Source organism: Mchenga conophoros, linkage group LG5 (assembly GCF_057382185.1).
Source record: "Mchenga conophoros isolate Kocher_MC1m ecotype Shallow Benthic linkage group LG5, M_conophoros_male_GT1.1, whole genome shotgun sequence".
NCBI classification, from domain to species: Eukaryota; Metazoa; Chordata; class Actinopteri; order Cichliformes; family Cichlidae; genus Mchenga; species Mchenga conophoros.
The window spans coordinates 31,333,360-31,474,697 of record NC_140530.1 but is presented as its reverse complement, the minus strand read 5'-3'; the positions used below and the strand labels follow the sequence as shown (position 1 = coordinate 31,474,697).

The following is a 141,338-nucleotide window of genomic DNA, read 5'->3' as shown; positions in this document are numbered from 1 at the left end:
TTTTCTAGAAGCCACTACACAACTGTGCACTTGAGCTGAAAGCATTTTTTACACATATAGAATATGTATGTACAGCATGGACAATAATAAATCTCTGCTGTCTGCAGCTTCAAGGGAATATAATATTATATAACAAGAATAGTTTTTTGACACACACACTCATATTCACCTGTTGTTCTGACAAACAACAAAATTATAATAGGAGAATAGGAGCAATGCTAAAAACAGATTACATCAGCGAGAACATATTTCCTGTCAAGTGAAAAAAAGAAATCTTTAACTCGCAATGAAGCATACTGTTGCAATCCCCTGAGAAGGACATGCTTGAACTTGCCATTTTAATTAGCTCTCAGAACATTTAAACATGTTACAAAAACACACAGGGAAGCAAATAACACATCTAGTGATTATCTATTCCAAGGCTCCCCCCCGATCCCACCTCCACCCCCAGGGAAAAGCAGGCTTCTCAAACAACACCGTTTTAGCACAAAAAGAAACTTGTGCAGCTGACCAGGTTAGAGTCCTTATAAAGACACATTTGCCATTTACAGGTTAGCTGGTTAGAAAACGGGGATACTTATAACAAACTTCCGTTGTCGGTGCTAAATGAATAATGTCTAGTTGTCCCTATGCCCCCAATTAGTGCAGACATGCATTGTTATATGGCTAATTGTTTTGCTTCTCTGTGTCTTTAACATGCTCCCAGGACATGATGGAGAAAACGAGCGCACGCTGAAGCACCAGCTGTGCGTGTAAAGGCCTCTTGATGGCTCATTCAAAGCATCATCAGGCTGCTTTTGCGTAAACAGTAACCACTCACGGCTGTCTCCACGTGGTCAATCAACCGTATTTCTTAAAACTCTGCAGGGAAATAGCTTTATGATATTTCAAAGTGCAGGAAAATAACACTTAAGAATTTACATAAGGAACTGATTTTCCCAGACTGCAACCAACAACTAAAATCTCTTGACCTTCTCTTGAATCTTTGAAAGAAAGCAAATTTCCACGTTCCAAAGTTGTGCCCGTTGAAATGACTCTTCGGCATTCTTAACATTATTTCAAAGTAACCTTATAATTTCCTAAGGGATTAATAAAGTATTCTAACTCTGATTAATATGATCGTAAGTTAAAACTCAGATTGAGCTAGAAAATAATCCGCATACAAAATTCTGCCATCACTACTATTATTATGTTTTTGGGCAGTATTTTTAAAAAGGATATTTTTACCCCATTACACTGAGAACATGTTAATCATGGATCTGTTATAAGCCATGTAGTGGTCAATACAGCAAGCCAAAAAAGTGTATCAACATCCATGGGGACGCTGTCTCCTTTGTGGGTCTTGTCCTCTGAGACCATGAGTCATATTTAGTTTGTTGCACTAATATCTTGGCCGATCCTTAGGGGCATCTAGGATTATATATTGAACTTACAAAGGCTCTCCAACATTTAAAGCACTAAATACTTTACTTTTTCTCTTCAACTTCAGGTGAGCATCATTTTCACTACAGGTGACACAATTGGTGTTATCTGGTTTTATCAAAACTTGTGTAGTCATCTTGAAAGATTAAGGTTATGTGTATAGTATTTATCACAGTTTTGGTTTTCTGCTTTGTTAATCACGACAGCTGCAGGTCTTGGTGGCATGGATCTGTGTGTGACCATCAAAGGTGTCTCCTTCCTCTTGCAAACAGGTATGGGCGTTTTAGGAAACACTGTGGTACTTTTGGCGTACACACATATCGTTTGCACTGGACCGAAGCTCCTTCCTGTGGACATGATTCTGTGCCACCTGGCCTTTACCAACCTGTTGCTGCTGCTGACCCGCAGTGTCCCCCCGTCAATGACGGTGTTCGGGCTGAAGGCCCTATTGAATGATCCGGGCTGTAAGGTGGTGATCTATGCTTACCGCATTGGCCGGGCTTTGTCAGTCTGCATCACCTGCATGCTAAGTGTGTTTCAGGCAGTGACCATCACCTCTACTGGGCCTTACTTGTCCAGGCTGAAGCCTTCACTTCCATCCCTGGTTATTCCCACCTTTGCAGGGCTGTGGCTCTTCAATATGGCCATATGCATATCAACTCCATTATTCACCATGGCTCCACGAAATGGCACTGTCTCTGCCTTTACCCTAAACCTGGGCTTCTGCCTTGTAGACTTCAGAGACAACTTGTCCTATGTGATTAACGGGGTGGCTATCTCTGGGAGGGATTTTGCATTTGTTGCCCTGATGGTGGGCTCCAGCTGTTACATCTTGCTGCTGCTCCACCGCCACAGCCACCAAATGAAAGGGATTCATCGCTCTCAGGGTGGCGGGGCAGAGACCAGAGCAGCCAAAGCAGTGCTAACCCTGGTAGTTCTCTATGTGGTCTTCTTTGGGATTGAAAATGTGATCTGGATCTACATGCTGACGGTGGAAAAAGTGTCACCGGTGGTGGCTGATATGAGGGTGTTTTTCTCTTCATGTTATGCCTCTCTCAGCCCCTACTTTATCATTTCCTCAAACAAAAAGGTCAAAGCAAAGATCGTGTGCACAGCTGAGCATGAGCAGCCATCAGCGGACACTCAAGATTCGAATGACAAATGACTCTGTCTCTATCTTAACAGCCTGCTGATTCACCTGCTAGACAGCAGAGTTGTTCTATCAGACCTTATCATTTTCAGGATACTCTTATTTAGCTATTATTTAAACAGTAGAACTAAAGAGTAGTGTTGTACAGCTGTATGTATTCTTAATATTTTCATCTGAATTCTAATTAAATGTTAATTACAATCATATGTACCTGTAATATAGTTTGTGCTAATTGAGAGAGAACATTCTTTTTAGTCATATATGCCAGAAATCCCCTCTTCCTTCTCGCCTCCTTATCCTCATCATTGGATTGATACAAAAGAAATTAAAAGTTGAGCTAGAAGCATTTTTACACAGAAAAATTCTTTCAGGAATTTTTAATGAGTCTACTCACTAAAACCAGGAATACTGAGATTTGCAACATGTCTTGGAAATTTTTTAAAAAGGTTTCTTGTAGAGCTTAGATGATTAAGAAGTTAAATAAATATTTAAAAATAATTCAGAGGGACCCTTTTTGCATTAAAGTACGGCTATGGTATTATATAAGGGACAAGCTTAAACGTGAGCGTGATTGATACTACCGTTCCTACAGCAGCTGCGCTGTCAGTGGCCGAAATGTTATGGAGGTATTGGGTATTCTGTTTCCACGGATTAGCCTTTCAGGTAGCACTTGCCCTCTGAAGATGTATGCGTTTCATCACTGAAGGACGTATACTGACATATATGTAGCATAGTTTTTGTCTATAATTTTAGTTCATGCTTATTACTTAATGTTGACAATTGCATACGTCTTTGAAAGGGGTTTCTCTTTTGAATAACCTGAAATGGCCACCTGATAGACAAACCTCAGGGAATATTGGGATCCAACTTAAGAAAAACAACAAACCCAGGAAAAGGGAAGCGGAAGAATGGGCTAAAAAGTGTAAAATAGCTTAAATAAACAAGTAGACGTATGTGTGAAAGCAGAAGAGCTGCTAAAATGTAGTATTTTCAGAAATTATCCGCGTCGAAACTTACCGGAAGAGGTAAAGTAAGCTGTAATCGGCGCTAGTAGTTAGCTCAGTTGCACAAAAAGACGCTGCAGCGTGCAGCGACCCGAAACTGATGACAAGAAAGTGTTAACGAGCAGTTTGTAATGATCAGAAAGGGTTTCTTCCAGTTTGTGCCAAAGCTACCGTGCTGTTTAATTCCAGGTAAAAAATAATTTCAGATAATTACTTTGGCTACTTTTAGCTAACCCTTAGCGCACCTGTGTATACACAGGTGCTTGTTTCACACCAAAACGCGTTCATTTTATCTCTGCTTTCCCTTGCGGGCCTCTCGTTTAAGTTCTGCTTTTTCCAAGCTTCAGCATTGTGTCCGTGCACCATATCTGATTAGGGAACACATCTGGATTTCTCCACACTCCTCCTCTCTTTACCGTGAAATGACCTGATCCGAGTTGACCGGTTCCCCTGTCTAATAACAATGGCAACAATAGCCTGGTACCAAGAAAAGGTAAGCGCAACACATCCAGTACAGTTAGTGTCATTTAGGAAAGTCTTAGAAACTCATCACTTGTTACAAACCTATACTATATACTTTACTAGTAAAGTCTAGTAATATAACGTAAGATATGTAATGAGCCTTGTTTGTGGTTCTTTACTTACTTGTTTACTACTTAGTACATTAAAAACTCTGCTAAACATAATTACTGTTACTATTAATCTGATTTATTTTGAAGTGGCTGTTATTACAATTGTAATAATTTAATTCATAGTCATTCAATCTTGAATCCATATGCTCTGATTTACATCCTTACATCTCACAATTTATTAAATCATTTCCTTTACCTCTTTGTTCCCTTACTCCTTAGAAAAATTGATTTAAATAAAAACAAAAGTGTGGTTATATCACACAAGCTTTCCATAGATTTAACTGGACATGGTTTTGTTTGATCATTTAGTTGTTATTATCACCTCTTGTGTTTTCTTTGAATTAAGATAATTAGAAGAATGATATTTTGTTATAGATCGGGGCATATGATCAACAAATCTGGGAGAAATCTCTTGAGAAAGCCGATCTAAATGTAAGATACTCATTTTTCTCTTTAATGGAATAAATGTTTGTGTATTTTTAGTGCATTTGACCTCTAAGTTGAGTAAGAAGCCCTTACTATTTATATAGGGTTTGGACAGCAAACCAAAGAAGACGGGGCACATCAAGCCAGACCTTATTGATGTTGATTTAGTAAGAGGTGAGTGTGAATAAGGAGCATTAATTGTTTTGAAATGTATTTGAGACATTTCTCCAGGTTTCTTGTCAAGCAGATAAACTATGCAATGTATATATGTATGTGCAGTGCTTTATCTGGCTCTGTTTAATCTCTTCTTTACTTTAACCTTGCTCCATCACTTAGTAAATGTAGTTTTAACAGACCACCCCTTTCATCCCATCAGGATCTACATTTAGCAAAGCCAAACCAGAGAGTCCATGGACAGCGCTGACTCGAAAGGGTCTGGTCAGAGTGCTGCTGTTCCCGTTCTTCTTCCAGTGGTGGATCCAGGTGACCTCCATGTCCATCTCCTCATGTATCCTCATGCTCTACATTATGCAAGGTTAGCTCACCACCACTCATCTTGCAACTATAGCCTTAAAACAAGACTGACCTCAACTCAAACATCAGTGTAGACATTCAACCTAGACCAGGTTCCATGCATCAGAACAGTTTTTAATTTACTGGATAAATAACTTTGTATCTGCTTAGAGAAGAGTTTCAGTGAAGAATAGAAAACTCTTCTTTAACAGCATAAGTCAGCATTCGTGTGCTGGAAGAGCTAACCAAACCGAATGGCTGAATGCGTCTTTGTGTTTATTTCTTTAATCAAAATACACAGAATCAGAAAAAACGTTAATAATTTCCCAAGGGCAAATTGCTTTATGTCAATTACTGAAATATGTGTTAGTTGCAGATCTATGCAAGAATAGACTATTTTGTTATATTTTATAACTTTTTAATATATTATTTGATTTAGTTTAGTTAGTTACTGATCTCACTGTCTTGGAACAACCGTGACCAACTGTGGGATTCAAGTATTCCGATTCTGCTTCTAATACTGATAATAGAAACACATGATAGCTCTGGTTTAAATGTTGTGGAGCCTTACCGTCACACAGCAGCTGCCACATGACACATAAAAACTCTTCAGTTGTGCCATTTGGATTGTCGCCCCCTTGGCCAACAGTTCAAAATCTGGGCTGCAGAAATGCACTAACAACCGCCAAAAAAGCAGCATGCCCTCTCTCACAACCACTCACTGATTAATTCCAGTCCACCTTAACTCCCTGAAAGCAATTGGTGGAAACATCAGGAGTACTTTACTGTGACCGTGTCTTCAAATTGTTGCCTGCAAGCACCCAGACACATGCACACTCCTTTCCAAATAAGTTTGATTTTGTTGGTTTTGTTTAGGTTGTTTGATTACGTATTTTTAATTGAAGAAAGTACACAGGTCTCGATATGCTCTGTTTGTGGTTCATGAAGTTAGATCTATTGCTGCAGGCTCAATTCGCCAGCTATTCAACACAGCTTACATTCATTTATATGCAACACTAAACTTGTTACCCATCACACCTGAGGAGCACAGAAGAGACCTCATTAGTAAGCATGAATTCTGTTATAATGTCTCCCCTAAGAGACTGTTTTGTTTGCTGTTGCAAAATGTTTTGCTCCCCTCAGTGGCAGCGGTGCTGCTGTACTTCGAGGTCCCTAGGGCGACTGCCAGCGAGGTGTTTGGACCCATGTGTCTGATGCTGCTGCTGGGTACCGTGCACTGCCAGATTGTGTCGACTGAGTCCAGCCGGTGGCCCTCAGGCAGTCCAGCTGCCAGCAATACCACCAGCCCCACGCGCAGAAGGAGGTAGTTTCCTCATTGTTAGGCGCTGCACGCATTTAGTGGTTAGACTAACACAGAAACACACTCACACTCCTTGTGGCTCATGCATAAAGTTCCATGTTAAACATGCAGATAGACCCGAAACACTACTCCTAAACATGCACCTGTACCATAAAGTCAAGTCCCTCAGAGGTTGTCACGTGAGATTTGCCTTATCATTGTTAACTTATTTAATGTTACATAACTATTATGAACAACATCTCCATATAAAAAAACTGTAATATTCAGTATGACTTCTCATGACACTGATCATTTGCTACATTTTCTTTCATTTGCTTTTGAGAGAGTTACTGTATTAACTGCTTTTCTTCGTATTTCATGTACAATATGTGATGTGGCTCTCACATCCCAGGTTATGCTGTACATGAAAACAGATCTCACATGAAAATCCCTTTTGTTGTGCATGTTAAATATAAACTAATTACCGTATTTCCCGGACTACAAAGCGCACCTGAATATTAGCCGCACAAGCTAAAATCAGGGGAAAATCCTGTTTTGTACATACATTAGCCGCACCTGACCAAAAGCCGCAGGTGTTTCAATGTTGACTCATCATATGTAAGAGAATATGCACAAAGGGAATTGTCAGGAAAGAGATGGCTGTTTGGAGACACACCCCTTTTATTAATATTTTGAAAAACAAGTTATGGGTACATATTTGCACATGTGCTGTGCTTCATAAATGAGTAACAAATGTAGTACATAACAATAACCTACAGCACACCAGAAAAATAGATTCGGACTACCTTTTAGGCTCAGGTGCAGTGACACGGCTTTAACAAGAAGAAAAGTCAGTCATTCACCACCATCTTCCTGCGCACTAAAACCACCAAAGTCCTCTTCTCCAGTGTCGGAAACGAACAGGCTCAGGATGGCTTCGTCATCCACTCTCAGCTTCTTTCCTTCGTTGTCACTTTCAAAACCAAAGAAATCCTCATTGTCAGTGTCGGAGTCGAACACCCTCTGAAGGGCCGTGGCGGTGTCCTCCTCTTCATCATGCAGCAGTCCAGCCCTTCGAAATCCGTTGGTGATCGTGGATGTTTTCACACTTTTCCACGCTGTCAGAATCCACCGGTGGAGTTGAGCACAACTTGCTTTTCGCAAGTTTATCGCCGCTCGTCATCCACGACTCCCGCTGAACGCGTAGCGCTACTTTGAAGTTTGTTTTTCGCGCTACTTGTACGGCACTATGTTGCCTGGCGGATGGACATGTGACCAACATACCACTCTTGAACCCCGATCCTTCCGCCAGGCAACGTAGTGCCGTACAACAGCGGAACAAACAAAACAAATCGTCTTACGATATGACAAAAATCATGGACAATCTATAGAAAAGCCGCACCTGACTAAAAGCCGCAGGGTTCAAAGCTTGTGCAAAAAGTAGCGGCTTATAGCCCGACAATTACGGTATAATGTCATTATTTAATATACTAATGTAAATAATAAAAATGTCAAAAGACGGTAATTACCATCATTTACCTTTGACTTGTCTTTTGACTTTCTCTCCTTTAGGCCAAGAAAGAACAGAGGGTTGAAGAAATCTGAAGAAAAGAACAACAGTGGGGAGGCGGAGCTGCTGGGCTGCTGGCAGTTTGAAGAAAACCAGCATTTATACAGGAAAGAGGAGAGAATGGTACAGTTTCTCATCTCTACTCGATCTTTAGAGTCAAAAAATGTCAGTCAGATGTGGTGGATAGGTTATGGATGGATGGATGGATGGATGGATGTATAAGTGCCAAACTAGTTTGAAATTTCCCTTAAAAAGTATTTTTAATTGCTGTGTCTAAATGACTGAACTGTAAATATGGTCTGCTTGCTTGATATAGATTTACCATCCTGTTAATGCTTTTAGGTGTAAGTCTACCTCCTCTCGCCTTGTGCTGTTGTAAGAATTTATTCATATAAATAATACATGCATATATATAGTAGTCAGTGTTTGTAAAATTCATGTGCATGCTTTAAAAAAAAAAAAATATAAATATATATATATATATATATATATATATATATATATATATATATATATATATATATATTTGTGATGATGTTTTACAGAACAAAGGAAAGTCAGGATTTAGGGATTCTGATGAGCTCTCCAGTGAGGAAGAGGAAGGAATACAACCGCTGGAAGTAACACAAATACCATTTCACAGTGAAAGAAACACCACTACAGCTCCTGCATCACTACCGTCTATTCGGAAAAGAAACCAAAAGTCTGACCCCGTAATTACACCGAGGCCTCAGGTAAACTTCACTGTATACCATCAAAGTTGCTTAATGGATTTTTAATGTACAGCAAGCTTCTGGGGAATTTAAGAAGCACATACATTAATAAAGCCTGATGTGGAAGATGCAAATTACAATTCTAGGCTTTGCTTCAGAGATGGCACTGAATTAGCAGTTTATTTAATAGTAATTTGTCTAGTTTTGTTTTAGAGATTTGATGTGAAGTAACTTCAATGTCGCATACAGAACACTGCCTCTGGTTTAATTTGCTCAGGACGGGAGTGAAGCCTTTATCAAGGTGAAGCCCCGTGAGGTGGAGCGTCTCAGGCCGAGCGTGGGCTCTCGTCCTGCCTCCGACACCGATGACACAATGTGGGAGGAGCTTCTCCAAGGCCCTCCCTCCACAGGGAGCAGTGATAGTGACGATAGTGGGAGGTGCAACGCCAGCATGAGCCTCCCACAAAACGACACTCTGACAAGCGATGACGAGGATGAAAGCCTACAACAAGCAATCACTGGAGTAAATGCAAACACATCTTAAATACTACACATTATTCTGGACATTGTGACTACATATGTTGTTTTATAAAATTATGAGCAGTCTCAAAAGTCTTGGAAGTTTTGACATGTGGTTAAGCTTCAACTTCAAAGGCCTGTTGCCGATTAGATTACACACTAAACATGCATGAATTGTGAACAGGATGTTGTCTGTGGTGTTTCGTTTCAGAACCAGCTGTCTTGGCTGCAGGCGTGTCACCCATCCAAGGATCGTGTCAGTGCCATCATTTGGGAGCAGGGCGAGTGTAAGAAAGCAGAAATGTCAGTACTGGAGATCAGTGGGATCATCCTCACACGGGTACACACCTTCCTCTTTATATTATTAACAGCCAGTCCAGCATAATGCACATTTGTAAGCAAACAATTTCCTAATAATTACAGTTATGGTCAGATCTTTAGTGGCGAAATACCACCTTGAAATAATTTCAAATTCTACGGATAGAGCAAAAAATAAAGTGCCAGGCAAAAATTAAGAGCCAAATTTTACCTCATTACTGTGCCAGAATTTGTTATTCTGACTCTTTTGAACATCTAGCTGTCAAATGTGGCAAACTGACAAACACAGATAATGGAAGAAATATTCAAAGTCTGAGGTAAATGTGTAAAATATGTTGTCAAGAGAGTCCAAGAAAGACTGTAGCTTTCATTGCATAAAAATATTCCAGCACATGTCTCTGGTCTTAAACACCTCCCTTCTTGTGTTTGTTATTACCAGGTGAAGTTAGTAGAGCAGGGAATGGGCTATCTCGTTCTTGGCGGGCTCATCACTGTCACTCTGGCACTGCTGCCCTTTGCCTTCCGCTTGGCTCAGCGGCTGGACATGCCGGGCCTCAGCTCCCTGCCTCTGTCAGAGCTGATAGAAATAGCAGTGGGGCCGTTAAATACACAAGCTCATGCCTTTTTCTTCATCACGACAGTGCAAAGAATCTGCCTCACGGGGCTGTTCTTCTTCATGATGTGCGTGGCTGAGAGAACATACAAACAGGTGAATGGTGATTCAGGAAATGCACATCACAAAAATGTACTGTCCCGGGTTCTCAAAATGTGCAAGTTTTTTAGGTTTTTTGTTGTTTGTTTGTGTTTTTTTACTGTTGACTGGACAAATTGTTTATGCTTAGTGTCTCTTAATTGTTTGAGCCATTCTGTCTCTCTGCTACCTTGTCATCATTTATATATATAAGTTGTGTTTTTACTAGAAGATGTTTTCAGTGCTGCATCCTAAATGTGATCAGTTTTAGCTCTGCTGCAGTGCATCACAGTATTTTTTTTATGTCTGCCCAACAGAGACTTTTATTTGCCAAGTTCTTTAGCCACCTAACTTCAGCTCGCAAAGCCAAGAAATCTGAGATTCCCCATTTCAGGCTGAAGAAAGTTCAGAATATAAAGATGTGGTTGTCGCTTCGATCTTTTCTCCGGGTTTGTATTTTCCTGCCAAAACACTCCCAATCTGAATTTATTTCAACATTTTGCTCGGTGTAGACTTGTCTTTTTAACCGTGCGTCATTGATTTGTTTGTGCTTCGCAGAGACGAGGTCCGCAGCGCTCCGTTGACGTCATTGTCTCCACTATTTTTCTTTTAGCACTTTCCATTTCATTCATCATTTGTGCTCAGGTCAGTCATATGGGAGAACATTGATTTGATCATTTTGTGCAAATACTGCGATTCTAGCACGGAGATCAAATAGCAAGGAGACTGCCTCAAAACATGCAACCATTTAATCATATTACCCTACTGAAGATAAGCCATGAAGCTAAGATGGAAAGTAGTTTATATGCTCTGTTAGGTGCAAAGAAATCCAATTTTCACAACAAAGCCGGGGTCAATAAATGTAAGCAGTGTTGCTTTCTTTTTTCAGCTTCTGCAAAGCCACAAGACATTCCTAGAGTCTCTAATGAACTGGGAGCTCATGGTGTGGTGCGCCTCTCTCGTCCTCTTTCTGTTAAGGCTCGCCACGCTGGGTTCAGAGACCAACTCCAAGTATAGTAACTCTTCTGTGCTGCTCACTGAGCAGGTAAAGCTCCCCCCCAGGCTGGAAAAGACACAAGATTCCAGGCTATTTCTCTGGCTGATTAGTCCATTGATTTAATGTAGGTTTAAATACATTATTTGGCCTTCACTGTAACATTAACACGGTGTAAAACTGTTTTTGTTTCCAGATCAATTTGTATCTCAGGATGGAGAAAAAGCCCAATAAGAAAGAAGAACTCAGTATTGTGAATAATGTTTTGAAGCTAGCTACAAAACTAATGAAGGTAAGCCCAAATTTTCACCGAAACTAAATGCAGTTCCCAGTCAAGGTTGTTATGCAGTCCGTGTAGAGAATGCAATTATAATATTATAACTTTGCAGTGAGCTGGGGATTTTTCTGTCTTTTTCTTTTTTCTTTCCTCAGTCCCTGTCATGTCTCTGTTGGTACTCTCTAACATCCATCAGCTTAATCACTCTTTCTTCCTCACTACTGATCTCCTTGGGACAGCCGTAATAACTTTGTGCTGAAGGATATACTATAAATTTGATTGTATTGCAATATGTAATTGTTATATTTCTCATGAAGGCCAAGTGGAGTCCCCTTTGTCAGTGGTTTTTCATCCTTAATAAATTCTGGCTTTGATCATTTTTAGCCTCAGGGTATGGGTACCCATGTCATAAATCTTAGATAACATTTTCTTCCTCCTTACATCTTCCAGGAGCTCGATACTCCTTTCAGACTGCTGGGTCTCACAGTGAACCCTCTGATCTATAACATCACCAAAGTTGTCATTCTCTCTGCTGTGTCTGCCGTAGTCAGTGACCTGCTTGGCTTCAACATCAGAGTGAGTAAAGTTATAATGAAAAATGTTGAAATTTGCCTAAAAAGACGAGAAAAATAGATGATTTAAGATGCACATCCTTGATCACTCTGGGCTCCATGTTTTGTTTTGTTTTTATCTCTCAAGAAAAAAAATAAAACTTTATCAGTACAACCTGGTTGTTGTTGCTCTAATTTGAGCCATTTAAATAGTGTCTGTGTTTAAAATTGAATATAATGACTACAACTATAAATATTTGCTATAATAAATCACCAGAGGAGCAACTAAAAGTACAGGCTGTACATTTAGTTCTAGTACAGCTGCATGTTGCCCTCTAGCTGTTGGAGCTGTTAGTAGCCTACAGAGTTGCCCTGGAAACCTTGCTTTGGTTGAAGCCATCTGGCAGACAAGCTGGAAATGTGCATTTTGAGATTTCAAAATATTTAGCATGTGAATGATAAGAGGAAAAACATGAAGTAAAGCTGCACAGTGACAAACTCCCATGAGTAGCTTAACCACGTGAGAAATATATATTTATGTGGTTGCTTGAAGACAGCAGTATTAACAAATCTTTACTACACTTAATACTTACTTGATTAGTATGTAGCTAGAGCATATGATGTGCAAAAACTGCTGTAAATTCCTGTTTATATGTGAATTACGCAATTGAGAAACCTTATGTTAATGTGTTCTCTTTACAACTGTAGAAAAGTGTGACATTGTCTTTATGCAATGCAATTCCAAGCTAAACAAAGCTATTATCCTCACGTGTCTGGCTCTATTCTTAATGCAGAAACATGATACATACAGAGTAAATAGGGCTTCTTTGAAAACAGAATAAAAGGTTTCTGGCACAATAAGAGTCTAAAGAGGCCGAAGCTCTAGCAACACTTGTAGTAAAGTCACCAACTTGACCAACTCGTTTCAGTCTGTGGCCTTCATCAGGGTCATGAAGATTTGTATACTGCATACAGCACTTTAAATGACATATGTGTTAGCATGAGTCCAGTATACTTATCCACCATTCCACTTAATTTTGTGATTACGTAGAAAAAGAATGTTACAAAAATTTAAACAGCCAGTCATCTACAAAGAGTATATGTATCCACCAATGAGGCAGCAGCAAGGGCGGGCTGGGGTAAATATGGAGTTTCCCAAAGTATTGAACTGGTAGTTAAGTTTAACCAGCATGTGAAGAGTCTACTTCAGTTTTGCTAGCTATAGATTATAATCATTGCTGAGGTCAGGCCTGTGCCCACCAATAACAACATTAAACATCCTACACACCCTCATTTCCTGCCACAATTTTTACAACTCCTTGTATACATGGTTAAATGAGCTGGTGCAAAATACAAGCACTCATTTGAGGGAACACATCACTCCAGTCCTGGCAGGATGACACTGGCGTCTCTTTCATTCAGATTTATTGATTGCTTTTAAAATACTACATGGTTTGGCTCCACTTTAAATCTCACAAGTCTTAACTCCTTATTTTGCATGTGCTGGCTACTGGTTCCACAGTCCATGATTGAGACAATTGGAGACTGTTATTTTAAATGTCTTTTAAATGCTTCTCTTCACATCTGTTTTTAAATGGATTATTTTGCACAGTAAGATGATTAACCTTTTCTTTTTAATTGTTTTGTTTCGTCTCTGCTTAATTTCCAGCTGTGGAAAATCAAGCCTTAAAGGTGAAAACTACAAACCACTAACAGTCAGACACTGGAGACTGCAGACATCTTCTTATCGCCGAAAAGTGTGCAAAGCTACTGACACTAAACTCTGTTATCGGTGCCTTCCGACTGAGCTTCATCAGTCCTTCACAAGCCTGAGATGCTCTGAAAGTCTCTCACACGCCACAGCGCTGGCTGCTCAGCTGACCTGGCATCACATTTTCCATCAGCGTTGCCACAAACTCAGTGCCTCACCTCTGACTTCTGAATGTTCTCTAAATGGTTAAAAATAGCAGCAAGCTGAGGTCTGAGCTCTTTCCAGGCTCCTGTGACAGATTTACACATGTTTCTTGTACATATATGTGGGCATGTGAATGATCAGATAATGTGTAAAGGTTGCTTAGTCTTATTCACTGTTATTTCTTTTAAATATAGTAAGGGAACACTGTGATTCTGGGTTGGTTTTATTTATTTAGCAATTGTTATGTTAAACCATTGTCTTTTGACCACTATCTGCATTTTATAATGAGGTATGTAATGCTGAATAAAATAACTATGCAAAGAAGCTAGTTGTGCTTATTGTAAAAAAATAAATAAATCTTTGCTTTATGGTGAAAAAATAAAAGGATTTTCACCCTTCAGTCTTTGTGTAGCGCTTTTTCTTTTCTTGCTCTTGCGCCTGATCCTCTGCAGAGCCCTTGTGGTTAGGGGGTGTGTGCTTTGGCGTAGGCTGACGTTACGGTAGAGGAACGTCGACACGCACCTCCAGCTTGGAACTATACCAGCCGGCTGAGGAGGCATTTCAGCACCAAGGACAGGCCGACCAGACTGGCTCCTCCAACCGAACCGGCGCACGCAAACTCTGTGTCCGGTAGATCACGAGATCCCCGGTCCTGCGGTGCATGACTGCGTCTTTCAGAGGCGGTCCCGAAAGCAGGTCTCTTCGTATTTACCTCCTTACCAGGTAAAACACTGACTCTTGTATGTTCGTCTTGTGTGGATTGTGGTATAAATTATGTTAGAGTGAACTCGGTCACCCCAGCGAGTGAGAGAGCAAACCACCGCATGATTCGCTCATGTGCGGCTTTGTAAATATAGTGCTTTTAAGCCAAGTATTTTTCCTGTGCACAGATGATGTGGCAGTACTTCTCGTCTTCATTCACAGCTCCCCTGCTGCTTGCTCTGCAGTCGATGTTGCCGGGGATACATTAAGCCATAAGACATCGATAGGAAAACCTTGCATACAAAGCTCTGGTTCTCTTCTGTCTGAGGCTAATCCTTTGCATGCATGTTGCAGACCAACTTGGACTATGTCCCTCTGAGGGAGAGAGAGAGCTGATCTGAATTGCGCTTAAAGAAGATTCCAATATGTCCAGCACTCAGAGAGACAATGGCTCTGCAAACTCCACAGAAGCCAAGAAAACAGACCCCAGAGTCAATGAGAAAAAATGCTGTAAGTAAACGCCAATTAGATTTTAGTAGGTTTTAATTCATGCATCGCTGCTTATAGAGTGTGCAGGTGCACTTGTAATATAAAACCTTGTCTTGTTGCTCTGACCAAATCACAATCACCTCAGTGAGAGGAAAGCTGCTTCGTTTAGTCTCCAACCTACATGGGAATGAATTTCTCTGGATTGGCAAAAAAAGGAAAAAGAATATAAATCATGACCAGTGATAAAAATACTTTGAAACCTTCAGTGGTTTCTGCTATTCTTAAGAAAATTACTTCTCTCCCAGGATGTTTCTCCTTCTAATTTCTTCGGATGACACCTCTGAACCCACTCCATAGATATTTGTGCCCAAAGAGACTTTTTATTTTTTGTGTATACACATGACCTAGTTATATAAGACTGGCTGTTCAGGAGTGTGTGCAGCACTGGCATGCCTGTTTAAAACATGTTTTTCTCTATTGTAATGCTGGTTATGAGTCAGATATGATTTGCATTTAACTTTGACATTCAGTTCTTTGCATCTCTTTCCTGCACAGCATGGGCTTCTTACATGACAAACTCTCCAACGGTGATCGTGATGATCGGATTGCCCGCTAGAGGAAAGACCTACATCTCCAAGAAACTCACACGTTACCTCAATTGGATAGGAGTCCCAACCAAAGGTAGAACATAACATTTCTTTCTCATTATGTTTCAGTTAATGCCATCTGCAAATTTAAAAAATTTCATAGTGTGTTTTATTGAACTTTCATATGCTTTCAATCCTTCTTTGTATTTCTTTTTACTTCTTTGTAGAAGTTAAACCAGGATAGTTAATTAGTTAATGTGGGAAAGCAACTCTAAAGATCATGAAAAACAGCATCAGTGTTATCTCTTCTCCAGCACTTAGGCATGCATTATATATGTCACAAAAACAAGTAGCAGTGACATTAGAATGAAAGCAAAATGTTTAAATGCAAAAGCTGAATTTTTAAACCTCCCCCCACTGACATTGTGTGTGCATAATAAATATTTAAATGTAACTATTCTAAAATGATCCCACAAAGAGAAGCTAAATTTAGCCACTTAAATTCTTGTGGTTTTAGTTGTTCACTAGAACAAAAGTATATCCAAGTGTATCCAAAATGAGAGGCGACAGCACAGCCAGGGCAGATTTATAACGTCCTTTGTTCATTTTTCAGTGTTTAACTTGGGCGTATACCGCAGAGAGGCTGTCAGAGCTTATAAGTCCTATGATTTCTTCCGCCACGACAATGAAGAAGCCATGAAAATAAGGAAGTAAGGTTCACTTTTACACGTGTGCCCACAATACGTTTTTACAATGTACATTGCATTTTATCTAGCACTAAGAAAACTGTCATATCCTCACTGGCTGTGTCACATTTCTTGCATTCAACCTTAGTCGGTTTCATATTTTGCAGATGTCCCTGCTGCATCAGTGACTAAGCTGTTTTTTTTGGCCGGCAGTCAGTATTCAGCCACAGTCAGCCTAAACTGATATACACATACACACAAGCAGCAAAGTGTGCCCTACAAATGGTTGTGATTAGTGACTGTAAATCAGTGTTTCAACAGAAAGATTAACAAAGAACAAAACAAAAGGCCTCTTTTCCTCCTGGTCTAATCTGGTAGTAGTGATTGAAATGGGCTGTGTTATGCATGGCTATCATGAAAATGTGACGGGCTCTTGACAGCATCCTAGTGCTGACTTTGACCTAGATATTAAACAAGCTGCCGCTGTCACTCTGAAGCTGACACAAGCCCTCTGTGGACCTGCATGGATATCCAGCCTGAGTTTTTGTGTTTGTTATTATAAAGTATCAGCAAGACCAGTTTAAAGGAATAGTTCCACGTGACATCTACCTTTTTCTTATGAGTTAACTAAAAACTGGAGCTCAGCTGTGTGGTGTATTGGCAACTTTAGAAATAAAGTTTTAAAATACTGATTTGTACTTGAATTAATAATTTTGTCCTTCAGACTTCTCCTTTTGTATAAAGAGTTATCCATTGGCAGTAATCACAGGTTTGTACACCTTTTGTATTCAAGCTGTTAATTAATCTGGAGAAATTTCACCCCATGCTTCCTGAATTTCCTCCCACGAGTTAGATAAATGTTTGCACTGCACAATCAACCTGTTCCCACAACAGCTCAAAAGAGTTAAGATCCTTTGACTGTTCTGGCCACTCTATTACACGCAGATTGCCAGCTCACTGCTTCTTTTAGGAATAGCTTTTCCATAGTTTGGAGCTCTGGGTCATTGTCCTGCTGTAAAAAAGAAGCTCACTCCAATCAGAAGAATTGCTTTTATTGTTTAAGTTGCCTGTCTGCCAATAGAAAGTCTCCCATTGTAGCAACCAAAGCACCTCAAAACCTTTGCACTGTTCAATTAAGGAAATGTGAGTAATTTTTTCTGTCAACCCTCTGCGTTCCCTCTGGGAATAGCCTGTTTTTTAATCAAACAAAGAAACCTCTCTGAAATTTCTGTTTTTGGTACCATTTTTTTTTCTTGCCATTCATCCATCAGTTTCTTAACTGCTTATCCAATTCTCTGCTGGATACCAGTCTGTCACTTTGCTAATACGGAAAGATAGACAACCGTTCAGGCTCACATCCGAACCTAAAATCAATCTACAATCACAGAGTAACCTAAGATGCATGTCTTTGGACTGTGGGAGGAAGTTGGAGCACCCTGAGGAAAGGCCAGTTTAATGTTTTGGATTTCAACACAGGACCTTCTTGCTGTGAGGATTTAGATATAAAACTTTTTTCTGCTGATAATTTAGCCTTAACCAGTGAACCTTATGAATATGTGCTGTTTAAATACTTCATTAAAATGTTATCCTCCTGATTCATGCTAATTGTAATTTGCATTATAATTTCATGTTATTTTACCTATTGTTATTATTAATATTAGTATTATTATTTAGATTATTATTATAATTATATATATATATATATTGCAGTATAGTGTTTAAAGCTACCACCAGCAGTCCCTTAGCTTCAACTCTTAAGGTGACAAGACTAGAAGCTCTGGCTAAATGACAAACATTTTGATTTAACACTCAACAAGAACACCAACAAATGTATTTTTAAAATCATTTATGGTAATCAATGCTGTTTTGTTTTGTGCCTTCCAACATTCCTCCCTCCAAATAGATAAAATACACCTCCAAATTGTTTTGTTTGAGGAAAGACACATTGCAGCTGATTTTTTATTTTTTTTTGTCAGCCTTCAAGCAGAACAAATTAAACTCTATATGCCTGCATTTTATTGGAGGAGAAATCTACCACTGTGTACCACATAACTCTTGCACATGATAATTGAACTGGGTCAGTGACTAAACCCTACTGCTGACAGATGGGAAACATTTTTTTGTGATTTTAAAAATGTGTGTTTTTCATGTCTTGTAATTGTTGGGGTTTTCAGTTTACCATTGTATTTGATGCACAGAAGAAAGCTGTAATCCAAAACTTGGGTGGGGGGGCTACAAAGAATCTTTTTTTCATGAAATCTACAATGTATTACTGTAACATTTTCAGATTTCTGACACTGACACTAGAATGTGAACTTTGATGATGGTGGATTTCAGTAAATCTGGTTTTTATAGTTGCCTGCTGCTATGTTTGCTTTCTCTGCTGCAGGCAGTGTGCTCTGGTAGCGCTGCAAGATGTGAAGGCGTACTTGACAGAGGAGGGAGGTCAGATTGCTGTGAGTGTCTCAGTCTTTATGTGCATGCTTCTCTATTGACATGGCGTCTCGATGTTGGCTCGTTTCCTTTAAATACCCAGAACAGAAACACATCTGGCATTGGGATAGTCTTAATCCTACGCTGTCAATACAAACATTTCACAGAGAGCAAACAAATATTGTCTTTGTTTTTGCCCTTTTTTTTTCAGGTTTTTGATGCAACAAACACAACAAGAGAACGACGAGACCTTATTCAAGATTTTGTGAAGGAGAATGCTTTTAAGGTGAAATTATTTGCTATTTTTACACATTTATATCCCAGTGGGGACTTTTAAAATGTATTGTGCAGATTGGAGTTATTACTTGAAGCCATGGAAAAGTCTTTACATTTATCACATTTATTTTGCTGAACAGCGCGATCGCCATGGGGGGAAACAGCATTATTGAACTGACCTTTATTTCCCAAGATCCTGTTGAATCACCATCTTTAATTAATCCTTGTGGGTTTCTGTTCAGTATACGTGCTATCATCAATCAGAGGTTACATGAGCTCAATTTATACATTACACAAAGAGTTTCAATGCACAACCCCAATTTTGAAAAAGTCAAGTTAAATTAAAAACTGAATTGCAAAACATATCAAGCATTTAAACATTTATTATTTCACAGAAAATATGAGCTCATTTTGAATTTGATGGGAGCAACACATTTATTAAAAAGTAAGAAACAGCTAGAAGAGTAAAAGAAAAGAGGCTAATGAACTACAAAAAAACAATATCTACAAATTTTGTAAAAATTTCAGAATAATTTTAATAAAATCACCTTTCAAACATTTAGCATATTTATTATTAGATGTCAAAAATTCACAGAATTTAAACTGTGAGGCTTTCAAACTTCACAGGGTGCTGTTAACTGAATAGATAACATTTGGGAAAATAAAGCTATCCAGGATCGCTCTCCCTCTCCCTCTCTTCTCTGTAGATTTGAAGCTACCAGTTCTACCAGTCTGTGTTTAAGACTGGAAAAAGTCAAACTCAGTGAGCTAAATTTGCCTTTCTGGCATGTGGAAAGCTCACTAATTCATAATCTATGTGTCGTGTTTTTTGTTGATGCTAATTACCCTGTATTTGTGTAAGTTCTTGTCTAGGTTCATGGCAATGTAAAATTTGTTGTTATAAAACAATTGATTGTCAGTTTCAGGAATGTTTAGCGTACGTTGACTCTGAGTTTCCATCTTTCTGACAGGTGTTCTTTGTGGAGTCGGTGTGTGATGACCCCGAAGTCATTGCTGCTAATATCCTGGTATGATCTCACCTAAATGAATTTAACCTTTGACTGTGACTTTGTCTGGGTCAAACCCCATTACCTATTAATATTCACACCATCTGCAGCGTTATGTAAGAACTGAACTGGATACTAATATTGTTTGAATGTGTTAACCATAATAGGAAGTGAAGGTTTCGAGTCCAGACTACCCTGAGAGACACAGAGAGAGAGTTATGGATGACTTCCTGAAGCGGATTGAGTGCTACAAGGTCACTTACCAACCTTTAGATCCTGATGACTATGACAAGTATGAACTGCTTTTCATTATTTGAATCTTTACCATTTATTGTTCCTCCAAAGTATTCTTATTAATCCAAACAGTAAAGTTGTTATATTGGCAGAATTAGACCTTGTAAATTAGTAAATAAACACTAGATGGCGACAGTAAATCACTGGCGTGTTGCATTGGCATTTGCAGGGACCTTTCTTTTATCAAGGTTATAAACGTGGGCCAGCGTTTTCTGGTGAACCGGGTGCAGGACTACATCCAGAGCAAGATCGTCTACTACCTCATGAACATCCATGTGCACTCTCACTCCATCTACCTGTGTCGACACGGAGAGAGCAAACACAATGTTGAAGGACGCATCGGAGGAGATTCTGAACTTTCCCCTCGTGGGAAACAGGTAGGATTTTTGCACGTTCACTCTGTTAATGCTCATTTAATGAACTGTTGAGCCAGTTTCTGAAGAGAAGATAGCTACTGGGATAAGATGTTCTTAAACTGCAATATCATGCACTCCAGAATTGTGACCTTTATTGGATTTAATCCTCTCAATTTCCTATTTTCTTCACTCTCACTGGTGAATATCTGTCTAATAAAGCAAGAAATGCCCTTAATGAGGGATAAATTGAAGCCTCTCCCTTTCTCTCACATCCCAGTTCGCCCACGCTCTGCGTGGTTTCATTGATGAACACAAGCTGTCAGATTTGAAGGTGTGGACGAGCCAACTGAGAAGGACGATCCAGACAGCGGAAGAGCTTGGCGTGCCTTATGAACAGTGGAAAATCCTCAATGAGATTGATGCTGTCAGTACCCTCCACAGCTATAGCAATTTTTACAGCTAGACCTCTGGTTTGTAATAATGGAAACTTTATGCTGTTATTTCCAAGACACTTATAAAATATGTTTGCATAGAGGTAAGAGTCAAAGACAAACGAAATTTTCAGCCCCTTTGATCACATTTAATGTCAAAGCAGCATCCGGAGGAGAATAAAAAGGGTTATAACACTTTGAAAAGATCTAGGTCACATGAAATAAGTCATTATTTATTCACAGTATGAAATCAAAGGATTAAATGATGACTGTTTTCTGAGGATGAAATCGGTCTCCATTTTTCACTAACCTTCAAGATCACCTTATGTTTCCTGGGCTTTATTATATTTGAAACTGGCTTAGCTCTTTGGAGACATTTATATATTTTATCAAGGGAAATTATCCAGTTATGTTTTTTTTAGATTTCAAATTGTGCTGAAACATTTCTTTTCATTGTGGGCTGTGACGTGAGGATAAATGATTTGTTTTCCTTTTCCAGGGTGTTTGTGAGGAGATGACCTACGAGATGATCCAGGAGACATTCCCAGAGGAGTTTGCATTGAGGGATCAAGACAAATATCATTATCGCTACCCAGGAGGAGAGGTAACCTGAACTACTACTCACAATAAAGCGTCTGATCAGCAGCCACAGCGGCAGTAGTTTTATTCTGCTTTGTTATTCAGCTTTCTTTCTCTACCAGTGTTGTTCAAGCTGTGAAGGTTAATTTCCTTTCAAGTGTTAGCAATTGAGCCCAGAATGATCTTTTGTTGCTCATTAGTCCTACCAAGATCTGGTTCAGCGCTTGGAGCCGGTTATTATGGAATTAGAGAGACAAGGCAATGTGCTGGTCATCTGCCATCAGGCTGTGATGCGCTGTCTCCTGGCTTACTTCTTGGACAAGGGTGCAGGTGAGATAAAAACAAACATACACACATGCTACAGACAACACAAGCAGACAATGATGAACCCGTATGCTATTTATTTCATTTCACAGAGGATCTTCCATACATGAAATGTCCACTGCACACAATTCTCAAGCTCACCCCTGTTGCATACGGTAAGTCTTTACCTGATGATCGCTACACTGTAACAACATAAGGCAACGTGAGAAGATAATGTAAATGTATTGTCTATTATCTTGTAGGTTGTAAAGTGGAAATGTTTTATCTGAATGTGGAGGCAGTAAACACGCACCGAGACCGGCCTCTTGTAAGTTGCTCTGAAATGAGCGGAAAAGAAAATCACATAGCTGCACAAGTAGGCGAACATCACTGTTCCATTGAATGTTTAAAGTTGATCATTTGTAAAATATGCATATTGTTTACTCGCACTAAATTGGTCACTGAATCTCAGCATATAATTTTAAGATGCGCTGTTGTTTGTTGTGTCTGTTCATTTGGCACAATCACACCTTACCCCCTGTATATATTAGGCTTTGCTTCCTTGCCTCCTTTCCTTATATCCTTGTCTTGTAACCACTTTTACCTTTAGCCTTAATTCCTCAGCTTGGCTTGCTCTATGAGCCTGTGAATGTTAAGTGATATTTTACCTTGAAGGAAGACATTGCTGAGCATGCTTATTTTTGCTTGGATGATCTCATCTTTGTCATTACTCTACTGTCTGTCCTCATATTAAGATTATGAATTTTCTGTGAAGGCAGTTTTATCTGACTTGTTTAGGTCCAGTGTTGTCATGGTTTTGGTTGAAGCAGGTGGGGTTTTTTGTCCTGTGCAATCAGGGCTGTGCTTTTGCTGTTGACTGATGTTTTGTGGGTGGAAGCAGTTCCTTACCTTTTGCTTTGGATCAGTTTGGCGAGTGCAGCATTTTTTTTATTAATTTTTTGGGCTGTTCCTCGTCAGGTGCCCCCTGGTGTTGTTTTTTTAAAGATCTTTTTCGTTTAACACCTGCAGTATCTCATTTTCTACCAGGGTAAAATCCCGAAGGACTCTACTCTCATACATCGCCGGAATAGTTACACTCCCCTGTCCAGTCATGACCAGGTCAAGCGGCCCAGGCTCTACAGCGCAGGCAACCAGCCCTGGCTACCGCTTGCCCCCACCCCATCCGCTTTGATGCCAGAGGAACGGCAAAGCCAAGTTAGTGAGATAGTTAAAGGATCCCCCTCTAAATCACACCGTCTTTCCGTAATTGGTCCCGCCACAGTTGTAATCATGTGTTTGGCATTTTCTCACCTCAGTTTTGGATCCTCTTGATAATTTTGGTGTCTGTGTTGCAATCAGCATACATGACATCCACCTCCACCATCTATCTTTTCCTCTCAGGGCATGTTTTGGGTCTTGAATGGATTGCTCCTTTCTTCAAATGTTGTTTCTGTCATATGTTTGTGCTGCATGACGTCTGCCTCACCGCCAGGCTGCTGACAGCTTGAATATGCAGAACAGCATGTCTACTCTTTACTAAGGAAAGCTCCTTGTGGAGTTAAGAAAAAGACACACAAACATCAGAGAGACAGACGCACATTCTAATCATCTCATAACTGTTAAAAAACCCAAAGTGATGATTCAGTTTGATTAAAACCCCAAAATAATCTGTGAAATGTCAGCTTTCTGCTAAAAAACACAATTTATTCCCCCAAATACATTAACCACTTCAGTTTAAAAATGTTAACATTTTAAAATGCATATTCATATTTGTATGTGTTGTGTACTTGTTGGCCTTGCGTTGTGGGTGTAGTGCTTCAGTCCCTCTCCACATTTCTATCTGTCTTTCTCTCTCTCCCTTCCTTCTCTTGCTCCAACCCCGTCTTTACAGACTCGGATAGGAGGCAGCTGTCTGTAAGTATTTTTGGAAACTTGTTGTCAACCTTTGATTGCCGTATTTCAACTCATTTCATTGTAACCCATATTGGTATATGTTGCCGCAGTGGTCTATTCTTTGTGGTTATCAGTCTTTGGGTTCTCTAATCTTCCATTACCTTTGCACAGTGAAAGTTGATATCAGCTTTGTTTCATCACAGCGACCTTATCAGAAACACTTTGTCATATACTGATTCTTTGGTATTTTAATAGATGCAGTCAATTTTATTAAAACTAATGAGAGACGACTATTCAACATGTATTATATCATGAAAATCCAGTGGTGTTTGTTGAGTATATAAGATTATACTTTAGAAACGCACTATATAATTAAACCTTAATTAGATATTGATAAAATACTAATGGAGCTGTCTCAAAACACAACTTCTGGACTATGTCGCTGTTAGTGGCTTGTTAGTTGAGAATGTGCTGCTGCAGAAAACTGACTTGTGAATGTCACTGAGGGTTTTTTTTCTTTTCGTTTCTTGAAGGAGTCCCTGTGCGAAGGAAGCGACTTTGACAGCTCAGAAGAAACTAGTGGCTGTGTCCGCTTCTGAGTGAAGATCACATCTTCTTTCCTCTTTTACTCTTGCCACAGTGTGGACAACTTCTGAATCCAGTCACGAGTCAATCGAGTGTTTCTTTTGAAAAGCGGGCCGCTTCTGCATGAGGTAACATAGTTCTAGTTATCTCAAGGTCTCCGTCTCGTCTCTGCATGCCGAGGCTTTGAACAGGAAGCCTTATCATTGGTGTCATAAATACTTCTGCATGTGCACATAAAGAAACCAGTAAACGCACACGACATACTATATCACAGGAATGACAAAAAACTCAATATAAATCCTGCAATGCCTTACTGAACTTTAGATATACTGATAGAATTAGATCCTCCATATGTCACTGAATGTAATAGGAATAAGTTATCCATTGGAATGATGGAAATTAATTTACACAGTTAGATTTAGAAAAAATAGATTCTGTTATATTTTCTATGCATATCAAACACTAATATGCTATAAATAAACAATCTATAGTTGGGAATCTTGTCAAATTTGTTCCTAAGCCATAATTTATGTCTTAATTTGACAGAATGTGCTAGTTATGGTCTCTAGAAAATAAAAGTCGTTTATTTAGATCTGCCTGTTCTGAAAGCAGTGAAAATACACTAAATTGCTGGATTTACCAGCACTATATACCAGCAGTAGGTACCTTATCTGTTAAGCAGGTGTTCACATTCAATCACATTTGACACTACAACCTAAATGTTTCTTTGTTTTTTTTTTCATCATACCGATATATTCTGTAGAAGGATTTTATGTAGTAAAACTAAACAGCCAAACTTTAAGCTGTCTCCCTATTTGTGTTCATGTCATTATACCGGCTGTGAATGTGTTTTGTTTGTTTTATGCAAATGTATTTTGTTCCTGGAGCAAATTTTTTAGATTTTATATGATAGATCAAAGTTTTAGTTTATGATTCTGTAATGTTTGTTGTTAAATTGTTGTCCTGCTCAAAGCTGCCTACTGTGCCTTTTAAGCAGACATTAAAAGTACATTTTGAAGTGGCTTGCATTTTTCTTTTTTTATTGATGCTTTGAAAAAGGGAAAGAATTAAACATTAAACTTTGCAGCTTATGTCGTTTTTCAGGAGACGTTATTCAAGTTTCTCCCAAGATGTGTCTTATGTTTTTTTAAGATGGTGTTTAATATAAATTATTTATACATATTAGGCCTAAGATGCATCCAGGATATCAATTGCAAAGACTGATTTTAGCCTCACAGTACAATCTTTTTGTTTCTTTTTTTTGTGTGTATATACTGTGTATATACTTTAGCTACCCTGGTTTCTAAATTCTTATATCTAATATCTACAGTACTGTACAAAAGTCCTGAGCCACCCGAGAGTTTATTTTTACTTTGTAATAAACTCTAGGGCGACTCAGATTTGTGTTTAAAGTGGTCTTGAGCAGTCATTCTCCAGGTTTTCTGAGGGTCCTTCAAAGCTTTTCTTTGGACACTGGCTGATTTTTTACTCCTTTTCAGTCCAGTCTTCTTCTTTTTTTTTAACCTAGCCATTTTTTGTCAACCTTCTTTTCTCATATATTATTATATAATTTATACATGAAAAAAAGAAACATAAATCAAGGGATGAAACACTGTTGTGTGTACACATATTAGGTTTATCAAAGAAAACATGTATGTTTAGGCACTTTGTTAGTAGCAGCGTGTAATAAAAACATAATTTGTTCTCATTTCTTTAGCTGAAGTTACAAAAGTTGTTAGTTTCACACGCACAAAGCAGTATTTTTGCACCAACAAGCTGAATCCCAGAACGCAATTAGCTAAAAAAAAAAAGTTGCATATCTCAGCACTGTTTGCAATGCAATTTGAGAAAACTGGACAAGTAGAGGAGAAAAGAAGAAGTGGCAGGCTCACAAAAATATCTGGAGTAAATGAACAGTACCTGAAAGATAGGTCATTAAGAAATTGGAGGTGGGTGTCCAGCAATGGTTTGACACAAGACCTGAAAGGTGTATCTGTCCCTTCACTTGATGCATCTACTGTTCGCTGAAGCCTCATCAGAAATGGTCTCAGTGGTAGCTGTCAAGATGCCAACATGAAAAAAGGGTGAGGTATTTGAAATTGCACTAAAACCAGCATCCATAGAAAAGCTTTAGAATGTCCTTTAACGGTCTTGGAGAACTATTCCTGCAGACAACTTGAAGAAATTACATAAAATCTGCCTAAGTTCAAACTGTGTTGAAGAATAAAGTTGCTCATACCAAATATTCACTTTCAAGCTCGTTAGAATTGTACAAACCATAATATACAACACTAAAAACCTTGTGTTATATACTCTATTTCTATGTATGTTTGCACATATCGATATATGACTACACAATGTTTCCTAGCAAATGATAAAGAAATGTGGAGTAGCTCAGTACACTTGTGGATTAAGATAAAATAACTACAGCCTTTAAGACTTAATCCAAGAAGATCGGCGGTTCAAAATCTAATCTAAGTCGAACTGTAAGAAGCTACACTGCGCAGTCATAGGCTGCACTGGTTTTAAAATCAAATGATTGTTGATTAAATGTCAATACAGAAAAGGAGCTTAATGACAAAATGTGTTTTCGAAATAACCGTCTTCTCCAGCGTACGCCAGGCAGACGTACGTAAACCGTGCCACTAGTGCGTGATCGCGTCATTTACACGTGCTTTGACGTACTATACGTCCCACTGTGGCGAGCAGGGAGTGTAGTAAGACGGTAAGACAGCCAAATAATTTGTCTCGCTGTCGTATCATTTTGTACTCCTTGTCGTCGTTAGACTTGTCACCGGAAAGCAACAGGTTTTCTAAATGGTTAAGCTAAATTCCTGGAAAAACGGTTCAATTAAGACCAAGTTAACGAGCAGATTAGCATGCTAACGTTAGCAGACAGTACACGGTACGGTTAGCTAGCAGAAATGAATTGAACTCCTTTCATTCAGTCTCAGAGTAATTATCGCTGACAACCCGACAGTTTTTGATGGATAATAAGAGGCGGATTTCTTACATTTTCAAAAACTGGACTCTTTATGTTTTGGGGGTTTTTTTTACCCTGCGTTTGTGTTGCTGTTGAGTGATGTGTTAACTGCCAGAACAAAGACACCAAAACAAAGCAATGTCGCTGTCAGGTGTTTTTACTCTGTTCATCAGCACTTCAGTTGTTATGCGTGGCCCGTTTAGTTGGCAGCATTATGATGTAACTACGAGCACAATGTAGGTTATCCAGTCATAAAGTCTTATCTGTAGCATTGCCCAACAAATATATTACGTTTTCAACTTAATATAGCTTACAGCTGCAGTATGACTCAAAACACGTCCCTTCCTCATTAGCCATTAAATTGGCGAACAACATGAGTGCAGGATTTCGATGTTAAAATCAGTTAAAGAGCCAAGATTGGCACACTTGTAGTCCCATCGGGGAAATGGCTTCGAAGACACAGATTCAGATTGGGGAAAACTACTTATCCCACAGTGAGCATTTGAGTTTGGAATTTCCCACTCGTAATAAATGGACACTTTTGATAGTTTGAGGGTATATTTGCAGCAGCTGGACCTCACATGGCACCTACCTACTTTTTGTTTTTTTGTTGGCAGTAAGCTTCACTACCTTGTAGTTTGTGTCAGTCACCCTGTTAGTGAGACACTCCAACAAACGGTCCTGCTTTCTGAAGAGGACTGTTTATGTCCCCCAGTTAAATCTGTATGTTTAAAAATGCTAAATGGACTGGTTCTTATAACACTTTTCTACTCTATACAACATGCCTCATTCACACAAGCACTTATTTCTTTCCCTAAGTGGTTTCTAACTAAATTAATACTCTGATGGATGAAGCTGAGAGGAACTTGGGGGTCAGTATCTTGCCCAAGAATACTTTAACATGCAGGCTGGACTAGCCAAGGATTCGAACCACCAACCTTGCAATTGGTGGATGACCTGCTCTACATCCTGAGCTTGCTCCCTGGTTACTCGGGCGAGAAGCAGGGTACACCCTGGACTAGGGCTGTTCGATATAACGATATATATCGGATGACGATATAAAAAAGTCTAGTTTCATTTTATGCTATCATTTGTTTCATGGTGTCGCAAAATAAACTGTTTACGGCAATATTTTTTCATCGCTTTGATGGTCACTGTAGTGGCTATATTAATTAAAGTTCTCGTTCTCTTATATTTTATATAACCACACTACAGACGGACAAGCGCCTGTTTTTATGCATTGTGGTTAGCAACAATGACGGTAACGCCATCGCGTGTCCGTTTGTTTATGTTCCACATAAACCTTTCACAATAAAGCTCAAGATCCTGTTGAGACTTTTCAAAATAAACTGAATCACGTGAAAGAGCAGATTATTTACGGATGAGAAGTAAAAAAGAGCAGCCAGGTGCTAAAAAATAAACCTTACACTCAAACGTTAGAACAGGCTTTCCTCCGCAGCACGCCGTGTAATAAATACTCACAAAGAAAACGGCGGCCGTTACAACTTATGTCTAAAAATGTATAGTTTCATGCATCTGTTAAAATACTGGACTCCAGCTACATGACGCACAGCTGGAAACCCTTCCCGCAAGTCGAGCTGCCCGAGATTCACAGAATTTACAGAAAATGTTACATTTTTGTGATTTATATCGTTATCGGACGATAGAATTCTTATATTGGGATATGAGATTTTGGTCATATCGCACAGGCCTACCCTGGACAGGATGCCAGAATTCGCAGGTTTAACACCGTATGCAGCAGTCTAGCACTCCAACATGTTAGAAATGGTCTTCATCTGTAACATACATGTGGAATATATCTAACGCTCTCTACACAACCATTGTGGATTAACAAAGTTCTTACCTGGTACTTGCAGTGTCACTAATGTGATATCACCTTTTTTGCAGGCAGGATGTTGCGGCTTCGCTGTAAGACCAAAAATGGGAGCCACTTGATGCATGGCTTGACTCATCAGTCCTGCGTGCAGGAGCTGAAGCGCAAGGTGGAGGAGCTGACTGGTATCCCCTGTGATGTGCAGAAAATAATGGTCGGATACCCACCCTCCAGCCTTGATCTTCGGAACGGAGAGGCTCACCTCAAGGACTACCCTATCAAATCAGGTATGCTGGCAGGCATCCAACATGTGCAGAAAACATGGACCAAATTAAAAACTTTTAATTACATGCTCTAGTGCAGAGGTGTCAAACTCATTTTACATCACGGCCCACTTTGATCGTAAGCAGGCCAGACCAGTGAAACTGCTCCTTTCTGTCAATGTAAAGAAGTTACATATTTAAAGGTTTTTCTTGTTGAAATTTCTTTGGAAGTGCGATTTCGGGTGAATGTGGGGATCCATGCTCTGCATTTCTTTTTGCAGAATCAGTTTACCTGCTGTTTTAGCTGTTCAGTGGTTGTTGAGTTGTTTGTTACTTTTCCTATGAATAGCCATAAGGGAGGTTTTTGATCAGTAGGAAAAGCTGTAAAATTTATGGGAATACAGTTAAAAGTCCAAAATGTATGCTTATGCTTGTTTGTGGTGAGCAGCAGATCAAACATATTAACAATTATAAATGGCTTCAAGTGCACATTCAGGCCTGTGAGGCTTTATATAGAGTTTATTTTATGTAATATTCATCACTGTACTGTAAATTTAGTCTTTTTCAAGGAAGCAATTTTTCCTAAAAGCCTTATTTTTATGCATTTGCTGCTACTAGGGAGAAAACACACAAGCTTTAAGCCCTGGGCAAGTTTGAAACTTTTTGTCCTCCACAGTGGAAAATGACTGAAAATAAAAACGGGTATCACTTTAGGCTTCCCCAAATCTTATAAGTTCTGCACTCAGCTTTGAAGTCTCCAATATCATTGAAATGTATCTGTACGCTACACTTGCTGTCTTTGGAAGGTTTGCCCCCTTCCTTCACATAATGGTATGATCCCAGTCTGTCTTTGCATGTGATTGGCCGCATGGTGTGCCCATCAAAATAGTCCCACCCCTGCCTGCATGGATTCTCAGCAGGGTTGAAGATTCAACTTCCACATACCAAGGGGACTTTTAATAATTGACATATGAAATTATCTCACGGGCCGGATATAATTGTATTGTATGGAGGCTGCACATTTGGCACCCTGGGTATATACAAGAATTTATATACCTGTGAGGACAGGTTAAAATTTAAGTATGATTTTAGAATAAGCAGTCTTTATAACTTCAACTTTTAATTGCTTATAATAAAAGGAATGTTTTGGGATGTGGTCAGAAATATTAGAAGCAGAACTTTTTGAGTTACTGAGTCTTTGATTTATTTGCATGCAATAGACATTTTAGGGACATCTGTGCAACATAATCAGGTACCATTCAGACAGATATACATAAGGCAATGTGTTTTCTTCTTCCTTTTCTAAACCAAAGTCTGACTGGGATGAAAAGTGTTGTCATTGGTGTGTCGTCCTCTACAGGAGACACACTCATCGTTGAGGAGGAAAAAAACAAGCCAAAGCCTCAGGATCGTCCCGCTGTAACGAAAGGACCTAACCTCGAAGGTTCACCTATGCTGGCACGCCGAGTGGTCCCAGCTGATAACTCCTGCCTCTTCACCAGTGTTTATTATGTGGTGGAAGGCGGCGTATACGACCCCGCCTGTGCCCCTGAAATGAGAGGTCTCATTGCCCAGATAGTCTCGAGTGACCCCACAGCTTACTCTGAAGCGGTGCTGGGGAAAACCAATGAGGAGTACTGCACCTGGATAAGACGTGATGACACTTGGGGAGGAGCCATCGAGGTATCCATCATGTCTAAGTTCTACCAGTGTGAGATCTGCGTAGTGGATACTCAGACAGTGCGAGTAGACAGATTTGGGGAGGATGCTGGCTACCACAAACGCGTGTTGCTGATCTATGATGGCATCCACTACGACCCGCTGCAGAAAGAGATCCCCGGATCCGACACCCCGCCCCAGACTATCTTCTCGACTACAGACGACGTAATCCTGGCCCAGGCCCTCGAGCTGGCAGACGAGGCTCGCCGCAAGCGCCAGTTCACAGACGTTAACCGCTTTGCCTTGCGCTGCATGGTGTGTCAGACAGGCTTGGTGGGACAAAAGGAAGCTCGTGAGCATGCCAAGGAGACAGGCCACGCTAATTTTGGTGAAGTGTGAAAGTCTTGCTGTCTTTTTCCTCTCTCACAAATACAACAACCACCAACCCCCATGCCCTGCGTCTGGCAACTCTGTGGGTCTGTCTGCTTTTGTGATCCTCTACCTCACATTATCTGGCAACATCTTTGGAGATTCTGCAGGTACTGTGTTCCGCCTCTTACCTGTTCAGTATTACTTTTTAACTACTGTCAGTTCTTACAGTCAGAAATGCTACTGCAGTGCTCCAGTGTTAGAAACCATAATATTCAGATCTCTTTAAACTGGGTCAGGATGCAAAAAATTCTTAGTTGTTGTTTCGATCTGTTAAGAACACTCATGGACAAGTTCATAAACCAAACAGTTTAGGATGTGTTATCGATGCAGAAAATTGGCAGAACTTACCCTTGACGAAACAAAGATGTGCGAACAAAGAATTTTAAAACGGTCACTAAGAATTATTTGCACAGTTATGTGATCACATTCACTTTTGTCTTAAACACGGCACAGCAAGCTTGACTGTTATTTATCATGTTGGTTATGTAGCATGTTTTTATTACTTTGGGGGCAGATGTAAGTAATTCTTCCACTAATTTCCTTAAATTTAAACATCTGAACTGTTCAATATAGGCGGCCTGAGTTAATGCTAAGCAGGATTCTTCTAAAGGATTACTTGATGAAAAATCAATCAGACACACTTCTAACCTCCTCAGTATCCATTGTTTTTGTTTGTTTGTTTGTTTATTTGTTTGTTTGTTTGGTTTGTACAATAACTTTAGCATAATTATGGATCATTCATATTGTCAATATTTTCTGAGTTGCATGCTCTGAATCTGCACTGGGGTGACTCAAAATTTGGCCATTTGTTTAATCCAGAAGGATATGACGACTAAAAGAAGATCCAGGTATCAAAATGTAGGTAAAAAAAATCTGAGCTTTCATAGGCCACAGCTTGTTTTGATTGCGTAACAAACAGATAACTCATTGCAGACTCCAATGCATCTCTCTGTTACTCTGCGTCCATCGTAGACATTAAATGCAATGATTTGTCCCTTGATTATTAAGCTCAAAGTTACACTGTTTTTTTTGGGGGGGGGGGGGGGGGGGGGGGGGGATTTGAGCTCTGGTCAACAAGATCAATGGTGGTATGAATTTTGAATACAGTATCATACTGCAAGTGCAAAATTGGCCTTTATTTTGTTGGGGGGGGTGCAACATTGATTGTGAGTGGGCTTGACTAAATAAGGCAAAAAAAAGTTATGGTGCTGTAAACAAAACGCGTTACAAAATCTGTAGCTCATTTTTCTATATTTGTGCCGCAGGTTTTGATGAGTGTTTTTCTTTGTTTTTTTGTAGTGCACAAGTTTGAAATGCTGTAAGAACTGTTTTTTGTTGTTTAAATTAGACTGCATACTTTGAAAAACCATTCAAGCATTATATTTGTAACAAATCAAGGTAAGGCATACAGTATTTTAAGATCTTTTTTCTTTTTAAAGGCTGCTCATAATGTCCTTTGCTAATCAACATCAAATATTTCCATCTTACATTTATAGCTCTGGGTGGATGTATTACAAGTAAAGGTACATTTAGTTTACTGTGTTTTGTATGTTTTATAAAAACTACCACTCCTGTTTCACTGTATGAATTATTTTCTTCCCCCACAACAGGAGTCTGTTCTCACATTTTAAGCTAATCATCCATTATCTCTTTGCTAATTTCTTTGACATACACTGGCTATAAGGATGAAGAAAGCACTTGTATTTAACTTAAAGTCAAAGATTTGAGATTGATAACAGTGGTTAGTTCTCATTGTGGCAAAACATGGTGTTTGACGGGTCTTTGATTGCAGAATTGTTGCCAAAAGCTTCACAGTGGAGCCTTGACTGGACTTTGACTTTGGTTCATATTCGGATGGTGACGGTAATCAATTAAAGAAAGCAAAAAAAACACAACAACTTATTTGTATGATTTTTTTCCCCCCCTTATCCCACCTCATCATCTACCTTAGGTATTTTAAACGCTGGTAAAAACTGAATAATCAACTTGATAAAACCATGAAATGGCTTTGTTGCATTTTGTATTTGCCATGTTCTCATGATTAACAATAACAGTGAATGTTGCACACAAAGCACTACAGAATAAACTGGATTTACTTGATTGTTGTTTTTTTTTCCAGTGTTGTCAATTAAAAAATATAGCAAATAGGATGTGTAAAAGTTGTTTTGTGTTAACTATACTGGGTTTACTCATGGCTAAATGATTTGAAATTCTGCAGTGCTTGAAGAACAAGGTAAAACAAACTAACAAAGAGTTAAATAGTTTTCAGTTTCCCTTGTGAGACAGGTCAAGCTGAGATGATACTTTGTTGCTGCCATGCTTTAATGGGTTTTAAATAAATCTTTAAGCTATTTTTCTTTAAATGGTTTGATGCAAGGGGACAAAGAAGCAGTGTGAAATTTAAAGGTTAGAATCTTTTTGTACATAAATACAAATGGGAAGTAACATAGATAATGCTAATTAATAATTATTGTGATATTACTGTGACAACTCTATTATCTTATGACTTTATCTAGTGCATTGCTACTAAAAATAAATCCCAACTGGCAAATTTACCCTAGTCCTGTGCCATCATTGTCGGATTACACTACCCGCATGTTATTTTAAGGAACATCTACCCTTTCATAATAGGATTTAGGATTAATTTACTTACTGTTTGACCAACAGTAGCAGCTACCACTGCTACAAAACACAAAGCTCACACACAGCCTAGGAATTAGTTTTTGTGTTTTTCTTTTAAATAATGTGATATTTTAATGTTTCATAAAACACTACAAACCTCTTTAACTCTACAAATATTTCATATACAACACCCCATTTACAGCTTTACAGTTTCTTATTTTGGTTTATGTGAGTTTCAAGACTTGCATAAAGGATGCAATTCATGCAGGAATCAGAAATGTACTGGTTCAGTGTAGCGCTCCCCCCCCCCCCCCCTGAAACAACAGCTACCAAAAAAAGAAGGGAAAAAAATCACTCCACTTACGGAAGTTAACACCAGCTGAAATTCTAACTTCAGCTTGCAGTGAGATTTTGGCTGTGTCCCACATCTGAGCTTTGTTAGCAAATAAGGTAACTAAAGTGCGTTAGCGCTTGCATAAATAGACTTTTTTTATTTGTTAAACTAATTGGCAACAGTTTTTGATTACACTTAAATTGTTCACTCCCCAGATCCTACATGCTCAATTTGCAACTTTTTCTTAATTAGGAAGTGAACTGAATGGATTGGGCTCGGAAGTATTTGCGTATTTGGTTTGGCAAATTTTAACCTGGTTGTGTCTTCCAGGATCGAACCGTGGGTGTTAAACCACGACACTATAGGAAGCCCCTTTAGGATGCCTTTAAGGTGGTATAGCCTCTGAGCTAAACGCTGTAGCGACCCTTTGTAAAGCTTGAAGGTGGTGTACTGCTGCATGAACAAGTAATGATTAACTGCATCACTTAATTACTTAAAATCACGTAGTACCACCCCACCGACACACACCCACCCAGATCACTCGTGCAGTATCAGTGAAATGTAACTTTCTAGCTATGCATCGTCTGTGCTGTTTGAATCAGCACTGTAGTAAACAGCACCTGTTCTCTTTCCTAATAAATACATTAATAATAATTAAGGAGAAGAACGACAATAATAATAACAATAATAAAGTTAACTGAAAAAAATATGTGAAGCGCTATCTTTTTAGTCAACACTTTTTAGAGGATATTTCCTAAATGCTCACCCAAAGCCTGACGCCCAAAAAATAAAAACATAAAGAATACTTTAATACATATATACATGGAGGAAGAGCATTAAATGTTTGAATTACTTCCAGTAACGAGCCGTCCTGGCAGCATACGTCTGACAGACAGAGACAGCAATGGTTTACATTTGTTTGTTCAAAAAAAAAAATGAAAACGAGGACTCGCGGGGCTTAAGGAGGATGTGGCTTCTGATTGGCTAGAAGCTTAAGGGACAAAGTCCCTCTTCCAGGTGTCTCTGAGTTGCGCGCTCACCTTGACTTCAGTTGCACGCGGAGCAGGATATGAGAGACGACCGTGCACGGACAGGTACGCCTATATTTACTTAAAAACTAAAGCTCTGTTGTAAATAGGGTAAGGAACAGTTAGCATATTTTTCATTTATTGGATGCTATTTAAATAATTTACTGCTCGTGGCAGTTATTTTATGTTTTGTTTTGTTTGTCAAGTGTTAGACTTAAACTCAACCGGTATTTAAACACTTTTCGGTGAAGGGGTTTTATGGCGGTTTGGGGCTAATAATGTTAGTTACAAAAGATAGGCTTGGATTCAGTAATTAATGTGAAGGAAGTGGGTTGAAGCCTGGGTACAGTGGAGAAAATGATAATAACCCCTATTACACAACATCCTGCACAGAATTCATCGAAGGTAATAAAAACTTAGCCAGATGCTCTTTTACAGCCACAATGAAAACAACGCTGTCATTGCACCACATTTTCCAAAGAATCTGACACAGCAGTTTATTGCTTTGACTTGTGCATCATAGTCTTGTGATAGCTAAACTCGCCCAGTTTTTGTTTTTGCCTACTGTTGATAGGATAGGTGTAACTCACTTAAAGAGATAACACTTTGTTAAATGTTCTTCGGGTTCATATCTATCTACAGTATGATTTGTTTTGTTTTTTTCAGAGTAAGGGTTATAGCAGAGTGACTGGGACCTAATAAGCAGATAAAAACGACAAATGTGAAAAGGTTTTTCAAGCCGGTCAAAAATCACAATAAACGTTAACACTTAAGCTTACATTGTTCAGATTCATATCCTGACCTGGGACTTTGCGTACTGATCTGGCCATAGGGATTTTTACAATTTTAAAGGGATGGGATGGCATGGCCAACCACGAACAGTGGACAGGAGTGCTTTTGTGCCTCCACTGCCCTATTTGGCAGACCTTGCATCTCAGGTGTTGACACTTATCCAAAAGTGAATTTCTTTTCACCAGGTCCAGACAGGACTTCCTTTATTCTCAAATTGCAGCTACGCTACTATACCCATATAAACGAAACATTGAACAAAATTTCCAAATACAAAGCTGAAACTGCTTTTTTAAAACAGGTGTCATATAGCCTTCAGGAGACTGATTGCTTCTGCCTTCCACTCCCTCTGAAATTGATCCGGTAAAGAGAGATTAGGAGTGGCATGCAGGTTGTAATCCAAGTCACATGTAGTAAGAGGACTAGTTAGATATCTGCTAGAAGCTCACCGAGCTATGATAACCTGCATTTGTCAATTTCAGTGCTTACAATAAAGCTGTGCCCTTGCTGTTCTTTAGCTGCATGATCAGGTATGAAGTCCACAGTTATGCAGGTCATATTTGGATATTATAAAGTTTATATACATTTTCTGTGCACAATGTTATCTATCAGTTTTGACTCAAATACCTAACATCAACTCAACCATAGTGTACACACAGGATTACAGTTATACTGTTATAAGACCAATATCATTCAAATAACCACAGAATAATTTTCATCTCTGATTGATGAAGCTGTACGCTTCGCTTATTTTTATAGTTGACTGTTTTAAAAGGTAGTTAGCAATAGTGATCTGGATATGAACACAGTCCTTTGGTGCTGATTGCCATTTATAGATAAAACTGTCTTTCATATCTGGAAGATGTGCCGCTTAGTTGATGTCATGCTGCACAGATGTTTAATTATTTTTTATCAACATACCAGAGAATAAATTCCTTTACAGTTAGCAGACAATGTGAGCACATAGAAATTACATGAAACGTGGTCAGACCCAATGGTCAATGCTGTGCTGTTTGCGTATAAAATGGCTTGACTTATATTTCCTGATTTTATTTGTTTTGCAGGAAAAGTTTTAGCTGCGCCTATGATTGTCATTAGCATTGATGTATCATTATCACAGCGTCGAATATGACCTATTTTGCTTTCTATTCAACAATTTGGTTGATTTTTTATGAATTATAAAACAAAAGATATCGAAAAACATCCTTACTCATTTGTCAAATGATACCTTTATACGCTGTTAAGAAATTCCTACAAAAGGTTAAAACTAGGTAACAAATGCATCTATGGGGTAAAACCTTGTAAGGGAGATACTTATGAAGGACAGTGTTTTCTATGGTGCTGTTGAAAATGGTCTACAGGGCCATAAAGAATTAATAGCAGGGGAAAATGTGGAGAATAATTAATATATCCCTTTTTTTAAAAAAAATAAATCTTTTACTTTGCTAAGAACAGTTTCAATAGTAATTTTATTCTGTATTTCAGATTGAAACAACAGGGTGTGTCACTAACTGTGGATAAGTAGGGCACTAAGATGCCCATAAGTGATACCTGGCCAGGTGACACCGGAATGGAGACAATGAATGGCATGGAGAGTGCTGGCAGCTGTGACAGTGTGGTCAGTGTTAATTCTGGCTTCGTAAGTAACCAAGTTTACCCTCTTCAATCTAAGAATATGTACACTAGTAATAGCACAAAACATATACGAAACAACTTGAAGTAGTGAGGCAAAACGATACTTGTAACAGCTGTAACATAAAAGCTAAAAGTCTATTTCTTTTCTTAGAGAGGATTTCTATCTCTCATTGTGGATTTCTTTTCTAAATGAAAGCCCTGTTTTAATGCGTTTCAGAGTGATGATAGTCTGGAGCACTTGTCTGCTGAGGAGAGGGCCTGTCTCATGTTTTTGGAGGAGACTATTGAGTCTTTGGATACTGAGGAGGACAGCGGAGTCTCCAATGACGAGCCTGAACAACTGCCCAGCTCCAGCAACCTTGCTACTAAAGTGGCTAATCTGTCAGCTTCCATGAGCAAAAGCAACCTTGATGGTGAGTTAATCTCTGGGAACAGATGCAGAATTAGTGACACATTATTTAGTGAAATGCTCTAGGTAGGTGTACAGAATTTCTAGTGATAAATGTGTACTTGTTTGACTTCCAGATTCACAGACATCAACCAATCACCAGAAACCAATCAACAAAAATTTTGATGCCAGGCCCATGCACAGCTACCTGGTTCCCACCCCTCTTCTTGTTGCAAGCAGTACTTCCTGTTCTGTACTCGGTACTAAACCAGGCACTCCTGCAGTCAAAACCGCCTCCTCTAAGCCTCAGTTTACATCTAAAAACAACAAACCAGGATACAAAGACAACCAGAAAGCAGTTTTTCGCCCAACATCTTCAGAGGCTAATGTTATACCTCCTTCCACAAAACCCTCAGTGAGGACAGCTGAGGGTCCTTTACCTAGAGGACCTCTCTCCTACGATGCACTTGTACATTTGCAGAGGAGTGCCTCCACAAAGAAGACCCCTTTATGCCCAACAGTTGATCATACTATAGACTCAGAAAAACGCCATTCTGCCCCGGTGGAAGGCCCAACACTTGGAAATCTCCAAAGATCAGAAAAATCCCAGTCAGAGGTTTCCAAGTGTAAGAAAGGTCCTCCAGTTGTTCCCCCAAAACCCAAAAAGTTTCCCACCAACATATCTGCAAAAACTCAAAATGAAGAATCTATAATATCAGATTCTTCATACAGTGTCAAGAATGTAGCTGATCCCCAGGTGGTGAGAGTGGAAGCTTTGCAGAAGCTGGGCCTCCTGAAAGGCCAAGAGGCAGAAAATGATAAAGTAACCCCACTGCCTACACCCAAACCTAACTCCTCCTTGGGTGTAACAGCTGACAAGTTTACAAGAGGTCCAGCTAATAGTAATCCATCAAGGAGCCAATCATTTTGTAATGCTCAAGTGCCAAAAGAGTCCAATAACAGGCCTCTGCAGACCAGTGCCAATTTGCGTCAGTACACCAAACATGACCAGCGGCCTGGGTCTGCATCACATCCTGCTCAATCCAAGGGGAAGAGGACGGCTAATCTGGAGCAGTCTGCCACCCTGGACAACTGTAGAAGTAGTGGAAACACCTCTGAACCGCAAAGCATCAAATCAGCCAAACCAGTGACAACCACCAGGACCACCACAACAGCTCCCCCAGTACCCCAGAAAACCTCAAACTCAGTAGGCTACACCGTGATGGTGGTGCCTGGGATGGGAGGTGATCGAAAAGAGGCTCTCAAAAAGCTTGGACTGCTAAAAGACTGAAAGAGCAGATGCCTGCTGGCATAAATGCAATGCTCAGAAAGAAGCACAAGCGCACGATCAGCTTAAAGAGAGTTAAAGCGTTAAGTGGAAATCTGGCACACGGCACTTTGTCAAATAAAAGCAGGAGAGGAAGCGTTTAAAGGGCCATACACTTATGTTCTGCACTTAAAATATACAACACATAGTCATCTAAAGACATTTTTTTTTATTAAAAATACAATTAAAAATGCACTCAGAAGTAACAGAAACTGCACCTTAAATTTTCTAAATCCAGAGCATCAGTGTATGAAAATAGTATCTTAATGTATTGCAAACCTAACAAAATTCTGTTATATAAAATTTAAACCCTATTGGCTATTGGCACAGGTACTAAATCAAAGACACGGATAAGGGTGTGCCAGAACTGATATCTTACTCATTGTTTTATAAATCACAAATGTGCCTGCATGTTGATTTTTCTTAGAGCAAATCCTCAAAGCACCAGATCAGTTCATGCAGTCTTTTAATATTCTAGCATTTTTTTTTCAAGTTTTGCGGGATAATTTTCAATACTTATGTCCAACACAAGAACTCATGCACCAGTCGTTCTTCAGTTTCTTTCTACTACTGTTTTTTTTTTTACAGTGTACAGTAGATTAAAGAGTGTTACACAGCCTTCATTGTGTAACACTGAAAATATGAAACGAAAAACAACCATTTAATTATTTGTGTCTATCCCACCATTGATATAAATGTCACTGAAAATAAAGTTTTTATCTAATATACTGCATTTTAAGCCATCTTTTTTTTCCTTATTGGAAGTTGGGCCGTGATAGCAGCACCCCAGACTACATTGCAGATCGAGGTCACAGAGTGCTAGGGCAGGTTGCGTGCAAACATCACCAATGAGCTTCAAACCTCCTCCATGAGTTTCCTTAGCCAAGTACTTACTGTATGTGTGTTTTACACTCACATTATGCATCTTCTCAGCGCTACGTTCCTTTGTTCACGGCAAGCCATTTGGTTTTGATGGAGATTGCCAGCACTGGTCGTCATAGATACGCACTACCATTATGCACTATAAGTTATAGTGGCCCTGTACTTTTGTCCATATAGTGTATATAATTTCTCCAGTGAGCTCTGTGTCTTCCACAGGGTTTCTTCCCAGTTGGATATGTCCAGAAAACCTCCAAAACAAGGGGTCCAGGAGGCATTATAATGTCTGAATGATCTCAACTGGTACACCTCACTTCCTCAACCTGTATCTAAGGCTGAGCGTAACTAACCTTCATGGGAAAAGTCATTTTGGCCACTTGCATTCATTTCCTAATTCTTTCTCCTCTTTAAATAATAAAATCTTAATATTTGCAGATAAACATTCCAGATTACACCAGTCCATTTGGCTCTGTTCAAAAAGCAAAAACAACCAACACTATACATGAGGTTGGTTTTGAGTGTTAACCCTACTGTTACTCTTCATTCACATCAGTGATGGCAGAGTCTTGCCCAAGGACATTTCAGCACATGGGAATCCAAGCTGTGGTTGTCTATATTCAGCCTGAATGTCTTGATTAATAAGCGAACCCACAGATCCCCGAGGCAAAGCTTTATGACTGTATCCCTGCAGTCTTTACCTCTCTCCTGTTACAGAAAGGCTATCAGCCATACTGCTCATCTTACACACCACTCAGATGATGGAAAAGCCTGCTCAGCCGTTCGTCCATAATCCTATTATCTCTAGCTCCACCTCTGTGCAAACTTAGTAGCCCAGCACTTCCCTGTCTCTATTTTCTTGTAACACTCACATGTCACACTTCTAATTTCTCCTGATGGATTATTTGAACGGCATGATATCTGTTATGCAACGGTCCTGAAGAGCCCAGATTAGCTCGTGGTTAATTATTGCAGAAGGATATTAGAGCTGTGTTATCGCTCAGTAAAGCAGCAGGTCTGCCAAAAGGTATCCGTGTCTATGTCTATTGTGTCGCCACAATAAATGATGTCAGACTCTGAAACGGACACAGTTGTCTGCTAGTGTCTTGTCTGCGAGCAACATTAAGCAACAGACAAAGAAATCAAGCCAGTGTCAAAATGAGAAATAAGATAGTCACAGCTGCAGGAAGGATCGAGTTAAACAGCATTTGTTTCTGCATGTCCTGCAACCTTAAGAGGACTGACATCATAATAAACTTTTCAATATTTAATTCTTATGATTAAAAACTGCAACAACAACTTTCTGTCTCACATATGTTATTTGCATTTAGATAAAGAATCTACTAATTAACATCACACCAAAACCCACACTGGTGACCAGAGATGATGTGTAATATGAGATAACCATATCCTAGCATACTGCTGCCTTGACAACAGCTTTCCTGATCCATTTGTGACAGCAGAGTACTACAGTTTGACATGCAGGCTGATATTATTTTATATATTATTATTTACTACTGTTTATAATACACTGGAGTCAAGTTTTAATGGCTTTTTTTGTAAAGTAATTGAAATTAAACACATGAGACATCAGTTAATTTGATGTCATCTGTTCTTGACAAGTATTTTAAATGCTGGGTAAAAAAAAGGAAATCAGCAACATTACAATGCAAATATTTTAATATTAAAGAACCTAACTCAAACAAACATTAAATTATGTCTTGTGCAAAAAAGAAAAGAAAAACCGAGGAAGCATCATACAGTAGGTAGCAATGAGTTAAAAATTAACATTAATAATTAAAAACTCATGACGCAAATGGACTTGTAACATCGGCAATAAATGGGTCCTGTGTAAATCTAGATAGCAGCCGTCATAAAAGCATACACTGATTCACAGTCAGATATACATATACAACACTTATTTTTTGATGAGTCATCAAAAGTGTCATTGTAGAAAACTGCAAATATGTGGGTCACAGTCCATTTAAGTCGCCTCATTATGGATGTGAGATTTGCTTTTTTTGCGCTTCACTTTACCGTTGGACACTGGGACATCCAGCGACTCCAGACGGAAGGGGCGAGGCAGGATGGCGTCTGAGCTCACAGACAGATTCATGTTAGAGCCGCTCATGGAGAGGTGGCCTGCCACGTTAACTAGCGGAGGAGAGGGGACGGCAGCAGGAGAAAAGACAGACAACAGTAAAAACTAAACAAAAGTAAGAAAGTGAAAAAGAAGAAAAATCTAACTAATCTAAAACTAAATGGTCTCAATAAGTAAAAATATAAAATATACAAAAAAGGTAAAAAAGAAGCCAAAACTTAAAATGCTCAGAGAGATAACCTAATGAAAAGGCTTCCCAAATGCAATACAAAAGTTTACTGTAACAGTATTAAGTGTAGTACGTGATTATTTTTTGTTCCTGCCAGTAAGGTTCTAATGAAAAGCAGAAACACAAGATCACAGCATACAAATATGTTGCTAAATAAAAATGAAATAGCATTCAACAGCAGAGCTAATTCACTAATTTAACTGGTAATATGTACTAATTAGAAGCCCGCAGTTTCTTTTCTCACCGTGGGCTTTTGCGGTGTCACTTCCGAGGAGCTGGCTCGCCCTCTTTGACTTGAAGTAGCTGCTGGCAAAATTCTCACTGTCACTTCTGTCCAGCATTTGCTTGTACCTGTCCTCCTCCACCTGCTAAAACAGAAATGAAGTGCTGTTTTAGTTAATCAAGACATTGGAGTGAATTTTGTAAATAGAAGGAACAAGAGTGGAGGGGGAGTAGCTGTGTATGTGGATAAAAACCTAAATTACAAGGTGGTAGAAAGTATGACAACTGTAATTGATAATTTATTAGAATGTATAACAATTGAAATTTATAAGGAAAAAGAGAAAAATGTAATAATTAGCTGTATATATAGAACACCTGGCTCTAGTATTCAAGTATTTAATGACTTCATAGAGGAAATATTCTCTAAAACAAATCAAAAAGTTATGTTTATCTGTGGTGATTTTAATATTGACCTGTTGAATCCGAAAAAGCATAAAATGACCGACGAATTCCTAAACACTATGTGCAGTTTGAGTTTACATCCTAAAATAACCCGGCCTAGCAGAAATACACCACATTGTGCCACCTTACTTGACAATATTTTCACTAACAATATGGAAAACAACATTGTGAGCGGAACATTAATTAATGACATCAGTGATCACCTACCAGTTTTTGCAGTTTATAACACTAATTATAAGAAAAATCAGCATGAAGAACAACTGAGATACAGACGTGTAAGGACAGAAGAAACTATGAATGCACTTAAGAACGATCTATTAAATCAGGACTGGGACAATGTGTACAAAGAAACTGATATTGATATTGCATATGGCATATTTTTAAGAATATTCATGGAGTTGTACGATAAAAACTGTCCAACAATAAAATACAACAGAAAGCACAAATATTCAGATAGACCATGGCTCACTAAGGGTTTACAAAATGCATGTAAAAAGAAAAATACACTCTATAGGGAATACCTAAAACAAAGAACAAAAGAAGCTGAAAATAAATATAAAAAATACAAAAATAAGTTGACCAATATTATACGTGTATGTAGAAAGGAGTATTATAGTAAAATATTGAACAACAATAAACATAATATGAAAGGAATATGGGATGTTTTAAACGGTATCATTAAAAATAATTCTGGACAACAAAGTTATCCACAATACTTTATCGATAATGGCAATATTATGGAAAACACTGCTGATAAGGTCAACAGCTTTAATCATTATTTTGTAAATATTGGACCAAGACTGGCAGAACAAATTCCTGAGTCACTGCCATCAGTAGACTGTAGTGAAAACCTGATTGATAGGAACCGTAACTCAATGTTCCTCACATCAGTGGAGGAAAAAAGAAATAATTGACGTTGTACACATGTGTAAATATAAAACATCTACTGATTGTAATGATATTGACATGAAAATCGTCAAGAAGGTCATTGAAGGAATTGTAGGACCTCTAACATATATTTGCAACTTATCATTTCAGACGGGAAAAGTGCCAAACAAAATGAAAATAGCTAAAGTTGTGCCGCTGTATAAAACTGGGGATAGACGCCACTTCACAAATTACAGGCCTGTTTCTTTACTACCACAATTCTCCAAAATCCTAGAAAACCTGTTTAATAAACGATTAGACAAATTCTTAGATAAATATAAATTACTCTCTGACAGTCAATATGGATTCAGATCAAAAAGATCAACATCTCTGGCATTAATCGAATCAATTGAGGAGATTACGAATGCTATAGATCAGAAACAGTATGCAGCTGGAGTATTTCTGGATCTCAAGAAAGCATTCGACACAATCAATCATGACATATTAATTAATAAACTGGAACGGTACGGGATCAGGGGGGTTGTACTGCAATGGGTGAAAAATTATTTAAGTGACAGGAAACAATTTGTGAAGCTGGGTGTCCATTCCTCATTATGCTTGGACATTGCTTGTGGTGTTCCACAAGGCTCTGTACTGGGTCCAAAATTATTTATTGTTTATATAAATGATATTTGTAAGGCATCTGATATATTAAAATTAGTATTATTTGCAGATGACACAAATATTTTTTGTTCTGGGGGGAATCTAAAGGAGCTGCTGGATACAATTACTTCAGAAATGTGCAAAATTAAAAAATGGTTTAACAGGAATAAACTATCGCTAAATCTAAGTAAAACTAAAATAATCTTATTTGGGAATTCCCTTAGAAATGCACAAATGCAGATTCATGTAGATGGTGTGGAAATTGAAAGAGTACTTGAACATAAGTTTCTTGGTGTGATTATAGATGACAAATTAAACTGGAAGTCTCATATAAATCATATACATAACAAAATTTCAAGAAGTGTTTCAATCTTGAGTAAAATAAAACACATTCTGGATCACAAATCACTCCACATTCTCTATTGTTCCCTGATTGCACCGTATTTGAATTACTGTGCAGAGGTTTGGGGCAATACTTACAAATGTTCGCTATCATCAATCTTTATATTACAAAAAAGGGCCATAAGGATAATCCATGAAACTGGTTACAGAGATCATACAAATCCACTATTCTTAAAATCAAAAATTCTAAAATTCACAGATCTGGTTCATTTTCTCACAGCACAAATTATATATAAAGCAATAAATAACCTGCTTCCTGACAATATTCTAAAACTGTTTTCTAAAAGGGAACGGGGATACAATTTGAGGGGGGAATTAAATTTAAAACATCCTCGTATCCGTACAACATTAAAAAGTTTTTGCATCTCTGTGTGTGGAGTGAAGCTGTGGAACAGACTAAGTAAAGATATGAAGCAATGTCCGAGCATGGCGCAGTTTAAAAAGCGGTTTAAGGATATGGTTTTTACAGGGTACAGGGAAAAGGTAGAGATTTGATAGGGTGTTCTTGTCTAATATTTTCATGTGTGTGCGGGTGCACGGGTATGTTGGTATGGGTATATATATATATTTGTAGGTTGTGTATCCTTGAGGTGTTAATGGGGTTATTGCAAATGTGTATATGTGCATATGTGTATATACGTATGTATGGATAGATAGAAACATATATGTATATATATTTTTAAAAAATAAAAAAAAAATACACATGACATATAATGTAATTGCAAGGAGGTATTTCTGTAGTCTATTGATACTAGATAGTGGAAAAGGGGTGGGATTAAATAAGCTTATGCTTCTTCCTGCTCCTTTTTGAACATGAAAGTTATTTGGAGTTGTGGTTGCTCGTTTTCCTTTTGTTTTGCTTTGTTCATTTGTCTCTTTTAATTCTATTTTGTTGTACTTTTTCAACATGTTCAAAATAAAGATTCAATCAATCAATCCATCAAATGGCCTCTAATCCTGCTAGAATGTGTGTATGTCAAGTAAAAGCCTATGCATGAAATGCAAACACACCGTAAATGCTTCTCCAGCATCAGAACCTGAGCCTCTGCGAGCTGAAGCTTTTGGAGTCACTGCTAAGAAAAAGAATGTGATTAATAAACATTTAAGGAAAGTAATTTGCAAAACAAACAAGATTTACTGTCTTGTCAAAAAAAAAAAAAAAAGCTTTCACTTTTCTTTTTTTCTTTTTTTTTTTTTTACATACCGTATTATACCCCACCTGAAGGCAGTGTTGTTTTCTGCACCATCACATCTGGCAGTCTCCAGGTGGCGCTGTCCTCGTCCCAGACAGCATCCTTCTTCAAGCGGTCCAGGTTGCTGTAGTTGCAGTCACGGCGCACCAGAGGCACCATACGCTCCAGCAGGCTGTGCAGGAGCTGCCCTTCCTTCTCCAGCCTGCGTATAGTCGCCAGGTAGTCATTCCTCTCCACCTCAAACTCTGCCTGCAGGTCACGGATCTCCAGTTTGGCTGCTTTCAGCTGTTGCAACAGTGACGAAGCATGTTATTCATGAGAAAACTAGCTAAAACCCACTTGTTAAAAACGTGTCATATGTAGGGGTTGACATTCAAAGAGAGAACCGTTTTAACACACCAAATTAGTAAATCCCTGAAGAGATAACCTAATTTTTCCAGGTTAAAAAAGTTAATAAATTGCCCAATTTAAATTTAGTCAAAGTCACCTTCTAATACATCTCCAGACCGCTGCTGTTATTTTGGTATCACTATTTTGGAAGTCCATTGTACTTGTGCCTCTACAATGAGTGTTGGATCTTGCCCAGTGTTTCAAAACAGGGAGTATAATACTTTAACTTGATTTTGGAGAATTGTACAAAGTCGTAGGAAAGATGGTGAGCAAAGACTGGGTTTTTCTGGCCGAAAAACTGTTGCCTTTTCAATGTGTGGTGATGCTGTTGTTAAGGCTCTTTCCACTGGATGTTCTCCCACAGATGCCCCAGGATGTTAACGCACAAGTCTGCATTTATAGTCTGAAAGTGTGGTATGAATTCGCAATGTACAATCCCATTCTGGTGAACTTGCACTGTTGTCAAAATTTGACTTTTAAGGAGTAAACTTTGTCAAGAGCAGGGGTGCATGAAAAGGAGATCTTAGGGAGGAGAAATAGATTTCTGTGGGTGGATAACCCAAACTTTCTGATCGCTCCTTGAAATGTACAGAAAACCCTTAACACATATGCTTTCTCCCAACAGAAAGATTGCATTTTGCATCTGCTGCAAGCTCCTTCGAACTGCTTCCACTCACCTTGCCCTGAACTTTGACTAGCATTTGGTTTTTGGCATGGACTTCTTCCTGGATAGAGTTGTAGACATTCAGCAGCACATTTTCGCTCTCCTCGCTGTTCTCTGACAGAGCATGGACAAGCTGAGCTTTTCTCTGGTCAGCAAGTTTTTTTCTCTGCCGCTGTCTTTGTTGCAGCTCTTTGTTCCTGGCCTGCTCCCCTCCTACCACCTCCTGTTCCAGCTGCTGCAGTCTGAGGAAAGATTGAACACCAAGGACACCGCATAGATGCGTGCTTAGTATAATTCTTGCTATATTATTCTAGTGTAACCATCAATGTATGATATGTTAAACATAACTGTTCTGCTAATTACCAGATTATGGTAATAACACAGAAGAATGCAATGATGTAAAAGAATGCAAGGGTAAGTACATACAGAAAAATATACAGCTGGAATCTGATTATCCACTCCATTTGTAGCCACAAGCATAAGTATGACACATTCATCATGGAGTGTGATAAGAAGATTGTAGATACCATCATAACAATATGTTCAGTATCTTGTGAACAGTGTTGAAAATGCTCACAACCCAGACCCATAAGGAGTAGAAATTAGATGGATCGGCTGATTAAGACATATCATATATAATAATAAAATCATAGCTATGAATCTGAGGAAGTGTTCATGTTAAGGAAAGTTTCCATGATTAGAACAGAAGCCTACAAACCTTTCCAGGACGTGTTTCTGGTCTAGAGGCCCCGGTGCAGTTGCATCAGAAGACTCCAAGAGTCCAGCTCTATCTGGATCTTTTTCGGAAAGCTTGCTCGCCAACATGAGGGAATAAAATTCAACATTTTGCCTACATAAGATTGCCTTGTTACCTTGTTTCAGGATACAAATATGATTTGAAGAGGAGTGATCTTTATGGAAAGTGGGGCTGGACACTACCTTAGTCTGGGAGGTTTCCTCAACTGTACTGTGGCACATGGGATCAGTGCTCATGCAGAGTTCTTCCAAAGCAACCTGGGATGTACAGCTGGCGCCCACTAATGTAGAGAAGCGGCACAATACAAAGAAGCATACATGGGGAGAATCCAACAGCGGAAAACTTTTGTTCTGTTGTTGGCACAGGATGTGCTGTTACCATTCTTGGGGACAGAGCTCCCCCTGCTGACTTGGGCCTTCTCCAGACTGGACAGTTTTGATTCATAGGAGGAACGCAAAGCAGCAATGTCCTCCTGCAGCTTCGCCTTGGATTCCTGCTCTGCATTGTATTCAGCCTGCAACTTGGCCAGCCTCTCCTCATACTCCTGCAGAGACAGCAGAACACAGATCATAAATCACAGGCTCTTTATACAATGCATGCTTAAAGTTGAAGTGATAAATTGTTGTGTGGGATTGGTCCATGTTTGCCTCTTTAATCTTTTCCTTCCTTTCTTCAGTGGGGGTGGACTGTGGCCTTGAGGGCACAGCAGGGGATGACTCAGAAAACTGACCAGCCAGCAGAGCTGCATTTTAAATAAAAGTGTTTTTTTTTTATAGCACTGGTAATTAAAGAAAGACAACATGCAAGAAAATAAAATATTTCTCTGCATCTAAAAGAGGCTATGTGTAGATTTAGGAATATTAAGCTAAAAAAGCATGCTGTTTTTCTATAAAAATTTACTTGAAAGGTCAGCAGTGCTCAGCTGGCCTGTGAGGAGCGCCCGCAGCTTCTTGATTTCCTCCTGATACTCTCGGAGCAGAGCATCCTTGGGGTCCTCGTTGATGCGAGGCCTGTTCTGGATGCTCTTGGCCCGGTTTGCATATCGCAGCGTACTTAGGCTTTCCTCATAATTGTTGTCTGCGGGCGAAAGACAGGCGATCATCAGGGTGCGGGTGTTTCCTCCCAAAGAGTCCTGCAGCAGCCTGGTCAGCTTGGAGTCTCTGTAGGGGATGTATCTGGAGCGTCCATCTACCAGGGCGGAGATGACGTTTCCCAGGGCCGAGAGGGAAAGATTGATCTTTGTGGCTTCGCGGAGTCGCTCGCCGGTAGCACCAGTTTTAGACTGACGCTCACTTCCTGCCAGGTCCACAAGGTTGAGTTTTCCTGCCCGTAGATGGTCCTGGTCAGATGAATCTGAGAATTTGAGTTGACACAGGAAACGCAAGCAACATTCAACACTGTTACAAAGCCTTATTATTTACCTTTATTAACCTGGTATGTTTTATTCAATGGTTTGAAAACTACATGCAAGCACAGGCAGGATATGCAAACTATTAACAAGGAGATTCATATACTATCAAATTTAAAGATATAGTGCCACAGAACAAAAATAACTGATGGTAAAGTGCTGATGACATTAGGAGATATAAGAGGATCACATTCAAAAGAAGAATATCAGCACAGACTGAACAGATATAGTGATGACAAAGATATTATAAGTTCACCAGTGCTGCAGATCTCCAGGTGGATGGTGAAGATTGAGTGGGAGCGTGAGGAGTCTTTGTTCATCAGCGTGTAGCCCACTGCGCGGTTCCTCCAGCCTTTCTCTATGATTCTTTCACACTCTCCCACACTGTGCACAGTGTGCATGGAAAGGTCCCGTACATATACCCCACGCTCTGGGTGCTCTTTCAGCTAGGCATTCATCAGCCACACAAAGCACACACATACGCACAATCAGCTAGTCTGTCACCCTGTTACAACACCTTGACCTTTAAGGAATCAACTGTGCGTTTAAATCACCATGGCAACAGGTACAGTACTGTGCAGAAAACAGCACACTCACCTTGCTGTACTAACCAAAGAACAATAATCCATTTGGCTTCTTCTGATACAGTGTAGCCTGTTTAGTTTATCTAAAAAGCAGGGACTCACCTCCAATCTCTGCTTGGCATCGCTTCCCAAAAGATCTCGGATTTCTTCATTGTAAATCTCCAAGTAGGAGGCCCTCACCAGGAATTTCGTATTTTCTGCACACTAGCTTGCACACACGAGATAAAACATATAATTATTCTATCAGTGCTGAGACGAGCCTAGACAAAAACTAGGAGCATAATATTACGTATGCATGTTGCAAGCTACAAGATCACTGTGGTCAACAGACACACCTGAATGCTCTCAAAGATGTGTTCAAAGGCCCGCGGGATGACACCCTTCTGGGTTGCAGGTTCAGACACCCCTTGCATGGTGAAAGACTTTCCACTTCCAGTTTGTCCATAAGCAAAAATTGTCCCATTGTATCCCTCAGTCACACCCTGTAAAAGTGACATTTTTAATTTTATTTAATTTTGAGGTGAGCAAAGGGTATTCACAATGACGCCTGCATTCATTAGGAATTAGATATAGGCTACTGATGTTAGGCTGAAGGTGTCCAGTGACAAGCGTGCTTCTTTTATAGAGCCCAGCTCTGCAGGCTGGTAATAAAATCAAGCTTACCTCAACCAAAGGATAAGCAATCTCGTTGTACATCTGCTCAGTTGTTTGATCAATATAGTAGGTCCCATCAAAGGTGAACTGTTTAGGTGGCTCATCCACTGCACCTGGCTTTTCTATGAAGCACTGGCAGCGCTGCAGGTCCATGGTCAGCACCATCTTACAGCTGAGCGCCTTCTCCCTGTCATTCAGGGGCCTGCACCTGACCACCACCTTCACCGACTCTGACCCCATGTCTCAAGAATCACTACCGAGCAGCTGGCAGGTGTAAGAGATCAAACTAATGTAAAATACAAAGCCGCTCCGGTCTCCTTCGCAAACACTCAACGTTTACTTAGAAGTACGACAGCAGGACCTCGATGGCTAACATCACCTTAACAACAAGATGACAGCAGCAGTTGACTAACGGCCCACATCTCCAGTGAGGTTCAGTAAGAAGCGATCAGCAAAAATATCTCCAGGTACAGTGTGGACGGATCTCGTCAGGTATCGCTTCAGGTCCTGTCCCATTCTGTTCCTCTCCCCGAGGCGTTTGAGGTTGCTTAGCAACCATAAGTAACCATTGAGGAATGTAACAGGCCCAGACCCGCGGCCATTTCCGTGAGGACGGAGTGAGGTCAAAGGGCGAAAAACAGTCTACTTTATGCTTCATTACTGTCAAGAAACTAAAAGTGAAAACATATTTTAAATAAAGCAAACAGACGTTTGAAGAGAAAAGAAAGACTACGGATGCACGTTATGTTCAGTTATTTAATGTTTTGCTAATAATCACAATCTTCTGTTGTGAAACTAATGTAGGGGGTGCAGGTAGATGGTGTGCAAGCTATGAACAAATCAACTATAGTCAAGACGACACAACATGATAACCACAATCCCAGAGAATGATTGAAATCATTTTGTACCATTTATACTCGACCAATGAAAACTCTGAACAGAAATTTAGTCATATTAACAGATGCGACATTATCAGCTAAACAAACTGCATACAAAAATATGAGTAAAAAGGAGTAAAAGTTTTACATTTCAGTAACATTGTTACTAGACAAGGAAACAAGAAGAAAAAGTGTGGCTTTGCCATCAGGTGTAGTAATCAGTGATTAATTCCCCTTTACAGATTCAGGTTCTTAGTTTCATGTCTTAAAAAAAAAAAAAAAAAAAAAGCTCCTCTGTTTTATAGGCACAAATAAAAATGTATATTTTTAAAAGCTTATGTTGAAATAAAAATAATAAAATCAGAAACCACAAAATATCTTTAACACACAAGTACCCTCTTAGGAAATGGATACTGTTCACAGTAAGTGCCAACACTATTAAACAGTGACTTTGTTTTACAGTTAAACCTTCCCGCACCAAAACACAGATAAAAGATAAATGTGCAAAAGAAATGACCAGTGTCGCTTATTTTGTGCCCTCTGAGGTTGGCAGTCCACATGTTCCAGTGTCCAGGGTTTACATCCATTCGTTTCTGTGGGTACTTTTAATTTCGGCTTCGTTTGGGCTGAAGCTTTACAGGCTGCTGTTTGCTGACGTTTTCCTCCCACTCATAGCAGTGGTTCACCCGAGCATAGCTCAGCAGACATGGCAGCTTGTCCTCAGTCTCTGTGTAGTGCTCAATCAGCTCAGCCATGGAATTGAATTCAGTCTTGCATTTCTACATTTATAAAAATAAATAAATTAAAAAGGACACCAGTTACACATGATTATAAATCAACTATGACATTTCTAATCAAATACAAACAATTATTATGGTTTTCGAGAATAATATTGTCAATTAAGGTGGTTGCCAAGTGGAAACCTCCAGTGCAGTTCTCCAAAAAGCCACTTGAGGGCTCTAGTTAAAAACAGACTGTATAAAATTTGGAAGTCACCCACTATAAAGTCCTGATGTACAGGATAGCCTCAAGCTTAATGTTTTTGACCATAACATTTTAACATCACACGGAAACAAACACCCCTTGCTCTCCACCGCACTCCTAATATCAACATTTCATAAAAAGTAAAAAAAATAGATAATCCATGTTTCAGTAAATGTGAACTGAAACTACCAACTGAGCCCCAAATCTTCTTACTGACATCATAGAGTGAAAGAGTTGAGGGCAATTTTATCCACAGACCTCAATTTAATTGGAAGTCGCTGCAACTAGAGCTGCCGCCCTCTGCTGGCCATTATAGGGAATGCGTATTTAAAGCACTTCCACGTTAAATCAGATATTTCAATATCCCCCCCCCCCCACGACCCCCTTTCTTTTCTATCATTTATGAAAAATATAAGAGCTTGTGAAAATAAAGTAACCAGTGAAAGAGATTAGATTTAATCATAATCTGGTTTTCACATCATGTATATGAGCCAACAAAAGAATTACCTCCAGCACGAATTTCCCTTTACGGGTGTTTTCAATAAGGTGGGTGATCGGGCCAGAGGAGAAGCGAATGATTAGAGAGCCACATTTAGGGTTTTTTGGATGTTGGCACAAAAGGTAGGATCCCAGAACATCATCTGCAAGCAGTGAATAGCTGCTCTCACTGCAATACCAAGAAGGAAAAATCACAGATGTAGTAATAGGAAAGTGACACTTATGAATGTAAAGATGTATTTGATGTGCGATATACTAACGTTGCGATACCAGCCCAACACCACACTGCCTGAGCTAGTGCCTCTTCTGTTTCAGACAAGCTTGGAGCCCGGGATCGCCTCGCTGGCAACTTGTCTAGATCCTTTTCTGGTTTTGATATGATAAGAAAAATAATGTAAAGTTAGATTTTATAAAGGTGGAATATTGCATCACCATGTGACGGGGAAGAAGCATCCCAGATGATCTCAACTCAGTGGACGCTATGCAGTGATGATGATGAAATAACCCCTCAAAAACAAAGAAACATATTCAACTTTAAAAAGGAACATTAGTAACAGAAATAAAATGTAAGCGCTGTAGAAATGCACAATTACCCATATGAGATGAAATCACTTCATCATGCAGACTAAAATAAAAAAAACAAAACAAAGAAAAGCCCTGACACCACAGCAGTGACTGCCCTTCACCAAATACTGATGAAGTCGCTTTACCTAATCAATTCTTTGAACCTCGATAGCGCTCTGTGAACACTCGGCCCACCTTGAGTTACACTCAGTTGATCCTGAATGGTGCGCTGTTTGCGTGGCGTGAAAGTGAAGGAGCGGTAAGCACCAGAGCGCAGCACTTTGGTGCGTATGACTTTCTTGCGCATCAGGGAGGGAGAGGAGATGGGAAAGACCTCATCTTGGCTGCTTTGTTGGTCATCTGAAGACTTTGGAGTTTTCTGTAGAGAAAACATCACATAGTTTGTACAGATAATTTAAATTTTGAGGCATACATTTTGAAACTGCAGTGCTGTGCAAAAACTTGGGTGCGGTAATTTTTGAAGACATGGGTAAACTTACATTGAAATACAATATATAAAGAGGCAAAAACCATTGCAACATTTACTAACAAACTAACATTTAAATTAGTCCATGAGATTTTGGGTGAAGTTAAAAAAAGAAAAAAAGAATAGCCAAACCTTAGTGCCAGGTAATAATCCACCAAAAGGAGCTCTTCTGAATGAAACCAGGGCGCTGACACTAAGAGGAAAGCCGTGATTGAGCAGTGAAGGCTTGCGATGAGGCAGTGAGCCAGCAGAGTCTATCTGGGCCTCTTCTGGATGCTTCTCCAAGTACGACAGCTGGAAGCAGCGGCACAGCAGCAGGTTCAGGAACTGGGCCTAAAGGAGGAAGGGTGCATACAGAAAACCTAGCAGTTAAACTGAAACGGTGTTATTCTGTGTCATATTGCAGTCATTCATCAAGTAAATTATTAACAGTACAACGGCACTGATAAAAACTTAGCGCTTCAACACCACAGCTGACACCGTTTAGTCAAGCACAGGCATCTCGCAGAGATGAGGCAATTGCAGTGTCATAGTATTGCCGACCTCTCCATGTTGGAACAAGTCTCGCTGCTAACTACAATGCGGTGAGACTGGCTCAAAACAACTGAATGCTACCAGATCTACCAGTAGAGGCACCTATTATTGTGTCACACAGGAAGCTTGGCTTCAAGGGTGACTTCTGAAGATACAACAGTCGGTTGGGATCAGATCTGAATTTAGCACAGAAAGGAATTTGTTATCAAAGATCAATAAGCACATTTCCCATCACTCTCTAGTCCAAACCTGTGTGACACTGGAGGGTTTTATTTGGAGTTACCATGGCAAACTGTTCAGTACTGACCACATTTATTGGATTTAATTTCCTCTAATGTGTCAAAGGCTTCTGATAACAACAGAAATGTTAGCTTTATATTATATCGGCATTACTTCCCTACTCTGGGCTGCTCTAAAATAGTTTGCCTATCAAGATAACGAGAACGGAAATATGGACTCAGTTTCAGTGACACCATTAACGCAAACCTCTAATGTAAACTTTAAAAGGTTGTTCTCGTTCTCACGTCATTTAAACACGTGACCATTTTATTCCTTTTAAAGAATCGCTGTCAAAACCCCGCAACTATTTCAGGCACGGACCAAAACTATGCAAACATATAGCTTGGAAACTTTCTATGATAACAGACTTGAAAAACAGAGAATAGAAAGAAGACGAAGTAAACTGCTAAGTACGACACAAGTAAAAAGCAAAATCACAATGCTGCTAACTCTTTTTAGATCGCTTGATGGAAGTTCTGTTTTAACCACTTGCACATGTGCCTTTGCTCTGCTCCTCTGAGATAAAACAATGCTCCTTCAAGTTGACTTCTGTTTCAGGGAAGAGGGAGGGTGAAGTCCCAGCGAGCCAAATCTGGCAAGTAGAGCAAAAATGTGTTGGTCTGGCCTCAAACCTCCGGTCAGTGCACCATGAGTGGACACACAATGTCAAATTTTCTTCCTCTGTCTGGAGAAGTTACATATTATGCATTTTGAAAAAAGAAAGAAAAAAAAAACAAACAAACTCTTGCATTGTTTGATTTCTGGGTCGTAGCCCATCATCACCTCTGGTAATGATTCGGCATATAATAGTTTGAAATGTCTGGTAAGCGACATGGTGATATCACAAAACACACATGTTCAAGCAGTCAGGACAGGCCTTCCACCGAGTGCAAGTAGTGCCAGAAGCAGCCCATAGGTGCACACAGAGATAACCTTGAATGGGGTTGCAGCTAAAGTATAGTCAGTCATTGTTTCTGCTTTTTGTGAGCAGAGTTGGAACACCTTTAATCACACACTTTAAAATATACTGTGCTTGACAGAAGGACTTTCTGTCCAGCATGGGAAAGCGGCAGGGTTGTTATTTGTGAGTAAACAGAAAGCCTTAAATACATATTTACTGCGAGCTCTAACTATAACAGAACAATGGAGAATCCTTACTGCTCTGGCGTGCCTTGCTTTAAAGACATGGCAGTAGAGCTGGGTGTCTGGGCAGCCTGGGTTATGCGCGACAAAGGCAAACTGTGAATCGACGGGTCGGGCCGTGGAAAGAGAGATTCTCCGCAGAGCGTGGGCCATCAGGAGGATCTGCACACAGGGACAGGTCGCGAGCAATAAGGCACGAAAAGGAGAGCGACGTAAACAGGTCAAAACAAATTAACTGTCATTTTCTCTACTTACCGTTTCATCCTCATTATACATTTTCACACCTTTAATGGAAAACTTTAGGGACACTGGCCGTCTTGTCTTGCATGCCTAAATGAATACAGGACTGCATTAGGTACAGTCGTTATCATCACATTCGTAGGTTTAGATAGAAAGATAAAGACTCACTTTAAGGGACTTCAACTGTGTGTGCAGCTGCTTAATCTGGTCATCCAAACAGTTATCATCCACAGGAAATGAGCCTACATACTTCACCAGTGAAGACAGGAGGTTAAGCAAACACTCACACAGACACACAAATGCAAAGTCATATTTCCAGACATACCTCTGCTGATCGTGTCACTGTACCATCTTCTCTGACCGGTGCCTCACCCATCGTGCCCTGTGGAAATACGAGATTTCAACACTTGAAGTCCCGAGAATTTAGGACTCCAAGCAGCAGAGTGAAGGAGATTTAAAAACAAGTTGAAAACATATGGACTAAATTGAATGTGCGTTTATCTATCCTCTTGATACTCAGGGAAACATGAAAGACGAGTCGGTATTAAACATAAGCGTAGCAGTCGCAAGAGCCTGATTTTGAAGACGCTTCTTTGGGCGCATTAACGTCGCAGATAAACCTGCTGCTACGAGAGGCTCGATTGTTTTGTTGAGATTATCCGCCACGAAATGCCCCGAAAGAAACCCAGAAAGACACAAACGCGTGAAAAGACAAAACTTTTGAAGGGTTTCCGCCCTGTGGAGTCCAGCAGCAGCGGCAGGCAACACCGGGGCGTCTCCACCTGAGCGCACAGGTCACAACAGCACCTTTATATCACAGAAACTCACCCTGAGAGTCGCAACTAAACCCTCCTCATCCACCTCCTCACCCTCGGACCGCTCCGCGTCTTCTTGGCACGCCGACCAAACGCACACCGAGGCCCCCCCACCGTCACACTTTTACCTGCAGCCGTTACCCCCAGGTGTGCAGCGGTATTCCGAGGCGGAGTTTAGTTGAAGAAAGGCGGGGAAAGAGGAGGAGGAGAAGAAAGAAAAGAGGGTGTGCGTGAGAACTAAATCAACCAAAACACGAAACTTACGGAATGGCTCAATGAATCACATCACCCTCCCCCTGAAGCGGTTTCTGTCCACTCCGCCTGACATTCCCACACAGCGCGCAAGAATTCAAGCTCACGCAGCAAAACCAAAAATAACAGTATGTGTCAATAAAAGTATTTTAAAATTACACGATATTAATTTATAGTTAAAAGCTGTGCACTGAAAGTCCACTAGGTAAAACCTGCGAGAAATAACTGGAGGCGTCACCAAGATGGCAGCCTGCATGGGAAAACTTGTGTCTAGATGAACTTTGGGTCCAAAAGTTAAATCTATTTTAAGCCCCACCACCACCACACACACCTCCTCCCGATAGTACTCGTTTTTTACTTCAGAAAAGATATTTGGGGTCATAACACTGTAATTTGTACGCCGTGCCATTTTATTATTTTGCAGATTTTATCATATGCTATGTTGTGTTATTAGATACAGATATAAAAATACAAAAAGTTAAGGTGCAGCAACATTACAGCGATACACAATGAGTCAGTGTGATTCAGTAGTATTTAAAACCTTTATAATGATACGTGGGAATATACATTTTGCTTAAGTAAACGCTCAGAATACTTGTTTCTCCACTTTTTATCTACAGTTTATACTTCTGGTTATACATGTTAAAAGCTGACATGCACCCATTGTGGGCCCGGTAACTTTTAATGTAGTTACTTTTAGTAGTTTCTCCTTAAAAAGGAGGATTTCTTTGACAGGATACTGACCAACACTCAGAGCAATGGGAAAGCAATAACTCAGTGAAGATTTAAGAAGGAGAATTGTAAATTTATAGGATTTGGGAAGCTCTCTTGGATTACAAGATCATCAGTTCAAACTGCTGTACGTGTGTATAAGTTATTTGGATGCATTGTCACACTGCCAAGGTCTGGAAGAAGACCCAAACTGTCCCCCTCAGATGAGAGGAAATTGGTTAGGATGTTGAGCAACAACCTGTAGCCACCATGGCTCAAGCCTGCCATGAAGTCAAAACTCCTGGGACCCCAGCTTCACAGACAGAGAGTGTTGACCTAGAAAGAAGCCCCTGCTCCAAATTCAACAACGTGAAGCTTGACTTTAATTTACAGCTGCCCACATAGAAAAGCAAATGCCCTGTGGGGAAAAGTTTTGCATACATGCAAGAGGGGTATATGATGTAGCATTTCTTTATTAAAGATCTAACAATAACTGGGAATTAAAGTAAGTGGAAAATATTTCAGTCTTGAAGATTTTTGCTCGATGTGCGCTAGCAATGGCCTGGTGTAATTACTTTAATTAAATGTACTGCATATGCTCTCTGAGCCCGTCCCCACGGCTATGCTAACCATTTACATTTTCTGTGGGGGGGTTTTAATGACAAAGACAATCAGGAGGAAAACCTGCTGAATTTTACAAGAAAGGATAGAGGGGGCTGTATCTGCTATAAGGACTAAGATCTTTTGGAGTTCAGATGGAGCTCCTGAAAACCTCTTCTGGTGGCAATCCGCCATCTTTTAAGTTGCGGTCTGCTGGGGAACCAGCATCTCTGAGGACAGAAGCAGGCCGATTCAGATGTCCAGCTCCGTTCTGGGACGACCTCTCGACCCAGTGGAGGTGGTGAGTGACAGGATAATGGCAGCTAAACTGTCAGTCCTGTTGAAGAACACCTCCCACCCCGTGCAGCACACTCTGACAGCACTAATCATCAGCCCTTCAGTGACAGGCCACTGCATCCTTGAAGATGAGACAGAGCCCTTTCCTTTAAGCTGCTGTCAGACTCTACAAACAGGAGACCACATGCACACGCTGGGGACTGAAATCAAAGTGCAACACTGCTGCTATGCATCTAAAGATGGGAAAATATATCATATATACATAAATTTAAATTACATTTCTTCTACCGTATATAGAATTTTTTTTTCTGTTGCTGTAAAACATTAGTTATAAGTTTTATCCGTTTATTCTGAATTGTCTACCTTCCTGCTGTAATAATTAGATTTTCATCATCAATGGGACAAAGGCACTCTATGAGATGTGACATTTTCATTGCCCACTAAATAAAAATAAATAAATACTGCAACAGTCTACAAATATAGCCATTTTATTAATGACTTGGAAAAAAGCTTAACAACACAAGGGATACATGCATGCAGGGAAGTTATTATCCTATTATCCTCCTTTTTCCACAACACACATTTCTTACAGTTTGGTACTGAATACAGATGTGAAGCGATAAAATCAATTTGTGTATATGCTTGTTTACACCCACACTCACACCCACACACACCTCAAAAAGACATTTTCCCCTCAGTGTGACTTGAATACTAACAGTATTTTATCCTCAACTTGGCACCTGCAGGTTTAATCTTTTTTTTTTCCCAGGGGGGCTATATCTGTTTAAATAACCAAATATAAATTATAGTTAATAATAATAATAATAATTAAGAAGGAAACTACATAAATGAGGAACACAGATTACAGTTCAGATTTGTATGCATTAGTTGCATGACTACATTTTGATTCAATCCCGGGACAAAACACAGAAATTTCAAATTTCTGTCTTTTATAAAGTACTAACAACATTAGTAACTCTTTTGAACTTTTAAACCCACTTTTCAACATAAAACTGACGCCGTTTTCACCCTTCTAGAACACTGATCTTTGATTTGAGATTAGGAATGTGTGCTGCCAGCAACTACAGAGTACACGAGGAACATGTGTAAACAAAAACAAACCAAAAAACAAAAATCGAAAAAGAAAAACATAACAAAACCGAAGTGGCTACGTGGCTCTAGTTTTAAAGTATGCTTGATGTTCCTACAGTCTCCCAAGACGGCAGCCTCGCCGATAACACTAACGGAGCTTTCCTACACACTGTGATTAAAAAATAAAATTCAGAAACTCTCAAAGTTCAATTAACTGGTAGGATAAGGTTCTTATTCTACAATTGAAATAAAAAAACAAAACCCTACTGCCCCATAAAGAGGGAGAAAACAATGATATAAAGAGAGAGAAAGCACTGAAACTAAAGCGGCAGACTGCTGGATATTCAGACCAGTTTGTAGAAGACGCTCCTGGGTTCAGTATTTCCCTCTCTTAGACTTGCGAGCAGACTGCTTGCTGCTCTTGGCCCCCTTTTTCACTGCGGGCTCTGCAGGGGACGACTCTGCGGGTCGTTTGGATCCACTCTTGGCTGCCTGCTTTTTAGCTGCAGGCGCCTCAGGAGGCGACTCTTCGGCCTTGGAGCGCTTGGACCCGCTCCTTGTCGTCTCCTTTGTGGCTGTAGGCTCCTTGGGGGGCGACTCCTTGGACACAGGTCGCTTGGCCCCCCTTTTGTTTAGCTTTTTAACAGCTGGTGTCTTGGGCTTTTTTGCAGGGGCACCTCTCTTGACAGGTGTGGCTTTAGATGGCGATTCGGATTCCTTCTTAGGAGCTGGTTGTTTTTTTCCCGAGCTCTTGGCCGAAGATGCTGCTTTCTTGGCTGGAGACTTCTTTGCGAGCGAACGTCCTCTGCCTTTAGCTTTTGACTGACTAGCGCTCGAAGATTTCTTGGTTGGAGGAGGACGACGAGCCTTTGGTGGAGGCCTCTTCGGAGGTTTCCTAAGAGTCGTTTTAACAAAAAGCAGTTGTTAAAAATAAATAAATAAAAACAATTCTCCACTTGAATTGTTAATCATCGTGGGATGGATGGCTGTCATTACAAAAGACTGGACTGATATATGGAGTAGGACCCATCTTTAAACGTTTAACTACAAGCATGTAATTAGGAGTCGAGCTGCAACAGGTATATGCACCTCTTACGGGCCGGGGCTTCATCCTCAGACTCTTCCTCTTCTTCTGATTCTTCCTCGTCTTCGTCTGAAGATTCAACTGTTCGCCTTCGCTTGGTCGGAGGTGCAGCATCTTTCTTTGGAATTTCTTTGAACTTGTCTGGGTACAGGATGGTGGGACTAAGGAGGGGACAAGAAAAAAGGATCAGACATCAAGAAAAGAAAGAACAAAGAATTCCAGAAGCTGCACAGACAAAGCTCCTTTATCAGACAGAAAGAAAAATAAATTAAGTATTAAAGGGTCGGGGATTTCCAGATGCAAGTGAAATACCTGGGGTAGAAAGGGAACGACAGCTGGTAGGTCCCGTTGAAGCCGTGACCAGTAATCTGCTCCATCCATCCGAGTACTTTACACTTTGTCAGGGTCCTCCGAAGATTGGCCACTAAAGAGAAGAGAGAAAAAAAAAAGTTCTGCTGGTGACGCCATTGTTGATGCAAAAAAAGTTTTAACTGAAACTTGTGCTATGTGTGTTTGAGCTGCTGGCTAATTTTTTAATAAAGAAAAAAAAGAAGAAAGAAAGAAATTATAGTCCTAATCAGCTGCAGATATCAGATAGTCGTGCAGATCCTCCATCATCCTGAACAGCAGCTGGTGACGGTAGTCCTTGATATGCTGTGCAGATGGTGATGAACTCAGCTCAGTTCTCCACCGCCTGCAGGTTCTGAATGGGTCTCAGATAATATGGAAGAACTACCGTCTGCAGCTGCAGTTCACGGTGAAAGAGTTTAAGTCCACAAAACAGAGAGACCGCAGAATGACACTGAGAACCTCAACAACAGCGACCCGTCAGTCTGCTGTTAATGAAACATGGCTAGCAGCAAATTAACTTTCAAAATAAGAGTGAGGGGATAGTTTACTAGCAAAACACCAAAATCATTGCAGAAGGCTGAAGGGCTCAGTCATAAGAACCAGGTTTAAAGGGTTCACCTGCTGCATTTCTTGTGATTTGTTTAAAGAGAAAGCGAGTGTTGTGTCTAGTTGTAGTTTCAGATGGTGCAGCGTGTGTAGATAAGGCACCCTTACTATGTCCATGTAGTGCAATCGGTCTCAGGAATCCTGTTGAGCCACGTAGGATTACCTAACTTACCTAACTGGTACTCCTTTCTGTCCTTGTTGGCGTCTAAAAGGTATCGCCGTAGAGTTGTGGTGCTGCAGGTTTTCGGTTCATTCATGGCTGTGATAGCAGCTGTGATGGCGTCCTCCAAAGTGCCACCCTTGAGCAGGACCTTGTTGCCGGTACGCTTCAGCTGGTGGGTAGAAGCACTTTAGGAAACAAAGTCTGCAGCTCTCTCACGTACAAAGAAACAACCTGTCGTTTACCTCTATGCAACAGTATAAAAGAACAATGAAGCCCGAGCTGGCACACTGACTGGCTCTGTGGTCCTGTCTGTGACGTGGAAACAAAGCGGGTCCTGAAATGTTTAGGTGTTAGTAACTGGTGGCAACTGCTACATGACTATCTCAGATAGGTCCGACTTTAAAAAAATAAATTAAAAAAAAGACATTATCTAGAACTGCTCTGCTATTTCATTTTCTGTTAACAGAAGACATTTTTTTTGTCCAAGGAGGCCTTTTCTTAACCAAAAATTAAATGTTTGTTGCCCATTAAAAACAAACAAACAAATGCATTCCTCTTTTTTGAGCAAAACAAAGTGTTAAGGAGGAGACTTACCTGGAAAGTCCCCCTCGCTCCTTTCCCAGTTATTTGCTCCAGTTGCCCTTTCTCAACAGCCCTCACCAGGGCGGACTTCAAGACTTCTGGCCTGAGGAGTAAATCATCTTCAGCTTACAGCTTTTAAACACAATACAGTTAAAGCAGTACCGGTATGTCAGTACACGTGCTGTACAATCATTCCACCCTGGAAAAACAGTTTAAATATTTAAAAGCCCAAAATTACCATGACATTCCTGCCCATGATGAGTGTGTGGCAACTTCTGACCACAATGGCACAACCATCTTTTATATACGAATTAAACGAGTCAATGATAAAGAGCACCTTGCATCTTGAAACAACATTAGACGGAGAAGAGGTGATACGCTGCACCTGTTTTCGATGTTAAAGCTGGGAAAGTGCTGCTCCAGGTACTTCTTGATCAGGTTGTAGGAGGCCTCTTTGGGCTCACAGAGCCGAGTGATGATGAGAGGAAGAGCGTCTCCCAGAGACTCCTGCTTCTGAGCAGCTTTCTAAAACAACATCCATTTACAGACATGACAATTAAAACCAAACATATCCCAGTCTCGGGGAAAAATGGGGAAAAGGAAAATGCTGACACTACACGTTAGGCCCATATCAAACACTTTACCTTAATTAAAAAAAAAAAAAGTTTAAATCTCCTGCAAGTGCGTCTCCTTGGGGACATCTAGACCACTTCCTTTGCAGTCACCAATTTCAAAATTGTACCCTGGAAGTCTCTGATGATTTGTATGTGCAAAATGACAATTTTCACTCTGCATTTCAGCAGAAGACCTTCTCCACATCTCAAGGTGACAAATCAGCTAACGCTCACACTTCATAGCCATCCAGTCGCAAGTTACAGACCAAGAATTTGTCCTTCTCAGAGTGTCAATCTGCTCTGGCTTTGTTCGGAGAATCCCTTCAACATTAATTGTGGCATATACAAGTGTGCTGATGATTAGAAACACTGGATCCCCCCCCTCATTCTCTTACAGAGAGAATGAGAAAAATATGCATCAAAAATGAGGAAGTTGTCAGATCAGGGCTTCTAACAAGCATTTGTGATGCAGAAGAGTACCAGGAGATGATCGTTGAGGTGTAGTCACCTTTGTTTTATCTACCAGCTGTAGTGCACATGAACTGGGCTTAGAGCAAATCTCACAACTGAAATGATTTATAGCATTCATATACATGCTACATCCAGATGCTTGGCTCGACTTTAGGACTTCAAACACGGGGAAACTGCTAACACTCAACCCTGAGAAATTCCCAACACCTATAAAGTATTAAGACTGAGCATCTTGCAAGTTGTTGTGACGTACCTTAGACAGGGGAGTCTGCTTCCCAATGGCGAAGGTCCCTGAAAGACCTTTCCCCTTCAACTACGTGAGAGAGACAGTTAAAGCACAAGCAAGTAGACTTAAAACCACAAATCCTTGAGAAAAACAGAGCACTTCTGACAGTTTCTTGGCTCCTTCACCTGCTTGATGGTTCCCTTCTCCAAATGTTTCTTCATGGACTTCTTGATGAGGAACTTCTTCCTGTCAAGCTCCATCCCTGGGTATTTTTTCACGATATATTTCATGACAGATTGGTATGAAACTCCAGACCTGTCATTGCAAGACTACAAAGGAAACGGACAACGAATAAATAAATAATCGAGAGAGCGGCTGTGTGCCGAGAGATTCATTTTACAGTGTTTGCACACACCGTGATGGCTTCAATGAGGATGTTATCCACTTTGTTCTGAGTGCCAGCAAAGTTGGTAACAGGGACCTTTTTGCTCGCAGTGACGCTAGCCCACGCCGGAATCGTCCGTTTCACCTTCTTGACTTTAGACTTCTCGTACTTGTAGCCATCCTTCAACCTGTTGCCAGAAGCAGCAAGACACAATTTCAGTCATGACGGTTGATTCTTTAAAAGCGATATTTCACTGTGATCGTTACCACCCTTATCTTTATCACATCCTCACCTTAGTAGGAGAACATAGCAGTGTGTTGCGCACTGTCCAGCCGCGCAGTCCTTGCATTTGTCACTTTGTCCGTTTGTCACCGACGGGAAAGACAAAATGAAATTTGAGAACATCTGTCTTAATGACCACCATGGTAATTTGACCCTCACTGAATTGCAGTGCTAATGATCAATGTGCAAAAAAAAAAAGAAAAAAGGTGAAGGTCTGTTTTGGCAAGGTCTGGGAGAAGAAGAGGAGGAGGCCAAAATTCTATGTTACAAAAGCTAAAGTTTATAGGGGGAGAAAAACAAAAACAAAAGAGTCCGTAAAGGCTTGCGACCAGCCCAAAAACCGTGATCATCAGAGCTAAACTAAAGTGCTAGATTTTATTAGAAATGTGAGTATATATCACTGATCACTTGGACTGGGGCGTTAGAAAATCCTCACACTGTTACGATGCCACTGTCCTCTCCTCCTGGACTCCTCCAAGACTGCGCACATCTGTCTGATGGCTATGATGCAGGGAATGAATGTGGATGTGACAACTCACATCTTTTAGAAATGCAACACTGCACGAGAGGAGCAGTCTGCAGTTATCCAGCAGAGGTAAGGATAATATAAACAGATAAAAGTGCTATCAAAGTGAAATATCGCACTGTTCACGCTTGCAGACTATCTTATGGTGAAACTCACTCTTTCTTCTCTTTCCCTTCTCCTTCCTTTTCCGCTGCAGCACCGTCGGCCTTTTCCCCGTTCTCTGCGGGCGCCGCCTTGCCCGCAGCGCTGCCCTCGTCGCCATCGGCTGCTGCGGCTGATGACGCGGCCTGCTCCTTTTCGGTAGCGGGCGACTCCTCCGAGGAGGCTTCAGGTTCTGAGAAAGCATTAAAAATAAAACCTTAAAAACACTATACCGCCTTTATTTTTCTTCATAGTGTAAAGCTGATATTATTAAACTTACATAAAAGTATGACTCGAGGTCTTTAAAGTTTTTAATGAAAAAATAAAACTGGAAGGGAAAATACTGCATTACATAAAATGCAACATTAGTGTATTTTTTTTAATTAAAAAAAATAAACAGGAACATAAAACAACATAAAAGCATAATGAGGCTTTAGTGCAAATGTGTGATAAATCTGCAGGATTATGAGTCAAGTGACACAATTAAGATGATATTTTGAATTACTTATGAGACAAAACTAATACTAAAACATTTTAAATAAAACACTAATCATTAAACAACCAAATCTATATGAAACTGTAACTATATAATATAAATGTGAATGTATAACTGCTATAAAGTATACAAGAAACCTAAATTACTCTATTTTCCTAATAAATACTGGAAAAAAGAACTGGAGATGAGTTTTGCTCGTTCTGTGTTGAGAGAATGAATGATTGGTTGAAGTTGAACACTGCGACAGATGCCGCTGATGGCTGGCAGGGGGCGGGGCCAGGGTTTGACAGGGTGCAGGTGGAGGACTACCTCACCCTTACCTTTCTCTGCTGCAGCGGAGGGGGTCTTCTCCTGGGTCGGAGTCGCTGCTGCTCGGCGAATCGGCATCACAGGAGATTTACCTGAAGAACCAGAAAAGATCATGAGCACAACCATTGTTTGGCTTTGTGAGTGAAATTTTTGATATGCAAAATTTAATCACTTCGCAAAAAAACCCCAACTACATAAACCGTACTGTACCTGTGGATCAATGAAGCTGATATTTACCTGACAAATAGCTGTTTTTGTTTTTTAAGTTCTTTGAAGTTCGCCTTTTATAAATTAGTGCATCCGTAGATTTTATTTATTTTACAAGTAAATTATTAGGATTCAAGATGTGTTATTAACGGTATGTTTGAGTAGTTATATCACCAATTTCAGGTAATTTCTTCATGTCCGTCAGGTAAACAAAACATGCTAAACTTAAATCTTCAGAATGAGTTCTGAGGAATAAAAGATACAATAAAGATTTATAAATTTCACACTGCACATGTACAATTATTACAGCTCATAAATATCTGTTAATACTAGTTAGAAATTGGATAGGACTGTTGGTTTAACTGGCTTCACTGGTTTGAGGCCCATTTTGTGTATGCACAGGGTTAAAACTGCCGCTGGTGCCAAACCCCCTTCATTCATTGAGGCCTTTTATCCCCCAACTGAAGAAAAGGTGCTGTTTGCTTTACGCAAAACGCTGAGCGCCTACAAAACGGCGCAAAGCTTGCCCCGCTGATGGGTCAGTCTCTGCCAACGGATTTCCATCACGTCCACGGGAGCCAGAGGACGAGGTGCCAGGATTTTTCAGCAGTTTTCGCCATTTTGTCCGTCGGTTTATACACACAATAATGGCGTCTCACAAGGCAGATGAAATTCATTCCAGCTGCACAAAGTGAAAACCCCCGGCTGCTTCCCGAACCGTATCCGTGCAACTGCATGTTTAGCAAACAATTTCTCAGCACGCGAGCCAAACTTACCTTTAACACGTCGGGGAAAACGGAAACACTTTGGGCTAAATTTCTGCACGATCCTTTATTTCGATTCCTCTGTTTACGAGCCCCGCCCCGTTAGGACTGCAACGTGCTGCGTCACGACGCACAGCGAAGGATTCCCACCGTCGAGGCTGACCCACCTCCACCTCTATCCCCCTTCTCCACCCACACAAAAAGCAAGAAGAAAAAAACAAAACACACCAAAACAAAAGGAAAAATCTCAAAAGAACAAGATGAAACTGCTTGATACAACCGTAGAAATAATAATAATAATAATAATAAATACAAAAAACCTAAAAAAAAAAAAAAAAAAAACTATGATCAAAACCCCCAAAACGAAACAAAAATATCACGTTAAAAAAGGCTTTGTAATAGATTTCTATCTAATCCCCTTAAAAGAAATAAACAACACAAAAACAGAAACTGTCTAAAACAAATACAAAAAATAAAAAATTTAACAAAAATAAGAAACAAAAACAAACAATTATAGTCATTATAGTTTGAAAAGACAAAAAGCATAACATCATTATGTCACTCTGGATTTGAGTTTTTATAATTTCTTAATTATTATTAAGTCAGAATGCTGTTTTTCCTGCTTTTTTGTGAATTTTCTTTGACATATCCTAACAAAAACTTCATGGAAGATGTTGCTTATTTCACAGCTGAGATATCCTTGAATTCAAGAGCAGTTTTGGCCACACAGGTAAATCCTGAAAAGTGAAATCAGAGAAAGTGTTGCTCACATGTGTGACGGGATAATGCCTGGATGGACAAAGCTATAATTTGTGGGATCTGTAGTTTTTGAAGGGAACAATGAAAATGGTTATCTTGATTAAAGCTCCGAGTTTACTCTCCATTAAAGTGGCAGACATCCAACTTTAATCAGAACAGTATTTAGATTTTGACGAGCCAGACAGATTAAAGAAACCCTTCAGGGGAAAGTGAACAGCTAAAAACAAACACGTTCTATTACAGCTAATGGTTTCATGATGCTGCATTACAATGTGCTGCTGCTGTAAAATCCGCAGATCGTTTTCTTAATTGCTTGTTTTCTCTATATCAGTCAGTTTTACAACGCCCTGGGGTTTCTTTAAATTGTTTTGTCAAATAAGCTGAACATTTTCTAATTTAAGCTGCACCATTTTGCAAGAAAAAAAAAAAAAGACAAACCTCAAGTGATAAACCATTCCCCAGAATAGCAGCCAATAAACTGTCATTGACGGATACAAAGAAAAATGGCTGTAATTCCTCCACAGTTAACGCAATACTTTTGTTAAACCCCTCACTTCAATCCTGTCTTAATTGTTTAAAATCCAGTACCGGTGCTCAAAAACCTATGAAACCTGTAACAGTGACAAGAGAATCGACCTCATCGGTGAACGTGTGTCAAAGTCATTCATGCTAGGAGTGTCGCCTGCTGCTGTAAATCTAACCCAAGCCCTAAAAGCACATGTGATGACGGGTGCGTGACGTAACAGACGTTAAATATGAACGTACGAATGTTTACATCGAATACGAGCATGAGAAGAAGCGCTGCAATGATTTCAACTTCCCGGTGGCTCCAGGGGATTCCAGCTGCTTCTTCCTGGATTTAAAACTGTTTTTCTTCAAACACTGGCTCAGTTTATTAGACATACACACACACATACACACACGCGTCAAAAAAATAATCTGGCAACCCACCTTTCCCCCCAAAAAGAAGAGACGAAAACACGAGAATAAGCACTTTTTTAAATACCTTTTTTTGTCTTTAATGTATTTACAAGCTTTAATCTGCTCTGTAGGTCTGAAGTGTTACAAGCATGTCATGTTCAGCGACTCTGGCCATTTGCTTTTTGAAGTTGCTCATTCCATCTGAATGAATCTGGTTTGTTCGTCTACGTTTGTGTGACAGTTCGGACTTGCATCGCTTCTTGAATGCATACCTCTACCTCTCATGAGGTGTATGTACATATCAATGCAGAGCAAGCCAAGGCTCAGGGAGACACTTCTTGGTTATTACAAGATAACCTTTGACCTTGGACAATGTTAATAGTTCCTGTGCATTCAACTCCTCTTTTTTTTTTTAATCTTTGCTTCCCCTTCATCCCAAAATAATTTTGCTTTACTCTGTTTTAAACCAAACAGTGTGGAATCCGGGGAGGCTGTTTATTTCACAATTATTATTTTGTTATTATAATTAATTATATTGTTATTTCTGCCGTCTTGTTCTCATTGTGAGCATCTGCAAATGTTAAATAACTTTCATATTTGCAGTCCTTAAAAAAATAATAAATTAAAGAGTCCAGAACCTATGTATCTTTTAAGTCTCTTCTTAAAAAGTAACAAAAGAAAAGTAAGTTAAAATTTAAAAAAAAAATATTTTCTATGTATAATACAGGTATTTAGTGCTTCCACCGTTGGGATCCAAACTCAAAATGGCGGCATGTTTCAGAACCGTACCGCAGAAAAAAATTCCAGCCGTAAACATGTCGTCCTGCCCACGCAGCCATTTTGAAAGTTTGTTCTGCTGCGAGGATACAGTTCTACTAAGTCGCGTCCCCGGGTGTCTCCCTCGTCAATTATCTTCAGACTCCTCCTCTGCCTCGCGCAGCCAGGTGAAGAAGGCCGTGACGGACTTCAGGGCCACGCCTTTGCCCTGCTCCTCGGCCGGGTCTTTGCTCGACTCCCACTTGTAGAAAGCGTCCTCCGAGATGACGTCCTCATCATACAGGCAGTCAAAGAACATCCTTAGGAGGTCTAGAAGACAGACAAATATTCAACTGTCACCTTGTTTGACAAGTTCTTTTCGAAATTAGGTTAAAGTTGAACCCTGTTCCTTTTCATTCTAAAGGAACTAGAAAATAAATTTAAAACCAGCCAGAAGAGAAACAAGACTGATTGAAAAGTTACATTAACACAGTGAAGCCTTCAGGCAGGCAACTTAAACTTAAAGATTAGGCGTATTTTGCTAAATTTAATTCGTTTTTTAGTCGTCAAGACTTGAAACCAGCAAATGAGCACAGAAATTAATCAGGAAACAGATTACTGAGGTCACAAATACAGTCAGCTGAAGACCATTTCCCCCCCATACACATTCTATATAATCCTGCCTTTTTGCAGCTAGAGAAGATGCCCCCTGCTGGTCATTACAATGAATGCTTGTTAAGGCAATACCAACTTCACCACAGTTCCATTTTTCATGCTGTTTCAGACTTAATCAGAGTCTTATCTTCTGTCACTGCTCTGTTTAGGGTGTATGGAATGGTACAAGACCGTAGGCTTGCAGTTAAAAATATAAAACAAGGTAGATGGAAATAATTTTTTTATGACCGTAGTAGAAAGCTACTGAAGTCTAGTGTTTTGTTCTTGGTCTTGTTTGGTTATCTGTGAGTGTTTGTGCACCTGTGCATGTAGTTTATGAATGCAGCTTTATATGCTTTATCTGACAAAGTGACACTCTAACCTCTTGTCTAAATACAGTCACTACTAGTTTTCATAGAATCAACATAAGCAGTAAAAAAAATGTGACCATCTTTTATATACAGTCTATTGCAAACCCTACCTAACCCATGTTGACATAACTGCAAGATATATTTCCTTGAAACACATTATATTCTTATACCTTGAGAACTAAACTGCAGTGAAGTTCTCATCAAGTTTATTTATGCAAATCCTCCACAGAGAAACACTGAGACTTTTAGTTCAATCATTCTTTACCTTGGAAACAGCCACTAACTATTAAGAATTTACTTGTAAGAACTCTGTGGTGAGATCAAGTTCTTTAAATGAATAAAAAAAAATGTCTTAATCATTACATGTACAGCCACTTGTAGCCAGTATTTGAGCTCTAATCAGCAATAACAAAAGAGAGGCGCTAGTAAGGAAAGCTAAGAGCAGCAGGTTTTACTAGTTTTATAAACTATGATGCAGAACTTACTTGGAGGCTGATCGAGGGCAACGATCAGCGCCTGAAGTGCATAAAGTGCTTGCAGCTGTCGCTCAGTGTCTGAGTTAAGGTACTTGAGTAATACAGGCAATCTCCTCTGGATCATGGCCGTGTCCACTCGACAATTGGTGTTATCATCTGTACAGCAAAGCAGGAGGCAGAGTGAGTGCATGCTGAGCCGGCCCGCTCGCAATTTGGCAGAGTGTAAATATTGCAATCAGCGGTGGGATTTAAGCAGAACAGAGAAGTGTCTTCTCCAGGTGGTGGAGTGGCTTACCTTTCACTGCTGCCTTACACACAGCTGTCATCAGAGCCCTCAGGAAGGGAGACGAGCTCATCTGTGTTTCATCTAGATTTGCCTGGGAAACGGAGCAGAACTAGCTGTCATTGTCACATGACTCCACTTAGCAGGTAAAAAATACACTGCAACCTCACATAACTTTGCAGCAGCACATGTTTTAACTATGTTTTCCCCTTCAAACCATGTTTGGATTGCGTCCTCTGCTCAAACACTCAACTTCAACCACACCAGGATTATATTATACTCTGTATCAACACGTCACTTAACACCTACTTGTCCGCGAATGATCTGATACTCTGTTCTACTGTTCACCATATTTGCACAGTGTTTGAGTTATTTTCTGACATTTTTAGTAGTGAGTGCAGCTGTACAATGGTAAGTGGCAAATGGGTTGCATTTATGTAGTGCTTTTATCCAGAGAGCTTTGTAATTTCATACACACTGTTTGCTCAAAGCCAGGAGGCATGCTGCTGGTCTGACCATCATGAGTAACTGGGGTCAAGGAATCGAACCACAAACTCTGGTATTGGTGGACTTCTGAGCCCCAGCTGTCCACTTCTGTAGAGTCAGGTACTATAAGAGCAGGCTACATTAAAACAGTTGGCATGGCTTCTGGTTCTATCGTCATTCGAGCTGGCTACCTCAAGCTTGGTCTCCTCAGACATCTTTAACACGTCGTCCTATTCATGTATTAACATAACAGGATAAAGATGAAAACAGGAAAAGTAAGAAAAAAAATACAACTGAACAACAATGATGAAGCACCACGAGGTGCAGCGCTCAACATAAGAGAACAGAACAGAAAGACAGTGGAAGGCAGAAAAGTCACAAAAACGTTCAGTCCTTATATTTATGTCTCTTTTTAATTGCACCAAAGGCTGTAAAAAGGCACATTTTCAGAATCCTATATCTAAAAAATTAAAGCGATGGAAGAATAAAAAATGCAAACACCACGTCTGTTCTCATTCCATACTTTTAATTTAAAAAAAAAAAAAAAAAAAAAAGCAACACAGCAAACGACGGCCTGCCGCTCCTCCCTGCTTTTAGCCACTCGGTCACACAGTTTGTGTGATGTTTGAGCTCCTGAGTAACGTCGCTTGTCATACCTCCACCCAGTCAAAAATCTGCTCATCACTGGCCATATCCTCCAGGAGGAGTCTCTCCAGATGCTGGCTCATCTCCTCAGGAGACAAGACCCTTTCGGGCAGAGCTGCCTCAGGATTGGAGCTGTCTGACTGAAGAAACTGGAGTTTCTGTTGATGTGAAAATGACAGGAGAGGACAAGAAATGAAAAGGTGATGAAAAGGGGGAAAAAAAAGGTTTTCCTGTTGTCTGTTTACATAGTTTTCTATAGAATTCCTAGGTAACACCTGATGACATCATGCAGATCTCAAAAAACAGCAACACATGAGCGATGAGGAAGCAGTGTGTAATCACACAATGAAAAAAGCTAAATTTTTGGACCCTAATGTTAACTCCTATCTGACCTAGTGACCAATGAAAGAAATCAAAATGTTGTCAAGTCTGAGCCTGACACTAACCAACCTGTTGTAAGATGAAGGCCTGGACATCCTCTCCCTCTGGAAGAATGTCGGTCCAGTTGAGGCCAGATTCCCTCCATAAAGAACCTACAGTCCTATGGCTCTGTGGAAACACAACAAGACAAAAGTTAAACCTCTCCCCTCACACACATCTTCTTGCATTTTCAACATTTTGAAGGCGAGGATAAGGAGCATAGATACTTACACAGATATATTATTCATTAGTCCCTAATCTTCATTGATTAAATGTTACTGAGGTCATGAGAACAGATAAAAAACAAACAAACAAAAAAAGTAAAAATAATCATAAAAAACAACAATATAACATCTAAGCATTGCTTACCATGTGTTTGCATAGTAAGTGCAGTATTTCAGATATAAGGATCCCAGCTCTTCCCACAGGAAGCAAGGGTTTGCTTAATTCACTGCAAACAGAGACGAAAGAAATTGAAGTATACATGTTTTTCCCCCTGTCACACACAGCTTTGTTTACAGCAAATGTGCAATCAGACCAATTATTTAAACACATGTGCAGATGTAACCCTCATGTTTTTGTTTTTTTATGTCTGATGGAAGGTAATCTGAGACTAAAGTGTAGATAAATTGGTGGCAGAGGTGAATTTATTTCTGAACAAATGTAGCAAATCTTTCATTTTCAGTTATTTGTACCTAAAGAGCTCTTTCATAGAGAAGCCCCCCTCCTTCAACACAGGGCTGAGCAGCTCAGCCAGGTACAGCCAGATGTGAGGAATGTCGATGGCCATGTCGTCTGCTTGCTCCAGCGTGTCTGCAAACCTGAGAAAACAAAGACAAAGAGAAGACCAAGCAGTGATTAGATGTGACAGTGCTTCAAACTTTATTTCCACTTTAATAAACAATGTTAAAAATACTGCAATGTGCTTTTTAAAGGATATACTTTCACTTTAATGTGTATTTCCATTGCAAGATTGGTCCAAAATTTCAGTGCCAAATAAATCAAATAATAAAAAATGGGTAAGAAGAAAGTAAATAGAAGAGTTCTAGTGATCGATTGAGTATTGGCCACTAAGCAAGTGAACTGACCCTTTGTAGAACTGGGCCTTGGGCACGGTTCCCTGCTGCACCAGCTGGAAGAAGAGCTGGCCCATGTGGTCCCGTGTGATCTGACTGCGCTCTAGGGTCGACTCCACCCCAACGCGCACAAAGATGTGAAGCTGGGAGCCCAAGTCAAGCTCGTCCACACACTGGATAGCCTCCTGCAGAAAATGAAGATATATTGTCAAAACTGATTCAGCTGGAAATTACTGAAAAATTTAAATACTGAAATTTTCCATTCTAGCAATTATAAATCATTAAAATATCAAACACGGTTCATTATCTTACCCTGCTGGTGGATTTAAACTCACACAAATCTTGGTTAAAGCTTACAACATATCTTAAAGGGGTATGAAAAATACAAAATGCATGCTTGCCTTAAAGAAAATAACTTATTTAATCATGAATGAATCTTCTGGAAAGATCACTGTTAATATTCATGTAAAGCAGAAGCTTGCTGATGCGTATTAGAAGTTGTGCACCGTAAACTTCACCTACTGCTCGTGAATGTCATACCTTGTAATCATTTATGTGTAGAAATTCGTCAATAATAGACTTGGACTTCCTCTCGATCCCCTCCTCAGACAGGGCTGGTCTGTCTGGGGTCTGGACCACTGGCTCAGGTTTCACTGTAAACATATAAACACAAGTCCCAACTTTGCCTTTTGGTGGAAAGAACCGATGGCTGCTCTAAAAAGTAAGTTCAACACACCCCACAAATCTTCTTCTTATCTGGATTGAGTTACATAAACACTGACAATCAGGATAAACAGTCACACGAAGGTGGTTGGCAAATAGACAATTATACTCAGGGATTTCTAAACCTAAGCACCATATAGCAGTATAGTGTTAAAAAGTGCAGAATGAATATCTGTGTGTGCTTATAGTGTTTGAAGTTTTCATTCGAATTGAAAAAGTGCTTTATAAATAAAATCTATTTAAAGCCAGGAAGGAAAGCTGGCTGTGCAAGTTAATAGACTCATTACTACTGACTGATCATTAAACCACAGGAAAATCTGACTACATTAGCCTACAACACCGTAAAGCACATCAAGAGGTGTTAGATGACCTTAGAAATATTGAAGTAAATAATTCAAACTGGTAAGTAGGTTTACTACTTTTATATAAAGTCAACAAGCAAGTATATGGTAATACAACCCTAAAAATGTAAACAGGTTTCTTTTAATACAAAACTACAAATTTTCTATAAAATGCACCAAATCAGGTGTTCCTGAGAATTTAAATTTCCTACCAATGCTCATTTAAAAAGACCTCAGACTCTCTCACTATCTGAGTATCAATGTCCAGGAATGATAGGTATTTGATTGATGGAGCTTTTGTACATGAAATGTACCCTGGTAAGAAGTGGGCTACCTTGTTAACACCAAAAACTCAGGGTTTCGCTTGTTTTCACCTGAAAACTGAATGAAATATGTAAACTGCAGAGGCTGAGCAGTGTTCTCACCAGGCTCCCTGACTCTACTGCGCTCCATCTCCGTTTTGTCCTCCGTGACACTCGGTCTCCGGGGCTCGGCTCCCTCTCGCTCACGGTCTCTTCGCGGCTCCTCTGGGTTCGGACTTTCCAGCAGCTCTTTAGAACTTCCTCCCCTGATGAACGGTCCGGGCCGTGCTGATGGCGCTGCAGAGATTAGTGGCTTGTCACTGCGCTCTCTGCCTGTACTGGCACGACTTTTTGTGAAGGGGGGAGGAAAAAAAAATCAAGTCAAACATGATGTTGCTCAATAAAAGGATATTCGAGAAATCAGCAGACAATCAGGAGGAACAAATAAGAGCTGGAGTTGTTTTTTACCTTCCTAGAGTTCTCCTGGAGTCATATTCTGGGTTCTGGGGAGGTGTAGTGGAGGGCTGAGGTGAGAGTGTCGGCTGCAGTGCAGAGTAACGGTTCAGGCCAGTTGTCCGTGACAGGTCTGTAACAGGAAGAAGAAAAATTCAATTCAATTCAATTTTATTTATATAGCGCCAAATCACAACATAAGTCGCCTCAAGGCGCTTCATAGATACAGAGAAAAAAAACCAACAATCATATGACCCCCTATGAGCAAGCACTTTGGCAACAGTGGGAAGGAAAAACTCCCTTTTAACAGGAAGAAACCTCCGGAGGAGTGATCACATTTGGTGTTATTAAATCTCAGTTCTATGTATTCCCTACAGCAAAGAAAGACACGGCTCAAAGTGGTCTAACTTACAAAATGATCTTTAATTTTACATATTCCGGAATATGGAGACCCGAACACACTAGCTCAGGTCTGAAGCACAAACAGGAAGCCTAGTTATTCATATAGACGTCACACAAACTTTAAGTTTCGATCAAACACTCTGCTTAGTTTCACTTTCTGCCTGCAGTTACCATGCTCTGCAAAAACATGCAGTTTCCTGTCAGCCTGCGACCTAGTCTCAAAGCTGGCCCTCTCTTATACATAATACAATATAGTCAACAAAATAAGCATTAAAATATATATTTAAATCCCAACAGTGTCAAATCAGCCAGAGTGCTGATTCGACTCAGTCACTATGCAGCATAATCTGTCCATAGCAGCTTTAAAAGTCCAGCCAACCCCCAAACGTATGGATGCCACAATCCACTTCGGCCCTGAAAAGCTTCTGTCACCCACCTATACTTATCATTTCATGGTTTTCATCTGCAGGTCCCACTCTTGTAAACTCCAGAGAGCCTGAGAATTACTGCTCCATTACTCAGCAACTAATGAGCAGACCATTAACTTTAACTACCCAACAACCAAAAGAAATAAAACAGCAGTGGATCAAAAGCTATTCAGATACATAAAGGATATGACAAAATGTAAAATCAAAGCTTTCTTTTATTAGCTTTGAATACTTTTGATTGCAAGTAATTCATAATAAAACATTTATGGGTTTTTTTTTGTGTCCCGTTTGGATCTTTAGCCATCAGAATTGTTGTCTTAAGGCCAAGAAAGATGCCAAGCGGATTTATTTTACCAAGTGGATCATCATGGCCTTGCCATATTGGTCCATTTGATTGACCTTTATTATAATTATGAACAAACGGGACAGGACAGGGAGAAAGAATGAAAGAAAGAGAGGGAGAGAAAGAAAACCAAAGGGGAGAAGAGACGGTGAGAAGGGGGGGAAGAAAGAAAAAAAAAACAAAACAAAAAAAAACAAACACCTGGGTCACCTGTATGGAGAAAAAAAACAGAAGAGAAAGCAAACAACAAAGAGCAACATAGTAAAAAAAACAAAACGGCACCATCACAATAAACTAGCTAGCAGTAGATATCAGTAGATACTAAATAATAAACGATATTGTGCAGCACGCAAGATAGACAGCGCACAATGTGCTTTGAGGCAGCAGCCAAGAAAGCTGTAGTCCGCGTCTGTGAATACCCGTGTGTACACCTGTGTGGATCAGCATGCTTGCATTCCAAAGGTTTCTCCATGTAACGATCTGCTAGGGAGTGTGGGGGGGCCACAGCCCCGTCCTCCAGGGTATGAAGCAGGTATGGAGGAGATCAAAACTCCAGACATCCAGAGGCCCCCAGAACACAAGAGACCAAGGAAGACCAACAGAGGGGCAGCCGCGCCACTGTCCCAGTAAGAGCTGAGGAGAGTCCCAGATGAGGGTTCACTCAGCAGCCGCGGAGCAGAAGCCAGGGGGAGTTGCAGTGACGCGCCCGTGAGCTCCGCCGGCAGCCAGCTGTGCCTGAGTGACCGAGCCCCAGGCCGAGAGGCCGGGGGCACCCCACCTCCGAAGTGGCCCGAGCGAGCCCCAGGCTCCAGGCCCCGATAAGCGGCCGTCAAGGAGTGAGCCGGTGTGTACCCGGACGCCCACCCCCACACACAAAGAACCACCAACGCACTGACACCTGAGGGAGTCCGCCACTGGCAGGGGAAGTGGTGGTGGGTGGAGATAGGCCTCCAAACCTTGGAGGGCATAAGATGTCCCCAGAGAGGTGGCGTCTGACACCCAACCTGACATATAGACACAGACATACAGGCACACACAGACACAAACATCCATTCCCTCATGCTCTCATATGCACTCACTCCACACTCAACCAACGTGGAGACAGACATAAAGAGACGTTGTACAACAATCACACTCCCCAAGCGTACTCTACGAACTGGGTCTAGGTACCCTTACCCCTGGAGGGGGGAACTGCACCCAGACCCAGGTGGTGTTACCCTTTTCCCTGCGGTGGGGAGAGGCAGACCGCCCCGACTCCGCAGCAGCAGGGAGGCCCCACACTCCAGACCGCAGTCGGACGGCCAACTCCTCCTCCTAGCCCCCCCGCTCCAGCAGGCCGCAGAGAATGGGGGTGAGAGGAGACTCCAAACCTCCCTCCACCCGCTCATTGTAGTGTTGATGCATGTGTGTTCTAAGGTGCAATTAAAACCCAGGAGGGCATGGAGCTACCTGCCAGAGAGCAGCAGGTAAGCGCATAGTCCCTCCTGCTAGCCCTCAATGTCTACGTGTATTTAAAATTGAGAGGTGGGCAACGACGCCAGGGGTGAGGTGTACACCCTGATGGTAATTTGGACTCCGTGTATCGTGCCCACCCCCAAGATCCTATATGTATGTGTAATGAGAGTGTGAGTAATGTGAATGTCTAAGTTGTGGGATAAAATTGAGGCAGAGGCAGCCAGAAGGGGACGGGGGGGGGGTAGCCTCCTCTGCACCCTGGTGACATACCCCTACTCCAAGGCCCTGCATGTGTGGGTGGTTGTGGTGGAGCGGGAGGGGGGAGGCAGCTGGAGATGGGGAGGGAAGGAAGGGAAGGGCAGGTGACCCCTCCCTGGGGCCTGCTCCCCCGCTGACCCCAGTAGGCACTCCCACACTCCGCGACCCGCCAGGGAAAGGGGGCCCAGGCCCATCCAGACCGGGGCCCAGTGCAGCAGCGCCTCCCGGCCCCACAGAGCTCGGGACAGTCCACCCAACCCCACCACAGAGAAAACTGCACCCACCCCACCATCCACTCTTCTTCCAGACTACATAAGACAATAGACGCCCAGGCTGAGATCTTCCTCCACCTCTCCTGTATCTCCCCCTCCTGCAGAGAGTTCCTGAGGAGAGGAAAGCTCCTGCAAGGTGTGACAATCTCCCCCACCAGTTGAAGAGCCCCCCAGGTGGCTCGACGCACCGGCGGCACCCTGCGCCAGGGATGGGCCCCCATGCACCCACCCGCCCACAACCCTGGCAACACACAAACCAGGACCCAAGGCCCCGAGGCCCGGCCAGGGCCCCAGCCCAGAGACGGCGCGCCCCCAGAACCTCACGCCCATCCCGGACCCACCCAGGGGCAGCCAGGCTACCAGGTCAGTAACCCACGTCCGTCAGCACAGACCCTCCCCTAGCCCCGCTGCACGCAGCCACGAGGAAACAGTCACCCGAGAGCCAAAAGAGCCCCCAACCGGACATGACCGCTACCCCGGGTTGAGCCCCCCAAGGAAGATGCCTCCGGGGAACCCCCCGACGCCCTAAGCTTGTCCCTACCCCCACACCAATCACAACAGTGAAGGTGGGACCAAACTATGACCCCCCACTAGGTGATGGAGCTGATCAAAGGAGCCCAGAGCAATTGATCTGATGTGGTGGCAGAGGCTGTATCAAGACTAATGTAATCTAATAGATAATTTCTATATTGGTTAGAATTAAGATTATTTTTATTTTTCCAGTTCATGAGGACTGTTTTCTTGGCTATGCATAGGGCAGTGAAAAACATATGGGCGATATTCTTTTCTGAAGTGACATTATCTAAGCTGCCCAACAAACACACTAAGGGGGAAGTTGGAATGTTACATTTCAGACACTTTGATAAGTCTTCACATATCTCGCGCCAAAACTTCTGAACTGGTGGACAGAACCAAAGAGCGTGAATGTAATTGTCTGGTGTATTGCCTTGACAGTGTGAGCAGTTGTTGGAAGATGTAAAGCCCATCTTGAACATCCGATGACCTGTATAGTGCACTCTATGTAGTATTTTGTATTGTATTAATTGCAGACTGGGATTTTTAATCAATTTAAAGGTTTTTAAGCAAATCTGAGACCAGAAGTTTTGGTCTAAGCTGACTGATAAATCTGCTTCCCACTTTGCAATAGGAAGGGATATTGATTCATCTAATTTAGAAAGTGTTCTGTATATTTTAGATAATAATTTGGGGGATTTAAGAGTAAGGAAATGTGCCGCACTTGGTGGTGTTTGTAATTCAACTTGACTGAGGTTAAATTTCTTTTTTACTATGGATTTAATTTGTTGATATTCTAAAAATCTTGTCTTGTTGATCAACTAGTCTGTCAAATGGAATAAATTCTGTTCCCTCTAATATATGTTCTAAGTATTTAATTCCTTTACAACTCCATTCTGGGAAATTAATCATATTATTGTTTTGTAATATGTCAGGGTTATTCCAGATAGGTGTACGTTTGCATGGGATTAATGAAGACTCCGTTATTTTTAGAAACTCCCACCATGCTGTCAGAGAAAAGCTGATGTTGATACTTTTAAAGCATTCATGTCTTTTGATGTTTGAGCTAATAAATAGTAGGTCTGAAATCTCTAGATCCTTGCATAGTGCCTGTTCAACATCTAGCCAGGGCTCAACTAAGAGGGTATGTTTTGACCATTCTGAGATGAACTGAAGCCTGTTGGCTAAGAAGTATTGGTGAAAATTAGGCAGATCATTTATGGTTATTTGAAAGACCTTTCCAGGTCAAACAACAACACCTTCCCAATTTACCAGGGGGAAAAAGCAACACATTGGGAATCACAGCTACACAGTTTTTCCTGCATACAGGAATGTTTGGCACTCCCCAAAGAGGTTTTATACAAAGAGGATAATACTGTCACTAAATCTAAACTAAACTAAAACTAGGCATTGCTACAGATGGTTACTGAGACATCTGTGTGAAAGTGAACCGATCATGCTGATGCACACTGTCACCCACCAAAGGCCTTGAACTCACAAGCTGAACTTTTTTTAAATATAAATCTCAATTTATGGAGAGAAGTGTTTATGCCTGCAAAGCAATGCTGCTCCTAAGGTTGAATTATTTTGAACTAAAAGTGCTGCGAGTGCATTGCACTGGGGGAGTTTTTGCCCTGAGGACTTTGAGCGCTGTCAACGCCGAGCTTCACAGGATTTGTATAGAAAATTGATGCTTCCTGTGGAGACGGAGCCTAACAGCCACAGGTCAGAGCGTGGAGAGTGTGGAAGAAAGCAGTCTTTGTTTTCAAAAATTTCACACAGTACCTGCTCTTCATGCATCCTGATGCTTTTACTGTGACACATCTGAGCCAGCTGCAGCTACAATCTCACCATCAGACCTGATTTTCGACATTTTTGGGGGGCCAGTCACAAGGCACTGAAGATGTATTTCTTATCATTTCTAATGTTATTCCATCGAGTCTCACTGACAGCCATTTATTGTATTTGAAAGATGTTTGTAAATTGCCAAAACTGACTTAGTGTCAATAAATCAGCAGCTGAAAGCTGAGCGATGCTCCCAACTTTGCCATTTTGGTGTTTTAGTACAACTAATGAGCCTCTGAGACTCGAGATGAAAAGACTGTTATGACGACCACAGTTTGTACAGTGTGCTCGGTTCTGTTTTTCCAAGTTTTGCTAATGATGTTATAGCTTGTTGTGGCATCTTACCTGAGTCGCTGGCTTTGGCTCCTCCGCTGCTGCCCTTCACCCACGTGACTTGAGCCCGTGGGCCGAGCTGGATCTTCTCATCCATCTGAGGCTGCGGGAACACAATAATTCAGAAAAAAAGCTTCACAATCTCTGCCTTTAAGCTGGAGAGGAGCAGTATTTTAAAAGGACAAGGAAGACTGACAGGTATAAGGCCAAAGGAAAAATGTAACGTGAGTGTCAAGTGAGTATCCAGTTAAATGGGGCTATAAATGACGATAGCACCTAAAATGCTGCCTCTATACCAGACAGCTTCTGGGATATTTGGTTCTCTCTTATAGACTAACAGTTAAAACTGCCAGAGTGCTTCCAGCAGAGGGCGCTCCAAAAATGAACTAACTTCTTTTACCCAGCAATAGTTATAGTTCCATCAGGATGTCAGTATATGCATAACTGAGCATGTAGAGTTATGTAGATGGGAACAGAGGACATTGATGTACTCGGCCCAGTTATGATTATCCTTAAGAGTCATCTTGAGTCTGCGTAAACAGTTATCTTCTGTGTGCAAAAAAAAAAACACCAGCCAGCTGAAAAGGGGCTTTAACATGAGATGAAAAAAACAAACACATGTTGAATGGAAAACAAACTTGTCACAACATGAAAACCATCCCACAATTTGTTTATATTACAATGCAGAATTGAGAAAGTTCAGCCAAGTCTGAGAATCTGAGAGAACAAAGCAGCCGCACATTACCCACACACCATCAGACCCAATACACAACATGCTGCAACAAAACACTGTCTGTGACAGGTTTCTAATTAGAGCTCATTTCTGATACTTCCATCATCACTGGTGCCTCCTGAATTGACGGATTCACTAACTCACGGGTTTTCAAACCTTTTCTAGCATGCCCTTTTTTTGAAGCCAAATTTTTTTAAACCCATACCCTGCAATTTTGTTTAAAAACTATTAACAAGAATCCAAATTTAATTTTAGTGAGAAACAAAAAGTCTGTACAACAATCTCGTCTATCCTGCCCTCCAAAATTACATTATTTTATCTTAGTTTTCCCACGGTGCTCCAAACTCCTCAGTCTGAGAACAAGTGATTTTGCTAACTGTGAGGAGAAGAACTAATCAACATAATGATGATTTTTCTTTAAAAAAAAAAACCTGTTTAGACAGTCTGCTATTTTTAGATCTCACTCTGGAAGTTCTGACCACTTGTTCTGGGTGCTCAAACCTGTGCCGAGAGCAAACATCAATTCTGTTTCAAACTGACCCCAATTTCATGTGAGGGACAGTCATCACTGGTGCTGGCCGCTACACCTCCAGTTATGATTGAACAGTTTTCATTTGATGAGTTCAGGCCAAAGTCATGGTCTCAGGTGAGGAGTGAGACCTGGTGCATGTTCATTTTTAAGAAAAAAAAAAGAAGAAACATTCATCGTGTTGTTCACTTTGAATTTGTCCCTCGGGGTGAGACTGTCAGCCAGGAGTTCTAATGTAATGTCCTGAGTGATCTGAGGGGGAGTATTCACAGGAAACAATATGAACTCGATTGTCATTGTATTGGCTAAAAGTGCAAAGAAAACGGATGGATTTTCATGCCCACATCAACAAAATCTTTGCTCACCGGCCAGAGGTGCCTTCCTGCAACACTGCCCACATGCCGAATATGTAAATTCAGTTGAAAGATCATTGTTTTGACATCACAGAGTTTACTAGTCACATAGTGAATTTTGCTGTGTGGGGGGTAAAAAAAACAAACCCCACTATTTGTACGTAAAAACTCCAAGGACTCTATTTCAACGCCACTAGAAATACTTAAATAAATTAAAAATTAAAAAAAAAACCCCAGCAATGGCAGGATGTTGGTCAGGTGACAGACAGATTTTGGAGCATGTGGAAAACCAGGTGGATTGCTGGCTGTGCAGAGCAATAGCTGAACTGAACAGAGAGTCCAGAGTGCAGAGCACTAATCTGAGCAAATAAAAGGTGAAATTGAGAGCAGAGCAGCCAAATTGAATATGTTTCTGTTGTGAGAAATAGAAGAGCTTCAGACTGAGGCCGTGCAATGTGCACAGAGGAGGAGAAAAAGGAGAAAAAGGCTGATCTGTTCACTTGAGCAAAACTCATTTTAACTTTCCAATTAGTTTCTTCTTCTTCTACCATAATTAAATATACATATATATTTATGTTATTAGTTTTGTCATTGTACTTGTTAAGAGAATAATAAAACATTTAAAAATCTTTTTGTGTCAGCAGAGAGTTTGGAATTTGAGTATCCTGACAATCCTACAGGTTGAGATGTATCATTATGTTGCAGGCAGTTTCTCTGTAGGAGTTTCTCTTCCAGTAGAAAAAGGGCACTTACAGCATATTGAACATTTCTAAGATTTATTAAAGGTTTTTCTTGTCTTTCCAGCTGGTGGCGCTCTAACTAATGGCTGAAGCTCATCTCAGGCTACGACCAGCATGGGCAGCATGTCTCACCTTGGAGATCTTTGGGATCTTGTTGGGGTCGATGGTCCTGCTGTTCTTCGTCATAGGCACAGTGTTCCAGGTCTCTTCTCTCTGCCCACGCTGATCTCTTTGATCTCGTGGATCTAAGGGGCATAAAGCAGGAAAAATATAGTTCCGTGGGAATTCAGCGACAATTCTGAACATTTTTCATCATTTCAGACACGCATTAAACACATGACGAAATATTATAGGTCATCTGACAGATGGGAGGGGGTAGGGGGGCTTCCTTTCTGCTGCTGGGCACAATAGCATCTCTGCGGGCTATAGGAACAGGAAGTCTGCCTGTATACTTGCAGGCTTCCTGAGTCACTGTAGCTGTGCCGATATGACTCTAAGCCTTAAAGAGGATTTAGACTGCAGGCCTGACCTGACCGCCTCTTGCTGTCCTTGGAGAGCAGCTGCTGGTGCACTTTTCTCTGCTCTTCCTGCTCTTCAATCTTAGCCTCTTTGTGGATCTGCTCAATTGTTTTCGGGCCCTGGTCAGCTCTCCTGGAAACCCAGTTGTGCTGGAAAAGAGAGAAAAAAACCCACCAGATTCATAAAATACACCGAACAGTGTCAGTCAGATATAAACCAACTGAAACAACAACCAGAGCAAATTACCGTATTTCCCTTGTTTTATCATGATACACAGATCAGATCACATATGAGAAGCTGTCAGTCACAAAAGAAAATCACTAATAATTTAATGAGTGACCACACCTGACAGAAGATGTGTTAACAAGGTTTTCAACTTGCGACAGCCCATCATTTGTTATTAATATCTATGTGCGCGTCTATGACGCTGAGGATGAAGGTTTTTGTTTTTAAACAAAGTACCTTCTTGCTCATTTCAATTTCAAATTTGACAGGAACGTAGCACAGCAGGGATTTGAATTTTTCCTCCTTTGCGTATGAGATGCTGACGCTGATGCAAACAACTTGTGTCAGGCTAGAGTTAAGGAGCAATCTCAGCTTAATCAATGCAGATGCATCTACAGGAAAAACACAATATCAACCTTAACAGCGACACCACAGATGAGGTTTGATATATGTATGAAGCTGAACTGACAATTCTGTCTCATTTTCATTAGGCTTTTAAACTCAGGCTACAACAGCTAAACACAAACACAAAAACCCATAAAAGCACCCGTCACTGAGATGCTGGTTCGGTCCAGAGACAGCAGCAAATAACAAGGGGAAAAATAAACCGCATCCCCAAGCTTTACAGGTGGATTTATTACTTGTGAACCTCTTCTTATTTTTACTATGAAGATGTTTTCCAATCAACAACTTCCAATTTCTAAACTAGACATGTTTATAGGTTTTTGACGTCTATGTAATTAAACATCTCAATCTAATCAGTTTATAAAATAAATAAAGCAGTCGATGCACGCAGCTTCTGTACAAGTGTTAAGGATATGTTTTTTAAAAACTGTGTTGCACCTTGTTAGCAAGTCAGTATCACTGGGAATGGTTTATACCCCACTTCCTGTTAACTGATTTGGTAACTGACACTCACATCAGACATAAATTTCTTCAGAGGTTATTGCAAACAGTGATAAAATAATAACTGGGCATAGTGGCATAGTAAGTGGTGCTATATCTACAAAATTGAATGGAATATACACAGTAGTATTTATTGTAGCGTCTAATGTTTTTGTGCACTGCAGTGAATAAACATCAATGCTTATTTAGAAGACAACAAACACCAGCAGCTTTTTACTAAAGCTTCTCTTCTAGATTTCCCACAGCTTAAGACAACCTAGATTTAAGACTTATTACAACTTTTATTTTGCCATATTCAGAATTAAATTTAAAACAAACTTAATAACAAGACTGAAGGAAAAACAAAAGCACATCAACTCCTCAGGGTTAGAGATGAAACTTGTTAGCTTTTTCGATATATTTGAGGTATTTTGTTAAAGAATTTTGTAGTAAAATTTCCCCATCTTGATTTTGCTGTTAGCCAACAATACATTTATTCTGAGCTAACTGGCCACTGTATTTTAAGACTGAGATTTTAAATTGAAATAATACTTTATCAAATGCAAATGCAGACAGAATGGACATTAGCTGGATTTGAATCTGACAGTTCCAAACTCTATATGATATTTGATTGTGCAAATGTGTGAATAGCTCGTGTAATCTGATGCATTTATTGCCACTGAACATGTGACATGTGCACTGCATCTTAGACTCTCTATCCAGACTGCTTGCACACCTGTAGTGGGAACATATTTGAAGCTGACTATTTTCCGCTGTGTGCAACATGTGAGTAAAATATCCTGACCGGATTTTTCTAAAGTTTTCATCAGTTCATTCGTAAAAACAGAAGTATACAGCTAAAACGTGATCAGCACATACAAGCTTAAACAAGGTCAGGTATTTAAATACTCCAGGTTCATGTTTGTTTGAGGTTTGTTACTGTTTACTGTGTATTTTACCAGAAGGTGTAAAGATTCAATGGTGGAGTAGATATCATTTGAGCAATACTAGATCAAAACACTGATATCCCGCATGTTTCAGAGAAACATGCAGGAAAAATCAATGAAATAAACCTCCGTGGGGGGAAATGCATTATTAGTTCATCTAAACATGGGCTGGGTTCTCCACTGAAAACAATTATCAGAAATGCACACACTCACCAATCTCAGGTCTATAACGTCCTGTAGCATGAACCGTATCCGAGATGAAGTCTTCCTCTCCTTGACGATTTTCTCCATCTGATTGAAATATTGATCCATCCGGGGCTGATGAAAGAGACAGACAAGGTTCATTTGAGATACGAAGGTTAAATTTTCAATTTCTTTAATGGACAGCAGGTCTGAGTGACTCACATTATTTCATTCTACTGACTGATTGTTCAGTTTATTACGTGGAGCGGGACCTGCCTGACCAACCAACATTAAATGGGAACATTTTGGGACGCAGCAGAACAAAAACTCTAATAACCCAAGATGAATGGACTCAATTCGACGTAATAGCTCGCCATTGAACAGAAATGTTCTGGAAATAATGAGATTAAACAAGATAAAACTCATCTAAAAAGGGAACAATGGCTGATTTATGATCAAATTCTTTAGGATTTTATGGCTCTCTACATATTCCAGAAGCAAACAAAGCAGATTTAAGTGGTTACGCTGAGTTCATAAGATTTTTGTAAGGGTGCAGTCTTTGTGCCAATTGGTTAGCTCTTTGGTAACTTTTTGGGGAATTTCTGCTTCTATCTACAGTAATAGCCCAGTAGTGCAGAGCTGATAGGAAAGAGGGGAGGAAGAGCGAAGGAGCAGCAAAGGGCGACAGGTTGGACTCAAACCCGGGCTGCTGCATTTAAGCTTTATGGCATATGCTCACTGCTCAACCAGTAGGCTGAAGTGGCACTGTGGGGGCTGGTTATTGAAAGCAGGAGGAAAACACTACATGTTAAAAAAAGACAAACAAAGACCCAAATATCACAACTGTGGCCTCTGTTGTCATCATTAGGTTTGTCTAACTAAGCCAATGTTCACATTTACTGAACTTTTGCTACAAATCAACTGAAACCATGTCAAATAAAACCAAGCAGCAACTTCTGGAGCTGAAACATGAAGCCAAGGCTAAAGTGCCAAAAACAAAAATTCCTCTGTGTTGTTCACTGCTGACAACCCATGTTAAAATACCCAACTTCATAGTACTAAAAACATGTTAACAACCTAGCATAAATTGGTTGAGGCCTCTATAAAGACTTTCCCCCCTATATAACAACTTTACAGATGTTGATGTTTTAAATTAGGGATGTTAAACTCGTTTTACATTGTGGGCCACATACAGCCCAGCTTGAGCTTATGTGTGCCAGACCAGTGAAACTCCCCTTTCTGTTAGTGTAAAGTTTAATTACACATTTAATCCTTGACATATCGCAACATAAGAAAAACAAGTGTGATTTTGACAGTACATCTCAGGTTTTCTTTGTGATAAAGAAATGCTGCTGCAGTAGTAAATGAAAGTCTTTATGCTTAAATATGGAAATATGGAAAATTAGAGAAAAACTTCCGGTAAGTCATTGCAGAGACTGTTCTGTAATTACAAAACAGGAACTTTTTGTTAATTCAAAGAAATGGACAAAATGGCAAAACCAAAAAATAATCATGCAATCATTCTATTTTGATGGAATCAGGCGGAAGTTTAAGACTCGTTGTTTGGGCTTCAGTTTTGTTGAGCAAAATCTTCTAATTTTAAAATCTTTCATTAAGCTGAAACACAAGCTGTCTGTGCTCGAATGTTCCACCAGCTTCCTTGATTACCTCTTCAGGCTTTGTGAACATATCAGAACAGGCATATTTCAAATACGCTTAACCTAATAATAGTTTTGCAATGGCACAGGCATCCAGCCACAGCTTCACCAGCTCCAGCATCTGTTGTTGTAATTTCAGTTTAACATAGCGAGGTTTAAATGATTTAATACACTGCAAACACCAGGTTTATTTGTCTATTTGTGACTCATAAAAACACACAACCCCCTCCCCTGCAGTGATCAATCTTTTTGGTTAAAGAGTAGGTATGATGTCAGTCTGTTGAGATTTTCCTTGGTTGACTACAGTCTAGATGTTTTCCCTGCTGGTCAGAGGACTTGTCTTTTGTAGGGTGACTGGTACATGACAAGGATCAAACCACACATCACAGTGCAGCAGAGAGCAGTATGGCCTTTAGGTCAGTTATGTCTCTCCAAGCATCTAAGGACTCTTTCTGTGACCAGCTGAGAGTCACTGATATCTACAGGAGAGCCAGTCAGACAGAACAAAGCAGAGCATCGACTGCAGAGACACTGTGGGGATATCCCCATTTCCTCATAACCTATATAAAGAGCTTCTCTGTTGCCTCTGGAACTGAATGTAGCCAAACCGTTGAAGGATCAAATCCCAACAGAACTTCTTTTTTCTTTTTTTGTGCTGCTGTAAACCAGAATCACCTCATCTCACCTCATCAGATTCACTTAACTGCTGCACAGCCAACGCTTACCTTGGTGGATATTAGCACAGGCATAATGATGTCAAAGTGCCATGCCTGTGTCATAAATATAAATTGATTCACCTTTGACTCTATCCATCCAAATATTGTCTGAACTCGTTCACTTTCATTTCCGAGTCTGGCTTTAAGTTTTTAACACAGCCTCAGATAAAAGGTTTGTTCAAGGTCTCGCTGCAATGTCAAATCACCTCTGAATATGTAATGAATAACACTGTGCGTGTAGCACATTACACCAACAGCCTTCAGGTTTGTGCCAGTATGTACGAATCAGTGTAAATGTAACATTACTGTAAGTGTCAATCACATCTACCTTCACCGATTCTCTTTCTTGCCCTGACTCTGATACAACACGCAGCATAAATTCTGTACCAATTATCAGCAGAGGCTTATCTGATCTTGGCATAAATACTGGAAAACAGGAGACAGCTAACTGATTACGTCTATAAGTTAAATGTGCATACCAGCATCTCTAAGCTAACTATGAATAAACTTGTATAAGACCAAAATAAAATGCCTTGGGTTCAATGCTTGTCTCCAGGAACACCCCCCCCCCAAAAAAAAAAAACAAACCCCAAACCAAAAACGGTCTAGTCCAGGGGTAGGGAGCTCCAGGCCTCGAGAGATGGTGTCCTGCAGGTTTTAGATGTGTCCTTGATCCAACACAACTGATTTAAATGGCTAAATTAGCTCCTCAACATGTCTTGACTAAAACCTGCAGGACACTGGCTCTCGAGGACTAACGTTCCCTACCCCTGGTGTAGTCTATATGACCATAAACCACATTTTTACACCTTGGATGTAAATTTCTCTGCAAAACTTACACAGACAAGGTCAGACATTGTCAATTTGCAGATTCTGAGGTGTTTTATGCTAATTGTTTATCAATATTTGAGTGCAGTTCCTCCTGTTTCAAGTCTTAGCTTTTCATTTGAAGTCTCAGCAGGTAACTAAATACTTCCCCAAACACTGAAGACACTTAAACTTCACTATTAAACATAATAGTTAAACTATTAACTAAAACTATATATTAACAACCTAATAAAAGAACCTTCTCCGCCAGCTCACCTTTGCCTTTTCAAAGTCAAGGTCCTTGCCAATGGTGGTGAGTAGCCTGCACAGGCACTCCAAGGACTCCTCATCGTGGTTCTTGAGCAGCTTGACCACACAGTCATGCATAATGGCCTCTGTCAACATCTTGAGCTTGAAAAGCTCGCCGATGAACTTGATGTTGCCGATTGAACGCCGCCGGGCCTTGTCCTTTGCTTCCTCAAGCTCCTCCTGAAGCCGCTCACGCTCAGTCACCTAAAGAAAACAAGGAAACATCAAAGTTTAAAAATCTTATCTTGCCAGGAATGGAATATAGTCCAAATAAAATCCAAAGTAATACTTCTGAAGTCACAGATGACATACCGATGCAGCAGAGTCCAGCTCTTTCTGTTTCCTCTCAAACACCACATCGTCCACCTTGTCTTTCTCAAACTCCTTCTGGCAGCGATTTAGCAGCAGCTTGCGAAAGTTCACTGTGGTGTTGGGTTTGTCTGTCATCTGCACTCTGAGCTGTACGCGAACAAAGTTTGTAGTAAAGAGAAATTAGAGAAAAGACAACATCCCTAAGAATCTTTTAAGACTCAAGTTAGACCAAAACAACTGAAGTAGTTTTCATGTTATACTAAAGAAAAAGAATTTATACAAAAGCACACCAAAGCACACCCTTTTAGATGTAAAAAGTCATTTTAAACCCATTTTTATTTATATGCAATATTTACAATACTAACAATATAATAGCATAGTATAATAGTAACTTAGAATGAATATACCTACGGTATAATTTAAAGCATAACACAACCACAGCTCTGCGTCTTAATCGAGACAGTGATTGGCTTACCGTGGCGAGGCAGCGGCACATGTTTCCATAAGCCACGGAGAAGCTGGGCTCATCGATGGCCTTCTCGAAGACCAGGTCGATGACGCCTTTGAGTCTCTCCTCTGTGTCGATGGTCAGGTCTGTTACCTGCTTCATCAACTGGTTGAACTTCTGAGGCGTCAGCTTGTTCAAGATGCTCCGTACTTTCCTGAAGAGCTCCTGTAGGGAAGCCATCACGCAATCATAAATAGAACTTAATAACTCAGCTTATCAATCAGACACTGTATATTGAGTGAGTTCATTTAGTGGTAGGTTTAATTATTTAGGCGGCTAATTTTTGCTGTATTCTTTTATGTTATTTTGTGTGTTTTGCTGTCTGTGTATGGTATATTTGGCCCTGCCTGTGTTTTCTGAATCTCTGGATCCTCTGCGAGGCCCTCTCTCTTCAGGCCAGGCTTCCAGGCATTCTCTGCTTTTTTTAGCTGAACATCATCATTCACCACCACGTTCATGATGATCTTCCTGGGTGGAGGCCGTCGTTGCCCAATGCTCATTATCTGTGAATATAATGAAAGAAATCAAGAGAGAGTTAACATTGCTAATGACATGACTTAATTACATAAAAAATAATAAAAATAATAGGAAATAGGAAAAACAATAGGACACAAACAACACGACTACCAGGAGGCACTCATTGAAGTATAAATTATTCCAGCTCTGTTTAAATAGACTGCAGTGTGTCGGTGGCTACAAACCACCCAAGTATTTTCCGTGACTCTCTTTTGCATTTTTTCATTCATTTGATTGTGATTGACTTGCCAGTGGAAGTTCCTCCCATTGTTATTTTGAAAGTTCAAATGCACCTGACCAGCTAGCCCTACCACTTCCTGAATCGTGTTTTCCGTGCTGGCTAGCTTCTTGGCCAGGTTGCTATTGTGGCGATCCTCAGCTGCTTTTCCAGAGAGGATCTTATCCTGCAATCGGATGGACTCAAACACAACTAGTGACAGTTAATAGAGGACCCACAGCAGGTGGAGAGCTGGTTCCTGCCAATTATATCTCAAGATAGTGAAGTTGGAATGTATCGAGGAATGGGAGACTCATGGGAGAGGCATCTGATTATAATGCATACTGCACTGAATCCCCACAGTAGCGGCTGAGGTTTTGTTTGCATATATACTTGTGCGTAGGCATGTTAAGCTTATATTCTGCCATTGTCATGTATTAACGTGCTAAATCAAATTACAGTCTATTACACTTCGTTTAAGAGATATTACCATTGTACTAATCAATAAATAGATATATCAATAAATCAATAAATAACACTGATTTAACACCGTACTATAATTACTAAATTTAATTACTATAATTTAAGAATTATTAATTTATCACAAAGTAATGGAGAAATAAAATATTTGCAACTAAGAAAATAAAAAACATTGTCAAATATATTATATAGATTCTAAAATATTGTATTCTTTTAACTTCTCAACATCCAGTTAACTGACAAACCACTCAGTTAGGTTACATTTTAGCCACATGCTCAACATCCATAGTTTACTTGAAGATGTTAACCTTTCTTATCGAGTCTCATACAGTGGGGCAAAAAAGTATTTAGTCAGCCACCGATTGTGCAAGTTCCCCCACCTAAAATGATGACAGAGGTCAGTAATTTGCACCAGAGGTACACTTCAACTGTGAGAGACAGAATGTGAAAAAAAAATCCATGAATCCACATGGTAGGATTTGTAAAGAATTTATTCGTAAATCAGGGTGGAAAATAAGTATTTGGTCAATAACAAAAATACAACTCAATACTTTGTAACATAACCTTTGTTGGCAATAACAGAGGTCAAACGTTTACTATAGGTCTTTACCAGGTTTGCACACACAGTAGCTGGTATTTTGGCCCATTCCTCCATGCAGATCTTCTCGGGAGCAGTGATGTTTTGGGGCTGTCGCCGAGCAACACGGACTTTCAACTCCCGCCACAGATTTTCTATGGGGTTGAGGTCTGGAGACTGGCTAGGCCACTCCAGGACTTTCAAATGCTTCTTACGGAGCCACTCCTTTGTTGCCCGGGCGGTGTGTTTTGGATCATTGTCATGTTGGAAGACCCAGCCTCGTTTCATCTTCAAAGTTCTCACTGATGGAAGGAGGTTTTGGCTCAAAATCTCACGATACATGGCCCCATTCATTCTGTCCTTAACACGGATCAGTCGTCCTGTCCCCTTGGCAGAAAAACAGCCCCATAGCATGATGTTTCCACCCCCATGCTTCACAGTAGGTATGGTGTTCTTGGGATGCAACTCAGTATTCTTCGTCCTCCAAACACGACGAGTTGAGTTTATACCAAAAAGTTCTACTTTGGTTTCATCTGACCACATGACATTCTCCCAATCCTCTGCTGTATCATCCATGTGCTCTCTGGCAAACTTCAGACGGGCCTGGACATGCACTGGCTTCAGCAGCGGAACACGTCTGGCACTGCGGGATTTGATTCCCTGCCGTTGTAGTGTGTTACTGATGGTGACCTTTGTTACTTTGGTCCCAGCTCTCTGCAGGTCATTCACCAGGTCCCCCCGTGTGGTTCTGGGATCTTTGCTCACCGTTCTCATGATCATTTTGACCCCACGGGATGAGATCTTGCGTGGAGCCCCAGATCGAGGGAGATTATCAGTGGTCTTGTATGTCTTCCATTTTCTGATGATTGCTCCCACAGTTGATTTTTTTCACACCAAGCTGCTTGCCTATTGTAGATTCACTCTTCCCAGTCTGGTGCAGGTCTACAATACTTTTCCTGGTGTCCTTCGAAAGCTCTTTGGTCTTGGCCATGGCGGAGTTTGGAGTCTGACTGTTTGAGGCTGTGGACAGGTGTCTTTTATACAGATGATGAGTTCAAACAGGTGCCATTCATACAGGTAACGAGTGGGGGACAGAAAAGCGTCTTACAGAAGACGTTACAGGTCTGTGAGACCAGAGATTTTCCTTGTTTGAGGTGACCAAATACTTATTTCCCACCCTGATTTACGAATAAATTCTTTACAAATCCTACCATGTGGATTCATGGATTTTTTTTTTTCACATTCTGTCTCTCACAGTTGAAGTGTACCTCTGGTGCAAATTACTGACCTCTGTCATCATTTTAAGTGGGGGAACTTGCACAATCGGTGGCTGACTAAATACTTTTTTGCCCCACTGTATATTGATCTTGTAGCTATAGGGTTTCCGTTTTAAGATTTCCATTGTGGATACAAAACCCTGCCCTTAAGCAAATCTCTCATGGTGCAGTGAACGTTAACACAGAATGCAGACAAACGTGGGTGCAACCCAAACCTGTAAGAAACACTGTATTAACCCTATGGATTATTAATAGGGGCACACTTGATTAGCTTAATTCAGTCTTGACAAGTGTACAACTAACTGTGTTACACTGTACACTGGAGTAGAAGCAGTGTGAGTAAGATTTTATGAATGACTGTGGCAGCTTGTGCGAGTACATGTGTGACTCACCGCAGAGCTTCGTCCTCCAGACATCTGTCTCCCAAAATCTGCGAAAGCAGGTGTGAAATCGGGTCCTCTGGAAATCACCCTGGAATCCACCGCTCGAGACGGCAGCTTGTTTTGGTTCATCTGCATGAAACATAACATACACAAAGACATACATAAACACACAAGGTAACCCTAACAGCAGGGGGAGCAGTGATACCCTGGTAATCTGGTAATATTGGCAACAGGGCAAGATGAGCCTAATAAGCGTGTGTGAGTGTGTTTGTGTGTGGAAGGATGAATTTCTAACCCGGTAGTCACTTTTAAAGGTGGCCTCCAATAAATGACAGTCATACTACATTATCAGTCTATTGTTTATATGTTCTTCTAGCACCGGTAATAAATTATGCTCGGCTTGTTCTGCGGGCCGTACAGTAAGAAAAGTCAGAACCAGATGTGGAAGGGGAGGACAGAAGAAAGGAACGCAGGAGAGAGCGAGATAGTTGTGGGGGAGGAGAGAAGAACAAATCCAGCTCTTTGTCTTTCAGCTGTCCTTGACTTCCTCTTGACTCTTTTCCAGTGAGATTTCACTTTCTCCCACAGAGAAAATGAGACTTTGGGATTGTACCAATCAACTGTTCGCCGGCCTGGTTGTTCTTTTTTGAGAGATGGGGGAGGGGCATGTGCTCTTGACACTGCCAAGTGTGACATAATAGCAATGTGATTTTAATCAAAACAGCATTTCTGCAGGCCATATGCTCCACCCATACATATGTGTGGATCGGAGCAACAAACTAAAACAACGTCTATTGTCGCCTGTTGACATGTGGTTGAAAAAATCCTTTTCATCCATTTCACAAAAAAAGGTTGATTTGAAACTAATGCTACAATTAATGATTGTTTTCAGCACCATTATTTTTTAATCTTTTAAAAAAAATGGCATTATGAATAATGCCCAGAGCCTGCTGTGATTTCTGTGTTTTAAGTCTGTTCTTTTTTCCTCGACCAACAGTCTAAAACCCAAATGACAATAAATGCACAACGCTTTGAACTTCATGTTTGAGAAGCTGAAACCACAAGTATTTTTCAGATCAATGAGATAGAGTGGACTGTTTGGAATTAGTCTACATCATGGAGAACATTTGTTAATACCTTCAGATCAGGGGTCAGCAGCACACCTCTTCCAGCCCCTGCCGTGAGTGCAACTGTGCTTATTTTCAAATACATGCTGCTGGAGACCATCAAGACTCGTCATTCACTGGTGTAAGCTATTTAAACTCCAGTCTTTTGGATTTTTGCTGCAGTCCTTTGGTGACTTTGAAGGGAGCAGAACCACATCATATTGCATTTATTTCCTTCGTACGGTTTATGTGAGTTGCAGATCACCCGAAAGTCCATCGATAGCGAAAGGGACAGCTCTTGCTTCAAGCACTGCCAAAGCGAGAGCTAAATTTAATACACCTCAGGACCACCATGGGCCTCCAGCTACCACACTACAGCCTGCTTTAGGAGGAGAGAAGACCATCCACTCATTTTCTTAGCTCCTCGTCCAAGCAGGGGGATATGACCTGGATAAGTTACCTGTCCATCACAGCGTTAACACAGACAACCACATGCTAACATACGCACTTAATGCGAGTTTAGAAACACCAATCGACCAAGTATATTTCTGGACTGTGTGGGAAGAAAAACCAACACAGGGACTTCATGCAGGCACAAATGCCACACAGCAATGCCCCAACCAACAAGGAGGGTCAAACCAAGAGCCTTCTTACTGTGAAGTGACAATACTAATAATTGCACCATCAAAGTCCTCCAACTAAAACGAGACAATGCTTTTGTTTTGTTTGCTTCTTACTGTTCTGAGGCCTGAAGACTCGCTGAGCACCTTTATAACGCACACATCAATATCCCCTCCTCAGACAAAGATGCCCAAAACCTATCATTTTTTTTGTCACTAAATGATTTAAGTGATAAGAGAGTGGTGATAGATATGGGATTTTAGCTAAATGTCAGCTGAAGTCTGGTAACAAGAAGTCTGGCTCTGGGAATAAATAACAATAATGGAAAAAATAAAGGAGGGGTTTAGCCCAAGATAACAGAGATGGGCCTGTCAAGGCCACATATCTGCAAAAATAAAAAATAAAAACCTGACAACATTTTCAGCAATCTGTTTATCTACACAGATGTCAGGCTGTTTAAAGCTTTATGAATTCTGCAAGACTGCTGGGCTATCTGTAGCTTACCTTGTCCAGCACCACATCGCTGATCGGTGGGAGCCCTTCAGGCTTCTGTATGCAGGCAGGCATGAACTGGAAGCCCAACAGAAACTCTCTGTTATACTGACGTTTCCCACTGGGTTCAGTCAGGTCTGGACAGCCAAGCAGGATTGAAGAGGAAAGTAAAGGGGGAAAAAAAGGATAAACAGATATGAGAAACAGGCAGAAGTGCTGAGCTTTTCATTTAGAGGCAGCTCTAAATATAGAAATATAAAGACAAATATTTTTATTTGTAAATGCAGAACTCCATCCTTTGCTCCCTGGATTTCAGTTTTGCCTTGGGTCATTTGAAAACACTGTTCACACAGACTGAGGTCCTTCTCACCTTCCATGTCTGGAGGAGCTCCGGTGGAGTTCTCCTTGTCTCCAGGGGTGGCTCCGCTGTCGCTGCTCTCCGTCTCCGAGGTGTGGCCTGCTCCGTTCCTGATTGGCTCCAACTCTGCTTCACCATTTTCCTCTGGAGCAGTGGGCTTTCCATCAGCTTCTGGACTGCTACCAGAAGCAGGAGCAGGGGTAGAGGTGAAGGCTGATGGTAGGGGTGCTGGGCTGCTGCTCAGAGGAGCTGACTGCACAGCCTGGTCTCCAGCAGGCTGATCTACTGGCTTAGACTCATCCTATGAGGAGGCAAGATTCCATTAAGGTCCAAGCGTGTTCAAATTAGGGTTAGGGTTACATTTAAACATATATTTTTAAGGTGTAATTATAACGTACTTGCAGGGCACACTTGTACATGAAAGCTTAGCTTTGAAATGGGTATTCACTGATTAAATTAAGGTCTACTTGTTTATTTTCAGGATAGACCAGTATATTAAATCTGTTGAGAGAAGCCGCTGTTCTGCAGCTCTCTCAGAAATTATTTTACAGGTTTTAACTGCCCCCACCCCCCCCAAAAAATACATATTTACTGTAAAATAAACATCTGGAAGTCCCTTACATATTACACACTAAAATGATAGTTCATAAAAAAAGAAAATGTAAAAACTGAAGCACAACATGCTGCTTTTAACAGACTGAAACAAATGGTGACAGAGTTCAAAGACATCCTGCTGGTATCATTTATTTCCCTTTACTCTGTCCCCACAGTCATTTAACTAGAATTTGAATAGCCCAGTGCTTTTAGCAGTCCTCATCGTGGAGACTCAGACGCCATCTATGCACATAAACAGCACAACAGGAAACACCGAACTTCCTCTGAGTAATACAGCAGAACAATTAAAATACAAATACAGTCTACCATCAACTCAACTATAATACTTGTATTATAATATAAATTCCCATCGGTTATTATATAAGGATGTAACCTTTTTACTTTTGGCTGATGTATGGGAAAAGCTTGTTTAGTAAACAACCCGCTGTATTCTTCACCTTTCTTTTGGCTAGTTATGCAGTCTTAGGGAATAACAGCACATTTCACCCAGACAATATATCTCATTTCATTAGTGTGATTGCTGCATGCAGAACCCAAACAACATTAAGCGGTTCAGCTGAACTTGGCCAAGGTATGCATGCAGTGTGACTGCTATTCATGAGAATGGGACTCATATGCTTTAACAGCTACCTTCATCAAAGTTTACAAATCTAGAACAAGGTGTGTCACCAATTCTAAAAATTGCCTAAAATCAACCTCACCGTGCTCTTAAAAAACCTTGGCCATGAAAGAAAAGGAGCAAGGGTGCCAGACAAAAGTTTAGATGTAGAAACAAACTGAAGCGTACTCAGACAGCTTAGTGCAGTGTGAGCACAGCCCAGCAGGTGGCAGGGGAAGGGAAAACAACAATGCTAGGACATGGTACAAGACAGCTACACACAGGGTATAACCTTCATCAGAGACCTAAAAAAAATTCAAATCAAACAATGCCAAAGGTGTGGAGATATTTTCTGAAACACCACTTATACATGGCATGGAAACACCACTCTGAAACACCACAAAAATTTTAGTCAGTGTAAAGGGTTTCCTCTTTTTCCCCCCCTCTTTTACTCTTTGTGTTTAAGATAAGATAAGATAATCTTTATTAGTCCCACATGTGGGAAATTTGTTTGTCTCCTAGTGTGCTTTGTGTATACGATACTAATGTATCTGTTACTAAACCTTCTATTTTTACATATAAACTTCTGGCTTCCAGCACTGAGATGAGCTGAGAACAGAAACACATAATGAACTTTTTTAGGCTTATTTATTATCTACACTCCTAAGGTTTTATGTTTAAAACCTCTCTGTGTGACTTTTTGTTTTTTTGCATAAAACGGCTCAAAACCTGTTCAGCATAGACTAAAAATAAGCCATTTAAAGCCCTTTATTTGTTGGCCAGTATTTGGCGGTGTTAGAACTCCGCCACAGCAACAAGCCTGTGCAAAACCATAAAAGAAAGGAAACGAGAGTGGAACGGAGATGGTTTTACATGCAGTGGACTGGCTGAGCAGTGGAGATGATGGATAACTCCTTGCTGACGATAACAACACCCCAAAGTCATTTATGTCTGCTTCCCTAACCACACATGTGGAAACATTTTCCACTTGAACTTTTGCCCAAATTGTGCCTTTCCTCCTCTCTCCCTCTCACATTCCTGTAACACTTTGCAGGACTACTCCTAAATGAATTAAGACAAAATAAAAACTATTTCGGAGAAAAAAAAATATCACAGTATCTCAAAAAATTATCGATTGTTTATTCGTCCACAGACTATAAGCCACTTCTCTCCAGAGGCTAATAAAAAAGAATCTACAATTTGATGTCAAGCTCAATACCTAGGTTTTCTTTCCTCTCTTCATCCTGAATTATGAGTTAAGAGGCCAACTTCTTACCTCATCCACATTTTGAGGTGCATCTCCAGTAGAGGTCCCTTCATTTGGTTTTCTCCAGGTCTTTGGTATTGCAGAAGCAGTCTGATTAACTACAGGGAAACAGAAACGCAGGAACTTAAGATCACTTGCAGCCAGTCAGTAAACAAGCAAGTCATGAGGGATTTAAAAGGTAAATTTGATTTAGTAAGAATGATGGCAAGAAAAGCATCTTTTTACTCAAGTTACAAACCCATTATGTTTTATCAAACTATCAATCAATGCTCCATTTCAGACAGTTTTTACTACTGTCTCTATGATTTCAATGAGAGGAGTTGTCCTTAATATGGCTCTAACCTTCAGTTTGAATATTTTGACAACCAGAAGAAAACTGAGTTAAAGGGAGACGGGTTAAATTTGCTTATTTCAGCTAAAGGTCTGCATCCAGATCCAGTTAAAACAAACAAAATTCATAGAGAGAAATGAAAATAAAAAGTCGACATTCAGTGGGTGCAATGCCGAGACATGACCCTCAGTTTATTCAGCCACTCAAAATGAATGAAGATTTCATAAAAAGCCCGTGTTCGCTACCAAACAAGTAGAAACAAGAAAGTGTAAAAAATATTTCCTCTAATTTCCATGACTTGACTTCCTTTCCTTTTCCTGTGTTATGTTTTGTTTGATTGTGGACTACTGAGGATCAGCTATTTTAGCACAGTGTTTGAAAAGAGATCATCTGCAAAAACGTGCCTTATGGATGTGCCCAACAGGACCACTTAATTCAGCTATTTATGTATAACATCATAAAATAGTAATGGACTCATAAAACAGCCACTCATTGGCTTGTCACTGCCACTTAGTTTATAGCACGCTTTTAAAATGCCACATGCAATCAAGAACTTAAACGAACTCAGTACCCGTAATAGGACTCTTCCTGGTGAGTGCTTGTTGCTGGGACTCTGTTTTGCTGTCAGTAACACCAACGTGTGCCTCTGCCCCTCCTCTAGAGATGAGGTCTTTAGTGTCTAAGGACTTGCTCAGCTCATCAGCCTCCGCTGTGGCCTGCACTAGAGGCGGAAGGCCAGGAGGGAGCATAACTGGCAGAGTTGGGACGGGGCTTGAGGTCAGGGTGACTGGCACCACAGCCACAGGTGCCATAGGGGAGAGCGTAGCAGCAATGGGCACCTCTGGCCTCACATCAGAGGGCAACGTTTGAGAGGAGGAGAGCTCTCCGTAAGCAGGAGCAGATGCCTGGGGCTGGAGAGAAGGCTCATGAGCTTGAGTGTCCAGCTCAGTCCCAGAGTCTGCAAGGCCGTTCAAAGCCTTGGGAGCCAGCGATGGAGAGGCAGCTAAAGTTCGTGGGGCATCTAAAAGAGGCTTGTCTGTGTTGGGCATCTGAGGTGGTGCCGAAGAGGGCTTGCTCTCCCCAGCAGAGGAGGAGGCGCTGTGAGAAGATGCTGAAGTAGTGGACTCCCTGGCTGAGGGACGTTCACTAGTGTTGGCGACTGCAACTGGGAGAGTGACGGGGCGTGCCAGAGAAGCAGTGAAGGGAAGCTCGGGCTCGGGAGCAGGAGAGGGCTCAGATGCAGGAGTGTTGGCCTCCAGTCTCTCCAAGGGAGCGTCAGGCTGCACAAGCCCAGGTGAGGAAGACTTCTGGGCAACTGGCTCCAATTTTGGCAAGTCATCTAAGAGGAGGAAGGAAAATGATTTCAGAATGCAGTTAGCAAAGCTCAAGGTTTTTCCAATCAGAATCATGTATTAACACGCCTTTGTGTTAAAACATTACCAAATAAATAAATTAAAAAACAAACCAGAGCAACCAAAGTTCAACCATTTGCACAAGATATTGTTAACAGAGAAATTCCCGTGAAAGCTTGTCAAATCTTACAGGTATTTACAGGAAGAGCAGGAGGCACTGTTAATTCAATACTCATTTGAATGTGAAATGAAAGTGAAAGCACTCAATCTGCAATGTCAAAGTGATCTTTAAAATATCTGAAAATCACCAAAAGAAATACAGCTAGAGGGAAACACTGGTTGCTGTTATGGATGGAACAGTAAAATCATTGATTCATCAATTACATTACTTTAGTATTTTTTGAGCACCTAATGGCATGTTTTTACCATATGTACATACCTATAGTTACATATGCATGTATGTATTATGTAATGTAATAGGATTGGGCCCCTATGTGTTGGGGAGTTTTAGATGACATTTAAGGACAAAAGAAGCGTTCGGGGCAGACCTGGCCCTGGTTTGGTGTCTGAAGCCACAGCTGTCAACGGCTGCTGTGGCTGCTGGGGCTGTTGAGACTGTTGGGACTGTGGTGGTTGTGGTGACTCCAACGTGTAGCTTCCAGGATGGGTTTGCTGTTGCGGAGGAGGCTGAGGCTGCGACTGCTGCTGCTGCTGCTCCGGAGTCTGGCTGCTGCTCGGCTGCTGCGATTTGAGGTAGAAAATGTGAGGATAATGAGGGTGCGGCCATAAAAACTAGCAACACAGAAAACCAGAAAGAGAGGCACAAAGATGCAGGCAAGCACGCACACAAACAAATAAACAAGCCCAAATGCAGAATTAAGCAAAAATAAGGAGTCCAACGAGGTAGAATAAGAGGAGAGATGAAAGACAAGACAGGAGAAACAGAAAGACGGAGAATGAGGGATGCGAGAGGAAGGGCAGGAGGAGAGGAGAAGATCAGGACGATGCGGAATTAAAGCACAGCGAAAAGGGGGTAGATGCATTAAAAATGAAATTGGGAGGGGGCACAAAAAGACAGAGAAAAAGAGGAAAGACACTGTTAACATCCACAGAAGGACACAGGGAGGAAGAAGTCCTAACATCCCTCTCAGAATTCAGAATCCAGGGAATCTGTCTCATTTGGGCTTTTCTTTTTTATCATTTATTAAAATGTGTCAATAGCATTAGAACACTAGATTTTCCATATAAAACAAGGGCTACTTTTCATTTTTTATAAAGCAGCAGTATGAGTAGTCGGCGATGTAAAGATCAGGAATGAGTACCAACACATTTCCATATTTATCTAAGCACGATGCCAAACAAATTCAATTTTTTATTTTGTTTGTTTGTGCAAGAATAGATTGAACAGAGTTAGTAGAATCTGCAACCTGAGTGGATTCTGAGGAAGGAGTAGGAGTATAAAGAAATTACATATGCAATCTACTGTAAAAGGTAGTGAATGAACAGAAACAGTGAAAGGAAGAAAAGCAGGTGTAAGATTAACAAGAGCTGTTAAACAAGATTACAACAAACTTACTTATTGCTATGAGACTATCACATGCAGAGTGATATTTACAAGTTATGAACCACCTCCATATCTACACATACTGTATGTGGCATTTAATAATAATCTAACTTGGTTATTATCTTTATGTGAGCTTTTGAGCTTTTATGCTCCCAGAAACAGGCTAAGAAACCAAGGGAATGAACATAATGAATGTGCAAAGATTTACTTTTAAATATTGGCCCTGATTAAAATACAACAGGCATGTAACATTCTAGGCTGAAAGCCCTCATTAATTTCTTATGATAGGGCAAGATGGCTGAATAAACTGATCCTGTCTGACACACACAGTGGCAGAGAGGAGATTAGAGCAGAGAGCTCACACTGCAACCAAGGAATATGAAACCTTCCACCTCTCTAAATACTTCTACGTAACTACTGCAGGTGAGAGGTGAGTGAGGGTATTCCAGAGTAAGCCATACCTGTGGTGGGGTTGGTGTAGAGGAGGGGGGGCCGACAGGAGGCGTTGAATTCCTGCTCCCTGAACCCCCTGCCATGATCTCCTCTGTGATATCCTTGCCACCCTGATTGGGGTCACGGATACGGATCTGGGAGGACAATGGCACAAAAGAAGAAGAAGAAAAAAAAAATCAGACCTTACTAAAGCGCTCAAGTCTTACAGCAATCCTGCATCAGCAGTAGTGATGTATTTTATCAGCTAAGAAAGGAAGGAATCAGACTTGGAGGGAATCTCACACTCAAATTGGCTGTAAATGATGATATAATGACCAGCTTTTAATTCAACAAATACACGTATGTTGTACACGCTAGAAAAATTGTTATATCGGTAATATCTGGTACTTTTCAACATAATTCTCGCTGGACAAGTCAACCATCAAAAGTTGGGTGAACTGAACTTCTACACAAACACACGAGAGACGAGGGAAACTAAGGCTACGTTCACACTGCAGGTCTTAATGCTCAATTCCAATTTTTTGATCAAATCCAATTTTTTGTCTGCTTGTTCACACTACGAATAAAATGTGACAGCAAACGCGCTCTAGTGTGAACCCTCAAAGCAGCCCGCATGCGCAAAAGAAGACGTCACACAAGGCGCTCTGTTTAGACCCAGACCAAACAGTATTGTTTGACTGATGGCCTTAATATAAAGACTTGTTTCGGACTTTACGTTTCCCAATTTGCTTTAAGTTATAAAGTTATTTTGTTATTTACATATGGCCTAATAATTATCCTTATTGCTGTTTTAGAGAGGAGCGGTGCTTCAAAGGATAGTTGCAGATTACTGTCAGAATCTGCAGATTATACAGTACAAATAAAATGGTCACGTTTCTCCAACGTTGTCTTCCCAACAGTTTCACTGACATCTACACGGGACGGCCAGGAAGCGCTTGCGATGTCTTATTGGGCGCTTCTCCAGCACTGATAATTGGCATCTGTCTTGTGTCGGTGACGTAAAAGACGGATTTAATGCGACTTGACCGTTCACACAGCAGTCGCTTTCTGAAACATCAGATGTGTATCCGATTCAGTACCGCATATGAAAGTGACCCAGATCGGATTTGAAAATATCGGATTTGTGCCGTTCACACTGTCGTACCATGATCGGGTATGGGTCGCATAGGGTCAAAAAAGTCAGATTTGATGCGCTTTCGCCTGCAGTGTGAACATAGCCTAAGAAACAGTGAGGAGTTCCTTTCCAACTTTCCACCATGAAGAGAAAACACACCTTCTTTACATATAGGAATGAATGAATTACCTTAATTACCTTAAATTAAAACACAATTAAGTAGGAACAGTAGACCAAAAGGACACAACTACTTGCTTAGGGATAGAAGTGTTTCCTTAATAAAAAATAAAAAAAATACCCAGGCTTAGGACCAGTATGGAGTCAACCTGAAAATCCAAGTGATATGGTATTTACAGTGCCACGAGAAAGTATCCAGCCTCTTTCAGATTCCTTAATCTTTTGCAAATGATGATTTAATTGATTAAGAGGAAAAAAGGTATGCAAATCTACCATTAGTTTTTCATGTAGGGCTAGGTAGGTTTGGACAGTTTTTCCCCTTAATGAATGAAATTATCATTTAAAAACAGCAACTCTCCAGCATGAAAAGGCACAAATTAAAAAGTCCCTTTAATGTGTGACTTCTTTTGTGTGGCTTCCTCTTGTTTTGTGTATATTCCTCTTGTTTTTATTTGTTCCTGTTGTCTTACTATTTGTATTTCCTGCACAGTTTGTGTGAGTCCCCACAATTTCACTGTACATGTAAAATGACATTAAAAGGCTATTTGATTCTATTCTATGAAGAGGAAGTATTTAGTCTAGTTATCTTTGTCTAATATTAAAACTTGCTTGATGATCTGAAACCTTTAAGTGTGACATGTGCAAAAAACTAAGAAATCAGAAAGGGGGCATATACGATTTCACAGCACTCTATCCTCGGCGTGCCTCCCTTCCGCTACTTTACAGGATACAACGCGAGCTAATGTCATAGCTAGGGGCCAGCCAACGTCAACAAATGACCAGTTTCCAGCCCCAGAGACAAAAAATGAAGCATATCCAGCTGACAAAGAGACAAATAAATGCCACTGTAAGCATACCTAAAGGAAACAGTGTTTAGTCAAACTACAGCCTTGTCACCAGAGTGTTTTGGCCAACGCCCACCTATACAAAAGTGCGCAACAGGATGCTGATTCCAGTTTACTTAAAAGTTATAGGTGTCATTACTAACAAAGGTTTTGTAAAAGTTATACAAAATATCTTTAATATTTAAGTAAAGGATGCCCACTGAATTATGCCAGATTATTGAAGTAGTCTGTCATCTCTTTATTTGTGATAGACAATGTATCTTCTTCAAAGGCTTTGAACGAAAATCATGCAGGTGAATAAAAAAAAAGAAAAACAATTTCAGCCTTGGTTGGAATAATTTTCACTGTGAAATCGTTGAAATTCTTATTTTTATGTTGTGTGAACTGACTTAGAGGTGAAATTTGTCCCAAAAAAAAGAAAAAGAAATAAGTATTGTGTCAACTTTTCCCTTTAAAAAAATTACAGAATTAATAGGATACTCACTGTTTTCTTCTCACGCTTGGTTGGTGGAGGTTGCTGTGGTGTAGGCACTATGATAGGGGGTGACGGGGGGTAAACAGACTGTCCTGGGAAGTAGGGTGGACCAGCTGTGGGAACGGGAGCAGGGACAGAGGGTGAGACAGGTGGGTGGTACCTGAGGGGATCTGAATGAATTTGCAAGAAAAGACAAACAAGAACAGAAGAAAGGACATCTTAGTTAAACCTTACAGTCACAGCACTGTAGGCACACAAGAGAGTTAGTGAGTGTTTGTGCTACTCTGTCATTAACTGAGATTTTATGGGTACAGGACTACCACTGCATGTGTATGTGTTGCATTAGTGACTCACGATATGGGGCTGGGTACTCCCCTGGACCTGGTCCAGGATAGAAGGTGCCAGACCCTGGGGGCTGTACAGAATACTGTTGAGGAGGTCCCACGTAGGGTGTACTGGGGCGGTACTGTATAGAGGACAAAAGAGAGAGACAACCAATGAAAACAAGACATGTACTGACCGGTTTAGTCTTTTATTTTTTGGGTCCTTTTTCGTTTTTATTTTTAGCATTTGTGGGAGTTTTTATGGGTTTTAATGGTCCTTTTGATGATCCTTTGAATAATCCACTGAATTCTGTCTAGACCAGTTTATTATGATCTTTTAGGGTTGTTCAGAGGACACGCAAAATATTTGTGCATAACACAAAAGGCAATGCTGCTGCTGGTGCGCAAACTTTATACATCTAATGTGGAGCTATGAGTATAGCTGATACTCTGCTAAAGACATAAAGACCTAGCATGTGGTTTTACTCTTAGATGCTAGTGGAATAATTCTGCATGAATTAAACTGCACAGTTCATAAATAATTCTCATTTATGTTACACTAGAGCGTGTAGTAATCCTCTTGTTCATTCTCTGTCTGAAATAAACTATTTTCCCTCCCTTTCAGATTACTTTTGGCCCACTTCTTTTCTCATTGGCTGCCATTTTCAAACAGAAGATTTCAACAGCAGGTGGGAGGGGCTTCTCTATTTTAAGCCAGAACTTTTTGGAACAGTTTGAAGCTTGGGCTTTTGGCTCTCATACCTGAAAATTTGCATTCACCGAACTTGTTATTTGAAACTTTGGGTACTTTTTATATAAGCACCCACTACTGTTATAGTATAACCATCCATTGAGTTTTACACTTCTGACTCTGTGTCATGGGGGCAGCAGTCTAACCAGAGATGCCTTCAGGTGGATACAAAGGCATTCCCAAACTAACTGACAAATACATCCTATCTCGTGTGCTCTCGGTCAGCTCAAAGATCTTCTCCCGCATGGATGTGCCAGAAAAACACCCTGAAAACAACTTCAGCAGCTGCTTTCAATGCAAAGGAGTAACTGCCCTACTCTGTGGAAGAGACCACATACACTTGAGAGGAGGTTACTTCTATTCGAGAGATCTCTTTCTTAACCACTACAGACTAGCACAGCTCAATTTCTTGGTACATGACAGTGTAAATATATATGACAGAAAATAACAAAAAGCACACTAGGGCCACTTAAAGCAATTGTTAATGTAATCAAAAACTTTAATCTTAAATATGACCATTCATTTTTATTGCTGGGTGCTGTCTAAAATGTTTTCCTGACACTTTAAGTTTGAATAATTAAATATACAGCCACCATAAAACTGGATGAGGTTGGCACAAAGAATGGAAACAGCAGACAAACAACTAGCCTAGCTGTTTCCAAACAAAACATTTTAACACCACCTCTGAAGTGCTCTAATTTACATATTATATATCATTTGAATTCTTATCGGAGTTTCAAATTAAAATAACACAGAAAAGTTGATTTTAATACTCTTGGTGGAAACTTTCCGATACATGTTTTTGCTGAAAAGTAAAAATAAATGTAAGGCCCAATCAGAGTTGAAGAATGGTATTGATAAATAGATAGAGCAACTATTTTAGTAGTCTTAATTGTACCTATAATAGTGACTTCTTTACCTGTGGGATGTAGTACTGTGCAGCCTGGGGGGAAGGGAAAGGCATGGGTGCCATGGTCATCATTATTGGTTGATTAGTGGGGTAGACGGCTGCCGTGGGAGCTTGTGAGCCAGGCCGTATCGAGGGCGTGTTCGTCGGGATGGTGGGCCTTGCAGGCTGCATTTGAGTCCTCTGAAAAAACTGAAGATAACAAGGCAGAAAAAATAGAGAGAGAAACAGCAGAAGACATTGAATACTACCCCAGATACAAAGTCTCATTTCAGCAGTCTGTCATGCTTTTTCTAAACTACAAGCAAGTAGACTTTTAGACCTTTACTCCAGATTTGGTTTTTATCAGCAGCTTAAAAAAGGCCAGTGACCACAACTTTCCCTGAAAGCAATGCTGCAGACAGTTCAGACTGTTTCATTAGACCCACTCTGAAAGTCAAAAACACTTTTATGTCACTTTTCCTCCAAAAATAACCAATAATCTCTTCCTTGAATTATTTACTAAACATCTCTCTGAAGTTTGGATTACATATTTTAGCTGGCAAGAAATGTGATGAATCAGATGAATATTTACATAGTGGCACCAGTCTGAATTTAGCTCACTTTACACACTCAAGTCCTTAATTTTTCATCCTGCCACAAACATCTAACCAGCAGCCTTAAAAGCACGATTAAGTCATTCAAACAGAGATGACATTTGAGTTAAAAAAAAAAAATGCCCACAGCACAGAACTGCAATCATCCGACTCGGTCAAACCTCATGTGTACATTGCTGTCGTGATCCCGGGCAGCTTCACAATGTTTCTATTGTTAAAGTGTCCGACATGGTCACGATTGAGGTGGTGGATCATTTGGTTTAGGTCAGATCTCTTGACTCAGATCAAAATTGAGTCAAGAGACTGCTGTCATATCTTTCTCATTACAAAATTTTGTTCTAGCAATTCAGAGTGAAAAAACTAATCAAGGCACAGATGCATTAAAAGAAACAAAGATTGTTTTCTCTGTGCTTTATTTCAGTTCTGTTGTGTATGCTACTGTCTTTACACCACTTCCATTCATGAATGTAACACAATCAGGGTTAAAATATGATTTTAATCACAATTCTGGTGATTTTCCTGTTTGGGAATGATGGAACCTCTTTAAATCCATCAAGCAGTCATGATGTTTCTCCTGTCAATAATATATCCTGTTGCCATTTGCTACCAAGATGAATGGGATAGATTAAACTATTTACTATAAACATTGGTGTGTTAATACATTGTTTTGAGTCAAACTTCCGGATATTTTATCCGTCCCTTGTTGCCTTTTTTAATCACAGTTTTATTTGGGATTTATACACAGATGGAGATTTTCTGTGGTATGAATATTAGTAAGATCACGGTATAGCTGGATAAGCAACCTGGAGGCGAGAGATAAAACTGTTCCTCTTTTGACTGCTCATATTACAGGTTTCCTCAGTATATCATCTGCCTCCATCCCACCCCAAACCTTGCATCCTCTTCTATCTCGTCAACCCACTACATCCAAAAACCTCTGTGGACTTGGTGGCAGCGTCACCATCTCCAAACCATACATCATAGCAGGTCTCAATACTGTCGTGTAAAACTTCACTTTCACTCTTGCTGCAATCCTCCTGCCAGAAATCACAAGACCAGAGATAGACCTGGTTATGGTTTCCTGGAGAAGGCCCTAAAAACTTTAAAGGAAAGCAAAAGTTTCCAGTTTTTTTTACCTGGAATGTACAACTAGAAAAAAGTAAAAGCTCAGACTTTTAAGAGCCCTTAACTATGGTTTTTGTTTTGGCCAATCTCGCAGCTGTACAGAATGTGCGACACAGGCCACTGACCTGCTCGTCATGCAGAAATATGGTCTTTTCTGGTGTGTCAAAGAGAACAGAAAAACAAAACAAAAACATACAATACTCACAGTCACTCCAGCTACAGTGGCTTTTCAAATACATGTCACAATCACTTAAAAGTTAAACATCAGAGAGGGTCTGTATTTGATTAGCCCAATGAATTTAATATGCTGAAACTTTGTGTGCTGGGCCTGAAGAAAGACCACCACCAACAGCTGTGACCGACTTCCAAATAAGCGGGACTCAAGCTGGGAATACCCAACCACAGTCACAGAGTGCCTCAGTGAAGAACAGAATGGAGAGCAGAATAAACAATGCTGTAAAACAGTCTAAAAATATCCAGGAGGGAAATCACCTTTAACATAATAAATCAACTTCAATGGCTTTATTGTAAATAGCTCTGTGAAAATCTGGGAAATTACCGGAAAAGTCATTATCAGTCTCTGCTGGCAAAGCAAGAGAACGAGACAGAGACAAAAAAATTCAGAACATTATTAACACAAAGGAGCTTTGTCACTTAAAAACAGGCTTAAAACAATCACTAAAACAACTCCCCCAACAAGACTGTAACCATATATACATAAATTAGTCACCTATATAACATAAAACATATTTCCAAGGCAGCAAACACATTTCTTTTCACAAAGGACAAAAAATTATCTAAAAGAACAAATACTTGGGAGGGAATATACAGTTTCTCTCTAATTGTGCATGCTGTTCATTTAACTGTGCAAGGTGATAGAGGATGAGTAATGAATGGGGAGAAAACTAAAAAATTATAAACTGAAAATTCCACTAATGATCCTCCACGGGATAAAAGACAGGACATAGGGGAAAAAATGATGATGAAAGTCCACCGTACTAAGAGTACACTGCAGTGAAGATGAAGGGGTGTATAGGGTAAAAAGTCAGGAGGGATGGGATTATTTGAGCATGATCCTCGTCATGCCATGCAGGTCTGCAGAGACTTTAGACAAAGAGGTAAATTACCTGGATGGGCCTGAATCCTCCCTTGGGTATTGAAAGCAGGAAAAAAAGAGAAAAGCCAATAGGAGACCATACTGGTGAGATTTAAGCGGCCACACACATCAACAGAAAGCTGTCCCATTACTTCTATCTAAATGACACAGTACCTGGTTCGGAATCGCTTTGGCAATATATATAACTAATATATATAAAATAATCTCAGAAAATGTGATGGGTAATAATTGGGCAGTAGAGCAGGAAAGACTCAAAAGTCACAGTCAAAATGTCAGATCGGTATTTCACTTGTTGCCATGTGGCACCCAATGTAACATGCACATAACTATTATTTAAACATGCATTTTTAGAAAGGGTTTCTTTGCCAATTGGGATGATTAAACCCTCGTGACAATGAAGTGGGACTTCTCTGCACCAGAGGGATCTCACTGTCACCTGAATCACTGGCTCAGCAAGAGGAGGGAGTGTTACGGGCTGCATGAACGATGAGTTTCAGACACATGTCTATATTATGGAGCAGATGGGCTTCATTTCAGTCCCCTGACCTTCATATGTTACTAGAATTGCCACCAGAGTTTAGGTGAAACCCAGGCAACAACCTCCTGGGATGAAATACGAAAACAAAGCAAAACTACCAAAAACAGCAGGCTTCACCTCAGCTAATTCAAATCACTAATCACATATGTACATGTTAAACAATGACAACGATAATTATAACAGTTCTGGTGTTAATTATAGATGCAAAACAACACGTTTCACAGTTAGAAAATGTACTCATCCTTGCAGATGATTTGCCTCGCAGTGGTTTGGTCCATTCCCTACCATTCCTTAATTCATTTAGTTTGCAAAGAAATAAACATAAAGCACATGATGTGTATGACAATGTTCTTTTCTTCTAGCCATTAATATTTTTTTTTTTTTTGCATTTCATTAACTTCATGGTTTAATTTTTTTTGCTTCAATGCAGCTACCACATAGTTAAGTAGCAGCCACTCGAATTAGTCCCCTAATACATATTTTTGACCAGTTTGTTTGGCATTTTTTTCCAATATGGTTTGTATCAGTAATTGTGCTATTTAGCACTAATTAGCAGGTATCTGTGTCTGGAGAATGCAGTCGTACATTCAATAGATTCACCTTGCTAACAAAGTCCTTCTAATAATAGCGTTTCTCGCCACTGCTGTCCCTCTGGAGAATTCTCCCACAGACTTTACTTCAGGAGTACTGCGTCTCTCTCTTAACAGAACTACTTTACTGTGATACTTCTATTTTTAACATATTGCTAAAACCAACTCCTCAAACTCAAAAGAAAATGCTGAAAGTGAGTATCTTCATACCATTTAGGGTCACTGGGTTATTTAAACTTACCTAACTTTAGTTTTTAGTCTATAACAAAATATTTGAGTTAACTGAAAAAACTGAAACATTTTTTCAAACTTAGAAAACGAACTAAATTAAAAATATAGAGGAAATGTCCTTAATTTTCATCTTTTGGATTTGGTTTGGTCAAATTTATCAACACAACCAGCCTGAGGAGACTTTGGTGCATGTTTAATGAGATTTAAGATATCTGCATGACAGTGAGTCAACTGCTTTCAAAGTGCTGTCATTATGTCGTATTATCTTTTCTGATTTTCCTAAATCTTGTCCCTGAGAAAAAACCCTTGTATGATGATTTTAAAAAATATATAACTAAAACTAATGAATTTTAAACAAACTCATACTAAAAAAAACTAAACTGAAATGATCAAATTAAATCTGGAGTGTAAGAGAACCCACGCAGGCACAGGGAGAACATAAAAACTCAAAAGTCCACACAGAAAGCTCCCAGGAGCCAATGGATTTAAACCCAGGACCTTCTTGCTATGAGATCAACATGCTTGACAGCTCAAATCTAATAAATAAATAATACAAATAAAACCTTTGATTTTTGAAAATTCAGGTTTACAGAGTCATTTACAGTGAGAAACTCTCAAGCAAACAAATGTTTATTTTAGTGGTAACTAATCTCCAATAACTCTGCTCTTTTGGTTCTCACACATACAGACAGAAGATGTGCTGAAAATCATAACAGCAAGTAAAAATCATGCTTATTTGTAGACAGACTTATCTTCTGACCAAATAAATGTTTGGATCTCTATGCTCACTTTACAGTGCATTGAGTGTGTTTCACTAAAACAATAGCCGTTTTCTCTGTTGGTATAAAAGGCCACTGTTTGTCTCCTCCTTCTTTCCGATTCCACTTCCGTGGTGGCACAAGAAATTTCAGCACCAATTTGTGACAGCCAGAGCGTGCACTTGTTTATGTGTGCGTGCGTCTGTGTTTGTGCCAGTAAACACGCCGGTTCCACTTTGATACCATCCTATTAATAGACTATATGAAATTTGTCTACACTGAAGCAACCAGAAGGTGAGGATGTTACACAGCAAGTGACAGGGGGCACATCTTGTGGACCAGTGGGTGTGAATAACACATCAACCTCATAAACGGGCAGCTGCATGAATCATAGTGGTGTGAATCAACAAACACAAAGATAACAGCAGGCCACATGGATTGAATGTCAGAACCCAGACATGTCTAAGACTCTTAGCATCCACAAGGTAATACACACACAACATCATAAATCCCAAACTGCAAGACATGAACACATCAACATGCCTCCTATTGACTTTGGTTTACACAGTGTCTACAGTCTAACAGGATCCACAGTGTTATTTACACAGGTATCAGCTATCACCACAGGAAGATGGGGCCAATCCACACACAATTTTTCTAGGCTCTTTTCTTGACTGCAGCCTACCTGACCACTACCTTGTCTTAACACTGAAAAAGAAGTTAAAAAAGCAATATCTTGGTATTTATAGTGGGAACGAATTCCAAAAATATGACAGATTTAGCCACATGAGCATGTAATGTTCCCATTTCTGTTTTTAGGAAATATATTCTATCCAAGAGCTTAGGTGGAATATCATAATTGTCCTGTTTGCATTAACAAAACTGGAGAAATGCCTTAAAACTAAGGTAAAGATTATCACAACAATTCTCTACTATGAAATTAGTAATTTGGTGTCAGATTGATGTCTGCTCCAAAGAAGAGCAAGAATTGACATGCACCTCAGATTACCTGTTTGATTAACAAATTAATTTTAAAAAGTAGGCCCATTCAATTTCACTAATAACATAATAAAGTCGTACAACTGCTGTTTAAGGGCACTTGAGTGGAAGAGTGAATACTTTAAACATAATGTGTACTCAATCCAAACTATAAAAACTAAAAAAAAATTGTCTCCCATTCAATTAGAAATAAAATAATGGATACTGAAAGTGTCAAATGAAATGATTCAAAAGAGACACTTGGCTTAGGCCGCAGTCACACGGGCCCACACCCAATCATCTGGCCACCACAGGTCACTATGGAAAAATGTATATTTCCTGACCAATTGCTGAATGGTTGCTGGTGAAACTGGTTACAAAGAGGTATACAGTGCTGTACTGAAGCCCCCCTTGCGGATGCTTTGGTTGCTGGCAGACTGCTGCAGCTGAGCATGGTTTGCGTGGAAGACCCTGACTTGTCTGCAAAGACTCGCCTACTACAGTAAAGCGTAAAACTGAGAACGTTTGCTTTCAAAGTCAAAGCTGAGCTCTCTGGAATGTTTTGACTCAGAACTTTTACCCTGAAGACCAACATTCTCCATTTCCAGTTTTACTACCACTTATTGTTGCTTGGTTATCTAAGGAGCTTGGAAAGAAAGCAACTAGACTTTGTTAAGTTTCTTGAAGACGTTTCACCTCTCATCCCAGAAGCTTCTTCAGTTCTAAAACCAAATGGTGGAGAGTCCCAGGTATTTAAACCCTAGTGGGAGTTGCCCCTTAAGAGGGTCATTGACCTAGTATTGATCATTACCAGCAGAGGTTTCAGGTGAAACCACTGTCAGACCTTGCCTCGCCCTGTCACGTAACATATTGTGATCACCTGATGCAAGACATGAGTGGGCGTTAAGGCAAAACTGCATTGTAGGTGGCAGACAGTTGGTGTGGTAAGCCACCTCCTCTGTTCAAGGATGGTTTTTCACAGTAGACTGCTTCTTTCACTCCTCTTTCAACCAATCAGCCTTCTCTGTCTCTATTCTATTCAGTTCTCTTCTAAAATTGCTGAGTCTTTTCCTATCGAGATGGCTCTTCCATGTTGTGCCATGGGTTTATAGAGTGGCTGTTTGGTTTCCCCAAGTAAGCCAAGAAGGATAACAGCAGCTCTATGGTAAAATTGTATGAACCAACAAAGCATTTCCATCAAAGTTATGAAAAGAGGAAAATGTAGAACTTATAAACCAAAGCTCGCCAACGTGGTTATATATGGCTGCTAACAGCGCTCTCACACTGGCATTTATTGATGATTTCACTGCTAATGGAAGCAACCAGATGAATGCAGAGGTATACAAAAGCAGTCTGTGTTCTCAGACACAAAGCGTCTGATGACGACTTTATGCCCGAGACTTCAAGCAGTCGTTGACTGAAAAGCATTTGCCGCAAACCGTTAAGTATGAGAATTTTGTCTGACTTGATGAGTTTCACTCTGACTACTTTTAAACACCTAAACTTTAATAACTGATTTAAAAGGTCATCATCTACCACACAGTCCTTTCTGTATTGATATCAACCTAAATTGTAAATTTGAATGCAGTGTCCAATATTTCTATTTTAAATTGAAGGTGCTAAAACAAAGTGGCTAAACACAATTCCTAATTTAAAGCATAAGGTAAAACAAAAATTAATATGCAGACAGAATCGCTTTCAAAACTGTCAATATAATGAATAACAGTGGTTGGTCTGTACTCTGCTGTAGACTATGTGTGTTTGAGAAAATACAAAACTGAATAAACTAACCAAGTTATATAATTTAAAAAGCATTAAATGTCAAGGTTTCTTGCAAAATCTTGTGCAAAACATCCTACTTTTTCCACTTAGAACCCAAAGGAATCAATAAATTAAAAGCTGATAAAGGCCAAATAACAGTTACTGGAAGGAACTAATTTCACCCTCAACATAAAAATAAACATGAATAGTTCAAAAAAAGAATCAGGAAACAGCTCGGTGCACCTGACTGGATATCTTGATTAACTAGCAGCACGGAAACATCCCATGACAATTAAACCCTCTTTAACTGTTTCCAAGATTCTTGAAGGCTTTTAAATCTGAGACTATTTTTCTCCTAAGGAACAGCAGACGCCCCACAAACAGGCCATTGCCAACAGGGCCCAGCAAACTGCTTTGATGATGATGATGATGCAAGAGAGGGAGCAGGAGGGGCGTACAGCAGGGGTAAATTACCTGATGGTGGGTTGGTCGAGGGCCCGTAGCAAACTGGTGGGGGAGGGAGGAGAGGTCCAGCAAGGAGATTGAAGCAGTGATGGCAAAGCGGGGAGAAGAGAGAGCATAAGAGAGACACAGATACAGTATAAGATGAGCAATGGAAGCCGACGCTTGGAAGTACAACACAAAACCACAGAGCTACAAAGCTTTAGAGACACATGGCACATGATTCAACACTAGTTCTCAGTCACAGCATGCATTTGCAAATAATAGCTTGCAATTGTTACTTGTAACTACCACATTGAATATAACAGATTTTAAGGCCAGCGAAGACACTGTGAGTAAATGTCAAATGCAGAAAAAATACATTTGATTGTATAAGGCATACTGCAGTGAAATAAAATGGCTTAAGTGGCAGAATTTAAAACAAGGCTTACTGGACAGTGACTTATTTCCTGTTAGCTATGCTCTTCTGATACAGAAAGACTTACAAACAAAGTAAATGAGACAATATTATACTGAAATATTTTCTTCTAAGCTTTTTGTGGTAAGATTTTTTTTTTTTTAAAGATCATTCCCGCTTTAAAGGTTTTCTTTCAACTACACTGAACATTTCAGGCATATATATTTCAGTCAAAGAGAAGCAGAACCACCAGCAAAACCAAAAGACCTGCTTGGTAGTTAATATCAAGCTTAAAATGGACCTATGATGGTTTTCTGTTTTTTTCCCCCAATTCAAAAAAAGTTGGAATGATTTCTAAAATAAAAAGAAAAATTGCAGTTACTTGCAAATAGAGATTGCAATCTAGAAGTTCAGTTCCTTGGAATTGTTCATCTGCCTGCCTAACGATCCTGGTTATTTGTTCCACTGACGTCTGATGCATTTGCATTACGACGTCATGTAAACGCTCCATATTTTGGTTTGGAAAGTATCCAAGGTGGCATCAAGAGAAGCGCTCAAAAAAAAAAAAAAAAAAAAAAAAAAGGACGTGAGGCTCACTTGCAACACAAGCAGAGCTTTGATCACAACAAAGGGGGGGAAATACCTCCAACATGCTCAAACATTTGACCACAAAGCTAAATTCATATCATGTCCCATCCCGACTTGCAAACCACATAAACCTGTATTTTATTCACAATACAATACAGAAAACATATCAAATGATAAGGTGGGAAAATTTAACTTTTAACAAGCAAATTTTAGCTTATTTTGAATTTGATGGCAGCAACACGTCTCAAAAATGTTGGGATTTGTTTTTACAACCACCTGTAAACATCTGGAAACTGAGGACAGTAGTTGCTAGAGTTTTGACAGGACAATGTCACCCTACTCTACAGAGTCTAGCTGCTCAACAGTTCTGGGTCTTCTTTGTCTTATTTTTTCATTTCATGATGCTCTAAATGTTTTCAGTTATTTAAAGATCTAGACTGCATGGAGGGCAGTTCAGCAATCAGACTCTTCTACTACAAAGCCTTGAGCATTGTCTTGCTGAAAAATGCAAGGGCTTTGCTGAAAAGGACATCATCTAGATGACAGCAGATATTTCTCTGATGCTTTTCCAAATGTGCGAGCTTCAAATTCTATAGGCACTAATGCATTCCCAAATCATCTGAGATGTAGACTTTAAAACTGAGCACTCATAACAAGCCAGATGGTCCTTCTCTTTAATCTGATGGATGTAGCGTCAATGTTTTCCAAAAAAAGATTCAAATTTTGATTTCTGATTGCAAACAGTTTTCCGCTTTAGTTCTAGCGGTTTCTTTTATGTACCACTTGCTTTTTTAGCCAAGTTATTTGAAATGTGTTGCTGCTAAAATTTGTCATCAAACTCTTAAAATCTCAGTTTAAACATTTGATATGATTTCTATTTTCTTTTGTAAATCAAATATGGGTGTTGAGATTTGCAAATCATTGCGCTCTGTTTTAAATGTAAATAAATTCCAACTTTTTTAGAATTGGAGTTTGTGTATATATTCTTACAGTGTTGGATGTTCACATTAAACATGTCATAGTTGTTAATGAGGTAAGCATATCCATAAGTAATCCCTATGAGAGAAAAACAGAACCCATATGCTTTTTAAATCTTCTGTTTGTGAGAGGCAGCCAATCAGATGAAATTTAGCTTAAAAGGAGGTTGACCTTAAAGGGAAAGGAGGTGAAATCATTCATTTCAGTCAGAACTATGGGACCCAGTACAAGTCAAGTAATCGTTTTTATGCAAAGCCATTGTAGGAAAGTCAAAGAATAAAATAAACGGAACTAGAAATGAGCGCAACAGGTCCACTTTAAGCTTCCCTTAGAAAGTGAGTAAAGCTTAGATAAAGAATTGCCACTTTGATGTAATTTACATTCCTTTATTCTGCACAAGAATTGTATTGAAAAGTCTGAATTTAACATGATGACACACCTGACAACACCTGAACAGCTCTTACTTACTCTCACTAACTGCAACATCTGAATTCTGATTATTCAAAACATGATAAAAAATACTGATCCCAGGACTGATCTGAATTTTCTTTCCTGTAGCTAAAAGTTAATTTCCTACTATTTCTCACTGTCAGTAACTGTATAAAGTACTAAATGCAGATGAAAGGAGGAAAAAAAAATACACCAAAAGGGACTCATTTCCAATATGTTACCACCAACAACAAGCCCATAAATGAGGGAGACCTTATTAAATAAATATAGCCTGTATCGAGGTACCTCAGTGCCACAATCATGCTAAGATCAATCATCAATTTACGTGGATTTTCTTCGTAAAGCTATAAAACAGAGTTCCACTAAAACACAAAACTGTTTGGGTTCTTGGAGGCAGGTGTGCTGTAAATCCAGCACCAGAGTGGCACTCACCGGGCGACTCTGTGGCTGTGCATTCATTGGCTGCGTCTGGGGAGAGTACACTAAAGGTGCGGAGCCAGCATTTTGCCCAGGGTTGTATGGAGACTGTAAAAAGAAGAAATAGAAACAGAAAAAAAGAAGGCTTAATGTATACTGAGCAAAAAATGTGCAGCAATCAGTCCCTAGTCATTTAAGAGAAAGTGCACTGCAAAGGACCTAAACTATAGACAACACACTAAAACACAGCACTAAATAATTGGGTGTAGCTGGGAGAAAGTGTTTTCAATCAGGGTTTATGTACTGTGCAAAAATAATTGGTACCCCCAAGGACTGCAAATCCTGTGTTCCTTTATTTTTCATCTAGTGTGCAGTGGAGCTAAGCAGAGGTGGGTTTAAGCAGATCTGCGTACTCTTCTTCATCGTGCTGCTGGTGTGATGGTGATAATTTAAGTTTGTGTTGGCTGACAAAACTATTTATAGAAAGGCTGGTGAGTGACTAGAGCTGCTTTAGGGTGAGGCAGTGGGCCATTAGTTTACCACGGTAAAAAGGAAGAACTGGATTCCTTGCAAGCATTGTCACATTCTTCCAGAGAAGCTCAGTCACAGAGTCAACATGCTTTAAAGTGAAAGCAGCAAGGCAGCAGCAGTGACACTGATGTTGTTTATGTCTTTGTGATTAATAGACTGACCTTTCACAAAGTTACCTGTATACATCTAGGTGTTTTTCAAAATGAAAAGAGGAAGCACCTGGATGCAGTACCTAACTAAAAAGCGACAAGCGTGTGAATCTTCTCATAATGCTCAACTCTGATTTATTTCTGCTTTGCCCTTGTAAATTCTGTCATAGCCTCACCCAATCTCCATCAAACGGGTTAGGATTTTACTGTAGTTACAGACAGAGAGGAAAGCGTCCTTGCTGGATTTCTACCCAATATTTATCCCATGCCTAAATCTCAAATATAAAATCGGTCACAGTATGTCTACTGTGATCATGGCATATATGGATTCATACACACATGCATATCTCGATTTAAAGGGGATTTATTTGCTTTTTGTTTTCCTTCCTGTCATACAAATAGAGTACTGACCAAAGTGTCAAACGATGCGATCCACATAAGGCACAGGTGTCGAACTCCAAGCCTCGAGGGCCGATGTCCTGCAGGTTTTAGATGTGTCCTTGATCCAACACAGCTGATTTAAATCACTAAATTACCTCCTCAACATGTTTTGAAGTTCTGCAGAGGCCTGGTAATGAACTAATCATTTGTTTCAGGTGTGTTGACCCAGGGTGAGATCTAAAACCTGCAGGACACCGGCCCTCGAGGCCTGGAGTTTGACACCCCTGACATAAGGTATGCCCTTAATCTCGCCTCACCCACCAGCTTTTTAAACCTTTTGTTTGTGTTGGGCAGCCAATTAAAATACAGTTTGCTTAAAGGGGATGGAGCTAAAACTGCTTTCAAACAAAAGGTGAATTGAGGAGCTGAACTAAGGTTCGCCATAAGATAAATCCTGTCAAATAATGCATCTACTCTACAGATAGAGCTGGAAATTAGGACAATACATCCGCTTTAACAAGCCCCCAACACCAATCAAATATTTTATAGAACTGCTTTTTATACTGCTTACTTGACCAGTGGGACAAAATGTCAAATAACTAATATTTAAGCTTCTAAACATAATTATCAGTATAAAACTGTGAATTAATCCAACATAACTTAATAATACTCTCATAATAAGGTTGAGTTTGTGTTCTAATTCTCTCACAAAATCTTACAGGTCAAGTAAACATTCTTTCTAAGTACGCATAAGCCCTATAGGAGACTGGAAAAATCAACAGGCCGGACTGTTTATCTCCCTTTTGCCAGATCCATGCTGAGGTTGCTAACTTTGGAACCCTTGTCAAGATTAAGCAGGTACTGTGTGTAGAAAACAGTGGATGGATGTTTTCCTATAGGCAGCAGTGCGCAAGACCTGCTCTCTTAGATTTTGTGGCGGTGTTCATCATGTAATCATGTGAATTTCATTAAAAGAAGACACTCATGCACACATGACTTAGCGCTGCATTAGAAATGTTGTGAAATTAGAGAAGTGACAAACATGAAAATGAAGGCTGACGTAAGAAAGGAGAACAAAAGAACAAAGGGTAGTGTGTAGGCAACATGACCAAAACTAATACAGGGTGTCTACAGGTATAAAAAAAATAAATAAATACAATTTAACACACATCAAATGTGGAAATATAGTTGTTCTATGTGGACACACTGAACCCGTTTCACAATAAACATGAAAATGCAGAGAGGATGACGGCGGTCACAGTGACAAACTCACCCCTCCGCCTGCCTCCCAGCCCTTAGGGTAGCGATATGGGGAAGCTGTGGGTACTGATACCTGAGAGAGCGCCGGGGAATGGGCATGACCAGGCGGGGTGCCCGGCAAATTAGTGTGTCCCTTTGTGATGTCGTGAGCAGGGTAAGAAGGACCATGCCTGGACACCTGTATGAAATGAAGCAGTAAAATTAAAGATTTAAACAAAATGATATATTATGCCAGGCTGGTGCAGAGGAGGAACAGCAGTGGCGGGGCTCCACAGGTCATTAGTCCTCCCTCCTGCTGAGGGATGTAAATTAAGCGCTCAAGCAGCAGGATTAGCCCCTGTATTTATGCAGAGGTGAAGACCTTCAAACATGCATGGCTGCTGAAGGCTGCTGCACTTTGCTAAAAACTCGACTGCGGCCTCTTCTGTAGCCTGCTGTGCAAGTATGTCTGGGCCTCATATGGCAAAACTGGGTCAAATAATCTGTGATAGATAGAGAATATTCTGTGCAACAGATAGAAGTGAGTCATGTCAAACAGGCTTGAGCCACAGGGAAGGGTTCAGGGTGGGTACCGGCGGTGAGCAGTATCAGACAAAGCTGAGATTTTTTATTCAGCTCTCTGTGGTGTGGCAGGATGGGCCTTGGCAGCTGTAGCTATGGGCTGGCCCCACTGCAGGTGCTGCTTGTTGCTGCAGCAGGCCTGAAAACACCAGGGAATGAGACAGGATACTGCAGGAAGAAATCAGTAAGCAGACAAGGAGGGGAAATGGAAAGCTAGGCAAGCCTCCCTCTTCTCTTTTTTTCTCCTCTAACAAGGGCTGCTTTTCTATGTTGAGAGATTTAAAAACTCTGCTACTAAAATTACAAACTCTCAACTTCAAATGTTTGTAACCTTTATAGCCAATACTCTGCACAGTCTCTATAGTATCTCTGCATCTCCACTGTGTGGCCCACTTCCCTCAGATGACCTGGGATAAAGCAACTAATCTAGCTGCTGTTACCAGGGGAGGAGCCTGCATTGCTTCAGGCAAGTGACTGACTCTGAGGACATACAGTGTGATGGGATGGGGGAGGGGAGGTAAGCAACTGTATGGGGGCTGTACATGAGGGGGAAGAGAAGAAAGAGCGGCTGAGTAAACCCCACTATCACCATACAGAGCAACAGCTTCATGCAACGAGTGCCGTTTATTTCCACCAGTGTCATCATTGTTGCAGTTTTAACCCCCCCAAAAACTTTCTTGAGAGCTTGAAAAATCTCATAAAGCCTCCAATGTTTTCAGTGTTGTCAGGTTGCAAAGAATAAAGAAAGCTCACAGCTGAACAGCCCATCTCCAAGCACACAGCATTTCCTCGTCTAATGTGCAGCTGCTTACTGTACCTTCCACAATTCAGAAATGTTATCAGGGCAGGAAACATCTTCAGTGTGGTGTCAGAAAAAAAGGTCAATTCTAGCGTACTGTTAAATGCCAGACCCTGTAAAAATAGACACATTTTCCCCTAATAAATCAAAAGGTTAAAAAACAACAACCCTTTTTTGTTATTTACCCTGTTTATGTGCCCTCCTTTCATTAAATATCTGTTAACATCTATTTGAGGGTGCTGCGATTAATCAAATTTGATTTTCAGCGATCATTTCGGCTTTCAAAGTTTATGAAAACAAGATTGAGATGAAAGAATAATCGAGCCACATTTGTTTTTTACAGTGATTCTCTAATTGATGACACACTGTCTTGAGTTTTAAATTCAACGCATGTACCATTACACTTAGCTGCCCCACCCAAAAAATCCTAAATTCACTCCCTGCCCGGCTGTGCCAAAGTTTGGTTAAGATCACTTTTTATTGATCCATTTTCTGTTGAATTATATTTACAGTTCAAGAAAATCCAATGTTAAAAACTGCATGAGTGCATGATGTAAAAATCAATGATAAACTGAGTCTATGTGAGACATCAATATTTAGCTGAATTAATTACAGGGGGGGAAAAGCATCACGTTTTATAATGGCTACTATCTTTATATAAATTGTTAAATCAATATCAGGCTGATTAATTGGTTTTGACATAACAGTCATGTGACTAGATCATGCGACAACATAGAAAAACATTCAAAACCCTGCAGCCTGCAACAAGCGAACACTGCTGATTTTTATACATTAGTTCTTTGTCTATTTTCAGCCTAGCACTTGCTCCTGGATCTGCAGTATTTTTCAAGCATTTTCCAAAAAAAAGAAGAAAAAAAAGGAAAAAGAAAATTTTATTCTGTTTATTCACAAGGTGTTGCACAACAGGCGCAGGTGGTTTGGTTTTGCCTTGAATAGTTCAGAAAGCGCTCAAACAAATCTAATCGCTGCTCGCCACATATTGATTATATTTCTAGTAGAATCGAGCAGGGCTAGCAAAAATGCTTTTTGCTGATATTTGTGGTCACGCTAATCTTCCTGGGTTTGCTCTGTTTCACTGAGTACGTGGGCGAGGGGGGCAAGAGGTGAGCGGACAGGTGAAAGTAAAATAAAATTGTACTGTAAGTACAATAAAGGTTGTTGACAGCAGGGCAGGTAGTCCTGGTCAGAGCACTGGCAACTCTGCTGCTCATAATGATATAATACACCTCCATCAAGTGCAAGAGGCCAAGTTTTGACCCAGTCCTCCATCTGGCTCAGCAAGAGCAATACTGGTAATGTTAAGCGCACAAGTGCACGCCATACAATCTTGTGGCATTCAGACTGTGATCATGTTCTTCTTTCATGTTTATAGAACAACCAAATTAAAAGAGAACTCAAAGAAAGAGCTTCAAAATCTGAAATCTGTGAAACAAATTATTATTTTCTTTTTCTGTGAAAGAACCGACAGATCAAATATCTTGATATGAATGAAAGTTAGATTCCTCCACATTCTCCAGTAATCTACCCACAGAAGTGACTTTTAAGAACTTTTTAATACACAATGCTAGATGCAAGATAATATGATATTTTTTTTAAATCTCAGATACCTAATGCATCAACTCTATCACTGATGTTGGTGTATTTTGGTGACTTGTGTTTCTGTTTAACATTTTACAAAAATTAAGCTGAAAACAGAAACACAATGAAAAACAAAAAGGGAGACTTGGAAAATCATCATTCTTATCTAAGCTGAAAACCAAAAAAAACTATTCCTATTCTGTTCATTCACAAGGTGTGTCACAATAGGCACAGTTTCTGTTCTTTCTGCTAACTGCTCGCCTCATTAAGATTGCTACGCTGGGCTTATTTTGTCTTTAGAGAGGCACAGTAGGTGTGGCTGGTCACCGACTACCAGGCAATACGCAGCCTCTAAAGTTCAGGCAAATCTAATTGTCTACCAAATCCTCCTAACTCATATGTTTATGCTCCAGGCATGTGACAACAGAAACGCACTACAAATTATGTAAATATTATCATGACAAAGATATGATGAAGAAAATGTTAATTAATTCCTGAAGGAGTCAGTAAATGGCAGAGGTACCCTGAGGGAACCAATCTGCAGATCAGGCCTGCTGAGATCTGATCACAAAAGAATTTCCTTACACGTATGTGCTCTTTTAAATTACAAGCACACATGCATGTTTGCACAGTTTGTATTATTATTGCCCAGTTTCATACAATCCTAATGTCAAACACTGGACTGACAGCAAACAGGATCTCCACCATTATAGTCTTTGGCACTCTTAACATCGAAACGAGTAAAAAAGATTTCTGGTTAGAAAGTGTTTACAGTCACCATGCTGACGAAATTGCTGCTGCGTTTCAGCATAAAGCCTTCTCTTTGTTATTGCTACAAATAATGTTGTGCGATGTTGTAGCACCATCATTATAAAATGACAAACTGACAGGTAAATTAACCTACTGAACAGCTTTGGGTAACAACAAGCCAATCTACTCAATTTAACTTTAAATTGTTTACTGTGCCACATAAAGCTGGGAGATAAATAGTATGAGGATGCTAACAGCAAAAGGCAGCAGTGTGGAGGTTCTTCACGCCTGCAGCAGCAACAGATTTTCTTCATGTGTTTACAAAACTTTTCCACTTTTGTACTTAACTGCAAACTGAGGCCGTGTAAGTGGACATGACTGCAAAGCTCACACAACAAGGAGAGGAATGCTATCTCTGTCTGTCTTTCTGACTCTCATTCATGTTATGTCCATTTTGGAACGTTTTTAGTATGACATGTTCTTGTCAGTTCGACAGGAATTCAGCTCCATTCTGCACTCAAAGTGAAACAGAGTGACATCAGGAAGAGGAAAAACGAGTACAACTGTAAGACAGGAGTATGAAGCAGCCTACTGCTCTTACACCGAGCTGAAAAAACGCCAACTAGTACAAGTAACTTGAATAATGCGGTACTGGGCTGTGAATAACTCTGGTATTGAGCTGAGGCCATGATAACAACATTGTACAGCAACTGGAAAATTCTGGATCTGTCCATCCTTAATTTTAAGTATCTTTTTTCCCCCTTTTTTTGCTACCGCACATATTAAATACTTTCACTTTAATTTCACAGGCAAAGAGGAGTGCCGAGTCAGCAGGAAGTCTTTCTCTTCCTGTAATACATACCTGGAACATTTTACTAGTTTTCGGGGTTAACTGTAAAGCTTCAGATTTAAACTCCCAACAACCCATACCAATGTTGGTGTGTAAACCTAGGAAAACAGCATTTTGGTAAAAACACACAGAGGGGCCAGGAGGTCAGCCATCAGTTTGCTTCTTCTAGCTCACTGGTTAAAGGCACCAAAATTTGGCAATAAATACCAAATACAGAATATTTTTTATGAAAACATACTGACATCAGCAGAATGGAATGATTATTTTCTCTTATCAACTATGATACATAATGGTATTTTCAGCTGTTCCTTTATTTCCCCAAGCGGTCACAATAGCAGAGGCATCCACATGTTAATTTGACACAATCCTAGTAGTATAGCAGCTTGTGAGCTTTGAGGCCGGGTTTTGCGTCTCCTCCATGTGTTAACCACTACACCACAAAATTACAATGACATAATACATAACAAATAGAATGACATAATTCCATATTACAAAAAAATTATTATATGTTTTCAGGTTTTACCTTCATGAATGAATGGTTGTACACAACCGCATTAAATTCAGTAACCAAATTAAAATAAGCAATAATTTGTGTGACTTATGTGACCATAATAAAAGTGTGTGCAAAAGCATAAAGTCAGTACAACAAATCAGAGTCTTCAGTGTGTGTTTTTACTTAAAGTGTAACCTTCCTGCATATGCACTGCAGCATACAGTATATACAGGTGGATATGAATGTAACAGTGTCTGAAAAGAGGGGCTGCATGCAGTGACTCACGCTGTAGACTGCAGCGACTCCAGGCTGTGTAGGGAAGATTCGTTCGTCCAGTGATGGCTGAACCCGTGGGATTCTGGAAAGAGGATGTTAAGGGAAGTTCTTCAAGCAACAGGAGATAAAAACTGGCATCCTGCTAGGTCACAGACAAGTAAGATTCCTGTCATATTTTAGAAGATGTGTTGCTGAGTCTAAATATGGCTGATTAAAGCATGCAAAGAGAACTGATCTGTTATGTTTAAGAGTTAAAAAAACAACAAAAAAACCACAAATCCACTGAAAAATGTTCTGCAGTTTAATTTAATTAAATACATTCAGATCATCAGAGGGCTTCCCTCAGACCCCATGTCCTATAGCTCAATTTCAAGGATCCCCCCCCCCCTCCAACCATACAAACCCCGCCTAAAATGCCCCATCTCTGAGAGTACACTATGTACCTTCACCATTTTGCAAGAGTTAAAGGGAAAATCTGAAATGGATTTCTGTGCTACTTCAGGCTGGGGGGCAGCTGGAGCACAAGAGTGAGGACTGAAACAACTATTTGGCAGCACAGCGCAAAATACATTTAATATTAATTCCCTTCACCTTCAGCTGTGTGAAGAATAAGAGGTTAAACAAAAACTACAACATAGCACAAAAGAAAATCTATAACACTCGAGGGTTTAATAATTGTTTGCAGTGAAACCAGAGTATTTGATCACTTTCTTTAAAGCTTAAGAAAGATATAATAAATGAAGACATCACTGAGATGTTAGAAGAGATAAAAGGGGGAATGTGTAAAATCCATACAGAAAAGGGAAGGCCTGTGTTTAGTAACCTGCTCAGGCAGTTGTGTGCGACAGACAGGCTCACACACTGCTGATCACATGATTTAAGGGAAACCGAACGTCTGGCTTTCTTCCTTTCACCCAAATCACACCTCCCTTTGCCCTAAACTCCCTTCCTTAGTCCTGCTCTTGCCTGCAGGGCCCGTCATCTCTCTGGGACCCCTGCCAGCACTGCTACTCGTAACGAGATAAGACAGAGTGAAAAGAATTATTTAAAGAGAAGGCTGCGAATCAAAACACGGAAGCACAGCAGGAAGCATTATCAGTTTCATTACCGAGGAATTTGGAGAAGGAAGACAAAAAAAAAAAAAGAAGAAAAAAAAAAAAATCCCACACCCACCCACACTACACACATACAAAGATGTTAGGAGTAATTAGAAGCTCAGTCCCATCACAATGATTTGACAGTCTATGTGAGGAAGAGTACAAAAACTACGTGGAAGATGGCATTTACAGTTTTCACCTTCTTTTTATTGGTGCTTTGAGAGCCAGACAGCAAACATTTCCCACATGACAGGTTTCTTCAATGATTTGCAGACTACACATGATAACTAGAAAAGCAACATCCAAGAAATGCAGCATTCGAAAGTAGGCGAAAAATACGAACTATACACAGAAAATGAAACAAAGTACTTTTAAGCAAATATGTCACGCTTCTCCCGTGAGCATCTCTTCGTTTTATACCACCATACTCAGAAACTGAATCTTTTGTCCTTACATTTTTAATGATATTACTCAGTGTTCTAGGAAATGTGACTAACATCAATATTTTCTAAGTTGCAATAGTAAAAAATTAGTTCAAAGTTACTCTTTTTTAACCTCCCTTTGTGTTGAGATTTTAAACTTAGAAGTGTCTTTACATCACACCCATACAGTTCATGAATATAGGCTGGTAACCAAGCTTCCTAGTGTTAACTACTCCAACAAACACTTTTTTTGTTGGCATTTGTGTCAGTCTATGACTGACACAAATGCCATTTCTAAATCTTCAATCAACTGCATCTAAAGGATGTCGCTATTACAGCCAGAAGGAAATTTGAAAACAGTGACGCCACATTTCTTACAACATTGTTTGCTTTCAGATTCAAGATTTCTGTCAGTGCAACTGTATGATTTTCCAAGTCTGACCACAATGTAGAAAAGATTATGTGTGACTCAGGTGTGCAAAGGTTTGACGTTATTAATTCATCTGCCAGTATTGCCATGCCAGCAGTGATAAAAGGAGTTGATGAGGTTGGAAACCATCAAGCCTGAGAGACAATTTGGAAGCAGCTTTTAATTCCAAACCCTTCTAAGGAGGGACAAAAAGACAACTGGGGAAGACGAGGCAGATACACCTGGTAAGAAAGAAAAAAAAAACTAACCAAAAACTGGCAGGTCTAAGCTTTCGACCACAGTCGCCAAATTCTAAGAATGAGTCACTATTTAAACGGCTCAAAGGCAGCACGCAGATTTCTGTTGTCTGAGAAGGAAATCACCTGCAGCCAAAAGTCAGTCCAAGATATACCTTTCTGTAACATGCTTTGTGCCACACAAGTTTTTATGAAATATATACTTTGGTCTTTTAATTCTGCTACTCTTAACCCTGTTACATGTTTGCTTCATAATAAGTTTAAAGTAAGTTTTCCATGGTATATTTCATTCTGCTTTTATTTTATACATTTTCTTTTAAGATAATATGCAAATTAAAAACATTTAATTGCTTTCTGCAAAGCTCTTCTTTCTGTGAAAGGCAACACATAAATAAATGCTGTTTTCCTGCTGCTGGGAAAACAGTCATTTCTTAAGCTTGATCACTTTTTAATTGTTATGTTTTGAGTAAATTTGAGCGTTTGATTATTATACTCCATTACACTTATTTAATCAGAGAACTGGCCAAGTTTTTGGTTTTGCCAAATTCTATATCTGTAAATTGTAAATGGCCTGTATTTGTATAGCGCTTTACTTAGTCCCTATGGACTTTACACTACATTCAGTCATCCACCCATTCACACACATTCACACACTGGTGATGGCAAGCTACATTGTAGCCACAGCCGCCCTGGGGCGCACTGACAGAGGCGAGGCTGCCGGACACTGGCGCCACCGGGCCCTCTGACCACCACCAGTAGGCAACGGGTGAAGTGTCTTGCCCAAGGACACAATGACCGAGACTGTCAGAGCCGGGGCTCGACCCGGCAACCTTCCGATTACAAGACGAACTGCCAACTCTTGAGCTGCCCTCCAACTAGATCTGCAACTAGAAATGATGGACTTGTTTTCCTTCCATATTAAAAGTTCTTGCGGTTTATTTTAAGTTTATTGAGTCTGTAGAAGAAAATTAATACTGCAGCAGTATATCAAGGTGATCGTGCATCATTCATGTCAAGCTCTCCATGCGGGTGGTCGAGCAACCAGATGGATGCAGACACTTTGCAATCATGCTCTACTGTGTGCATCAGGCATAACCATATCAGTAGATGACTGCACTAATTAGACATTAGCCTTTTTTTTTAATCTCCATTAATTGTCTGCTTTGGGAAGGAGGCCAAGCACAATGTCAATCTAAAGGCTTACAGTTCAAAAATGAGAGTGCCAGTGCTGCTGAAATATAACCTATAACATCAAGCTGATCAGAAGGGGGGGGATTCACATTTGACCCATGGACAAATTCAAGAAATATTTGAGGATATATAATCACAAACCGATAACGAGATAGTAACATTTGCCGTAAAAGTTGCTCATTCTGAAAAAGGAAAAAAGAAAGTGTAGTTTCTTATATTGGGAGGTACATTTTTGGTCTAAAACAGACAGACACATCTTTCGTGTTGAGATCCCAAAGTAGCATCAAACACTACTCCCTGTCCTCGACCCCTACAGTGACCTATAAGCTTCATTTAAGAAGGAAAAGCTGCAGCGGTCCCTGCTTCATCATTAGCTTACTGGAAAGCCACTTAAGTGCTGAATGTGCGAGAGGCAGAGAGGGGAAGACAGGAGGAGATACAGCTTTACACATAGTAAACGTCTGATCAGGAGGATGATATGGCTCAAAAAAACTAATCCTGAATAAATGAATGAATCAGAGCTATAAAGTTAACAACTTCAAGAAATCGCGACAAGTATCCAAAACAAAGAAGCAAGAGAGGGTCTAATGGAAATGAGAGTGGTGCAATGACTGATAAACATCATGGAAATTCTGCTGGGCAAAAATGTTAAATTACATGATAGTCCTACAGGCTCGTCTGAATGACGTAGACTACCTGTAAATTTCAGAGTACTTCCTGTACCTTCTCAAAGTGGACATACAGGAAGCAAGTGGAGACGACCCAGATGGTGCAGATACAAACCCTCCTCCCTGCTGGCACACTGGCCACACACACACACACACACACACACACACACACACACACACACACACACACACACACACACAGTTGGATAAAAGCGAAGCTCACAAAGCTCTCACTGCTGTTGCTGAGACTGCTCTTTCACTACAGTATGAACAATAGGTGGTAGGTTTTTGGATTCAACTGTAACAAACCATATCTTAAGCAGCTATGGTTGTGGATCTCTAAAACACAAATTGTATTTCTTTATAAAGATACAAATTTTAAATTAACGGGCAGGAAAGTTCCCACTTCTAGCCACAAACTGTGAGAAAAACAAAACAGACGGACAAAGCATAACGTGCCTGGAAAAAAGTGAAGCCAATGCAGATCTACCATTAAAACATGCATTCTTTTCCAATGGCCAGAAGCTCATCTAGTTTAAAAATAAAGTAAATAAGTCTATGAGAAAATGGCAGTTGGTTGCCTTTATTTGTGACCTCAATAAAATTTTAATTTTACCTTTGTTCTTGTCAGCTAGTTTCAAGTTTTATTCAGCAAAACATCACATTTATGTGGTAGCAGGTAGCAAGCGAGGGAGGTAATGGGCATAAAGAGAAGGTGACTGACATTCAGTAACATGCATCAGCAACTACCAAATGCACATAAGGCAAAACTTTCTTTAACTTTAAAGAGACAACTAATTGGAGGTACTGATACCACTCACTGAACCATGAGTGAATGGTATATACAATAAAGGGCGATGCTTCTTACCAAGCTTAAAATGACCACTGGTGACCAACCACCAAATGAAAAGATGTCAAATCCAAATCCAGTTTATTTATATAGCACGTTTAAAAACAAAAGGTTTGCCCAAAGTGCTGTACAGTAACACAGGGTAAAACACAAAATACAACCACTAACACTCACATAAAACATAATAAAACCCATAAAAACCATATCAACTCAAGCCAGTCTGAACGCTATCCAAAAAAGGTGTGTTTTCGAAAGCATTTTAAAAACAGGAAACGAAGATGCCCGTCTAATATTTAAAGGCAGCGTATTCCAAAGTTTTGGGGCCATAACTGAAAAGGCTCGTTCTCCTCTACGTTTAAGCCTTGATTTTGGGACAACCAACAGCAGCTGGTCAGCTGATCTGAGGGTCCGTGAAGGAATATAAGGCTGAAGTAACTTGGAAAGGTATGGGGGAGCAAGACCATTAAGGCATTTATAAACCAGTGTTAGGACTTTGAAATTAATTCTGTGATGAACAGGAAGCCAATGAAGAGAAGACAGGATAGGTGTTACATGTTCATAGCTGTGGGTACCAGTTAAGAGGCGGGCAGCAGCATTTTGAATGAGCTGAAGACGAGCAAGAGATCGTTGGCTGACTCCAAAAAACAGTGCATTACAGTAGTCAAGAAAATTACTCTGTGATTGGGCTTTTAGGTGGGACTGCCATTGACAAATGGCTATCATGAGTGTGTAGCATCTCTCAGTAGCTCTAACCATCATTTATATAAAAGCTAGGTTTCTAACAGAGTGCCTATATGAGAAATAATGCCTTTCAAAGACTTACATTAGGTAAGTTACAACCAACTATGAATTTGACCAACTAAAAGCACTTAGTTCTCATGACACTTTCTGAGGACTGACGTAATGCTGGTGGAGAAAGAGTTATTTATATTTACTGACGAGTCAGTCATTACACAATGTACCTTAAAAAATGCAGTTCCTTGAATGGCCAGTTGGGGCAAAAATAAGCATGTTTACAACCTGGTATAAAAAATGGTTTTGGTCTCAAGGGTGAATTTTCATTAACTTGCTCTTAAAATTAAAGCTTTACATTATTCATTATTGGGGCTAGTGAACTCAAGGGTGAACTGCAAATATATAACAAATAATATGGCCCAAGAAATGTGTTCTCCAATTTGGGTGAGTGCCTAATTAAAATTAAAATAGCAGGTATCTATACAATACACCCACAAAATCTGTGGATTCACTTTACAAACCAAGCTCCCTAATTTTAGCTGACAACTTAGCACTACATGATAGACTGAGAATAAAAGACAGATGTGGTTTTCTTGGCATGGCATTGGTTTATGCAGTCAGCATTTTAGTGTTTAAAACTGAATGTGAACACTGAGTGATGAGACAAAGCACACTAATATGATAACAACTTGTCAATGACATAAGCAGGAGGCCTGCCTCAGCTTTAATTACTTTTTAAAACTTTTGGAGGACAACAATTGACCCCAAGAAATATATTATTTTGTATTCAATGAGCCTTACAAGCTGCAACTGAGTACATACACTTATCAGTAAAGTCTGAGGCCATCAGATCAATTGAAGCAAAGGGCAGTTTTCCCATAGGCTTCCAAAAAGGTGCTTCTTTTTGAAACCACAATAGTCACTTCCTGCTAGCCAATGAAAAAAAAAATACACTTCAGTTTGGCACTGGCTTCACTTTTGAGACATGGAAACTACATCCACCTTTTATATAGGTAATATGATCCTAACATAAAATCTGCAAAGGTCAAGGCTGTCATTCAAACTTTAAATAATAATTTTAAAGCTTAAGACAAGGCTGTGTTTTAAGAGGAATTTTCAACAGTACGTCTACACTGTATATAAGCGGAAAGGCAGCTCTCTAAAATGCTGCCAAGGTAAAAACTACAGCCCTTACTTACTGTTACCAAGTAACCATTTATTTGCAGCAACACTTATTTTCTGTGAAAATTGAGGAAATGCGAATTTGTTTGATGTGATGTATTTTAATTAATTTTATTGTCAGTAATGAATTTTCATAAGAATCAATGTGCAAGAAACATAGAGAAGTAACCCATAAAAACTGGATGATTTGGGCTCTCAAAACAAAAAGTGCTACCAAATAGTCCTCAAATACTCAATCTGCTTAGCAAACAACAATTTCCCAAATCTTACACGCTGAAAAAACCCTTCTCAACTTCACACAAATTAAGCAATTATTTAGCTGTAGTGCACTGAATTTGTACAATTGTAGGGCAAAGTCTAAATTATTGCACCTACACAAAAATCTAAGTTTTAATGGAAAAAGTAATAGCACTACCTGCTGACAGGAGTACATAAACAACTTCATCACTGACCTTAGAGCATCATCATGTGGGTGAGATGGCTCTCCAAGCACAGTATTATAAGAACAGCTGAAAGCAGTGTGTCCATGATAAGAAAATATCAGTTTTCCACTAATTCCAGGATGTGTCTGAAATGCTCTAGCAGAAGTAAATACAGAAACAATATACACAATGATGTGGAAATGTCACTTCAGATTGTAATGCCAGGAGAGAACTGACAGGACGGCTTCTACAACAGGCCACGCCCTCTTTGGAAAGAACGGCCCTCAATGCTGGCTCATAACAACTCAGCAGTTTATTTATAACATCCCACAGTGAGTGAGCTTATGAGAATATCTTCACATGCAGGCTGCACACACCTGTCCTGAAATACAGGACTCCTGTTCTGTGAGAACCACCAGCTGGGTACATACATTACATAGGTGCATAGCATTGAGTGTGACTGCATGCCTGGCCACATTAAAGGAGAGACATGCCACTCAAAGAATCCTTGGAAATTTATGGGAGGATTATGCAACAGCAAAGATGGTGACAGACATACAAATCCCAGGGGGGAAAAACCTTGTTGGGGCAAAGTCTGCAAACCCTTTCAGCAGGTTTTTATCAAATTATACTACTGATTCTCTATATAAAGAGTGGGTCACTGAAATAATCACCCTCTGCACCACTTACTGCAATAGTTGATGCAAGTCCAAGTGTGCCTTAGAATTTTACATCAACCAAACACTATTACTGCAACTGCCTAAAAACTGGTTATTGAGACATTGGTACACGTCAAAGGATCTGATCTAATACAGAGGATGTAAGCAGATCGCTTCCCAGCGCAGAACAAATCGCAGATAGCTAAACTGTAGGTACCATGTTAGGTCGATATGCTGCAAAGGTGTTATGAAAAGACAACATATAACAAAAAAAAGCTAACAACACTCTAGCATATAGGCTATTTTCTGCAATTATTGACAGATGTGCACCAGGAACTTTTGCCATAAAATCTTTCAACACCACTGAGTTACTGGGCACAGAAGCACCCTCTATTTCAGCTACACTACAGGACTACCTTACACCACATACCAGTATATATTTGTTTTGACTTCTTTGAGTTGAGTTGTATTGTATTATTTTTACCTTTTTAAATGACCTCCTATAATTCTTTTTTTTTTTTTTTATTTACCCTGTGCTTCTTTCTTTTGTGTATTTATGAGCTTTGTAAATGTCATATTCCACTGTTCAGACTGCTGTAACATGTATTTCACATCTTTGGGATAAACAAAGTAAATCTTGTATGCAGCCTTGACGCACGCTCAATCATCTTCATGTTCAGTGTTCATCTCCTGCTGACCACTGAAATAACAGCTGATTTTAGATCCTGCTTCAAAATAACTAAGTAAATAAGTTCCCAGAGGCATATAAAGATAGCAGTCAAGTGGCTTCTACAGGAATTTTCAAGACACTTCTTTTTTTAATATTAAGGGCACAACCACTAATGATTATTTTAAAAACTATTAAAATTCTAAAGACAAAAAGGAGCAAGTCTAGAAATTGTGGAGTTAGATAGGGGAACCAACAAAAAAGATCAGGGGGCAAAAAAATAAGGAGAAACCCTCAGTTTTCTCAGCTGGCTCAGCAGTGGGGTGAGGTGAGCTGAGGGGGGATGGAAGGAAATGAGGGGGACTGAGGCAGGCTGGGTGACCTGGCCCTTTGTTGGCAGATGGTGGGAAGCGCCACCTTGGCCTCTCTCTCTCTGAATGCTAAGCAGCAGTGCCATTGTCTGGCAAGTGTAGCAGCAGACGCATGCGCTTGGCGTCTCTCTGGCAACCAGGAACAGACAAACTGCCCTGCCCTGCCCCCCCCCCCCCCCTCCCCCTCCATCACACACATGTTCCCCCACAGGAACCACAATGACACACACCAACTTTGCCAAAGAAGAAATTCCCACACACAACGCCAGACAGAGAGTAATATGATCCCACTCTCCTGACCTTAGAGGTCACAACAGAGTGAGAGGTCAGCCTAGTGGCAACACTCAGACGGTCTGTTTACATACAGACATAAAACTCAAACGCTGTACAGTCTAGTGTATTCACAGGAATCTGTGAAGTAACAGGGAAGGCCCAGAAGAAATTGGCTTGGTTTATTTTACTGTTAACTTCACTAATTTGATGCAGATACAGTTTAATTTAGACTGCTATTTCCTCCTGATAAAATTTAATACAAAACCACTGCAGAATGCAGACTCCAAGATAACTACCGAGGTGATCACCTCTTGAACCTACACCATCAACAAATACACACCCACATTCATTGGTCAAACATCGGAACCAACATTTACTCATCTCCTTGAGTTTGTTTATCCTGCTGAATGACATCAGCCAGCATGACTTTGACACTTATATATTTCAAAAGAAATTGTATTTCCTGTCTGCAGCATATATGTAGGAAAACAACAAGAAAACAGGGCTTTGAAGTGGCAACAGGTGTAAAATCTTTTTCTGAATATACCCAAGTTGTTTTTAGAGCCCAACACTAAACTAAGTGGTTACAATAACAATAATAATAATGATAACATGTATAAAATACTACAAAAGAGTAATAAAAATCTGTACCATGTGGGACCTTCCTGCTGTGTATGATGTATTTAAAAATAGTCCATTGTCAAAGTGAATTGACAATTGCATTTCTGCTCTCTGGATAGACTAAAGTGTATTTTATGCTTCACTAAATTAAATCAAAAATAATTGAAAATATTTGTTTATCATTGGTCTGATTATTTCTCTTTTGAAGAGAGCCCACAGCGTCTTTTTTATTGCTTAAGAGCTGAAAAGTTGTTAACGTGCCACACCAGGCATTTTTTTTAATCAATCAATAACAAAAGAACAAGGAATGATCAGAATTTCAGTGAAAGTAATACTCATTGTGAACCCTATCCATTTTCTGACACTGATCTGGGTTATAGGGTCACAGTATAGTAGTGTCCCTTATCAGTCACCTCTGCCAGTTCTTCCTAGGAAGACACCAAGGTAATCTCTCAAGAGTGTCCTGAGGTTGGCTCTGGGTCTCCTCCTAATATGGACAAACCCAAAACACCAAGATGCCAAGGACAGCCTCCTTGTCAGGTGCCTGAACCATCTCATTTGCCGCTCATCTATGTGAAGGGCTCTACTCTACCTTACCATGGTGCTGGGTCACGGGATATGTAGGGGAGTGCGGGTGGGGTCTCCATGCCCAAGTGGTCCCAGAAGCTTTGTTGTCATGAGTTATTTGCCCCTAGTAGGACCTCCCTAGACAAACTTATCCTAGGTGAGGGACCAGATTAAGTGTGATTCAGAAAACCCCACTAAAGAAAAGGAATTCAGTGAAGCCATTTGCCCTGCCCAGGATTCCGGGGCCCCACGCAGGAATCAGGCCTATAAGAGGACCTTTGGTGGGCCCAGCCCGAAAGAGCCACATGAACCCACCCTTCTATGAGCCTTCCATCCAGAGGAGCCACTGGGGTTCAGTGCAAAGTGGACGCCACTCAGGGAGAGGTCCTGGCAGTTTAATCTTGTTGCCATAACTAGCTACAGGGACATTATAAAATCTTTCCCCTCTAAAAATCACATTAATTCAAGTCAGTTTTACCACAAGTTTAATCTCAAATAATCTCATAAAGTAACCAGCAATAGCACATCATACCAAATAAGGCAGCATGGTTAAGCTAATTTTTAATAACCATAACTTACAATTACATGCAAAAAGTGGATTCCTGTTATCTGTCTTTCTTAAACAATGTTTAAAATGGATAAGTGGAGGTGGTGTATTTTTGTACTCAGTCAGTAGGCCCTCACTATCATGCACCTGAAAGTAGGTTAAGCAAATGTAGCACCAATTACAAAGAGCTTGAGAGTCAAAAGAGGCCATGCAACAGCAGATAAAGAGAATGTTAATCTTTTCTGTTGTGTTTGGTTTACTGACAGACAAATCAAAAAAATCACAACATGCAACAAATCAAGAGGGACCTTTATACTACCACCTGCTACAACCAGCAACCTGGTGCCCCTTACAGATGTCATAAACACAGGGCGGCTCTGACTGTGGGAGGCAGGAAATCAGGTTGAGCCATCACACCCCAAAGCCACAGCAGAAGCTGTCAGATCACAAAACAGATACATCTCTCTGCCACCGGCAGCCAGGAGACATCAACTTAATCCTCTCTCACACACACTACTGACACCATGCTGTAAATAAAACACAAGCTGACATAACCACTATGACTTCACCAAATTGAGGGTAGAGATTAAAACTGGGCCATCCCCTAGTACACCCAAAGGAGAGTAAGAGCACAAGGCCGTAATAATTATTATTATAAACTTTTTATATATAATTACACAGTGCCTGCTAAATATTTGGAGACAGATTCTCAGGAGAACAAACAGAAATGGTTGTGAAGGAATTTTAAAGAGATTTCTCAGCTGACTGTAATCATACCAAACCAGACTTCATTATAAGAGTCAAGACGGTCATTAAAACAAGCGAGCATCTTTCTGACGGCTGTCACCATCACAGCTCAGCTCTGGCACTGACAGGCCTCTCCGGATGAACAAATAAACAAAACGTTAATGTAAAACTGGAAGCTGTGTCCATTTCCCACAAGCCGGGCCTAAATCTTAGGCAAGTACCATTAGCTCCGTTACATATAATAAAGCCACAGGAAGCTGCACTGCTTTGCGACGCTGCATTGACGGACTTGGGCACTTGCTAGCATTAACTAGCTGGCACCGTGCAATAACTGCACCTTGCTAGTCAACAACCAAAGCTGAACAAAGCCGGTAACCGGTGTTGAGATACGGTGATAAAGCTTTACTGTACCTAATAGTACCTCTTTATTTAACATTATCATGTACCACCACTTTTACTGGAACATGCCAGTTATATCTGATAATCAGTGGTGTGGCGTCAACTCCCCCCGTTAGCTTTGACAACCGGCTTCGGGAGCTAACGTTAGCACAGTTAGCTAGGTAATTGTCCCCTCCCCTCCCAGCTCCCTCCAAACGAAACCATCATCCCCACGTCCAACCTCTGCTATTAATCACTAATTAAACATCAGTATGTGCTACAGTCACAGGGGAAAATTATGCATGAAAACACAAGTAATTTCTGCGTTACCCACGTCAAAGGATACTGGGGTGGCTGAACAGCGCCGGGCTGAGGAGCAGTTGGGGCTCCCGGCGGCAGAGACACGGAGGTCAGGGTAGCCCGCAGTTGGCTCGACGGAGAGGGGCCACTTCCAGGTCCGCTAACTGCGACAGCGGCGGGTTTGGGGACCACTTTCGGTGGCAAACTCATCGCAAAAAAATCAATAACAAATAAAAACAATATCTTAATAAATACTGATGCAAACAGCGCCTAGCCTGCATACATAGAGCAAGCGTTGCGGATTCTTGAAGCAGGCCCCAAAATCCCTTTAACGAATTGGGATAACGAAGCTCGAATAGCAACACAAACGTCTTTTTTCATGGAAAGTCGCTGTTAGGATCAGCGGTGCTATTCATGGGGACGGTGGGAGGTTTAGCCTCCCTCACCCGTCCGGAACCTCTGCGGATCCGGCTCGGTTCGTTTCTGTTTAAAAAAAAAAAACAATCGCCGCGATCTTCAACCTCCCTCGGCGATCTACCTTTTCTTCTCGGCAAGTGTGTTTTCTATCATTTTTTTCGCACATAGATGAGAGACTTCGCCAACATGGCGTTGCGGCCGCTTCCAGCAGTCCGGGCAGGACAGATGATTCGGCAATCCTCGGCCAGTTACGGAATCGCTCGGGTAATCAACTAACCTTCAACCAAAACACGAAAACGGCGTGGCTGACGCTCCCCAAATGTGTTCCAAATCAGTTTTTCACTATTTTAAAATCCAGTTTGAAATTAGAATTAATAACGGTCGCATCACGACTGTAACTGCTAACTGTAACAAACCCGGCTCCTTTTATTACTACTAAAATAAATTAATGAGATTGCACAGGTGTTTATAGTAAATTAGGTTTCTGTATGGACAAAAATAATCATCTTACGTATTCGGCTATTGAAGTACCAGCGCTGTGCGTTAACAATTGTGTGTTATCACTGCCATCTACCGTTCTCGCGTTTGAGTCGCAAGGCATTTCCCTTAGATCAAGGATGCCCAACTAATTTACTTCATAAGTCACATCCCAATGTGATCTCAAGTAGGCAAGACCAGTGAAATTAATCATGAATTAAAAGATCCCAATTCATTGTTCCTAATTCACCCCTTTTAAGTGCACGAATATCAAACAAATCTGGGACTAAATGCAACCCAAATCGACCAAACTTGTGCATTATGACCTGGGAATACCAGCATTACAACACAGCACTGATTTTTTTCTTCTTTTATTAAAAGTGAGCCAGTGAAAGACCCTTTACCCCCCACTTAAAAATCTGAGACATAAGGAAAACAATTTGAGATTATTGCCTTCCTTATTCAATGTATTCATTTACAAAACAGATGCCCAAGATCTTTTAAGATAGTCCAAGGAGGAATCTACATTTTGCATCACCTTAAGAGGAATAGCAGTACATTTTATTGAAAAATTTCAGTAGTTAATGACTTGAGTGCAGTACCTTAAGTTGGGAGGTGGTGAAAACAATAAAATTAGAGGACTTAAGAAAAATTGATATATGCAGCAGCTGTACATCCATTCATCCTCTAGTACCCTGCACGCATAGGCAGGGTAATAACCATGAAGGAGCCAGAACATTTAGAA

At 40.2% G+C, this 141,338-nt stretch overlaps 9 protein-coding genes across 55 annotated transcripts; 5 read left to right on the top strand and 4 right to left on the bottom strand.

The window, feature by feature from the left end:
• Positions 1 to 1,468: 1,468 nt before the first annotated feature.
• On the top strand, positions 1,469 to 2,587 carry ora1 (olfactory receptor class A related 1). Its single transcript, XM_085275626.1, has 2 exons — positions 1,469 to 1,489; positions 1,629 to 2,587. Exon 2 carries the CDS (start codon positions 1,646 to 1,648, stop codon positions 2,585 to 2,587), a length of 942 nt encoding a protein of 313 aa, XP_085131752.1. The 5' UTR covers positions 1,469 to 1,489; positions 1,629 to 1,645.
• Positions 2,588 to 3,436: 849 nt separating this feature from the next.
• On the top strand, positions 3,437 to 14,395 carry phtf1 (putative homeodomain transcription factor 1). 4 transcript variants are annotated; one of them, XM_085274898.1, is made up of 17 exons: positions 3,437 to 3,765; positions 3,953 to 4,069; positions 4,584 to 4,640; positions 4,739 to 4,808; positions 5,011 to 5,169; positions 6,291 to 6,471; positions 8,020 to 8,140; positions 8,563 to 8,751; positions 9,008 to 9,253; positions 9,461 to 9,589; positions 10,007 to 10,276; positions 10,576 to 10,707; positions 10,817 to 10,903; positions 11,148 to 11,303; positions 11,449 to 11,544; positions 11,980 to 12,105; positions 13,750 to 14,395. In XM_085274898.1, the coding sequence occupies exons 2-17, from the start codon at positions 4,040 to 4,042 to the stop codon at positions 13,768 to 13,770; spliced, it is 2,070 nt and encodes a 689-aa protein (XP_085131024.1). In that variant the 5' UTR covers positions 3,437 to 3,765; positions 3,953 to 4,039; the 3' UTR covers positions 13,771 to 14,395. The 4 variants fall into 4 exon arrangements, with proteins under 4 accessions (XP_085131024.1, XP_085131022.1, XP_085131023.1 ...); XM_085274896.1 differs by having other exon boundaries at positions 3,918 to 4,069; XM_085274897.1 differs by having other exon boundaries at positions 3,902 to 4,069.
• A 90-nt stretch (positions 14,396 to 14,485) lies between these two features.
• Positions 14,486 to 25,637, top strand: pfkfb2b (6-phosphofructo-2-kinase/fructose-2,6-biphosphatase 2b). Of its 8 annotated transcripts, none has more exons than XM_085274903.1 (17): positions 14,486 to 14,718; positions 15,052 to 15,207; positions 15,742 to 15,867; positions 16,387 to 16,483; positions 17,184 to 17,228; positions 18,849 to 18,915; positions 19,104 to 19,178; positions 20,140 to 20,196; positions 20,343 to 20,467; positions 20,639 to 20,846; positions 21,103 to 21,249; positions 21,756 to 21,860; positions 22,036 to 22,165; positions 22,252 to 22,314; positions 22,402 to 22,466; positions 23,186 to 23,353; positions 24,030 to 25,637. In XM_085274903.1, the coding sequence occupies exons 2-17, from the start codon at positions 15,123 to 15,125 to the stop codon at positions 24,054 to 24,056; spliced, it is 1,590 nt and encodes a 529-aa protein (XP_085131029.1). In that variant the 5' UTR covers positions 14,486 to 14,718; positions 15,052 to 15,122; the 3' UTR covers positions 24,057 to 25,637. The 8 variants fall into 8 exon arrangements, 6 of the variants coding, with proteins under 6 accessions (XP_085131029.1, XP_085131031.1, XP_085131026.1 ...); XR_014892505.1 differs by having other exon boundaries at positions 14,487 to 14,718; positions 23,186 to 24,052; positions 24,565 to 25,637; XM_085274905.1 differs by lacking the exon at positions 23,186 to 23,353 and having other exon boundaries at positions 14,487 to 14,718; positions 24,030 to 24,052; positions 24,565 to 25,637.
• A 1,597-nt stretch (positions 25,638 to 27,234) lies between these two features.
• On the top strand, positions 27,235 to 32,823 carry yod1 (YOD1 deubiquitinase). 2 transcript variants are annotated; one of them, XM_085274894.1, is made up of 3 exons: positions 27,235 to 27,341; positions 29,512 to 29,720; positions 31,057 to 32,823. In XM_085274894.1, the coding sequence occupies exons 2-3, from the start codon at positions 29,513 to 29,515 to the stop codon at positions 31,752 to 31,754; spliced, it is 906 nt and encodes a 301-aa protein (XP_085131020.1). In that variant the 5' UTR covers positions 27,235 to 27,341; position 29,512; the 3' UTR covers positions 31,755 to 32,823. The 2 variants fall into 2 exon arrangements, with proteins under 2 accessions (XP_085131020.1, XP_085131019.1); XM_085274893.1 differs by having other exon boundaries at positions 29,508 to 29,720.
• A 2,935-nt stretch (positions 32,824 to 35,758) lies between these two features.
• Positions 35,759 to 40,636, top strand: LOC146574871 (specifically androgen-regulated gene protein). Its single transcript, XM_085274891.1, has 4 exons — positions 35,759 to 35,837; positions 38,046 to 38,199; positions 38,413 to 38,608; positions 38,721 to 40,636. Exons 2-4 carry the CDS (start codon positions 38,095 to 38,097, stop codon positions 39,872 to 39,874), a joined length of 1,455 nt encoding a protein of 484 aa, XP_085131017.1. The 5' UTR covers positions 35,759 to 35,837; positions 38,046 to 38,094; the 3' UTR covers positions 39,875 to 40,636.
• Positions 40,637 to 42,448: 1,812 nt separating this feature from the next.
• On the bottom strand, positions 42,449 to 52,078 carry kif17 (kinesin family member 17). 10 transcript variants are annotated; one of them, XM_085274886.1, is made up of 15 exons: positions 51,762 to 52,078; positions 51,392 to 51,646; positions 51,064 to 51,210; positions 50,831 to 50,932; positions 50,401 to 50,590; positions 49,637 to 50,089; positions 49,384 to 49,478; positions 49,115 to 49,280; positions 48,919 to 49,016; positions 48,698 to 48,789; positions 47,993 to 48,221; positions 46,952 to 47,210; positions 46,744 to 46,805; positions 43,361 to 43,484; positions 42,449 to 42,940 (listed from the first exon to the last, which is right to left on the bottom strand). In XM_085274886.1, exons 2-15 carry the CDS (start codon positions 51,620 to 51,622, stop codon positions 42,771 to 42,773), a joined length of 2,418 nt encoding a protein of 805 aa, XP_085131012.1. In that variant the 5' UTR covers positions 51,623 to 51,646; positions 51,762 to 52,078; the 3' UTR covers positions 42,449 to 42,770. The 10 variants fall into 10 exon arrangements, 6 of the variants coding, with proteins under 6 accessions (XP_085131012.1, XP_085131011.1, XP_085131014.1 ...); XM_085274885.1 differs by having other exon boundaries at positions 51,392 to 52,078; XM_085274888.1 differs by having other exon boundaries at positions 43,361 to 43,481; positions 51,392 to 52,078.
• Positions 52,079 to 52,129: 51 nt separating this feature from the next.
• Positions 52,130 to 57,902, bottom strand: sh2d5 (SH2 domain containing 5). Its single transcript, XM_085274883.1, is given in 11 exon segments — positions 52,130 to 52,889; positions 52,891 to 53,039; positions 53,752 to 53,911; positions 54,003 to 54,108; positions 54,502 to 54,685; positions 54,926 to 55,126; positions 56,765 to 56,911; positions 57,005 to 57,079; positions 57,158 to 57,238; positions 57,315 to 57,371; positions 57,818 to 57,902. Coding segments are annotated over 10 exon segments (1,206 nt in total). The 5' UTR covers positions 57,366 to 57,371; positions 57,818 to 57,902; the 3' UTR covers positions 52,130 to 52,837.
• A 2,232-nt stretch (positions 57,903 to 60,134) lies between these two features.
• On the bottom strand, positions 60,135 to 68,099 carry hp1bp3 (heterochromatin protein 1, binding protein 3). 2 transcript variants are annotated; one of them, XM_085274881.1, is made up of 13 exons: positions 67,976 to 68,099; positions 67,004 to 67,084; positions 66,203 to 66,380; positions 65,531 to 65,593; positions 65,269 to 65,425; positions 65,039 to 65,182; positions 64,881 to 64,940; positions 63,928 to 64,067; positions 63,555 to 63,645; positions 62,970 to 63,129; positions 62,153 to 62,264; positions 61,846 to 62,001; positions 60,135 to 61,651 (listed from the first exon to the last, which is right to left on the bottom strand). In XM_085274881.1, the coding sequence occupies exons 2-13, from the start codon at positions 67,068 to 67,070 to the stop codon at positions 61,132 to 61,134; spliced, it is 1,848 nt and encodes a 615-aa protein (XP_085131007.1). In that variant the 5' UTR covers positions 67,071 to 67,084; positions 67,976 to 68,099; the 3' UTR covers positions 60,135 to 61,131. The 2 variants fall into 2 exon arrangements, with proteins under 2 accessions (XP_085131007.1, XP_085131008.1); XM_085274882.1 differs by lacking the exon at positions 65,531 to 65,593.
• Positions 68,100 to 69,713: 1,614 nt separating this feature from the next.
• Positions 69,714 to 140,445, bottom strand: eif4g3a (eukaryotic translation initiation factor 4 gamma, 3a). Of its 26 annotated transcripts, none has more exons than XM_085274846.1 (36): positions 139,734 to 140,445; positions 127,346 to 127,418; positions 122,022 to 122,186; positions 119,703 to 119,795; positions 116,870 to 116,902; positions 111,550 to 111,570; positions 110,982 to 111,005; positions 108,714 to 108,893; positions 107,075 to 107,186; positions 106,730 to 106,890; positions 104,118 to 104,243; positions 102,641 to 102,884; positions 101,312 to 102,079; positions 100,419 to 100,507; positions 97,942 to 98,230; positions 97,584 to 97,708; positions 95,362 to 95,481; positions 92,250 to 92,405; positions 91,870 to 92,067; positions 91,395 to 91,541; positions 91,050 to 91,286; positions 87,623 to 87,727; positions 85,363 to 85,501; positions 84,966 to 85,078; positions 82,491 to 82,581; positions 76,645 to 76,762; positions 76,300 to 76,523; positions 75,351 to 75,463; positions 74,823 to 74,995; positions 74,430 to 74,555; positions 74,104 to 74,185; positions 73,765 to 73,863; positions 73,326 to 73,472; positions 72,196 to 72,277; positions 71,910 to 72,056; positions 69,714 to 70,729 (listed from the first exon to the last, which is right to left on the bottom strand). In XM_085274846.1, the coding sequence occupies exons 1-36, from the start codon at positions 139,907 to 139,909 to the stop codon at positions 70,548 to 70,550; spliced, it is 5,478 nt and encodes a 1,825-aa protein (XP_085130972.1). In that variant the 5' UTR covers positions 139,910 to 140,445; the 3' UTR covers positions 69,714 to 70,547. The 26 variants fall into 26 exon arrangements, with proteins under 26 accessions (XP_085130972.1, XP_085130981.1, XP_085130982.1 ...); XM_085274855.1 differs by having other exon boundaries at positions 102,641 to 102,833; XM_085274856.1 differs by having other exon boundaries at positions 102,641 to 102,830.
• Between the last annotated feature and the right edge of the window lie 893 nt (positions 140,446 to 141,338).

What these genes read in the sequence shown, in the direction of transcription:
- ora1 (XM_085275626.1), top strand. Translation starts at nt 1,646, where the DNA reads ATGGATCTGTGTGTGACCATCAAAGGTGTCTCCTTCCTCTTGCAAACA.
- phtf1 (XM_085274898.1), top strand. Translation starts at nt 4,040, where the DNA reads ATGGCAACAATAGCCTGGTACCAAGAAAAG. An exon ending in ACAGGAAAGAGGAGAGAATG is followed by an intron (nt 8,141 to 8,562) that starts GTACAGTTTCTC and finishes GATGTTTTACAG; the next exon opens with AACAAAGGAAAGTCAGGATT. An exon ending in GTGGGATCATCCTCACACGG is followed by an intron (nt 9,590 to 10,006) that starts GTACACACCTTC and finishes TGTTATTACCAG; the next exon opens with GTGAAGTTAGTAGAGCAGGG.
- pfkfb2b (XM_085274899.1), top strand. Translation starts at nt 15,123, where the DNA reads ATGTCCAGCACTCAGAGAGACAATGGCTCTGCAAACTCCACAGAAGCC. An exon ending in ATCGCTACCCAGGAGGAGAG is followed by an intron (nt 21,861 to 22,035) that starts GTAACCTGAACT and finishes GTTGCTCATTAG; the next exon opens with TCCTACCAAGATCTGGTTCA. An exon ending in CTTCTTGGACAAGGGTGCAG is followed by an intron (nt 22,166 to 22,251) that starts GTGAGATAAAAA and finishes TTCATTTCACAG; the next exon opens with AGGATCTTCCATACATGAAA.
- yod1 (XM_085274894.1), top strand. Translation starts at nt 29,513, where the DNA reads ATGTTGCGGCTTCGCTGTAAGACCAAAAATGGGAGCCACTTGATGCAT. An exon ending in GGACTACCCTATCAAATCAG is followed by an intron (nt 29,721 to 31,056) that starts GTATGCTGGCAG and finishes CGTCCTCTACAG; the next exon opens with GAGACACACTCATCGTTGAG.
- LOC146574871 (XM_085274891.1), top strand. Translation starts at nt 38,095, where the DNA reads ATGCCCATAAGTGATACCTGGCCAGGTGACACCGGAATGGAGACAATG. An exon ending in TCAGTGTTAATTCTGGCTTC is followed by an intron (nt 38,200 to 38,412) that starts GTAAGTAACCAA and finishes AATGCGTTTCAG; the next exon opens with AGTGATGATAGTCTGGAGCA. An exon ending in GAGCAAAAGCAACCTTGATG is followed by an intron (nt 38,609 to 38,720) that starts GTGAGTTAATCT and finishes TTTGACTTCCAG; the next exon opens with ATTCACAGACATCAACCAAT.
- kif17 (XM_085274885.1), bottom strand. Translation starts at nt 51,622, where the DNA reads ATGGGGTCAGAGTCGGTGAAGGTGGTGGTCAGGTGCAGGCCCCTGAAT. An exon ending in ATGCCAAGCAGAGATTGGAG is followed by an intron (nt 50,591 to 50,830) that starts GTGAGTCCCTGC and finishes ATGAATGCCTAG; the next exon opens with CTGAAAGAGCACCCAGAGCG. An exon ending in GAGCTCTGTCCCCAAGAATG is followed by an intron (nt 49,017 to 49,114) that starts GTAACAGCACAT and finishes TCTCTACATTAG; the next exon opens with TGGGCGCCAGCTGTACATCC.
- hp1bp3 (XM_085274881.1), bottom strand. Translation starts at nt 67,070, where the DNA reads ATGCCGATTCGCCGAGCAGCAGCGACTCCGACCCAGGAGAAGACCCCC. An exon ending in CTCCGCTGCAGCAGAGAAAG is followed by an intron (nt 66,381 to 67,003) that starts GTAAGGGTGAGG and finishes ATGCTTTCTCAG; the next exon opens with AACCTGAAGCCTCCTCGGAG. An exon ending in CAGAAAGGAGTACCAGTTAG is followed by an intron (nt 62,265 to 62,969) that starts GTAAGTTAGGTA and finishes TCTTCTCTTTAG; the next exon opens with TGGCCAATCTTCGGAGGACC.
- eif4g3a (XM_085274846.1), bottom strand. Translation starts at nt 139,909, where the DNA reads ATGAGTTTGCCACCGAAAGTGGTCCCCAAACCCGCCGCTGTCGCAGTT. An exon ending in CCAAGCGTGAGAAGAAAACA is followed by an intron (nt 104,244 to 106,729) that starts GTGAGTATCCTA and finishes TTGTCCTCCCAG; the next exon opens with ATCCGTATCCGTGACCCCAA. An exon ending in AGGCCTTCATCTTACAACAG is followed by an intron (nt 73,473 to 73,764) that starts GTTGGTTAGTGT and finishes TCACATCAACAG; the next exon opens with AAACTCCAGTTTCTTCAGTC.